General features: G+C 38.3%; 1 protein-coding gene across 1 annotated transcript; it reads right to left on the bottom strand.

The window, feature by feature from the left end:
• Positions 1-21,446: 21,446 nt before the first annotated feature.
• On the bottom strand, positions 21,447-89,904 carry fign (fidgetin). The gene is made up of 2 exons (XM_084421695.1): positions 89,879-89,904; positions 21,447-24,653 (listed from the first exon to the last, which is right to left on the bottom strand). The coding sequence occupies exon 2, from the start codon at positions 24,643-24,645 to the stop codon at positions 22,432-22,434; it is 2,214 nt and encodes a 737-aa protein (XP_084277821.1). The 5' UTR covers positions 24,646-24,653; positions 89,879-89,904; the 3' UTR covers positions 21,447-22,431.
• Between the last annotated feature and the right edge of the window lie 54,275 nt (positions 89,905-144,179).

Consider the following 144,179-nt stretch of genomic DNA (forward strand, 5'->3'; position numbering starts at 1 on the left):
TAAATTGTCATTTCAAGTGTATGTGTGCTTCTATATTAACCCAGGTTTGGTATGAGTCAATCACTCATCTGATGCAGCGATATCTGATTTTCATGTGTGATAAACAGAGCAGCGTGAGAAAACGAGAGACGCTTCCCCATATCAAACACACGCCTGTTTGCGCTGCAGTCGATGTGAGAAACACTCACCGCGGGAGATAGAGACTGACATTTACCTGTGATTCTTCCAGTCGGGCCTGAAATGACAGAGCGCGTAATATGCTCAGGCCCTCAAAAAATGCCACTTCAGATCTGGAATCAATTTGCATTTCCCCCGAGCCCGGATAACACAGCCCTGTCAGAGGAGGATTTAGATCCGCCATCAATAATGATGTTACGGGAGAGGTTTGCGGAGGGGAGAGGGATCAAATTGAAAGACTGATGCTATATGTTTCAAATGATTGGCCTGTGAGCCGTGTGTTTGTGTGTGTGTGTGTGGTTATTGGAGGCGCTAGCGTAGCGCACCCTATTAGCTCCTCTTGTTCTTTGCTCCAGGTTAAGACTAGCAGGAAAAGATGCGTTAGAACTAAGAGATGAACATGTCGGCCGTTGCGTTTGAAAGCTGTGATATAAAGCGTGAGAGTAGCCGGACACTTTTTTACGGAGGCTTTCCCGGATAACAAAAATATGTTTTAAGAACATTTTGCGAACATTCCATTAAGTAAAAATAAATAAAAATAAAATACTTTATTTCTGAATGTTCTCTGATTGTTCAAAAAAAAAAAAAATGGTAATGTGAACATTAATTACATTCATTATGGGAATGTTGTTTCTCGGAACATTCTGAAAAAAGTAGTAACGTTTAAAAAAAAATTGGTACCATTTTATAATAAGTATAGTGTAATAAAGTACTTACAAATCATTTGCAAGCTAGTTTATAGTTAGTTAATAGTTTATCAACTGTAGTTATACATTAACCCTTAGGGTTAAGCTAAAATAGGTGTTTTTCACATAATTAGATTTTTTTACTGTAAAATTCTAAAACAATGTGCTATCTTCATGTGCAAGGTGTCATCTTTTTCAGAAAAAGATAAGCTTTCAACAAATTACAGTTATTGACCATTATTGTGTGTGGTGAGTTTGTAAATAGAATTTAAATAGACAAAAATAAAAAAAACGAGAATAAATTTACTGATTTTTATTTAGAAAAAAACGGACAAAATCATGAACGAAAGAAACTAACACTTTAAAGTTGAAAAATGAACTATAATACATATATACAAGTCTTTTTTGTGACATTGGGTTGCACAGTTTTCATTTAGGACACTTTTTTTCATACACGCACACATACAAATCATACACATGCACACACGACATGCTTAGATACGTGAAAGAGTAACGGCCATCCGCCTCCCAAATTTCAGTAAAAATCATCCCAATCCTCTCTTCTGCTGTCTAACTCTTCTTTCGCCATGTATTTGTTCGTTTCTTTTATTATTTTATGCAATCCAAAACACTCTAACCTGCCGCGCGTCGTATCTCTCTGTTCAAATCCTTTCATCCCGCGCTGCTGTCATTTGCAGACGGAAAGCATGACATTACCGTAATGAGCCGTGTATTGGCGAAAAGCGCTTGATATCTACTTTCAGGAACTATTTGAATTATTTTGATAGTGCAAACGGTTGAAGAGTTACAGTGACATGAATACAGCTTGGTTGGCTGTGTCATCGACGACACATCCGGTTTTAAAGGGTTAATAGACTACATACAAATAGTAAGGTCTTCATTCATTGTAATTAACACTTTTTTTTTTTTTTTGCTCATATGTAAAGAGTTAGATAATGCTTTGTTAACAACTTATTAACAGTAAATAGGCTAGTTCTCAGTTTAAATTAGGTCACGGAAAATGGGACAATGACATTAAGTGCTTTAAACCAACCTTTATTAGACATTAATTGCATTCGTATATTCAGTGTTCCTTTAAATGTTTAAAAATGCATTAAGCAAACACACACACACACACACACACACACACACACACACACACACACACACACACACACACACACACACTTATTAAAATATGAATAGGCTATATTATTGTTATTATTATTCAAATTATTCAAACATAGAGAGAGTAATTTGAGAGTGTAGGGAGACTTGATTGCTAAATTCACATTTTCAGGATTTCTCTTCAATTTTGCAATTAAACAACTTTTTAAATTTTTTTTTTAATTTTTTTATGTTAACGTGTCTTCTGCAGAAGATATAAAAAAGATAAAAAGATAAAAATATCAGCATTGAACATTCCTGCGCTACAACACCAAGGTTGTGTGTAATGCACTGTATACCTTGAATGCAGTGTTTAGTCCCTTTGGATAAAATGTGTAAATGTAACCTAAAATCATGGTCAGAGGAAAGTAGGTCTGCTTTGAAAGGTTTATACGTTATCTCTAAAAATCAGGTCCACTATGCGGAAAATGAAAGGGATTTTGACATCTGGAACATTACTGTTGTGATTTATAGAAAAAGAGGTGAATAAATGAATAATTAAACAGCGGGAAAACAATAACCAGAGATTCTTGTGCTCTTGTTACATCCAATTTCTATATTTGAAATGACCTACAATCAACAGAAGTGCTATAAGTATTACAGTCAATTAGGGATTTCCAAATAGTAATTAAGATATTAATAAGAATCTACACTTCATCAGAGTTTTGAGCCGGAATGCTGTAACAACTTCATTTATTGTTGTAATTAAAATGTTACTAGGATAGTCGAATCTTAAAAAAAAAAAAAAAGAAGTAAAAAAAAAAAGATAGATAATTGCCACTGAATTAGAACAGAAAATTGTGTCACTCTACAGATCAAGAAAAAGAGGCTTTATTAAGTCATAACTTTTAAATAATGGGCCACTCTTTTGGTTTCTTGACATTAATGAGGATATTTATTGCGCAGTGGCAGAGGAACAGGTATCAGCTGTTATCAGCACATCATTAAGTTCTTCCTGAGCACGCTAAAGGGGAACTACATGACACTTTGGCCACTTTGTGAAAATGTGCAGCCAATGAGGGATGATGGTATGATTATCTGGCATGTTCCACCCTATATGCGATGGGGGTCGTCCTTGTGTATATGAAATGACAGGGAGAGTTAGCTGACCTCAAGCCATTGGTATTTGGATGGATATCATTGCTGGCGTCTTATCAGTGTGAGATTGGGATGATCCATTTTTCGGGGGAAAATGAGGGAGAAACAGTTGTTGTTGTTGTTCGGTCAGTTAGTCCCTGCTGGTAACTACAAAAGCAGATTACGGTAGAGTACTGTGATGTGAATACTGTGATTATGTGATTAGTACCATAACCATGGCAGAATATGACGAGTACACAAGCATGGACATTATGAATGTTGGAAACACTTGTTAAGGAGACATTTTAGCCATGTTTATCCAACAAACAGGCCTGTTATATTTGAATTTAACATTCACCCCCGGTTTCACAGACAAGGCTTAAAGGGGTGGTTGATTAGGATTTCACTTTTCTAACTTTAGTTAGAGTGTAATGTTGCTGTTTGAGCATAAACAACATCTGCAACGTTACAACGCTCAAAGTTCAAAGCAAAGGGAGATATTTGCTTTTAAAGAAATCGTTTTTTAAGGACTACAACAAACGTCTGGTAGAGACTACACGACATTCCTCCCGGGTTAGTGACATCACAAACCGTAGAATTTACATAAACCCCGCCCCCTGAACACGATCAAGACAGAATATGCTAATCAATGACTAGAAGATAACTACACATAAGCTACATAAATTCATCAACTAACCATTCAGAAATGTCCTGTTGCTTCTACATGTTGTCACTTCTTCTTGAGTCTCTCCATCATTGTCTGAATCCGGTTTGAACATAAAAGCCTAAAAGTTGTAGAAATTTTCAGTGCATGTGTGTGTGAGGTAAAAGGACATGAGCTCTTGAAGCTCCGCCCCCTGTGCCGGGAGCAGCAGCTCATTTGCATTTAAAGAGACAGACACAATAACTGTGTGTTTTTGCTCACCCTCAAAAAGTGACAACTTTAACATGCTATATAAAAATATCTGTGGGGAATTTTGAGCTAAAACTTCACATACACACTCTGGGGACATCAGAGACTTATTTTACATCTTGTGAAAAGGGCATTATACCACCCCTTTGAGTCTATCCCAGACTAAAATGCCTGTTTTAACTGAAAGCAACTTGCACTGACTGGCATATCTTAAAATATGTCAGTGCCATTGTTTTGTCTCAAGATGCACACCAGTAATGGCATATTTATAAAAGCTACTTAAATGTCCTAATTGAACTAAGGCCTAATCCTGGCTTAATCTAAACCCTGTCTGTGAAACCAGGTCATTGTGTTGTAGATTGAGGTACTACTGAAATATAACAGAATAACAGTAAAATAACCAAACTGACCTAAAAATTAGGCAATTACAGCCAACTCAACTAACAACTGAAAATGTAAAAACTTTTGTTCATCAAATGACCTTAAATTTGAAATTTGTTTAGAAGTGACAAAATTCACTTTTAGCAGTTTTACACATTATTGTGCAATTTTTCTATTTCTGGAAGAAAGATTGTTGAAAAAAGATTCAGATTGTTCTCCAATCAAATGGTGTGGTGAACGGAGTAAATATAGTTAACAATAACTTTAACTAAAATGTAACTGTAACATAAAAAAAAAAAAAAATTGTTACTTGAAATAAGAAATAAAATAAAATATACATAAAAAAATTACTTTTTATTTTAGCTAGTTGCAAAGGAAACATTTCTATGGAAGCTTGTTTCCACCACAGAATAAAAAAAAAAAGGTAATTGCAACTTTTTAATCTCACAATTCTGATTTTTTTTCTCACAACTTCAAATTATAAAGTCAGAATTGTGAAATATAAAAAGTCCGTATTTTTTTTTCTCAGAATTGGATGCAATTGCGAGTTTATATCTCGCATTTCTTACTTATTTTCTCAGAATTGTGGGATCGAAACTCTCAATTGCAAGAAAAATGAAAAGAGAAATAAATTGCAATTACCTTTTTTATTTTTTATTCTGTGGCGGAAACAATACATGCTTTCATACATTTATAATTTTCATTTAATTAATATCTTAAAGTTATATAGACATAAAACACTTACTAAAACTTTAAAATGCAAAATCTATAATAGTATCTCACCGATGCTAAAATATCAGTGGTGTTGAATGAGAAAGGCCTATAATACAATAGACACTTGACTAGAAAATAGCGTGTTTGAATACGAGTTTGAGTCCTGCACTCATATATTTACACCAAGTCTACTCGTGAACACCACACTGTTCTCGTCCATGTATCAGGTGTTGTTCCTGCAGACACAGGTAGCAGAAAGCATCCGACTTGACTCTGTTTCAAACTCCTCCCCTGAACGCACCCAGCAGGTGTTTTTGCCGATCGGCAAGGCTAAGCGAGGTTGACGTCAAACATATCTATACACAACGCAACCGCTGCGAACTCGGCTCTCTCAAAATTCAGCAGGTTGACCTTTCGACCCGTACCCAGACACCTCTTCTCCTCCGTGATGGAGGAGTGAAGGTTGTGCGTTTTTAACTCTATGCAGCGAAGTCAAGTGCTAATTGGAGGTGGGCAGTTTGTCGGTTTGACTGGAGGCCACAGCTCTCTCTCTCTCTCTCTCTCTGCAAACACACACACATGCAGCTCTCGCGTTCTGCATGCACTTACGCCTCTTTGCTCACACACTCAGTCCTGCCCGCAGCTAGACAGCCTCAGTGGTCTCCGCATCCCGGTTTGGGCCGAGCTATTCCATATCGATTTTTTGGAGGCTCTTTAAATGCATTTATAAATGCATGAGTGTGAGAGCGTAGTCGGCTGCTCTTTGCAGTCTGCAGACACTTTTTTTTGTTTCTCTAATATATACTGAATATACATGTATAACAGCAAATAGACTGTTAAATCTCTCCGCTCTTGAAACAAAATGTATTTGGGTGAATATTACAAAATCTGTTAAGAACATTTCTGGGTTAAATTCTCCTCTGCCTCGAAAAAAGAAGAAAACAATAGAAAGAAAGAATAAATAAAAAAATATTTTGTTAAAAAGGCATTTTGGGGATTTTTCTTGAAAATAATGCACTGAGATTTTTTCTTTAAAATCATTATTTTTATAATTCTCATTCTGAGTAGAGATTTTCTTTGCTGTAATGCAGTATTTATTAATGTAATTACAGTAAGAAACACTAAAACAAAGATTTTTTTACTTAAATCAGTAAAGTAAAGTACTATCATATATATATATATATATATTAATATATAACTATTTAACCATTTATTGTTTTTTTTTCTCTTACCAGTTTCACTGTACTCATTCAGAACAATGTCATGAAGTTTAGATTTCATATTTTAGCACATTGTAATGATACAAAAATATTTTAAAATTGTATAGAATTTGAACTTGAATATATAATGTGTGTGTGTGTTCTTTTTATAACTGGACATGCTCTTGAGAGGTTGATATTCAGCAATATTCACCCAAATGTATTATATATTCAAGTAACACAATTCTATACAAATTTAATTAAAATTGTTATCATCACAATGTGCTAAAATATGAAAAATAAACTAAGACATTGTTCTGAATGAGTACATTAAAACTGTTCCAAAAAAAAAAAAAAAAAACATGCGCATGTTTGCAAACGTGTTGGAGTGCTAGAGAACTATTACAGGCACATTGTCTGATTTTATCAAGTAATTGCATTAGTGCTCAGATGTGGTAAGGCAAAGTACACATAAAAAAAAAAGCATGCTCCTCTTTTTTATATCATGCACTTACACACACACACACACAAACCATTAACAAATCCTTCACTTTTTTCCCCCGGAACACACACAGGCGTCAGGGATTGTGTGTATGGCTTGTTAGAAATGAGGAGATAAAACTTAGCATAGTGCTCCCAATTAGTGCAGCAGTGACCATGCGCTGTCTCAGACTAACACACTCTCCTGACGGCACGCGAGAGAGAGAGAGAGAGAGAGAGAGAGAGATAGTGGAAGAAAAGAGAGAGAGATGAAAACGGCTTAAGCATTCATTCTGAGTAGAGAGACAGGTCCTATTAACATTTAACAGCGTTTGTGCAACTTGGTGCCGAGGTTATGATGCAAATGAAGGAGAATTAAAAGTGGCCAGGGGTTTGGCATTGATGGATTGCAGTCTGGCAGCTCTCACACTTTCCAGTGTCCATCAGAGGCGATTACTATGTAATTAAAGCTTATTTCTGGACTCTCCGGCGCATAATTACTTTGTGAATGTAACCATCATCTAAAAGCTAGAGAAAACGCTTTAGCGTTTAGTTGGCCAGTCATTTCCGCTGGCTTGTGTCAGATATAGCCATCAGACGGTGCAAAAGAACTGTCACTTTTAATAAGAGGCAAAATATTAAATGAAACAGTATGCTTATTACCGAAAAATTAGGCTTTCAAGAGTCCTTTCTGTGATTTGCATAATTTATTCTTTCCCCCCCCTCCTCCTCCTCGCCCGGAGCTTTAGGCAATTTCCCTCACATTTAAATCGATTGCACATTTAAGGCTACTTAAAGAAAATTATCACTTTGCATATTTTAATTGTTATGAAGGAAGTGATTTGAGAGAGGTCCGCGCCTCATCCTCTTGAGCGGTGTGTGTGTGTGTGTGCGAGAGAGAGAGAGAGAGAGAGAGAGAGACGCGCGCTGTGGCGTCAGATAACCTCCGAGTTCACAGACTTTCCACTCCACTTTCATCAGAATGCTAATGAGGAAGCTAACGCTAGGACAAGTGGATCTTTGATATTTACAAAATAGGCCCTAATAACTGGAGTGTAATTTGTTTCACACAACTTTAGTTTTTCCTCTTGTCTTATCACCACTTATATTTCATTTCATTTCATTTTTTTTTTTTTTTTTGTTGGCCAGAAATAAAACAGATTTCACAGACTTTCCACTCCACTTTCATCAGAATGCTAATGAGGACACTAACGCTAGTGACTATTTTTTTCCCTTTCTCACTCCATTTATTAGTATGTTTCTGTTTGTGTGTGCATGTGTGTTTGGTCAGTCGTTTTTGTGCAGAAATAAAGACTATTTATAGGGTGTGTTCACACGTGGCATGTTTGGTTGGATTAAAACGAACCCTGGTGCGATCGCTGTTAGTGCGGTTCATTTGAATAATTGTGAATGTTGCCATCTGAACCAAACAAGTGGACCGAGACGCTGAAAAGATGAGTCTCGATCCGCTTCCAAACAAACTCTGGTGCGGTTCGACTGAAATATGAACGCAACACGGACCAAAGACATGATGTAAACGAGCCAAAGACAGGAAGATGAGACTCTAAACAGGACAGAATGCTCAAGCATAAAGTTTTTTTTTCTCGTCATAGTCGTGATGTTGTCACAGTTCAGTACAGGCATCAGAACCGCGTCTCCTCACAAGCAGATCTTGGTGTGTGTGTGTGTGTGTGTGTGACGGAGGGATTCCTGAAGCTGTTTTGACTCCTTTACACATTTTATAAGTTCTTAACCAGTTCTCAGCTGGTCAAAATACCATCATATGTACACTGTTAACCCGAATAAGTTGGCAAAACTCAAAAAATTTGAGGTAATCAGTTACAAATGTAACATTTAAGTAAGCAGTTTTTAAGATAAGATTTAAGTTTTTTTTTTTTTGGTACTCGTACATTTTAATTGCTCCTAACTTGAAATATTTGAGTAAACTAATTCATACACATTGCTTAAAATTATGTAATCTCAACTTAAATATTTTTAGTAGTGGAATTTGGCTAGCTAATTCAATAAATGCTACCTTGCTAATTGGTAACACAATGCTTTGATAGCATTAGCATAGCATAGCACTTGCTGAATGAGTACAGCAATATCAAACATTAAACAACATACTATCTGTTCTCAAGCTCATGCTCCACTCGTCACGATGGTAACCCCCCCCCCAAAACATTATTATGTATAGTATATTATAATTATAATATAAATATAACAAACTCTTCTAAACTAGCATAGCAAAACATTAAACACTACTAAATATCCCCCTTAACATTAATCTTGCACATTTTTTTTTTTATTAATCAATTCATTTTAGCATTTACTCTATCTTTTGAGTGTCATGGCAAAGTATGCTGGAACATAGAAATCTCAGCCCACATTCTGTTAAAAGTTCATAAAAATCCAGATTACTTAAAATGTGTCAGTTTTGTGAACTCAAAAGGAAATAAAGTTCTAAATGATTTGATTGAACAAATTGTTCAATTTGAGTTAGCTCTACTCAAACCAGTTAATTATTTTGAGCATTAGGGTTTACGCATACAACAAGCGCATTTAGCCCAGCAAACAGCGTTGTTTGGATGTTCGGTAATTTCCGTTGCAAAATATACGTCATAAAAGCCGACCAATCAGGCTGTGAACACATCCCTGTGCCTTTAGGTTTGGTATATTTAGGTTTAGGTGATAAAATGCTAATGTGAACACTAAGTGGGGACCAAGATTAAAACGTTTTTTTGTCCGGATCAAATGAACGAAGTGAACCGAACTGCAAGTGTGAACACACCCTTCACTGTAAAATGTAATTAGTTGACCTTACTTAAAGTACGTAAACTCGTTGTCTCAAAAAAATTAAGCAAAGTAATCTTAAGATTAGTGAGTTAGAAAAGCTTGTTTATTTTAAGTGTGCAGTACTAAATCAAGTAGTACCACTAGCACGTTTTTTTTTTATGTTCATGTAACTTAATAGCCATGCTTAGTGTTAACTTAGTTTTTTCATTTTGTGTGGATTGCTTGATATAAATTTAACCCCACTTAGAATTTATTACTTATTATTTATTACTAAATACCTACAACTTAACACTTTTAGTTCTGCTCACTCATTTTTCAAGTTCACTTAAATTAAAGAAACCAATTTCTGAGTTAGGTTTACTTTATTAATCATAGCAGCACTGTCTTTGTACAGCATAATATTTAGAATTTCTTAAAAGTTTCCATTATACAATTTTTTATTTATTTTTAGACACACAGACATCAAGAATCAGCCTGTGAATCTCAACAGTGGTGACAATTATAAAGCATGTTGCAGTGCATTCTGGGTGCAACCAATCAAAACTCATTCATGGCTCCCATCATGCATTGCTGCATGAATAAATAATGAGCTTATGATCAGGGGTGATCTGTTTGTCACCATTGCTGAGATTCATACGCTAATTCTTGATGTCTGTGTGTCTAAAAAAAAAAAAAAATTGTTATAAAAAAAAGTTTTTTATTTATTATTTATTTGATTATTTGGATTTCATTGAAATGGCTAAAAATATTATGCTGTACCAGGACAGTGCTGCTATAATTAATAAAGTTAACCTAACTCAGAAATTGGGCTCTATATGAGTTCAGTGAATCAGGTCAAATGATTGTGAAATAACGATTATGTTAAAACACAACCAACACCATCAGATCACCTTTTCTATTTGTTCATCTGGCTGTGTACAGCAAGCAAACAAAATCTAAAATTAATGATATAAGGGTCAAGAGCCCAACTAAAACAAACACTGATCACCACAATGGTGGCTTAAAATTACGGTTTTCTCCTTCAGCCAATAGTAGCTATTCAAGGGCGTGTCTTGGCGTGACCCTATATCGCCGTCTAGCGTAGAGAGGACTGATCTGCGCATGCCCACAGGTAGGGTGACCACCCGTCATATCACCCGACTTATTAGCAGGTGGTCACCCTACCCACAGGTCATAAACTTACTTTTTCTAAATGAATCCAGCTCAAGTAGACTGAGCTGGTAAGATTTTTCAACCTCAGAGTACAAGTAACTTACTAAAAGCGAGTGTTAATAGCAGGTTGAAAAAAAATGATTAAGGTCAATTTACTATTTTTAATTAAATACCATGTTTGCATTTACAGTGTTATGGTTCACTCTCATCCAAATGCTAATGAAGAAGTTAATGTTAGTATAAGTGGATCTTTGATATTTACGTGGAGTGCATCTTTATTTTTATTTTTTTTGTTTCCTTTTCTCCTGATTTTTGTTTGTTTTGTTTTTCTGTTTCAACTTTACCAACCATACATTCATCATGATAATCAGGAAGCTGGTACTGATAATTGTGTAATTTTATGCAACTTTTACTTGGCTAAAGCTTTGATGGCCCTATATTTACAAACCCCAATAACTACAGTTTAGTTTTTATACTCAACTCTTTCTGTTTTCTAATAAACTATTTAAAAAATAATAATAATAATAATAATAATATTATATATATATATATATATATATATATATATATATATATATATATATATATATATATATATATATGAAGTGCACTCACAGATACATACAAAGATCTCACACACACATGCATTGTTCTACATGCTCACTGACACAAAAACACACCAGGCGATCAATATTAGGAAGGAGAGTTTTATATCAGTCTCTGTTTGTTTGAAACTGAGAAACAAAGGAAAGTGAATTTCTCATTCATCATACTAAACCTGATGACAGCAAAGCGAGGCCTGCAGTTTTTTTTTACAGTCTGTGTGAAAGGAAACATTCTCAAAATATTCTCTATTGAACGCTAAACCACAAAGAAGAGATCAGTTTCATTGGCACCTTATGAAAGGGAATAAAACACTAGTGCTTCATGGACTCAAAGCACGCCGTATTATATTGTATTGTACAAAAATCAATGTGTTCTAGTGATGTTACATTGACATTCATTTATCATTTATAAAATAAACGGTAGTATTGCATTCTTAATCCGATTTTGTTAATAATATCTTAAATGTTACTGTTTAATGAGTCAAGCAAGAGAAAAGAAATCACAGTTGATGTTTCCATTAATTCATCACATGGACATGAAAGGTCAAGCATTGCGTTATGCTCTGTTGTAGACATTTGAGCAGATAGAGTATGTATTTATAGGAATTTGTGGTAACACTTTACTTTATTTGTTAACATTAGTTAATGCTTTAGCAAACAAAAAATTTGCAATACATTTTTACAACTTTTATTAACCTGTTATTTTGAATAGAAATGTTCATGCTAGTTCACAGTGCATTAACTAATGGTAACAGATACAACTTTTGATCTTAAAAAATAGTAAATGTTGATATTAGATTAATAAATGCGGTAATTTTACAGTAAGGTTTCATAGTTAACATTATTTAAAAACATTAGTTAACATGAACTAATAATGAACTGCACTTCTACAGCATTTATTAATTTTAGTTCATGTCAATTTCCACATTTACTAATACATTATTAAAAATCAAGAGTTGTATTTGTTAACATTAGTTAATGCATGTGAATTAACATGAACAAACAATCAACAGCTGGATTTTTATTAACTGTTGACCCTTGTGTTATGTTGCGGGTCAATTTGACCCGTTTAGATTTTATAGTTGCTGGAAATACTGGTTAACCTATGTTTTTTTCTTGATATTTTGTGACTTTTTCTCATTTATCATCATGAACATGCATGCAAAGTTTCAACATGCTGGTGTTTTTTGACATATACAAACAAAACTACTGTTACGTTCGTGATGTTCGCGGGTCAATTTGACCCGCATATTTTAACGCTTAAGGCAACTGTACGGACCCAAAATAATAACATTTCTTGGCTATACTTTGTTATTTTATTTTTTTACTACCTTATGAAGCTAAAAAATGAGGTTTTCCACACTTATTTCAATACAGAAAAATATTTTGTCAGCCACAGATGGTAAAAATTACCTATCATTTATTTTTTCAAGCTTTTTGTGACTTTTTCGCATTTATCATCATGAACATGCATGCAAAGTTTCAACATGCTGGTGTTTTTTTTTTTTTTGACATATACAAACAAAATTACTATTACGTTTGTGATGTTCGCAGGTCAATTTGACCATCATAGGCAGCTATTCAAAAGCAACTGTACAGACACAAAATAAAAACATTTATTTTATGTATGTCAGGGCATCAATTCCAGTTCTAAAGTGTAAGTGTATCTAAAAGTGCTCTAACCCAAACCAAACACACTTGAAAAAGCTAAATCATGGTGTTCAGAATTAATTGCAAATTACAAATGAAAATCTTTGACAGACACAGATAGTAAAATAAGCTCTCATTTATATATTCAAGATATTTGAAATATCTTGAGACTTCGACATAGACAGCAGGAAAAATGAGCTCAGATTAATTGATTAATTGTTCAGTTATGATGTTCTAAGCAAAAAAAAAAAAAAAATGTATATTAATTTTCATTAAATCATATCTTCAGATATATATTTTTTGGAATATTTGACAAATGTTGATATTAAAAGTTTACAGTTTGAAACCTGAATCTTTGTTGTTTTTCATAGTGTGATTTTTGAGGAATTGTATTGAATCCAATTAGGGTCAATTTGACCCGAACCATAAGGGGAGTACACAGAATTCCAACATAACACAAGGGTTAACAAAGATTAACAAATACAGTAACACATTTATTGTTCATGTTAGTTAATACATTAACTAATGTTAACAAATTAAAACCTTATTGTAGTTACCAAAAATACTTCTAAAACATTTATTAATCGTAGTTATTTCCAACATTTACTAATACATTAGTAAGGCCTATCTGTTAATATTATGTAATGTACCTGAGCTGACATGATCTAACAACGAATAGTTTTTTTTTTTTAAGAATTAGCATTGACTAATAAATATTGTAACAAATCTAGTGTTCATTCTTAGTTAATACATTAACTCTTTCCCCGCCATTGACCGGAATTTTCCGGCTTTCTGTGTTTTCACTGTTAAATGGTAGGGGGCGCTGTTACACATCTCCTGAAAGAATACTGAACCTCCAGATCAGAATACACGGTGCGTCCCAATTCGCATACTATCCGTCCTAAATAGTATTCGAAAATAGAATTAGTACATCCCAAATTGTTGTATGTTGAAATGAGTGTTCCAAAGATTTCTACTATTGAGATCCTACTATTTCCGGTCAGAATCCGAAGTGCAGATCGATGCGCACTCTAACGGCTAATATTACCCACAACCCATCGCGCGTTGGACAAGGTTTCGGTTAGAACTACAAACACGAGTGAAAAGTGTTAAAAAAACTACATACATGGCGGTTATGTAGAGAGGTTTAGATAAAGGGGTTCGAGTGATTAATTATCAGTATCTAACCTGACGAAAATGTATTTATTCAATGTTGTTTACATTATATTGCATCTGCAGCAGCATTGTGAACTTTTGTAAAGATACGCTTAGCCATTAACTTTTAAATGCATCATTATATTCAAATTGCAAACACACGAGGAGAGTCTCCGCATGAAAGACCCACGACTGGCAGATAAACGTGCAAATACTTTTCTCTCCGAAATTAAATTAGATTGAATGGAGGATTTTAACTGTGGCAAGATGATTGACAGGGCAGTTTGCGGTGACAGGATGCACGCGGTAGATCTGTCCGTTAAGTAGTATGTCCCAAAGCTTGCCTACTCTTTTACTACACACTCAAAAGCATGTACTTTTTCTTCACACAAAGAGTACATACTTTTAGGGCGTAGTATAAGTAGGTGAATTGGGCACCTGTTAAAGAAGCAGAAACAAGACCATAGAAGCATTGCTTACGCACATGTAAATTACATGTAAACGTCGACTCAAGACGCGATATAGGACTGTGAAGCTTTAGGGGTGGTGATGGACTCGATCTACTTGATACTCCATCTGTGTTTTGATCATCGTTCTGAATCTGATCTGGATGTAGACTTTGACAAAAACACAATTTTCTCAGCGTTTTGTTCAAAATGTTGCTTTTTTATTTATTTTATTAAACAGCCACATTCAAGTGTTGATATAAAAACGTTTTTTTTGTTGCTCTTCTTTTGACATATTGCATGTTCAGATATTCAACACAAAATATACTAGGGGGCATTACAATTTTTGTGAAAATTATCAAAATTATTATTATTATATATATATATATTTTTAACCGCTGGCGAGGAAATAGTTAAGCGAATTTAATTAATGGAACCTTATTGTAAAGTGTTTATAGTAATAGTTTGATGTATTTAGTATGCTACTTTTAAAATATCCAGACCTTGGACTATGAAAGCATTCATTTTAAAAGACAAAAAAAAAAAAAAATTATATAAATATATATACACACACACATACCAATACATTTAGATGTAGAGCCACATGGACTTTTTCTTTTTCCTCATCTAAATGGATTCTGCCATACATTCTGAGTTTGATTTTAAGTCATTACCTTGAAGTTTATTTAAATAATTCATGAACTTATATTTTACACATTCATTAGCCTAAATCATTCAACACAAAATATACTAGGGGGCATTACAATTTTTGTGAAAATTATCAAAATTATTATTATTATATATATATATATTTTTAACCGCTGGCGAGGAAATAGTTAAGCGAATTTAATTAATGGAACCTTATTGTAAAGTGTTTATAGTAATAGTTTGATGTATTTAGTATGCTACTTTTAAAATATCCAGACCTTGGACTATGAAAGCATTAATTTTAAAAGACAAAAAAAAAAAAAAAAAATTATATAAATATATATACACACACACATACCAATACATTTAGATGTAGAGCCACATGGACTTTTTCTTTTTCCTCATCTAAATGGATTCTGCCATACATTCTGAGTTTGATTTTAAGTCATTACCTTGAAGTTTATTTAAATAATTCATGAACTTATATTTTACACATTCATTAGCCTAAATCATTTGAATAAATAAAACGTAAAGCACTAAATGTAACGAACACAGCGCTGAGCAATACAAATGTGCGGCAGCTCAGCTGTGACAACGATGAGATACGGTCAAATAAAAACTGACCAGAGAGTTTTGATGGAGCTAAAGCCTCGTGATTATCAGCTTTCATCAGTCGATGCATGACTCAGCAACACTAGCCCGTATCGGCTGCCACACGGTGACCTATATCGAAGTAAAGGAGACTCGCACACATCAACAGCAGAGTTGCAGAATTAATTGCATTTTAATGAACACTGAGGCAACCTTCCAGGTATTTGAAACAAAAAGGAAATGTACAATCAAATGAGAAAGAAATTACAACGTGTCTCCCATTAACGTCAAGATTCTGAAGGCGTTCACGTGAATTTATCTTCCCACGTCATAAACACACACCGCGTGTGACTCCAGCACTGTGTGTTTGAGGTCCGCTCGCCTTCTTTCTCCATTTAAGACATAAATTACAAATATGAACACGAGACGCCCCAATAAAAAGTACATCTCATCGTCCCCTCGTTGTGATTTGGCCCGAGCGCGTTCCCTGTGTTTCTGTGGAGGACCCTGTTGAATTGCATCCATTAAGAGAGAGTATTTAAACATGTACAGCCATGGAAATGACACACAGCTCTTTACAGATGAAACGGCAATGGGCACCAAATGCACCAACTTCCCAATGTTAATTGTACTGCAGCTTCCCACGCATAGACCATCCAACTACATAATTACGCCATCAAAAAAAAAAAAAAAAAAAAATCCAGGGCATTAATGGAATGTCTTATTCGAAATGAAGAATAATGAAATATCACAAACAATGGAAACTATTTAAGAAATGCAGCAAATGGTTTTGGAAACACATGCTAATGGTCATCTTTCAGAAGCGTAATTACTGGGTAGACTCTGGAAACGTGCCGCTTAAACTCCAGGTATTGTGCTTTAAAAGCTTTAGTTTTGTTTAATGCAAAAGTACTCGGCCTTTTTTAAACGGGTTGCAGTGTAAAAAAAAACTTCACCAAATAACATCTGCAGTGCTAGGGCTGAATGAGGAGTCGATCAATTCACAATGACATTGTAGGCTTACAGGTAAATGTAGTGGAAACGAGATTTTCCCAAAACTTTTTTATTTATTTTTATAAATCAATTAAAAACCTAATGACTTATTTGTTTACATCACTCAAAGGCCCTGTCCCAAAAAGTGCACTATTTTTTATTTTATTTTATTTTTTATAGTATATCATGTATACTTTTAAGCCAAAAAATCAAAAATGTACATACTGAATATTGCAAACATGCTGAAAAATAAAGATTTAAAGCTAGGGTAGGCAATTTCAGAGAGGCTAGCAATAGCAAGCTAGCTTTGATGATGGTTCACGCAATGTCATATTACCGTAAATAATGTTTGAGATGACAAATCGTGACACTAATTCGAGCCGTTCCTCGGATTCAGACTTATAGCTACGTTTCTCTCGAGTCTGAGGACGTGAACCGCTCAGAGTAGCATGTGATGTGAACGCAGCATAAGATCGATGTTTTGGTTCAGGAGGAGCTGTAAAAGGCAGCTGCTGTTTGTTTGGGGCGTTGTGTGTGTGTGTGTGTGTGTGTACACCTCTGCAGAGCCTGTAGCCAGACTTAATGCAACGATTGGATGAACTTTTTTGGGGGGGGGGGGGGGGGGGGGGGGGACTGAGACTTCAACAGAAGTATTTTTTTAAATATTTACTTAGACAATTTCTGCAATTAATTACTCAGTTTCAACCAGTAGCCTTAGTGGTTTTTGTGAAAACCATTGCCTACCATAGCTTTACTTTGTTATAGAAAGCACATATTATTTGCACAGCACTTTTCACAGTGCATGTGTTTCAAAGTAGTAGCTTTACAGAAAAACATCCTAAAATCTGAAAATGATCCAATAATTCCAGCTGTATTTACAGCTCATTAAGAGTGAAATATTAGAATTTCCTACCACTTAAGGGGGTTAACAGTTTTGAAAAGATATTAGATTAGACAGTCTGGCACCTGAAAAACCCATTAGCATTTATAAATGTGCACATTCACACAATGAAGAGAGAAAGAAAACCATAAATAAATGCAAAAATTAATGTGATCTGATTGGACGTCTAAACTGCCGCCCTGTTAAAAATGTCATTTCATCGTAGAAGCTCTCGTGGAACAAAAGAAAACACTTTAATGTTTGATATATTGTGCAGTGTATAGGTCTCTCTCAAATACATCTTTCAATTAACCATTTCATTTCAAAGCAGATTTACAGTTCACAGAGAGGTCTAAAATCGTGATGCATGAAGGAAATGCAACAGAAAAAGAAAAAGAAAACACGACGTTTCAAAAGCATTTGAATGATCTTTTATTGTCCTTTGCCCCTATGCATACATGAAAATACATTTACGTTGAATGTAATTATGGCAATATTGTACATACACACACATATTAACATGTATGTGGCGCGTTTCAAAATGTTATACTAATAACAAATGTACATTAAGTACACAAATGTGCAAGTGTATCTAATGTACAAATATGGTATATGAAATGTACCTACATTTCATATAGAATTTTCATATATAAAAATGCACACTTACACACTTCATAATAAGTGCACACACATCCACATGCACACTACAATTCACAAGGGGGGGAAAAAAGCGATTTACTTCGATTGAAAAATGAAAAGAAAAACTTGCATGTAGAGACCTTGGAGAAGACCTATACAGTCCACAATATCCCCGATCACGGCGGCGTAACGAATGGTCCGAGTTCATGTGGTCAGTGTGCATCGTCTCTGCCTAATGCGTGTCTTTTCAGTATGTGCAGCTACTCCACTGCTCAGTGTACGGACAAGACAGTCTTTCTGAGGTAGACTGCTCAGGTTAAAGAACAAGCCTTTTTGTATGCATTTATTTTTTTGTTCTTTTAAATTGTTTATACGTTTTTCTTTCTTTTTTTTTATTTTCTTTTATACAAATGTGTGACATTCAAAAAAGACAGAACATAGGTACTACATGTCAATATGTAGCAATGAGGTAGAAATGGTCATAAAGAATAATGGTTGAAAAACAAACACTGATGACAGGTACATACTGGTGAAAGAAACATCTATAACAGCACTGAAGCAAATTAACACAAACACACACAAAAAAAAACAAACTAAAAATCAAGTGATATTTTGATTTATATCTACATAGGAGATGTGCTTTAAAAACGTATTGTACTTTTTGGATGTTCCCACATTTCTATTCTCCCCCCTTTCTATTTTGCATTCAATTAAAGGAATGTTCCGGTTCAATACAAGCTAAGCTCCGTCGACAGCATTTGTGGCATAATATTGATTACCACAGGATATAATTTGGACTCAATTTTCAAAATTACAGTAAAAGTTACAGTAACACTTACAATGGAAGTAAACAGGTCAAGCTTTTTTTGTTACAGCACTTTACAGCTGTAAATTTGTTTTAAATTGACCGTTCTGAAGTGGATGAATGCTTGATTATCATAACTTGAGTTACTAACTTTACTGTACATTTTCATTGAAGTTGAAAAATTGGATACAAATTATTTTAATCTCGCTAGACTTATGGTGAGATGTAAAGTCTTCTGGCTATAATTAAAAAAAAAAGTGCACTTTTAAATGTGATTTGGTGTTTAAAACCAATAATGAAATAGAAAACAAGTGACGAGCCATACCAATGCTGTCGGGAACATTCCTTTAACCAATTATAAAGAGCTTTCACAAATAAATCGGTATTGTTCAAGGGCATATAGGCTTCAAACATTAGCGTAGAGCCCCAACCCTGACAACACCACCAGCAGAAGCACTATAAGATCATTCTTCTTCAGGGTTAATGTGGGTTTTGTTTATCAGTGCTATTTGGCTTTGAAATCCAGAGTGCGATCATTTTCAACACAACTGAGAGCAGTACTTTGTGGATATCACAGGTTTAACCTATGCGAAGTTCCATACAAATTATCTCTAAACGTGTAAATGTGTGGATGAATTCAGATCTTATGGATCTGAATATTTGATCTTGGAGTTATGGATCAGTTTTGGATCTTAAATAGTTTTGTTCGCTTTGGTTTTGAGGGAGGACAATTAAGTATGATCGGCTTTAACACAAAACGTTAAAAGTGCATTTGACAAATTGCACAATAGTAACTTTTCTTCAAAACAACACAAAACAAAAACAAGAAAGCAGAATGAAAATACCACAAAAAAAAAAAAGGCTTCCACTTTAGACGACAAAACAAGGCTAGAAATCGTAGTCCTTTGGGCGCACATATCACTTTACGAACATTGTGAAGTAAGTGGTGTCTCACAGCTACTGAAAAGACTATCTGGATGTCTGTCAAAAAAGCAAACAGATATTTCTTCAAGGATATGTCATATATATACACACGTGTATTGGAGGTTTGATGCCTCCAACCGCTAAATAAGCACCTTTAAATGGTGTCAAATTACACTGCAGTGGACCAAAAAAAAAAAAAAAAAAATTCAAAACAGAGTGTGCATTCTCCCCAACATTTGAGACACATGATATAAAAGGCAGAGAAAATTGACAGAGGGAACACATCGCTTCACCAACTCTCTAGTGCTAGACGAAAGAAAAAAGCTGACTCAAATGATCAGAGAAAGTAAACATCAAAAAACAAACAAAAAATACATTCAAACACAAGGTTTCGTCTTATGGTTACCAACATCCTGTGCTACCTTGAGCCAGAAACATACTGTAAGCAAGTGCACAAATGGCAAAGCTTAGCCAAAGCATTGCAAGAGCATGGTCTTCACCTCCATACTCAAGTTTCTTTCAAATGTCTGTGCCGGTAAACCGGGTGGACAAACATAAAAATGAAGACAGTTTGACTAACTTGCTCAGCAAGATTCTCTAAATAAACTGTTGCTTTGCTATAATAGTAGTTGACCTTAAAAAGAAAACTCAATGTATAAAACAAAATTTATAGCAATGCCTGCTTTAGCCTCCTTGCATTGCGTTATAAATTGCGATCTGACGCCTTTCGGAATGCAACAATGCTTGAAGTCTTCTAACTTGCATCGCTAGAAGTGCTTGCGTACCTGCGTAGAGTACGTTTCTGGCTTTAGGCAATGTGGCCCCAATAAGTGGCCCCACAGAGACCCCATCAATAATGTGCGTGTACACGGAGGTGTTTTTACAGACATCTGGGCACTCAAAGCAGAAAATTGCACAGGTAGTGTGAGACAAACGGTTGTTGTATCTTTTTTGGGAGGGGGGGAAGGCAGCTTGTTCTTTATGGAGGCTTCAGAGTGGAGCAAACCTAAAGAGGTTAAAGACACCAAGCTCTCATCTTTCTGTTCTAGTTGCAGAGAAAATAGTGCTAAACTGAGGTAGAACAGAATGCAGGGTACACATGATCCTTCAGATATCTTTACACCAACACCACACAGCAGCAGGACAGAGTCCAAAACAAAAACGAAACGCGTTACGAAGAACGTGAAAATGTTTCCACTTCAAGAATCTAGTAGCCTCTTTGTAAAGTTTTGGTTCACCCCAACGTTTCTGTCTATTCTGCAGAGAGGAGACAAACACGCAAATGTTGACGTCTACTGCATACTCTGTTGTGGACGTGGTTTCAGACAAACCTTATCTACACAAGACGACACCGCCCATCTCTTGACTCAAGCATTCGTTGTAGAGTCTGAACTGTGCTATGCAGGGAGGAACCAGTGCTGTAGACAATACTGGCACGCAATTCTGCTTTCGAAACTTGAAGAAATATCCACAATGGAATTTAAACGTAATTTAGAAAGAACAATAAGAATATAACGGAAGAAAAAGAAACTCCTCAAATTTTTCTTCCAAACAACCCAGAAATGTTCTGGTTACATTCATAGTCATATCCTTTTCATTTTTTAATTGGTTGAGGTAAACCTAGAGTTAGAAATTAGAAACCAAACCCAATGTTGTCAGCAGTATGTAGGTGCTATCTCATAATCTTTTTTTGAGGTACTGTACAAATCACAAATCACTTTCCTGAGTTTTTGAAGAAAATCGAACACAAATGAATTTCATAAATTAGGATCCAGATTCAAAGTACAACATGGACCTTTCTCCTGCCCTTCCTGGGGTCTACAGGTCAGACTTGATTGAGGAATACTGTTGTTCTTTTGAAGGAAGTGTTGAAAACAAGGAAAAGAACAAAAAGCAGAACATATCTGTTTTAGTTTCATGTTAAAGCTCTCTATATTAGCACATGCCACCAATGAGATGGTGAGGCAAACAAATCCAAATCCAAATCAATTAAGTACCACTTCAGGCACTTCATAGCAACAGAATCTCAAAAACAGCAGAATGATATTTACACACAAAGAAGTTTGTCCTCACTTACAGAGCCCCTCGGTAAGTGGAGCTCTGCGTCTGCAGTACTGAGCCCAGAAAACAGTATTTCTCTGTCTGGATTATGTGCAAAGGGCCAGACCTTGACTTAAGTACAGTCATGCATCATTCAAATCTATCTGACCGTCCTTCAGGTTCTTCTTTAGGGGTCATCTACATTTGTAATAACCACACTGTTTAACTGCATGTGTCACCCAAAGAATTCTGAATTGTATCCCCTTTTAGAGTAGGGGAGGTCACCCCACCAATTTAGTTATGCCCTCGCTCTTTACTGACTACAGCCAAACATCTTATTCCATTCAGTGTATGTATCAAGTTCTTTCTGTGATATGCTGGGCTGGATTTTGCAAAACACATTCTCAAAGTCTTGGTATGATACCGGCCTCATCTGACCCGGCATCATTCCGGAAATGTCTGTACCGGACAAGCCATGGAGAGGACCGACCATGGCCTCTTGGCAAAGTCGGACCACATCCAGCCCGGAAAAGCCGTCTGTCCGCTGAACAAGCAGCGCAACCTCTTTGTCGCTGAGGCAGTAGTTGTGCTGTGAGATCAGCTGGCTGATTATCTGATGTCGTGCAGTGGCATCCGGTAAGGGGACGAGCAACCGCTTTACAAAGTACCTTCGCAGAGACTCATCAATCTCTTCAGGTTTGCTGGTGGAACATACCACTAGAACATGTTCCTCTGGTGAGCTTAGAACTCCATCAAGCTGGAGGAGGAGTTCACTCTTGATTCGGTTCACCGGGCTTTCTTCGCTCAACTGGGCAGACAACAGCAGATCCACATCGCTGATGAAAACCACCGAAGGCTGCCGGCAGCGAGCGACAAGGAATGAGGCCTGGACGATCTTCTCGCCCTCTCCCAGCCACTTTGTGACCAGTGCAGAGCCACTAAGCAGGAGGAAAGCAGCACCAAGCTGACTGGCCATACACCGACCAAGAAGAGTCCGACCCGTGCCCTGAGGTCCAAAGAGAAGGATGCTGCGAGGTAATGTGGCCAGTCCGCTGAACATGTCTGGCCTCAGAATAGGCCACAGGACCTCATCTTTGATGGTGGCTTTCGCCATCTCCAGTCCAGCAATGTCACTCCAGTCCACAGGGGGCGTCTGCTGCAGAATCTCAGTGGTGACCATCTCTACCAGACTGGCATCGCTGTTTTTTAACTGCTCCTCAGCAGGGTGGCTGGATGAAGTTGTCGTGCCCATGGAATGGGGGAGATGCTGTCTGTTGTCGTCACCATGGTCACTCAAAACGGGGGAACCAAACTTTCCAAATGACTCGCCGGACCGCAGGGATCCCAAGGAACCTTTGGAGGATCCGTATGAAGGAGGGGTTAGTGCCCTGCCGGACTGACTGCCAAACTTTCGCTGCTGATCCGGTGGCATTGACTGCTTTGTGGGCTTAAACGCCAAAGATGATGTGTCAGCATTCCTGTCAAATCCATTCCCTCTGGTTGAGTCAACAAGACTGTTGTCTGGCATTCTGTACATGGGGCTTTGAGCAGAACGCTGCTGGCTGTAGTTGAAATTTCCATAACTGGAGTCCATATCTCCCTGGCCCGTCATGTAAAATGCTTTTCTTTTCAGTGTGTTAGCCGAGCTGCCATTCAAAGGGGTTGGTGCAATTGGCCCATGGTTGTGGGACTGGTAGGAGTAACCGGGAAGGGTGGAAGGGGGTAGGGGAGTGGGGGCAGCGATGCCTGAGGGCAAGTAAGCTGAAGGAGGGGGTGCTCCTCCTGGGCTGTAGCCTGGGGGAACAGCAGTCTGTGGGGGATACCCTGCTGGAGGGTAATTGTAACTGGAGAGATTGGGGGAACTTGCGTTGTAGCTGGGCACCAGGGTTGGAGGTGGCGGGGGTGGAGGCTGAAGGAGCCCAGCGCTGTGCAAAGGTGAGGGATGTGGGGACGGGAGAGCTGGTGTGCTTTGCCCACCGCTGTAAGTGGAATGCAAGTACGAGCCATTGTAACTGCTAGCGAATTCCTGAGAGGGGATACCCGAGTGGAGTGCAGTAGACGCATGATTCCCACAGTTACTGCTGGAGTAGCTGGGCTCGCTCAAGCTACTAGCCACTCCCGTGGAGCTGCCAACACTTGCCGTCACATCTGGAGGAGGCAGGGCGGGCGTCATGCCAGTCTTGCTGGCAGAAATCACATCTGCAGCACAGCTCATTGGGTAGATCCCCTCCTGCCATGCTTCGCTCTCCGACTTGCGTCCATTCATGAGTCCATGGGCACTCTCGGAGTACGAGCAGAGGAGCGCCCGCTCGCTGGGACCCTCCAGGATACCAGAATACTTCTCTGCGTACTTTTTCAGTAGGTTGGAGGCCGTCAAAGCTGATATGTCGTCATTGGCCCAGGCATACTGGTAGGTCCGCTGCAGGTGTCCACGGTACGCCTCTGCTTTATGTGCGGGGGAACGTGTGGTGGATGAGATGTCGAAATGTTGCTCGGCCCACTGCGCATGCTCTGGGGTCCACTGCATCTTTAAGCCTAAACAATCAGCAAACAACAAACAAAAACAAACAGGTGTTAGAAACTTGATAAACAGCCCTCATGAATAGAGACCGATAGATATGCCATGCTGGTTAATCTGCCAATATTTGGGTTTTTGAGATTTTTGCTTTGGAAGTGGTCACGTGGCGTGATATCAATGGGTAGTACATGTATACACTTTTTATTTTCTATTTTTCAATAGTTAAATGTAATAGACATTTTTTCATGCATATAATCGTTTTTTTCAAATATTGAATATGGGAATTAAATATTGCATAAACTACAAATGTTGTGTACATTATATTACACAGAAAAAAGTACTGGCCATTAAAAAACACATCCGGACAACCACTATTCATGAATTTCAGGGTTTCAGACTCAATGATCCATTAAGCAACTGCCATTGAAAAGAAATTAAAATGCACACAAACCGCAACGACAACCGTAAAATATTATTTCCATTTTCCCCCATCCAGCTCTCCAAGAGTCCTGGCTTCATATCGCAGGCACTGCTGACAGTTATCTCAGGAACAGTGCAGATTTGGGCCTCCAACACCTGGTTAGCACAGTATAATGCACCCTGCACACAGCCGAGTGACACAGACATCGCAGGTCACTCTATAATCCAACTCTCATCTAAAGCAGTCCCAGACAGTTTCAAATCTGCTTGGAGGAGTGCAGCAAAGCAATCTCCCAGGCAGCGCTCTACTGCTTTCATCACACAAACTCGCAGCACAGCATGAATTACAACAGCTTTCTGTCTGCCGCCCGCCTCCCGGAGCACAGAGAACTGGAAAGGGGAAAAAAACATGCCTGCCTCCCTCTCATTCGCTCTAATGCTCCCTTTTCTCTCTCTTCCTTTTACTCTGACGCTCTTGGTTTTGCCTCTCTCTTTCTCACTGTCTTTTCTCTCCACAGCCTCCGTCTTTTATTGGCTCCGGGGCTCAAAAGCCACCATCAAGTTTAATCCCAAACTCCATCTGCAAACACAAGCAGTTACATACGCTGTCATCTTAGACACAGCATGGGATTATCAAAGAGACATTTACTCAAGAGCCGACGGGATGACGGGGGTGGTCGCGCGCACACTCTCGCGTCTGTAGATAGACTTCTGATGACAACAGCGCTCGGCCGCAGTGTCCAGCGGGCGTGTTATTGTGCACACACCTCCCGCTTATCTGAGCTTACTGGGCCTAAGCACTCACGAACACTATTCACGGCACAAAAAGGAAAGAAGATGTCACAGAAAACGATGCCGTTTACGAGCTTTTAGCCACGAGTCCATGTACCTTGAGCTTTAAAGTCTGTGAAATTACACATAGACTGAACCTTTTTTATTACTCAATTGCAAATAACAGAAAATGAGCATTTAAAAACTTCACACACCTCATAAAGCCAAGACATGATAAACAAAGATACTTACTCCCTAATAATAGCATGTGCATCACAAATAAAAGATAAATCCTTTATCAGTAAGACCACAATATAGTTTGCATTTGGGGACTGCATTCATTTTCCACCTTCTGAAAATATCCTATCTTGATATTTGGTCCAAACTGTTTTTTTGTTTTTGTTTTCTCTCAAAGGAACCACGATTTTGACAATTAAATAAAAAAATGTTTAAATGCATGAAGCAAAATATTATAATACAAGCAATCATATTTATCCACTTAGTAAAAACAAAAGTGCAATATTTTAATAAACCGTTATGAAAGATGGGTAACTCTTTAGGGTCCAATTCTCACTATAAACTAGTTGCTTATTAGCATGCATATGACTAGGATATTATTGGCTGTTTATTAGTACTAGTTTAATAAGCACATATTAATGACTTATTCTGCATGACCATATTCTACATATTTTATTCCTACCCAATACCTAAACTTAACAACTACCTTACTATTAATAAGCAGTAATTAGGAGTTTATTGAGGCAAAAGTCACAGTTAATAGTGAAAACTGGACCCTAAAGTGCGACCGAAAGATGATGCATCCATGAACATTTTGGAGCAATGACACAAATTAATCATTTTGATTCACTGAAATGGACAGTTTTATAAATGCTGTTTTCACTACTGAAGTTAAATTCTTCTGAACGAGTTAATAAAGGATTGTGACACAAAATAAAAGTGCACTAAAATCACTGCAATATTCTCAATATCGATTAATTTTGTGAAATCATCACAAAAAACCCCCCATAATATTCAGTACATCACCCTGCCCTAGTTGTATTTGAGGCATCTACTGTATGATGTCTACTCACTATGTCTCTATAAATAAATCCCCTCTGATACCCCCATCAGTGTATTGTGTGTATATCAGAGTACTTTTTCCACAATAGAAGATGGGCATGTGGTTTTCCCTCGCCTGAATCCCCCAGCAGCCTGGCCAGACAGCACACACACACACACACACACACACACAGAGAGAGAGAGAGAGAGAGAGCTAATTAGCAGGATGATGCTGAGCTAATTGTGTTAATTTACAAGGTTTTAGTCAAAGGGATCGCTGCTTTGGCTGGCGAGGCTGTCAGGCCCGCGAGTTAATGACTAAGAAAGGCTGAAGACAAAGAAAGCTGGCAAGAACATGGCAGACATGCCAGCAAGCCCATTAATAAAGCCCAGGGATAAAACCAGTGCTGCAAACCTAGACAGATGTCAGTTCTAGCACGATTATCAACTGATCAGCAATGTAACACCTATGTTTAAGACTTGCTCGCAATAAATACATTTAATTATCATCACGGTCCACTGTATGACACTGACTTTTTATCTAGACTCCCTTAATAATTTTTTTTTTTTTTAAAGCAGGTCTCTACAGTGTGTAAGCGTAAGTGCAAAATTGCTGCATGCGAATGTAAAAAATAAAACTATTTGGAGCAATTATGCCGTTGCAAGTGACATCTGACACCCAAATCAAAACTAATTTTTTCAACAGATCCTCAACTTTTGCATGCAAATTACGTTTCACACACTGCGATTTGCTGCTTTTCTGTTGCTTTGCATCCAAAGTCAATAAAAAAAAAACCTGTGTTTGCAATTGCTAATGTATAGGACAAATGTCAGGAAAACGGAAAATATTAAGCGTTCATAAGCGAAGGCGTCTACATATTAAATGTATGTCTCTATATATAAAATATACATGTGATAAGAATTTTAATATCAGCCGTACGTTTTATTTTTCAATACAAACATCTTCTGGTACATATTGATTTAAACACTGAATGCATATTTGCAATCATCTGAGGATAAGCTTTTCATTTTTCAGATTTTTTTTTTTTACTGTAGCGCCAGGGAATATAACCTTGGGAATACAGAGGTTCAGCTTTCTCCTTGCCTCTGTACATCCACTTGTTAATACATTTATTACTCTTCTTTCATGTTCCACTTTCGAATATATATATATATATATATATATTTATATATTGCTCCTCTCACAGGCAGGTCTTTGTAAGGAATGTGGGTGTTAACTTGCTCTACAACAAAGTAAGACATTTCAAGAGGTTGAAATCCTCGGCTGCGCACACAGAGATTTCAAACAATGCTCTCGTCTCGCTGTTTGATGGGTTTTATGAAATGCACTACTCTCGAACAAAAGAACAAATTCACTTCCCGTCACTATTACCGAGCCATTACAAAAATAAAACCTTCCTCAACAAGATTAAAGCAGTTGGAAATGAGACATCAGGGATTTATTGTACCGATGAATAGTGAGAGTTGCTCTGGACACTTTGAATCGCAGTCCTCGCCTCATGTATGTGCCAGTGCCAGTATTTGTAAATTGCTTCTTTTCTATTTTTATTCAATAAGCTTACTTTGACCCTTCAAGTCAGTCGCAGCCCTGTCGTCCCTATAGCTTGTTTCAACATAAATTGTGAGCTTTGTGCGATGGCACCACTTGAGAAAGAGTTGAGGAAAATAATTGAGCGTACAAGTGTGAACTACGGAGGAGGAAAACGGCAGAGAGAAGAAAATGAATCCTGTGTAGTCTGAGTTTATACTCCACTAAATCAACGCTCAAATTTCAGTTAGCACTGTGACAGCAACATAAATAACACACAAATCACATCCTTATCGCTACTGGAGTTATAAAAGTGTCATTCAGGCCTCTCTAATCTGTCATCGTAAGCTTGCTAACATGTCGACTAGCACTATGATCAACAATGAGGTTCCTGTGGCCATACCAGAGTTTACTATCTTATGTCATAGTTCCTAAGGTCCTAAATAATATATATATATACACACACACACACACACGTTATAAGTACACACACATTTCCGTTCAAAAGTCTGGGATCAGTATGTTTTTATTAAAAAAAAAAAAAAAAAAAAAAAAAGTAATATTGTTTAATATTATGACAATTTAAAATAACTGTTTCCTATTTGAATATATAGTAAATTATAATTTACTCCTGTGATCAAAGCTGAATTTTCTGCATCATTACTCCAGTCTTCAGTGTCACATGATCCTTCAGAAATCATTCTAATATGATTTGATGCAAACAAAAAAAAATCATTATTATTGTCAATGTTAAATACAGTTGTGTATATGTACAGTTTCAGGATTCATTTATTTGAAATAGAAATATTTTGTCACATTATAAATGTCTTTACTGTAACTTTTGATCAATTGAATGCATTCTTGCTGAATAAAAATATTGATTTATTTTATTTATTGTGTATCACATTTACATATACATTTTATCTAAAATGTGGGTAACACTTTATAATAACTGCACGCTATTAATCATTAGTTAAGCATTAGTAAACAGTTAATTCGTAATTTATAAAGCATTAAAAGACATCAATAAGCAGTTTATAAATACAGTTATAAATGCTTCGTTCTTGATTTTAAAGCATATCTATAATGTGTTTAATAATTGTATTACTTTATTAATGATCCATTTCTAATTTCTAAATGAAGTATTGCATTATTTACAAACCGGTTATTTAGGAGTTGTCAGTGGTTCATAAGATCACTTAGAAAGTGTAAGTAAATGATTAATAAACTGTTTAAATACATATTATTATTCAGACATATAGTAATAGTTACTTAGTGTGTTAATAAATGCTTTATTAACATGTATTTCTACTGTAATTAATGGTTAATTCAGGTAGTTTTAAAGCATTTAGTAGTGGTCAGTTAACTATCTAAAGTGAGGACTAGTTATGCCTTGTAAAGCATTTTAACTGTTTAGTGATGCTTAACTAATGATTAATAGCATGCAGTTATTATAAAGTGTTACCAAAATGGGCAATATATAAGTTAGGGGTAATCAGTCTTCGGTATTACATTATGTAACTGACTTAAAAACCTTTAAAAAAAAAAAAAAAAAAAAAATAGATGACTCCCTTGTAAGACTAGTCTAAGTTTAAGCAGTTTATGCAAGCGGCTCCAGTTAGGATGCTGTCTATGTAGGCTTGGACACCAAGGCTGCTCACTAGGGTTCAGGAACAGAGCAAACGTCAGTTCTAAGAAGCACTAATTCTTCTGTGTAATCTGAATCCTCATATAATTACTTGTATTTTGTATTACAGGGATGTTTGGAGACAGCCTAAGGCCCCAAAGCTCAGTTTCCACTGATTGACTTCTCACAAAACCCCCTTTTGTTTAATTTACCACTGTCTGCTGGTCTACTTTACGCCTGGAAAATCTTGGATTACGCTGACCATTGTCACTCATTTGGGTGAGATGCCAAACAAAAGCAGGAGAGACGGATTGATCGCGAGCTGGACTTCATTAGACGGGATATTCTGAAGGTGCATCGACTCTCTGATAATAATGTGCTACTTTCCAAAAGAACTTTGCACATGACGCGGTGTCGGTGGGTCTTTGGGTCGCAGGTCTTTTCTGAGGGTCACAGACAGCAGGGAAAAGCGCTTTTAAATGCATACGATAAAAACGCTAAATGCACGGTCAGGGAAGTGTAATAAGTCAAACGTTTAAAAGTATGACGCCAAAAGACAACGTCAAACTCGACTTTTGAGGAAATTCATCTGGCATTTGATAGAAACTCATCAAAAATAGATGCCAACATAGACAGGTTGCGAGACATGCTTTGAAATCATGAACAAAACCCCACAAAGTGAAAGAAAATACGACTCAAAATACATTAAATATGGTTTCAAATATGATGACAATATGCTGGGAGTAATGAACTATTGGCCATTTGGAGGCTTAAACGTTTAGAAGACACAGTCAACTTTTAGTCCATTCAGACTGTGTGATTTTGACTTTATGGTAATATCAAAACATATCAGCATTTGATTTGTTTGTTTTGTTTTATACGATACAAACTTCAACATGCTGGGTCCTGAACACATGCTTTGTACAACCTCCACTATCACACAAACACAACGTCAAAAAACAAGCTATACATGTCAAAAAGATAAACGGTCAACTCTGTCTTCCGCACATCCAAGCACAGACTCATCTGAATGATTAAAGACACGGCATACGTCCTCACCTATCACAAGCCGAAACCTGACAGTAATTACTGATCATCTGTGCTCGTCTAATGGCTCTGTTAGTTCTCAGAGTGATCAACACAGCGAGTTGGGATGGAGGGAGGGGAAGCGAACGAGAGCGAGCGAGAGAGCGAGTGTGCGGCGATACACTGCAGTGTGTAATTTCAGACACTGTGATCATGGCCAATGAGACAGAGAAGCTGACCTTTTTCGGATCTATTAATCTGGCTAGCCTCGGCCGATTTTAAGCAAACAGCGGCGAGCTTGCGCTCTGTCTGTCCAATTTCCCAGTGCGTAAATTGGACAGCCGCTCGCACCATTCTCAATTCATTACTGTGCTGCTGAAAGGAAGCTATGAGGTGGCGGAGAGGTGTGTGTCCTGATGTGTGTGTGTGTGTGTGTATCGACTAGGGATGTGCAGTTTGGTCATTTTGACTGCTCAAATACTCAATAGATAAATCAGATGAGTAACCGGATGGAGTTCTGTCTATATTTCAGTTGTTCATTTGTGCACATTTCCACCAGAAAAGAGAACTGTGTGCCTTTTGTCATTTTAATTCAGTTTTCATCTTGCATCTTGCCGGTAAAATGATCTAAACATCCCTTAAACAAGTTGAATTTACTGAATCGCACAGGCTACTATTTTAATAGGCAAGGCAAGTTTATTTATAAAGCACATTTCATACACAATGGTAGTTCAAAAGTGCTTTACATAGAAGAAATTAAAATAATCAAAAGAAATAAGAATAATTAAAACAGTTTAGAATAAAAAAGAAAAGAAAATACAGCAAACATGCTTTTGAATACTTTAATTTTTTCTTACAAAATTAGCAAATAGATTCATTTCTATATTTGAAACAATACAGATTGTTACGGAACAACGACAGAAAAACGAAAAACAAGAAAAAAAAACAATTGCACAACAGACAAAGTTTTAGAAGTAAATATATATATTGTTTTAAGGATTTTAAAGTATATTTTAGTATATTTCGTGTATTTTAGTATACCTTATATTAAAGTTTAAGGTATTTCTAGTAGAAAACAAAAATGCACTGAGAATTAAAAAGACAAAATGATTGAGATGCAATGCATCAGCCAGAGACCACAAAAATACGGATTATACGTTTTATTTTTGCAGTGTGCTTTTTTCTTATAGATATGCATCAGATTTCATGATGTCTTCTCGCTTTTTTCAGCATCTCAAACCATTTGCATTGAGTTAAGATGCTGTCAAGTCAAAAATAAATTAAAAAATGGTTATAATGGGTCTCAAATCTGCGTGATGCTCGATTCCAATAGTATATATATAATATAATATAGTACAAAGAAGTGCTAGTTTAGTATCACTGATATACTAATATAGTTATTCGATTTTATTTTTAGACTTACTTTAAAGTTTAACTTTAATAGGGTATATCATGCAATCATTTGTAGCAGAATTCGGTCGCACTAAAGGCCTGTTTTAGCTGGTTGTCGTCTGGTGTTTTGCGCGGGTGGACGGATAGATGGATGATGCGGTTGCCCTAGGAGGAAGCTGTCATAATTGAAACGTGGCCTAATCAGACTCATTACCATTTTGGGCAATTTGCACCACCAAAGATGCTTATTAGGTAACTGTGTTTAATAAAGCGCTCTTTAGAAAGCTAACAGTAATGAGCTCTTTAAAGTCAGCTCGGAGTGTGATTATGCCAGTGGAAGTGTTTAGCCTGCCGCGCACAGACTGCTACATTTAGTCTTGCGCAATGTCATAATTAAGCCATGCAACCTGCTTTCACAATGGATGCGGCCTGTAAAACCCGGGAAAATATTTATAATTACTGATCATTACAGCCTAGGGATTTTTATCTGCGGATGTAAACACAATTATGAGAGCCTCTTGCTTTCATGTGCCTCAAACAGAGGACTCCATATGACAAGCGTGCAAATAGTGTGGACACACATTAATTACACTTCTAAATAAAAACAAGCTCGTGTTTTCGTTTCAGCGCTCCACAGATCTCTCTCGCACGCTCGCCTTTTCTCTTTCCCCTCTTTTAGTGCGAGCATGGGATGTGCTTCTAATTCAATCGCTACTAGAAATGATTATAGCAATTCATCTTACATCTCAACTTAAAAGGTAATTTGAAAATCCATGTCGTCCTCGTTCAAATGCCGGCAGAGACTAGAGGTCATCGTTTAGCCCCTAATTTACTCAAGAAATGCAGTCGAGGCCCTGTAACTGCGGTGGAGCGTCCCGTCTTCCTGACCGCACGTGTGCCATGACGGAGGACGACGTTTTTTTCTCTCATCTCCGTTTTTATTTTTATTTTCCGTTTCCAATTTGGCTGGACGATATGATGAGTTTTCATTAGTTCATGCAGCCTAAACAAAGTTAGGCAGTGTTGAGAGTAGTAAAAGTTGTGTTAGAGTTACATTTTTATTAATCAAACTACCTAGAGATAGAACGATAAGTTAGAAAGATAGATAGACAGAGCTATAGATGGGACAATGGATAGATAGATAGATAGATAGATGGGTGGATGTATAGACAGGCAGAACGACAGAAAGAGACAGACGGATAGACAGAATGATAGATATAGTCTGAACGATAGATAACTATATATAGATGGGACGATAGATAGATAGATAGATAGATAGATAGATAGATAGATAGATAGATAGATAGATAGATAGATAGATAGATAGATAGAGCAAGAGATAGATGGGACAATCGATGGATAGAACGATAGATAGATAGATAGAACGATAGACAGAACGATAGATAGACAGAGCGATAGACAGAGCGATAGACAGATAGATAGATAGAGCAAGAGATAGATGGGACAATCGATGGATAGAACGATAGACAGACAGATAGAATGATAGATAGAACGATAGATAGATAGATAGATAGATAGATAGAACGATAGATAGAACAATCGATGGATAGAACGATAGATAGATAGAACGATAGACAGACAGATAGAATGATAGATAGATAGATAGATAGATAGATAGATAGATAGATAGATAGAACGATAGATAGAACAATCGATGGATAGAACGATAGATAGAACGATAGATAGATAGAACGATAGATAGACAGATAGAATGATAGATAGATAGAACGATAGATAGAACGATAGATAGACAGAGTAAGAGATAGATAGATAGATAGATAGAGCAAGAGATAGATGGGACAATCGATGGATAGAACGATAGATAGAACGATAGAAAGAACGATAGATAGATAGAACGATAGATAGACAGATAGAACAATAGACAGATAGAACGATAGATATAGATAGATAGAACGATAGACAGATAGAACGATAGATATAGATAGATAGATAGAGCAAGAGATAGACAGATAGATAGATAGATAGATAGAGCAAGAGAGAGATAGATAGATAGATAGATAGATAGATAGATAGATAGAGCAAGAGATAGATAGATAGATAGATAGATAGATAGATAGATAGATAGAGCAAGAGATAGATAGATAGATAGAGCAAGAGAGAGATAGATAGATAGAGCAAGAGAGAGATAGATAGATAGATAGATAGATAGATAGATAGATAGATAGATAGATAGATAGATAGATAGATAGATAGATAGATAGATAGAACTACAGTGTATAGATAGAAAGACACACAGATAGATCAGCCAGTCCTACTTTACACACACACACACACACACACACACACACACACACACACTCTCTCTCTCTTTTCTAATTAGTTAATGACCAACATCATCAAATGAAGTAACACACCTGCAGAGTCACACTGTCTTCTGGGCGCTATAATTTAATCAAGCCGTCTAAACACGATTAATCAATTAATTACTCTTAAATACATGTCAGAGACTGAAGTCCATCATTCAGTGATTCGGTTAATTGTGGGAGTAAGAGCAGAAACATGACAGGGAAATAACGGTCGATGACAAACCCATGCGATGAAGATGAAGACGAGGAAGCTACGAGCACATCTGACAAGTCTTTGTATTCGCGTCGATTCCAAGCATATTTAAAAAGCATTTATACAATTATCACTGAAAATATCTGACTTGATAACTCAAATGTCAGGTGGCATATCAATCAAGTAAAAAGTATTACAAATATTTTCCTTAGACATTCAATACACATCACAATTATTAACAAAAATATGTTTCAAGGTGAAACTTTTTTTTTTTTTTTTTTTACAAATCTTAAGTTTTCATGAGTAATTGAAAAAATGAAAACATGAACTTTGCATAAACTAAATAACTGTTTTCTGGTTGTCTTATCACATGACATACATTTTTGGTTATACCATATATATATATATATATAAAAAAACATCTTTATTACAATATCCACACAGTTGCACCTCCTAAACATTTGAAGATTAAATCCAAAGTAAATTGAATTTATTAAATAACAGAAAACATGTATCCGTGTCTTTGATGCATAAACATTTCTGATGTACACACTGATAGATTCACATCACATGTCCTGTCCTGTCCATGCACGCCTGGCTCTCACAACTAGTGTGAGTTATCGCTGAAAGCGTTTCACCTCAATCAAGCGGTTTTGGAGAGGACACTGTCACGCTGAGCCTATGCTGGGACTGAATAGCTAAAGCACAAAACTCTTCTTTCTTTCGGCAATGCAGCCGAATTTTCATTCCCACTGACACTCAGACCTTCAGGCTTTTTCCAGCATGTCTGTTTAAATTTTCAGACTGACCTCTCTTCTGCAGATCTCCGCAGATCTGTGTATCTGACGCCAAACTCCTATAGCTGAACACGGCAACAGAACGACAGGTTTATGAGAACGACGTCTGTGTGAACGCCTGAGAACCAACAGCTTCTCAGATCATGAAATCAGACCTACTCCATGATCATTCAAGAGACGAGAACATTTTAAGATCGAACATTGACATCCGATACATATTAAAACCTCTGACAGGGGTCATTACTATGCCATAAGTATCGCTAAACAAAACAGGTCGTCCAAACACTCTATCATTGGCTGACCAAAAAGTATGTCCCGCCCCCCAAATCACGCTATTGGTCTGAATGAGTGTTGTGCCAAAACTGAAACACTAAATTTAATTAACGTAATTGTTTATGCAAGAAAAAAAGAACTTAAAAACAAATTGTTTAGGTAAAACAAAAGCGGACATGGCTAATAATATATTAATGTGCGCATGTGATATACAATTTCTTTACTTGTAAATAAATAAAAAGTATAAAATCCTCTGAGAAGGATCATGAATGATGAATGATGAAAATTCAGCTTTGATCACTGGAATAAATTATATTTTAAAGTATATTAAGAAAGAAAACAATTATTTTAAATTGTAATAATATTTAATAATATTACTGTTTTTTTCCCCCGTATTTTTTTAATCAAATAAATGCAGGCTTGATGAGCATTAGAGACCTTTTTCAAAAACATTAAAAATAGTAATGTTATATATATATATATATAAAATCAGACAAGTCACTTGCCTTTGTTTCATTACAATTATTATTATTTATTAAAATATAATATAATATATATATATATATATATATATATATATATATATATACATATATATATATACATACAGTGCAATGCATAAGTTAATACACCCATGCTAAAGTTGACTAAAAAGAGGAATAAAAAATCATATTTTGGAAATTGAACTTAATGCCTTAATTTAAAAAATTAGGAAAAATCCAACCTTTAAGGACACCAATTTTCTTTGTGAATGAATAATGTATCGTAAATAAATAAATGTTCTTCCTTAAAATACATGGTGCATAAGTGAGTACACCCCTATGTTAAATTCCCATAGAGGCAGGCAGATTTTTATTTTTAAAGGCCAGTTACTTCATGGATCCAGGATACTATGCATCCTGATAAAGTTCCCTTGGCCTTTGGAATTAAAATAGCCCCACATCATCACATAGCCTTCACCATACCTAGAGATTGGCTCTCAATGCAAATCAAACTAGCTTTTAGGCTAACTGAAATAAAACCATGCCAATCTCTAGGTATGGTGAAGGCTATGTGATGATGTGGGGCTATTTTAATTGTTTAACACTTAAAGTGGACATGACTATTGGGGAATATATTGATGTGTGTGGTATAAAATTATGAATAATAAAACAATCTATACATAAATAATATATTACATTTACACGTACTCACACACACAAAATACATTTTAAATGACGGCAAATAAGATTTAAAATCATAAATTATGGTAACGCTACAAAAAGTTTCATTAGTTAGCATTAGTTAACTACTTTAGTGAACCAATGATAAACAATACTTTGATAATTTTGTTAATAATCAACATGTTAACTTCAACATTTACTAATACATTATTAAAACAAAAGTTGTATTTGTCAATATTAGTTAATGCACTGAGAACTAACATGAACAATCAATCAACAGCTGTAGTTTATTGTAAGATTAAGATTACAATAAACTGTAAGATTAACAAATACAGTAAAAAATGTATTTCTCATTGTTAGTTTATCTTAATACATTAACTAATGCTAATAAATGAAACCTTATTGTAAAGCGTTTCTGAAACCGTTTAGGCAACACTTGTGTTAATCTGCCAAATGAACAACTACTGACCGATGCGATAACCTAAAAATGGCCACATATCACATTTAACCTCGTCAAAAAGAGTCTTTCGCAAAAGAACAGTTGGTGCGGTTGACCACACTAACACACCAACAACCTGAAGTGGTCAATCCGTCAATATGTTTGCGAGTCTTGCATATGTGCGGCGGCGAAGCGAAGCTGTACTGAAGAAACTGGAGGCGGATAATGTGATAATTTCTGTCTAATGTACCATCTGCTATTGTATCAATGTCACCGTTAGCATGAAGCAGCTTTACTTTCCGTCTGTAGCCCGATGCTCTCGAAGGCTTTCAGTGTGGACTGCCAACAGCCCTTCACACACACACACACACACACCAAACAACACGGCCTGACGCTCGTTTCCCGTACGCACAAGCAAGATGACTGCTGGGAAACAAAAGGCCCAAAATGTGAGCATACCTGCCGAGAAGTGTACACTGTGTACTTATCTTTAATGTGGTCGGGCCTGTCAGTCAAGCAGTCAATTTCTACGCGACAAGGCCACTCTTTGTAAATCAGCGTAATATTCACGATTCAATTCTGAGGGAAGACGAAGTGCAGACGGCGTGGACTGTGACAGAGCTGTAATCATTTCAATCTGGTAAACACCGATTATGCCTCTCAAAGCGTCTGGCTGTTCAACTGATACAGTAGTCTCGCCTCTTCTCTTGCACGCTCTGTGAAACCAGACACGCGGCCTGAGTTTCAGCGCAGGTGTTGCACGCAATTTCAATCAAATCCTGCAAGCTCCACGTTCATGATGCGGGAAATTTCTACTGCAATATATATATATATATATATATATATATATATATATATATATATATATATAGGTGAGAATTAGTATATGAATCCACAAAGACAAAGTCAAATCAATCATTTTATCTTTCAAGGGCTCCAGACTGCGACTAAAAACTATGGTTGAATGCTTAATTTCTATGCAAATCTTCAAACGCTGCAATGTATTCTCAAAAATCATCAAAAAAAAATAGTCTAATTGTACAGGGAAACAGTGCTTCTAAAATAAAACAAAATAATAAAATAAATAAAATTTAATATATTTAAAAAAAATTAAATCAGATAAAATTATACAAAATGTGTATAATTTTTTTTATAAAATATAGCATATATATAAATATAGCACATAATAGAGACTTGCAGAGACAGCAAACTAATGTCTGGCCTTGATAGCTGTTATCTTAAACACTAGATAATCAGATCAATTGAAAAAAAAAAAAGTAAAATAATAATAAAAAAAATTAAATAGATAAATAAAAGATGGTTAAACAGAAAAGGACTAAATCCACAACAACAACAAAAGATTTGCTGAATGGTATACAGGTCAGATCAACAGTCTTGAGAAGAGCGTCATGCCCTTGCTCAACACAAAGATGTCTTTTGTAAGTTAAGAAAAACTATTTAAATGGCTTTAGAAATGTTTTTCTTTTTCAGTGCTAAACATTTGAAAGTGCTGGATGAGTTTAGCACTTCACAACACAAACACAACGGCGTTAAAAAGAAGGGAGAAATGAGAAACGTTAATACTTGGACATTTTGGAGTGGTGGAATAATTGTGATGGAATCAAATTCAATTGAAAATATTTCAATAAAAAAATGGCATAAAAACCTTGTATGACAACATAACTGATTAATCAGGAATTCTTTTATTTAGTTCAGAAATGCAAATGTATATAAAATATAAAATAAATAATAAAATCAAAAATATAGAAAATCAAAAATATCAAAATAAAGTAAAAGCTCCTAAAAGTTCCTCTGTAGCTTTTGTTTTTATTCTAAACTTGCATTAATTCCCAGAGTCTACAGTCTCAAATGACTAGAAGACCAAAACACAAGAGTTGCATTTGAATTATATATATATATATATATATATATATATATATATATATATATATATATATATATAAAAAAATATATAAAAAAAAATAAAAAAAATTGAGAAAAGCAAAACCATATGGAGACACAAACTTTCAAATATGGACATTCTGTGCACTTCTGTAACGTGACGTACTGAAACATGATATTCAATGAGACTAAGGAAAAAACTAAGGTTGGACTTGATTTTATCCATAAGAAATTGATTGAAAACTGGTAACATTTACACTACAAATTCACAAACATGCATGTGATCAGCTAAAGACCAAAAACAGAAGGAAAACCTGACACCCCCCCACAGATTTATAAACAAGTCTAATTATGAATCTGGGAAGATGATTGGCGCATGTTGCGTTCTCAAATGCAAATTATAAGCGGCTCAAAGTGACACACAGCATTTGCAGAGAAGCTGAAAATGAACACAGTGCTGTGCTTTACTCTGAAACATGCAGCGCGGCAGACGAAACATTTATGCAATTACATCAAAACCATAGCGATCTGATGATCCACACTAAGCCATATTACATTGTCACAACCATGCATTGTCAAAATTCATAAAAAAAAAAAAAGAAAAAAAAAAGTTACCAGGTAACAGGCGAGTAACGCCATTTCAATGCCGATTTTTACTCGCATTTGGTGCTTTGAACCTGGGCTAACACGCAGATGCCGTCGCAATCCGTGCATCATGAAATACATTCATTTGAAACCTAGGGCTGCACAATATATTGAAATTATCGAAATATCGCGAATGTATATATCGCGATATGCATATCGCAACAGCTTGCAATAACTGGGGTCATGAACAAAAGACAAAGAGAAAATCACTCACAATTCATACAGTGAAAACTAAGCAGTGTATTATTTTTACATTTGATTATTCAGTTTCTGTTGTTAAATAATCCTAATGTAGGATAACCTGAAACCCTAAATTCCCAGAGTCTGCAGTCTCAAATGACTAGAAAACACCAAAACACAAGAGTTGCATTTGAATAAATAATTTTAAAAAAGTAAAAATTGAGAAAAGCAAAGCCATACGGAGATACAAACTTTCAAATATGGACATTCTGTGCACTTCTGTAACGTGACGTACTGAAACATGATATTCAATGAGACTAAGGAAAAAACTAAGGTTGGACTTGATTTTATCCATAAGGAATTGATTAAAAACGGGAAGCATTTACACTGATGCTAAAATAACACTTCTTATCCTACAGTAAAACACTGCTGCAAAAAGAATGTGAAACATGCATGTAGGTTATATCATTTTAAATATATTTTAAAGATAATTTAAGTTTATTTTACACATTTTAAGCATTATCATATCGCATTATTTAATGAGTTATCGCATACCGCACTTTTCTTCAATATCGTGCAGCCCTGTTGAAAACGTTAGTGACGCACCGAAATGAAAATTCTGGGCCGAAACCGAAAATTTCGGATGCACTTGGCCGAAAACCGAAACTGAAGCCGAAAATGGCTTCTTTTAAAACCTTATACTACATATACACACATATATATAAAAATAGCTTGAATTTAATGGATCAAAAAAAAAAAAAAAAAAAAAACAAAAAAAAATCACAAACCAATAGAATAATCAAACTTTTATTAACAGTTACATAACAAAACCTAAAATATTTTTAAAAATAAATATAAATAATAATAGCAAATAATATTATTCTTCAAGTTTTATGTTCTAATCAAATAAAATAGTTTTTTAACAGTTGTGCAAAAAAAGATGCACAATTATCTGAATAACTGCACACAAAATCACAGAATGGCAGTGGGCCTCTATTCTGCTGCTGCATGTTAACAAGGAGGATGTCGTGATTTCAACATGGTTTACGTGATTTCAGGTGGTGTATCAAACCTGTTGTTGAACAGTTCTTTGGCACCGCACCCCCTCTTGAGATTTTTGCAGAACAAATGTTTTACATATTGCAACTTTGGTGTCCTCATCTGAAACTTTAAAATACTTCCATACCGCTGACACGCTTAATCTTTGATAGGCAGACGTGTGATAACAGCTCAACCGTGAGTGAAACCATTTTCCAGTTTATTTTGTAATTGTACCCAATGCTATTCAGGTCGGAAAATATGTAAATCCCTATAAATACAGAAAAATAAATATATGACATCCCTGACAAAGCTAAAAAGCGTCCACTTCTGGCCAGTCGTCTGCAGCTGTAGAGCATGATATACTCATTTTCAGCTCGGTTGCCTGTTCTTACGGCGACATTAAGGGCAACAGAATCGTCTCATTTGCTTCGGTCTCATCCATCAGTCTAACTACAGTGAGCTAATTATTTAGCCCATAACCCAGACATGATGCACATTACATCGGCTGAAAGATAAATCATTACACATGCTACGCTTTCTGATATTAAGTGGTTTGTAAGTACAGTGGATGCATCATATTTCAAGAGCAGACAATATACACAGACGTGACGGCAGCGAGAGTAATGACCACCCATTATCTTATATTGCTTGCAATAATAATTTTCAAGAGACTCGTTTCGTGAAGGGTGGTCCGTCAGATGTTTAGGACAAAGACTTTCCTACGTAATCCTAAAATCGCTTTTTAAAGGTCGTTAAATGAAGACACGGATAAAACCCTTGGGGGAGGTTATTTTTACATCTAAAACGCCAGTGATCACAGAACGTCATATGCGTTTTATAAATATATCATCTTTTATACACTACCACGATAATGTTATTAAAACACTGCCCTATCTGTAGACAAGAGAAATAAAAATACAAATAAAAAAAGGACGATTCAAAATATGTCACATATTCACAATTATTTTTCTGGCAATAGTGGAAAACACGCATTGATTATTTTAAAACAAACTAAGATATTTACAAAAAAAAAAAAAAAAAAAAAGATGAGTATGCATCTTTTTTTTTTCATTAATCAAATGATCAATTACATAATCAAAAGGCTGAAAATTAATAGCTTTTTTTTTTTTTTTTTTATAGCTTTAATAAATATACATGTGCAGTTCCAAGAGCATGATATCCAATAGCACTGATTTGGCCATGGCTATATTAACTAAACTATGAGCGACATACTTGTAGAGACAGCAAACTAATGTCTGGCCTTGATAGCTGTCATCTTAAACACTAGATAATCAGATCAATTGATTAAAATAATAATAAAAAAAGATGGTTAAACAGAAAAGGCAAATCTAGTTACAATTCATACCGGAGTGGAAACTTGTAATACATAAATAAATAAATCCACAAAAAAAAGATTTGCTGAATGGTACAGGTCAGATCAACAGTCTTGAGAAGAGCGTCATGCCCTTGCTCAACACAAAGATGTCTTTTGTAACTTAAGAAAAACTATTTAAATGGCTTTAGAAATGTTTTTCTTTTTCAGTGCTAAACATTTGAAAGTGCTGGATGAGTTTAGCACTTCACAACACAAACACAACACCGTTAAAAAGAAGGGAGAAATGAGAAATGTTAATACTTGGACATTTTGGAGTGGTGGAATAATTGTGATAGAATCAAATTCAATTGAAAATATTTCAATAAAAATGGCATAAAAACCTTGTATGACAACATAACTGATTAATCAGGAATTCTTTTATTTAGTTCAGAAATGCAAATGTAATCCAGATGTTTTAGATGTTGATTTATCCTTCATAAAATCTCTAAAGCATTAAAACAATCCACTTTAGCTTTGCCTGATTGACAGGTAAATTAAATGTCAAAAATAAAATCAATAACTAAGTCATTTACTGGTCAGGATTGTCTTAAAGGAACAGTTCAACGAATACAATTGTGTTTTATTATTTGTGTCATTATTATTGACCCCAATGTCATTCCAAAGCTGCATTCGTGGAACACAAAAGAAGAAATTAAAGGCAGTGATGGTTAATAATGAACACATCTGAAAAGCTCCAAAAATAAAAAAGGCATCATAAAGGTAGACATAAAGGAGATTTATGTTCCCCAAAGAACCTTTGAGTGAACAGTTCTTAAAATAAAAAGATTTTTGTAGGAATGCACCGATAAGAAAATTGTGGTCGATACCGATAACTCTTTATATTTGAAAGCCGATAACCGATATATTGGCCGATAAATCAAAATCTGAATTTATATTTTATAATTACAAAAACAAGTCTCACCATTTAAAGTAGGGCTGCACGATTTGGGGAAAATGTCATATTGCGATAATAGAGGTCAATATTGCGATTGCGATATGCGATATAATAAACAAATGGTTTCATGAGTCAACTTGCTTGGTTCTCAAGGAAAATAAAATGCACACACAGATTAGTGATAATCTGCCTAAAGAAAAAAGTTCTTTAGTCAAGAGCAGTGAGTGTGTTTCTCTGTTCCCTTTGTTCTTTGATTAACTTTAGCGACAGATATAATTAGTGGCTACTGTGTACTGTCCCTTTAAGAGCAGCCGCTGCTGTCAGAGACACGGATCTCACACGCGCCTCATTCTCTCACGAGTCACAACTCTTCACGTTCATCATAAGACTACTCTTACATTATGAAGATACTCGACAAAGACATTTTGACATAATTGTGTGTGTTATTGTTCGTTCAAGCTCGAAAGAGAACTGTATTCTGGCATGCTGGTTTGTGCGCACGCACGATATTAGCGCGAGTCTTTCTGTGTGTCACAGTCAGGACATTCACAGGCAGCGCGTTCATTTTGGCATACATGTGTGTTGTTCGTTCTACCACGAAAGAGAACTTGGTACTGGCGCGCTGTCTGTACGATACTGGCGCGCGTCTATCTGTGGGTCGTGTGTGTGTGTGTGTGTGTGTCAGGAGGACCTTCACTGACAGCGCGTTCTTTTTTGTCTTATCGCGCATGAATGGTTTAAAAGCATTTGCATGAGTAAGAGTGGGATCATGTAACACTAGCCAAAGGATGGCAAAAATGAACAGATGCTGCGTTAATTGCGTTAACAGCGCTAATTTGTTTATTTAATATAAAATCGCAGCATTTTGCGTCATATAATCGCGTAGGCTTGACATCGCGAGTGCGATACGATTAATTTTGCAGCACTAATTTAAAGCCATGTCCCAAGCACACAATTATAGTGTTATCATAATTGTATAGTATGTAGCCTTTATGACACTTACGGTGCAGCGGTGGACATGTTACACTTAACTGTATTGTCCTTTTTGAAGTGATTTAAATCAAATTTCAAGCAATTTAAACCCATTATGGCGACCAGAGATCATCTGAAGTGTCTCAACTGAAGGAAATAATCCATTATTTATCAGCATTAATATATCGGCCAAACTTTCTTATCGGGCCGATAACGACAACATTAAACATTGCCGATACCGATATGGTGGCTGATATATCGTGCATCCCTAATTTTGTGTGTGTGTGTTAGTGTGAAAAACATTTGAATAATTTAAAGAATCTTTTTGCTCTATAAAAGAACCTTCTGTGGAATGGAAAGATTCAATGGATTTTAAAGGTTCTTCACGGACACGACATTTCAATTTTGGTGCACTATTCCTTTAAATAATGTTTCATTCACTTTTTGATTAACTGAACTAAACGGTGCTCCGATCAGGATTTTTTTGGGCCAATCACAGATCACTAGAAGCGGATCCTGATTCACATGTGACTTATTTCCCAACTGTTTATGTTCACTTAAGTCTATAGGCATAAGACAGTATCAAATTTTCATGTTGCAATAATAGCTAAAGCTTTATACAGCATTATCACGATACTGAAATAAGTCGCAACAAAAAGCGTTGTCATACTATAACAGGTTGAATAACTTTATTCCTTATAACAAAAAGAACTCTGATATAAATACAATAAAGCAATACACAAAAAATGTATAAAGTATTCTTAAAATGCATTCTGAATAAGTCGTAATAAACCATTATTCATGGTATTTTGAAGTGCCCACGATAACAATATCGTTTATGTTCATTATCGTAAAATAGCGATTACCGTATATACCGCCACTTAAGACGTAACCAACAGTATTTAAGCGAATACTCAAGCCAGGCATTTTGACAGATTTGTGTGTGTATTTGACCATTCAGGCGTGAACCTGAAGTTCAAAGTTCACAGTATCTCTTTTGCGACCTAATTCAGTTTAATAACTCTTTTTATTAAATCGAGCACGTCCTGCAGTTTAGCAACAGATCTAGCTGATTTGGACGTGAAGTTTGGGCTTTTTTTTTTATGGAGGAACGAAAGCGTACTGATGTGAAGGAAAGAAAAGCAGTAAAATAGTTTCTTGCTCTCGTTGCTGTAGAGTTGCAATGTTAAGACGCTGCAAATTTATTGTCCTTTTCAGACACCTGGTGGAACCGCTAAAAGCGATTTTAACTGCGCATAGAAAAATTGTCTCTCTCGAGTTTTACGTCACCTGATTGGCTCTTCTGATCTGCTGTCATAGAAACCACCGATCAAACTATATAAAGCTATTATCGGCCGGTAACGATCTGCGCCCGATCAATCAGAGCACTCTTACTATAAAAGATATTTAAAAAGCTTCGTATACACTCTCAGAAAAAAAGGTACAAAAGCTGTCACTGGGACAGTACCCTTCAAAAGGGTTCTAATATGTACCATTTAGGTACTAATATGTACACTTTTGGTACCAATATGTACCTTTGAGGGACTAATATGCACTCTTTATGTACAAAGGTGTTCCTTTTGAAAAGGTACCGCCACAGTGACAGCTTTTGTACCTTTTTTTTCTGAGAGTGTAAGAGCAACCGCTCTTGGTTTTTCAGGCCAAACCCTAAAAAGAGATTTTTAACTACACTACTGTGAAGTGAAATTCTATTCAGCATTTCCAGCAAGTTTGTATAGGTCCAGAGAGTAGGTGTGTGCATTAGTTCTGAGCGCTACGTTAGAGTTTGACAGCCATGAATAACCTCTGTAGAAAACACCTCTGCTGAGCCACTGACGCATTACAGAAATCAGCCACATTATGCAGATTACCATCGCATTACGCCACTCATCCTTCAACACCGCACTACTGAAGAGCTGGACTCATCTAGTCCAAAACTTCCTTCCATCAGACTGTTTAACTTGCTTAACAAAATGTAACTCAAATACTTGGATTCAAATACAAATAATTAGTAAAATAGTTATGCATTTAGCAGAAAAGTAGAAATAGTAGTAAACTATTAAATTGTGCACACTACTCAAGATTGCATCATCACACAAATATTTTTATGAGAAGAAGTCTAGTCTATAAGTAAAAAAAAAGGGTTCGATTTAAAGGTGACACGCAAACAATAGAATATGAACAACCAAAAATTGACACTTAATGGTCATACTTTGAAACTGTTGTAGATGATGAAAGGTTAATAAATGCATGTGTGCATTTCAAGTTCAGCGTTTCTTGTACTTTGTAATCTAATGCAATATAATGGTTTTATTTAACATCTGAAAAGCACCAAGCATTGCTTCTGTAAATCAAATTTTATTTATTTTTTGCTTGTAATTTCATTTTAATAACTGGCAGAATTACTTGGACAAACACAAAGCAATGTTTAAGGGAGAAAGCTACATGACTAATTTTTAAACAGTTTAGCTGGATTTAGCTGGATTAATGAAATTAACGAAATTAAAAGAAATGAAACGAGGCAGTTTGTACTGGATCATGCCTAAAATTCACCATCCATATTTGCTGTAGTTCATTTTCCACTGGAAACTTCTAGGAAAGACTTATTTTCAAAGCTTCTTTAGCCGAACAAATCAACACCAACGTAGACAACTATATATACACTCATTACAAAAATGCCATTCACCCTTACTAAGATCCATTAGTATTGACCGATCGACCGAGGACAGTAATCAGACGGTTTTCTGCATGCTCGGACTGGACTGGCGCATCCTCGCTCTCTTCTCTGCACGGCGAAAGTGACACACACCCCTCACTCATCTCATTCGCTACGGTTAAATAGTGCTTATATTACGCTTAATTTCACTGCCGGTAATTCCCACAGGTTTCACGCGCCAAAAGCGCGCACCACTGATCTATGTAAGTGGCGAGCGCATAAAGCCGCCTCTCAAACAGCGTGTGTAACAGTATATTGGATCCGTGCTTTAACTCTTAAAGTGACAGCAGTCTAATATTCCTGATGCTGTCGTCATGTTAAATCATAGAAAATCACTCTTTGCTCTTGACTGAATAACTTTGTAACTTTAATTGTGAGCATTAATCTGTATTTCATTTTTTTACAATGAAGACTATATCCAGTGTTATTTTGCATTTGATTACTTTAATTTCTATAGTATTTCTTACCTGAAAACTAACCTACCATTAGACCCACCTGAAAAACTTAAAGCCGTGTTTATTTCATATCCCTTTTTATTCAATTGCATTTATTTGTGCTGTTGTTTGCGATTTGTTTATTCGTTTTTATTTTATTACTGACTTTTTACTTCTTTTGAATGAAAATAACATTTTGCATTGAAGAAAAGTAAGGCAAGGCAAGTTTATTTATTATATAGCACATTTCATACACTATGGCAATTCAAAGTGCTTTACAGAAAGGAATTAAGAGTTAATTTTAATAACAAGTAATCTTTTTATTGGTAATTGGTAAGATTCATGGTAATTCTAATAACATTAATCTTTTAATAACAAGAAATTAAAAGAGATATATGATACAGCTATAAACTGAATTAAAAGAGTAAAAAAATGATACATATATAAACTTCTAATCTGGCAAAACACCCGTGTCTCATATTTTTTACAACTCCCAGTTTTACTCTGAGACTTTCCCATGGTGATTACACGGTGGTGTTCTTTTGCCGTGCCTAAGAAATCTATTGGACGTCTCCGATGGATCCGATTTCCCCCTAAAATCGGACAGGAGGAGCTCTAGGACTCACAGGTTCACTGCCCCATCAGTCCAAACCCCAAAAACCCATTTGTTGGGATTAGCTTTAGGAATGTAGTCGATCCAGTCCGCATCCCACAGAACCTCAAGTTTAATTATTACACATCAAACTCACCACTCCATCACAGAACCAGGTCATCAGCATGTGTCATCTCTCAAGTTCCCCAGTTAAAGGAACACGCCACAGTTTTTGGAAATGGGGGTTATTCACCGTCTCCCCTAGTTTTAGATCTCAGTGCACGCATTGTCTTAATCTGGCAGCGCCGCCGTTAGCTTAGCTTAGCATAATGAATGGAATCCTTTGTTGCCAAATAGCATGTCGCGAGAAAAAGTGATAAAAAAAAACCCTGATTACTTCTTGTCTGCGTATTCACAACGAGTACAAATAGCATTGCAGATTAAGACTAGGCGATTTCCTAGGCAGATATTGACTTGGGACTTTATTGGGGTGAAGCACAGGCGAAGCACTGCTACTCGGGCACAGAGATATCACGCAACACCTGAAATCCGCAATCTCTGCGCCAAAGATATCTGATATCTCTGCGCCCGAGTAGCAGTGCTTCACCTGTGCTTCACCCCTATATAGTCCCATGTCAATATCTGATTCAATATCTGACAACCCCTACAAGTCATTTATGTTTGTCTCTTACCCAATTCTCAGTGCCACTTGAGTTCAAAAGGAGGAATACAGTGCAATCAGTCGGACATACAGTGGATACAGTTATAAAAATAATGAAAAGGCTAATATGATTATACATACATAAACTTCTCATCTGGCAGAACACCGGTGTATCGTATTTTGCACAGCTGCTTGTTTTACTGTGAGATTTTCCCAAGTGGATCAGACCGTGTCTTTTTCGACGCGCCCTAAAAAAATCTATTAGATGTCTTCAATAGACCCGATTTTTCCCTAAAATCGGACGGGAGGAGCTCTAGGACTGACTCACGGGGTAACCTCGGGTTCACTGCCCCATAAATCCAAACCACAAAAACACTTAAGTAGATTTTTGTTTGTATATGCTCTCAATCATAGTTCTTAGAAAGAAAGTCGTAATTGCAAAAACAATTGCAATTGCACATCTCTAGTATTGCCTATTTAAATGTTGTAACCTTGGTGTTCACTAGTGAGTACACTGTAAATAAGTGTTTAAGTAATCGTAAAAGATTAGTGGAGTATGTTTTACAAGAAAACACTGTTTCAGTTTTTCAACTTAACTTTCCGTTTCTTTGTAATTTACAAGCAATGTGCCAGAGAAAACAGTTTGACAGAAAAAGCCTACACCATTCTTTTTGTCCAGTGCATTAGCACTGCGTGTTTGTAAGTCTTGCTAGCCGAACCGGTCGTGGTTAGCCAGGCGTTTCGGTAAGCCACCTCAAATTTTGTCCTCCGATCAGAGCAGTCAGATTGTGTTCGGCCGGTGAACCTGGAAGTAAGCTGGCCCTGACTCAAACTCTCCCAGCAGTCCATGCGTTGAATAATGCATCCCCGCGCGTCACAAGAGACCCTCTGCAGCAATTTCTAAGCCAGATTTAAATGTTCACACTCAATTGAGTCCAGCTATGATACATAGACTCGCTTCGACACACACACTCATCATCATCTACGTCCCACCTGAACACGGTTTTATGATACTCTCACTAGGGATGAATATAGATCAGAAACAAACACAGATGTAAGACAAGTTAAACAAAAACCAAAGGCTTGAAACACCCGAGGGCTGTTTTTCACGGGATGTTTGCATTTGGGCTATGATTACTGATGTCTGCAGCCAACAAAAAGGCCATGTGCTGGACTAAAATTACATTTACAATTATGGTCTTCGCAAATGCTTTCTTGCCAAAGATTACAAAGCTTACAAGACTTGAGACAATAAAACTAAACGCACACGCCACACGCAATTTAACACCTCTTTGACTAGTGAAAACCAAACGCTGGCACCTTAACAATGCTTTAGAAGAAACAATGCTTTCTTCTGCCTGACAGAAGAAAAATGACTCGTGTGCAGAATAATAAAATGGTTTGCCTATTTTTTAACTGCACGTATCATTGCATTTCTCTACACTACAGCAAACACTATAGGCTGCACGATTAATCCAAATAAAAATGAAATCGCGATATGGCTTTTTTTCCAAGCTCCAAGATTATGTTGCTTTGACATAATTTGTTGTTCAAATCATCTTTCCGTACTTGTAATGAGATAAAAGATGGATAAAATAACTTATCAATAAAAGTGGGTTTCAGTCAAAATAAAAGTTTGATTGTTTAACGTGTGAAAATGGTATAAAACAGCCATAAATATTAGTATTGTAACTTTAAGCATTTAGGAATAATAAATATAACAATAGTTAGTTACAATTATGTTTATTTTTTAATATAACATTTGTATTATTATATAGCCATATCGATATATAACAATCACAAAATTGTGACCAAATTGTGCAGCCCTACAAACAAGCACAGCAACACTTTATTTCATTTTAAAATTGCAAATCACAATTTTTATCAGAAAAAAATAAAATAAAAAAATAAATCACAATTCTCAAGTGCTAATCAAAATTCATTATATGCATGCTTTCTCTCTTCTCTGGCTTGCTTTCTAATCTAGGTGTCTAATAAACCTGGCGTTGTACATAACGAATATTGTTGGCTCTTTGACGAATTGCCTTGGCTCCTCTTTTGTGAGTCACTTTGGATCAAATCGCCTGCTTAATGCATAAATGTAAATGTAAAATGTATAACATTTCAGGCAGCGTTTAAGACTTGCAAGTCATACAGAAGGCGCTATTTATCTTGCATAAAAACCAACACACATGTACCATTAATCAAAAAATCTGAGCTGAACAATTAGCTCACACTAGGTAAAACATTCAAATGGTTCAGTAAACATGAACAGCAAACAGATCCAAGAGAGAAAAAAACCCTCAGGCGAGGTGTTAAGTGAGCAAGTGAAACAATCCACAACACATCTCTGGCAAAATTCATCACGGCATGCTTAAAACGTACTCGCGCGTCATCATTCAGATGCAAATTTAAATGCTCCAACCTTTCCACATAATCACAGATGATTTTATAGCTGATGAGTTGTGCGCTGTTGACGGCGCATATGCGAGGACTAATAGCCCATGATGGCGTTCTGCCTGACTAGCGCTTCGCTGTGAAAAGAGACAACTGTTTCACATTTGGCATTTTCTTATGCAAAGCAATAATTCACGGGGTCCTGCGCATACGTGGGGCGTCACTATTCTGTCCAAGCGATGCTCATTAAGACACGCCACCCGAGGTCAAAAGGCCTGAGCCCATCACTTTACTCTAAAGAACACTAACCACCGCACGACACGAGCCGCGGGCCGGAGATGTTTCACCGCAATGGAGAGATTTCAGCTGCAAAACAGTGAAAACTTCCAGAACTCACAGAGAGAAATTATCTATAAGCTATGGCTGGGTGGGATGACAATGTATTCTGTAGCGAGGTCAAAATACAGGACAAGATTTTGCTATGCCATTTATAACACAGTAGATATGTGACCTTGGACCACAAAACCAGTCACCAGATTTATATATCATATGAAAGCTGAATAAATAAGCTTTCCATTGATGTGTGGTTTGTGATGTATGGTTTGTTTCCATTGATGTATATAGGACAATATTTGATCGAGATACAACTATTTGAAAATCTGGAATCTGAGGGTACAAAAAAAAAATCGAAACATTGAGAAAATCTCCTTTAAAGTTGTGCATTTATGTTCACGATTGTGCTGCATTCACTCACAAAAATAAATGTTTTATATATTTACGGTAGGAAATTTACAAAATATCTTCATGGAACATGATCTTTATTTAATATCCTAATGATTTTTGGTATAAAAGAAAAATCGATAATTTTGACCCATACAATGTATTGTTGGCTATTGCCACAAATATACCCGTGCGACTCGTGACTGGTTTTGTGATCCAGGGTCATAGTAGCATGGCTATTGCGGCAGGACTGCTTTGCGTTATTTACGCGTGAAAGTGATGGGAAACAACTAGGGATGGGAACGACACGGGATTTGGGAAATCGACTGTCGAGGCCCATGTGTCGACTTTTTGTCGGATTGTCGGCCTTTTTTTTCTTTTTTTTTTTTAAAGAGCAGCAGCAATGCGGAGGGTGGAAAATATTCTACATCGGGGTCCGAAATTAACACCCGCCAAGCGCCAAATGCGGGTAGATTTTCTGTTTGGCGAGTAAATCTCAAAAGGCTATCCGCCACACTGGCGGGTGAATGTTCATAACAAAATATGAAATTTTAAGCGCGCACGCACGAGCAGAGAGAGAGAGAGCGAGTCCCGGCCGCGCGCAGCGCGCACTCACCATTCAGAGCGGTCAAGCTTCCCCGTACTTTTTGACAAGCGTCCTTGACAGGGCGGCCAGAGCTTCTTTGCAGCTCAAGTCGGCGGCGGTGTGTGTACGTACCTACAGTTAACGCTCTTTCTGTTGACGGCGCTGAGGAAAAAGCTCCCGCCACTGTAAGAAGCTGTCGCCGCCCATTTGTGTCCTCCTGCGCACCCATCAAAGCCGTGCAGAACGTCTTCAGCACTCGCGGATCGTGCATATTTCCGCTGCTGCTTCTGTTTACACACCATGGTCGTTCTTTTCTCGAGAAAAGGAGTTTTCTCATAGCGTTTGCAACGCAATACTCGTTCCCTTATCTCTCAGGGAACCGAGGTTAAAGTAACCGAGGAAATGTAATAAATTAAAAGCCAAAAAAAAAAAAAATGCAATTTGGAAATCCCACAAGCCCCGCCCCCTCGACATGTCGACACTCTATTTTTTTTGTCGAGTGGAGCATGTGTCGAATGTCGGTCGTTTTGTCGAGAAAAAGTCCCATCCCTAGAAACAACAGAGCTGCGAGTACCACCACAACAACTCAAGATGAGACAGAACTTATGCTAAAAAAAACAAACAAAAAAAAACATTATTTTTTATATTTTGTAATATTTGTATAGATTTTTTTCGTTCAAATGGCATTTTAACTAAATTAAAAATAAAATCTGATAATTGTATGATTTCCCAAAATATCATTGTCATACAACTTATTCAAATTAATTATTTTAAACTTCTTTTTTTTAAATAATAAACGTTTTAGTTTTATAATTACAACAATTTTTGGCAGCATTCAGCACAAAATAACTGTTTGCAAGGCCAAACAATCTGAAGGCAATGCAAAACGGCAGCAGAGGTTAATACAGTAACACCAACGCTTGTCATTTTCTTCTTAAGAGAAAAAAAAAAAAAAAAAATGATGTTCTTAAATAGGAATGCATTGAAATTTTGGCCACAAATTATTGGCTGAAAATGGCATTTTTGTCTGAAAGAGAAACACAGCCCGTCCTCAGTGTTTAGTGCTAAGGTTTCACTCTCGCTCAAGCCGTTCTCACTGCGCGGTGTGAGAAATGTCTTAAAGGAATAGTTCACCAAAAAAATGAAAATTATCCTATAATTTACTCGCCCTCAAGCCATCCTAGGTGTATGACTTCCTTCTTTCAGCCAAACACAATCAGAGTTATATTAAATAATATCCTGGTTCTTCCCAGATTTGTAATGGCGTTGAAGAGTGTGCGAGTTTCTGAAGATCTAAAAAGCACGTCCATCCATCATAAAAGTAATCCATACGACATATTTATAACTTTATAAACTATAAATCACTGGCTTCTGGCAACAGCCGTACACACGTTCACGAAAGTCGAGTGGCGGAAGAGTGACCTCTGACCTGACGTATGACGTAGCTCCTCTTCTCTTATATTGAAATCCTCTGATATAAAAAAAAAAAAAACATCTTGTTTTAGACTTCTAATTCATGCCCAGTGTTTTGTTTTGCTCTATCCTCTGTGTTTCCTCGATCGTCAGTTCTCACTTAAAGGTGCAATGTGTGATATTTCTGAGGATCTATTGACAGAAATGCAATATAAGATCCATAACTATGTTTTCAGTGGTGTATAAAGACCTTACTTAATGAACCGTTATGTTTTTATTACCTTAGAATGAGTCATTTATATGTACATAACCGCGGCCACCCCTTCTATGAAGGTCGCCATATCGTGACGTCATGTTTCTACCGTAGCCGACAGCGAACAGACAGCGCTACAGAGCGCGTTTCATCACTAACTTGAATGAGAAGCAGCAGAAAAAGACGCGGCTTCCTACGTCGGCCACCGTAGCCTCTCATTCGAGTTTGAAATTTCAAGGAAAGGCCGCGAATTATTGACCGGTTGCAATTCGCATTTCTCACCACTAGATGCCGCTAAAAATCACACACTGCACCTTTAAGCTTACGCTACGCCAACATCATGCGTCAGGTTAGAGGTCACTCGACTCTATCGTCTCGTGAACACGCGTACAGCCGTTGCCAGAAGCCAGTGATTATAGTTTATTAAGTTTTGAATATGGATATTGATTCGCTTCAGAAGCCATTTATTCAAAGCAACACCAAAGATTCTTTGTACCTTAAAATAATGTTTCCAAAAAATCGTTTCAGTGGTTCATCAACTCGGTGAACGGCACTTTTGCATTCGCTTTGCGGCCCTGTATCGGCTATAACCGCACTATGCAAGTTTGCCAGATCGGGTAGCTATTGCTATTGCTATTGCTAGGCCGTTTCAAAATGACCGTTTCACACAATCTAAAAAGAAATAGCAAGCAATGCCATTATTTTGTTTTTCTTCGTTTCTGATGTCGCAATACATCATACTTTCATAAAATCATGCAACATACTCTACCTTGACTGCGGACATCGTTATTTCCAAAGCCGGTGCTGGATAAACAAATAGCGTGCGTGCGACGGTAGGCTAAATTATTTACGACAGCGGTAATGGACAATTCCGCTTCAAACCTGTAGGGGGACCGAAGAGGAGAGGTGCTTTGGTGTTGCTTTAACCCACTGGAGTCATATGGTTTACTTTCATGATGAATGGACGCGCTTTCTGAAGTTTCAAAAACTCAGACACTATTCAAAAAGTCAAAAGCACAGGATGACTTGAGAGTTAAGTGAATTATGGGATAATGAACTATTCCTTTAACTTCTTCATTGCGTTTTGTTTGCAATCTATGGAGAAAACGCAATAGCAACGCAACAGGCCTGTGTTTCCTCCTGAAAGCGGCACGAGAAAACGCTGGCGTGTTCATTTAGTTCTGCAGCATAGTGATGCAGTAGTGAAGATCGAAATCAGATAGACTGACTTAGAGGTTTGGATCAGTTGTCCCACTCCAGAGATTACTTACACACTTCAAAGACGAGGTTGCCAAGACTGCGACCTTGCTACATGAAGCCTCATTGACCAAAATCCACTTCCTCCTCGACACACACTTCCTCAGAACTCGTCGTAATACTCCATGAGGATGTTCGCACTCAAACTTCTAGCGGAAAAAGCAGGAAGTAGGGCAGGAAGGAAGAGCAGATCTCGTGGAGCGTGCGCTAGCTGTTGTGGCAGTCGCTGTTTAGCTGCTTAGCGCTTCTCTTCAGCAAATTTAATAGCAGCAGTGGGCCATTATTTGAATTAGGAGCCAACAGGCCCGGCCCGCCGCAAATGAACAGATTACCTTGTTCAGTGGTCCGACGCAGGATTGTGATTACCTCACACTCTCCCCTCATTACACACACAGGAATAAAAAGCCACTGTGAAAAAAATAAAAAAAATAAAAAAACCTGATCGGAATAATCTGATTGCTGTTAACACGCCGTTGATGGAATTAATAAACAGCTGTGCTGATGATGTTCTGTTTACAGTAGCGATACGCTGCGAGTCAGGCGTTCAGAAACATTTTAGTCGCTGTGTAAAAGACCATCAGAGCCGATCTGAGGATAATATCTGGAGTAATAAAAACTACAGTTTCCCCAAAAACACTATAAAAGTACTTTAAAATGCTTTCAAGATCTGTCTATGTAAGTGTTACTGTAATTATAACTGTAGCGATTTTGATTTTGATGTATATTATTAACTTATGCAAGGGTAAATTAATTAGGATAAAAATATACAAATAATTTACCCTTGCAAGTTAATTTACATAAAAAAAAAAAAAAAATCTATATTGTCATCATTACAGTAAAACTTGTGCATTTTAATAAAAAAAAAAATATATATATATAAAAAAAAATTATATATATATTTGGTCTTGTGTACTTTCTCTCTCATAAATATTTTAAAACATAATATTGTGATAATATCATCATTATATTCAGTATTATTATAACAATATTACTCAATATTGATAATAAATTGTACTTTCTCACTCTTATAAATACAAATAATATATTGTGTTATTATTATTATTAAAAACAATAACATTTAAATAAAATTAAAATATAAAATTTTCAACATTTAACAACACATTTTTATTATTATAAATTAACAACAGCAAAATAATTATTCTAAAATATAATTTTAATATATAAAAAGTAAGTAGACCAAACATAGGGAGAAGATGATGGTTCTCGGACAAAACATCATCCATTAAAGCGGATTGAACATTTTCACACACAGAGAGAGAGAGAGAGAGAGAGAGAGAGAGAGAGAGAGAGAGAGAGAGAGAGAGAGAGAGAGAGAGAGAGAGAGAGAGAGAGAGAGAGAGAGAGAGAGAGAGAGAGAGATAGAGAGAGAGAGAGAGAGAGAGAGAGAGAGAGAGAGAGAGATACACCATCACCAATGCAGTAGTAGTGTGTCTTTCAGAGTTGAGTTCCAGGTGCCACGATCATCTCAAATAAAGGAGTGAAACTCAATCTGTGGTCAGCGGCCTCTCTCTCTCTCTCTCATCCTCATCAGATCCTCAACACCTTCTTCTGAAATGCTACACTTCTCTCTATCACTCTCCTGTGTCCTGGGACGGTGAAGTATATCTTAAGGCCAGTCTAATAAGACAGGTAAACAGACCAGATGACCGGCTCCTTCAACAGTCTCCATCATGTCCAGACATTGATCAGCAGCACAAATGTTATCATTATCAACAAAAACTAGTATGAAGACAAAAAGCAGTGGCGAAGATGATATATGTTAAACATTATATAAAATGTGAAAAATAGTATTTTCTTGCAAAACATACTCCAATAAACTGTTTTATCTACAACTAAATATGAATGAAAATGATAGCAGATTATATTTTTTATATTTGAAATCAATATTTAATTTAAATTTACATTTATTCATTTAGCAGACATAGCAATATTTCAATATTTGACAGTCTGATTTAATTAAAATGTTGTGGTGCTGTGATAAAAACCTAATAACTAGGCTATTATTACACAAAAACAACTACTAAACTAAATCTAGCTCAAATCAAAGATGCAAAAAAAAAACAAAAAAAATTGATATTTTCAAAACTATATTAACCCTGATGATCGGCTCCATAAAGAACCTCCCGTCCTGTCTGTGACGTGCCTCGTCATTTCAGTCTGTCATTCATAAATATGCATTTCTATAAAGCCTCTCCACAGCCCTTCTGTTTGATTGCTTAACATTTGGTTTCTTGCTCTTAGAGACTAATAAAAACTGAAGTATGTGGTGGCTAAAGCGTCTCAGGCTTATGAAATATGTACAGCCAAGTGGCTATTGGATATCTGAATGGAATTCAAATCGCCTCAGCGCCACAGCGGAGCTCCAGAACATCACGCGGCCCTTTAGCTCGCTGAGATCGATAGCCCTTAAAACAGCCTGCGAGAAGGACGAGACTCAGACTATCAGTTTGGATGAAATTCATTTTTAAAACCCTTCCTGCGTTTCAAACTACTACACCTCACATTTTTTTTATGAAACTTGCACTGTATGGCATCAATATGCATCCATATTTTGCTTTATAATTTGACCAGTATCTTTTGTCTGATCTAGAGAGCATGACTGACTGATATAACACTAATGTTAAGGTGGTACATCATGTAGTTGAGGTTTGTACAGGTCTGCTTTTTACTATTACTTTATATATTTAGCTTCTTTTTCTTTTAGTCATTGTACGCAAGATGACTTTGGGTCTTGGTGTTGTGTGTAAAATAAATGATATGCAAAAAGGATCGGCGCAATAAGCATAAGCTTCAGCCGACACCTTTTCGGTCGATCAACTTTTATTTCCTTTTTAATAATTGTTTACATTGTAATTTAACGTTTGTTTCTATGTTTGCTTGTAAATTGTTTTTCTTTCTTTTTTTTCTTTTGAAGTTGACCGAAATAAACTTTAACTAACTAACTAACTAACTAATATATAGGATAATAGCACAGGCATGAAATAAAAAGAATAATTTACTAATTTATTAATAATAATAAATAAATAAAAAGTTTAGTAAAAAAAAAAAAAAAAAAAAAAAATACAATTAGTCTAGAAAACCAGTATCAAGGTTTTAGATTATTTATTTTTTTTAATAATTTTTCTTAGATCATAAGAAACAAATTCAGTCACGCATGTCCAAACTTTTAATAGTAATGTCAAAATATATAATTTAAAAACACCACATGAGATGTACACGAAATTACAGAAACTAAAGGGTCATGATGGTGCCAAATTGATACTTTAAAAACGGTACCGATGTCTAAACGGTGCCTGAATCGATACTTTTTTTAAAAAGAGCCACAAAATGACGGTGGATGGCATTAAAGAACGGATTTATTATTTAATTTTTTTAAATTGAACAATATATTAAAAGGTTAAAGTATACTTAAATATATAAATCTAAGTACATGCAAAACACAACAAATTTCTATAAATTCACAATAAAACCTAAGCCACCGACCCAATAATGTAACACTTAATAACAGTTACAGTACTAATAACAGGCATTAGAAGAGGAATGCAAGCAATCACGCTATTTTCTTTTTTTTCTTCATAAGGGTATATGCCCTTCTCGTTTTACCTGCGTCTGTCCTTCAGGTCAAGTCATAGTTTGCCATGTCCAAGGAGAGCGAAATCTTTTGTCGTATCATCATTTAAGGGTATTTCCCATGAATGGTGTCAGCGCTGTTCAATGCATTAAATCAATGCCATTGATCTCTATGAAGTGAAGCATCAGTTTCAGCGTTGTTCATGCGGCCGAGTCTTGTAAAGTGGTGCTCGAAGTTAAAATCTTTTCAACACCTGTGTTTCATTACATCTATCCTTGAATGAATCTGCATTTTTGAACGTGTTAGTTGAATGAACGAATTAATGACTCACTCAAAGACAGACCCTTGCCGCCACATCGCAGCTCAGGCATTTAAGGCCTCGTTTACACTGCAGGTCTTGATGCCCAATTCTGATTTGTCGCCGTTTACACGTTCTTTCAATTTGTGACCCATATCCGATTCATGCGTTTACACTTGCCATTAGGGCTGCAACAAACGATTATTAGAACGATTAATCGACTAATCGTAGATTATTTCGCCGACTAATCAGTAAGTTTGGAACGCTTATTCAGCTTTTTCAATTAGTTAAAACACTGAGTTATACATATTCTAACTATAATATAAAAAAAAGAAAATCACTTCAGCTTTTGAAATGGTTGTTTTAATGAACTTTGAGCCAACTAAACAGGTCATTCTCTTTAAGTTTTCAGATTTCTGTCCAACTCAAATCACACACAAATGCTCTCTAAGCATTGTGTAAATATTCTGTTCTCTTTCAATAGAAAAAAAATGAACAAAAATGAATCTGCAAACAATTATTATACGAATAAAATAAAATTAAAATTGACATGACAATTGAGCTGACAGAGACATTCTCATTCACCTTTTAATTTACAGTATGAAAAAGTAACTGACATGATATTCTTCATAACATCATCTTTTGTAAGTCTTCATGAATATGGAACAAAATACAGGCAGGTGATAAGACCGTAATACCTAATAGTGTTACAATAATAAAAACAGCCCTAACTCCTAAGCTCGATCAAGCTTTATTATATGCAAAAATAAATCATCACATTACTGTAATTATATTATTATTGTTAATAATATTATTGCTATTATTAGTAGTATTGCATTCTCTAATAAAGAGATTTACTGCTAGTTATTTAGCTCCAGCTGGAGAACATTCACCTCTCACCGGCTCCTCTTTAAGTGCTTTAACATGCATGTTGTGCTCCCGTGAAAAGCCAGTTCCGCCTTGCATGTATTGCACACGACAGCATTCTTGGTTTGAAGTTTTGTGAAACTTTCACACACCTTGCTAGTTCGGATTCGTTTGCACTCCGTCATAATTCGCGCTGTGTTTTCTTCTACCGCAATAGTGTTTATAACGGCTGCATTACACTAGCGCTACAGCGCCGTAGCGGTCAAATTGCGATATTGCAGGCCCTTACATTAGGTCACGTGAGATCAAACGACTACTCGACAACAAGATATTTTCGTTGTCGACTAATCGTTTCAGCCCTACTTGCCATACTATCTGAAACATCGCGCATGCTTAAAGGGTTAAAGTCTCTTGCACAGATGGACGAATGTGAAATATGCTTGATGCTAGCTCTGCGATGCGAAGTTAGCCAAACATCACCATGATTTTGAGGCGGAGGAGGACGAAAAGGGTCATCATTGCAGCCTGTGCTCATGCTTCAGTTATTGAGTGCGAGAGAGATCTCAGGAGCATATTGTGTTTAAAATATTGGCTTTAACGAGGAGCGGTCGGTCTGAAATTTTAGGATGAGCAAGCCAACCTTTAATATGTTGTGTCAACGTTTGTCCAAATTCCTCTCCTACGACGACACGACATTTCGTCCCTTCGCAGATGCGCGCCGTCGGGGTTTCTCTCGTCATTAAACCGCGGAGATGTAGATAATGCCTCAGAAAATCCGATCTGCATGTTTACATGACAGTCGCATTGGCACATATCTGATTTATTTCCACATATGAACGAGGCCTGAAACCGATCTAGAAATATCCGAAAGCATGCGTTTTTTTCCTGTTTACACGGTCAAAGGACACATCCGATCTGTGTCACATATGACACAGAATTCGGTCACATTTCACTGACAGTGTAAACGAGGCCTAAGTGGCACCGAAATCTGCGTTCAGATTCGGTCCGGTACATACCGGTCTTATGGCGCTTTTCCACTGCATGGTACGGTACGGCTCGGTTCAGTACGGCACGCTTTGGTGCTTTTCCACTGCATGGTACGGTACGGCTCGGTTCAGTGCGGCACGCTTTGATGCTTTTCCACTGCATGGTACGGTACGGCTCGGTTCAGTATGGCACGCTTTGGTGCTTTTCCACTACATGGTACGGTACGGTACGGCTCGCTTTAAATGGTACCTGGTCTGATGAGGTTCCAAGCGTACCGTACCGATACTAAAATGTGACGTGAAAACACTGCAGATCACTGATTGGTCAGACAGAATCGTCACTACCAGCGTCATTGTATTTGCGACACAAGACACTAAACCCGCTAGATTTAAATAGCCAGTAGACGACAGCCAACGCTGTAGCACCTGTTTTTAAAGTACTTGCTTGAAAAAAGAAGATAGGCTCCATTGTTCCTGTGTGTTTTTGATGTCATGGCAGTAGAGGCGGCGCAACTATAACGATCAGTCCCACCCACTTTGAAGCGGTACTAACTGCAGTGGAAAAGCAACCGAGCTAAAGCGAACCGAGCCGTACCGAGTCGCGTCGTACCACGCAGTGGAAAAGCGCCATTATATAGGTCCCGTTTCAGTACCCAACCCTACTGTGCATCACAGCAATGTCAAGTGAGCAATCCGCGATTGAGACGATAGTCCAAAATCTCTACTGGTTGACAAATTTCTACTAGTTAATCGTGTCTAATGTTATATCGCCCATCCCTACCCACATAATATCCCAAAATTATAGTTATTTTTGGCAGAAGTATTACTGGCAAATGGCTGAGCAAGATTTATAAAAATAAATTAAAAAAACTCTACTGTAGTTCTGCTTACAGTAGAAAAGCAATCAGAGCATGTTTGGTACAAACGTCCAGAGAGTGACCCACGGGGTCTCCGGCTCTGAGGCGAACGTGATGTTGAAGTAGCAGACATCTTTAGAAAAAAAAGAATTCATCTAGGTCAGACTGAGTGGAGCGAGACTCGAGAAAGAAAAAGAGAGTGGGTTAAAAGAAAAGAAAGACAGAGAGAAGCACAAAATCAAAGGCGTCTCTATCATTTGCAGACCGAATGAACAGCAATTAAGAACCTCAATAATGATTTAATTAAGAGAAAGAGCCGTGAACAGAGAGAAACAAAGCCTGGACAGTTGCGGTCCCCTGCTGTAAATTGCACCGTTGTGTCCAGGGCCCGCAGCACTCGCAGACACTATTGACTGCAGCCACTAAGAAAGGTCAGCCGCAGAATACAGACCGCACAAAAGGTTGAATGAGGCAACCGAAGCAATCTTTGGTCAGTATGAAATAGAAATCTCAGGGCTGTACTCTGTTACAAAGTTACTGAAGTGAGGTAGCCTTGCTGTACAGCAAACTTTTACAAATGAAAAGAGCCTGTTGGGGAAATTGGCTCGCCCACTGGCACTCCGACGTGCCTCAGTCATCCAGACATAAAACAGAGCGCCGTCGGCACTGATTAGCGTTTACACATTAGCCATACGGCCCAGATTCATCCGAGCATTTGTACTGCTATAATAAAAGCATTAATTTTCCATAATTGGAAATCATTGTAAAGATTCATGTTCATATACCACCGTCAGTAACTGATTACATGTAATTTATGGTTTTACAGGTATAAAATGCAACTCTCAATTTTACACAATAAGGCCTTAATATGTTTAAAAGTCCTTGGGCCCTATCTTGCACCCAGCGCAACTGACTTTGTACACCGACGCATGTATCATTCCTATTTTGCACCCGACGCACAGCGGACTTTTCCCTCCACAGACGCACGTCGGTAAACTAGGAAATACACTTGCGCTCCCGGGGGCGGTTCAGCGCAAAGAGGAGGCGTGTTCCGGCGCAAACGTTCCCTGGTGCTATTTTGCAGGTTTAGAAAACAATTCCGCCACTGACCAGGAAAAACCTAGTCTAAAGTAAGTGGCGCGTTGCGCATGTTATTCAGATGCTATTTTAAGCGCGCATGCTTGGCCATAATCAATGTAGCGTGTGCACAACGAGCAGGAGCAGCAGTTTTCATTTTTGCAAATCATACATTATTACGATAGATAGATAGATAGATAGATAGATAGATAGATAGATAGATAGATAGATAGATAGATAGATAGATAGATAGATAGATAGATAGATAGATAGATAGATAGATAGATAGATAGATAGATAGATAGATAGATAGATAGATAGATAGATAGATAGATAGATAGATAGATAGTTTATTATAAAAGCATACATCTAGCTTACACATTTACCCAAATTATCATACGCCTGTTTAACCGAAGTTAATTTGGGTGGGTTTCTCCATTCCCAATGTCACTTCTCTCTCTTTAACGGCCGTGACGAGAACGTCGGTCTCCTCGGCTGTGAACCGCTCCTGGCACGCACCTGGCAAATCCGCCATTACAACAGCAATCCGCCATGGAAAAAGCGCGTCTGCTCTTAAAGGGAATGTGAGATGTCGCTCTGATTGGTTTATTTCACGTTACGCCCAAACCACACCTATGAATAATGAAGCTACTTCAGACCAACCCATTTTAGATTTGCGTCGGGCGCAAGAGTCATTTATCCCGCCGGTATAATAGCAACAGCGCCCAAGACCCGCCCACAAAGTTACTTGCGTTTCGCGCTTGATACTTGCATTTCAGATCATTAAAATAGGGCCCCTTGTGTGTGTGTATATATATATTAGTAGATGTATAGTATTCATTTATATAGTAGAATATATAGTATTCAAAATATGTTACTATTAATCTAAAGTACAACACCACTAGTCTGTTTTACACATTTAAGAAATAATATTAAATTATGTAAACTAATGGAAGTCTGGGAATGATGCAGTGACCAAAACATGTGATTTGTCTTCTTTGTCTAGATGATTCCGGTTCCGTTCACTCTCTGAACATTCATCAACTTAACTTTACGAGGTGCATCTTGGGAGCATGCGTGATGATCATGTTCATCAAAATGGATTTCAAACATTTAAGCAAAAGCCAATAGATCAAACGGTTTTCAGCAGCATGAAAAACAATTCAGTCCAGAGCGTCCCGAGTGGGAGCACATGCTTTTATAGGAACATCAGAGTAACACATTTTGACAAGGAAGTCTACTACGCTTGTGAGCCGTTTGGATTTTTCTGCCCACATATCATGTTGATTCCGAGCGTTGATTCATCCTGCGAGGTCTAGGACTAGACAGCAGTTCTGACAGAGCAAAGTGAGAGGAGATGCACTCGGTACACTTTTTGGCAGGTTAAACAAAACCAAATCTCCTCGTCTCCATCAGTGTAGAGTTTCCCACCGCGCAGTGTGTTCCCAGCAGCCTCGGCGCTCTGCCGGGGCCCTGACACAGATAGATCCGTCTCACTCTGCGAGAGCGATACCTCACGGCCGGGGTTCTCCTGTCATCCACGTATTGATTTGACAAGAGAGACAAAAGGTATAACTCAGAGCTAATGCAATTGTGAAGACAAATGCTCAGCTGAGCAAAAAAAAAAAAAAAAAGGAAAGAGGAAAGAGGATGAAGAGATGGGATGGGCAGGGTTGCCGACCGACAAACACGATAAACATTTATATTTTATATATAAAATGTCATTCCACTGAAAAAGCACAACAAAAGAGGAATATATACAGTATATATATATACACTCTCAGAAAAAAAAAAGGTACAAAAGCTGTCACTAGGCGTGTTTCCATTACAGATTTGCATAAAACTGTTGCGATTTTTTCTAAATGTCGACAAAAAACGATTGCGAAATGACGGCGTTTCCATTAACCGATGTTATGCGACTACAACAACGTCATTTTTTTCCTCTTGCGATAAATCATTCCAAAAATCATAGTAACGGACGTCGGTAGGTTTATGTATCTCAGCCACCGCAGAAGGAGGTGTGTGTGTTATCCAATCATTAATGGCAAGGAAAGACCCTTATCCTTGAGAGCGGCACATATGAGGTGTTTCTGGGTGTTTCTCACTCATTTCTGCTTCGAGGTCTTGATTGTGGCATTTATTTGAGGTTTAGAATTCAGTATTCCTGTAATTCTTTTGTCTTTTATGAATTTAATAAAGAACTCTGTCTCGTATTCTGTCCAAACACACCGCGTCATCTACGTCAGGTGACCTGTAAATGTTTCCATTGCAGTTCTGCGATATATTTCTTTTTCGAATTGACTGAAAAACCACCTCATGCGAGCGTAAAAACTTTTTTGCGATATATGGGAGTTTTTCCGAAATTGACGTGTTTCCATTGGGCGTATTTTCAATGCGCAATTTCAATTTGCGCGATTTGAAGAGTAATGGAAACGCGGCCACTGTGGCGGTACCTTTTCAAAAGGTACACCTTTGTACCTAAAGAGTGCCTATTAGTCCCTCAAAAGGTACATATTGGTACCAAAAGTGTACATATTAGTACCTAAATGGTACATATTAGAACCCTTTTGAAGGGTACTGTCCCAGTGACAGCTTTTGTACCTTTTTTTCCATAGAGTATATGCATGAAAAAGTGCATTTGTACAATCTTTTTCTCTCAATGGAAACTATGCAACACACTCAAAAAAAAAATAAAGCAATAAGCTGATCAATCAGGTCTTCTTCTTCTACCACTTCTATTGGTAGTCATCACAAAAATTAAACCAGTTCTGACTAAAATACTTCCCTATACCAGTTAGATGTGCATTAAACATGTGGAAACAGAATTCTGTGCAAGTTTTCCACGGGCCAACGGGACAGGGACAAGAATCGATGCCTGTAACCTTCAATGTCGCGGATGTGAGGACCATCAACATTGTGATTAATCAAACGGCCAAACGCAACACGACGAGACACTGCTTTTAACCTTACGCATCAGAGTGTTAATAAATATTAATAGCTTTCATTTGCACGCCACTTTTAAGTCTATTTAAGAGCTATAAAGGCAGCGTCAGTGCGCATTTGGCGCCGCACTCAGATCATGGCTGCCAGCTGTAAAAGCCGTTTGACAGGAATACTGAGGATCTAAGTGGCAGAGTATTGAATTGACATTTCCAGCATGCCTCTGATCAACCACAGTTTTCCTTTACAAGTCTGAGAAGGATTGCAAATAAAAGAGCCTCGTTACAGTTGTTCTTTCCATCCAAACAACACATAACCGCGCTCACGCAGATTAACAGGCGAATGACTGGTCGTTTTAAATGGCAGTAAATAAAAAGAAAGAAAATCAGACAGGAGGAGATAACCGACTAAAGTATGTTGGATAAGAAGCACTCAGGGTCCAGTTGTTACACTTTAAATCACTTGATAAACTAACAGTATATCCCAAATGTTGTTCCAACTAGCCTTTTCTGTTGTGCCAACAGTTTTCTGAACAAACATACTGAACCATGTTGCTCATTTGTGACCCTGGATCACAAAACCAGTCACATGTCGCACGGGTTTATTTGTGGCAATAGCCAACAAATACATTGTATGGGTCAAAATTATCGACTTTTCTTTTATGCCAAATATCATTAGGATTTTAAGTAAAGCTCATGTTCCATGAAGATATTTAGTAAATTTCCTACCGTAAATATATAAAACATTTATTTTTGTGACTGAAAACAGCACGATCACGAACATAAATGGACAATTAAAGGCGATTTTCTCAATGTTTCAATTTTTTTGCACCCTCAGATTCCAGATTTTCAATAGTTGTATCTCGGCCAAATATTGTCCTATCCTAACAAAACCACACATCAATGGGAAGCTTATTTATTCGGCTTTTAGATGATGCATAAATCTCAATTCTCAAAAAAATTTACCCATGTGACTGGTTTTGTGGTCCAGGGTCACATTTGGCATGAAACTACATTTGCGATAGTCTTTTCTCCCCTATTGTGATGAATCAAGTGAACGGGGAAAAAAAACAAACAAGAAAAACTGTGGGGCGGGACTTGATTTTGTCCATGGGGAATTGATTGGATGGTTGTGGTTTGCTATTGGTCCATCTCATGTGATTGACAGGTTGGTTGTCCTGCCCTTTTGCCAGTAAACTCATATTATGGGCATATTATGTGGTTCTTGTGTTGATAATGTCAAAACGGCCAACTACTGAGTACTGTCCTGATTGGACTATCACAAGAAATAATGAATGATAAATGCATAATTAAAGGGATTTGGATTGGGGAAAGAAAAGAGAGAGTAGAGAACTGAACTATAGAGACATGCTGCTTGGCATCTTGTCTTTCACACAAAAAGCTTCCCGAGATATCGGTCAGTCATAATTTACAACATACTAGCGATAAAGTGATATACTAGTTAAGTTTTGGTTGCAAGCCATGGCATTACTTTTGCAAACCCTTGCATTTTCCCACTACTCTCTTGTGGTGTGCCATTCTCATTGAAATCAATAGCTAAACGTCTAAACTCTAGTATATAAGTTCCATTAACTCCTAAATAATAACACCCTCAAAAAGCAGTGGACGTGTTTTTGACATAGTAAAGCTGATTACCAGTCACCAGTTAAATGACAACAATCCTCTAAGAGTCGCCACCTTCCATTAAACGCAAATGAACGTACAATTATATATGCAGTTAAGTAACGACTGCATCTGAATGTGCTGTATTTGCATGTTCTGTATTCTTGCAATTAAAAGCTAATTAATTAGATACAATTCTATTAAAGAACAAATCCCACTCTTCAATATACACAACCTGAGGTCAGCCACCGCTCAAATGTGAATAGATTTATTTTTTTTTTTTTCATGAAACTAAATATAGAAAGTGCTTTACATGCTGGAACATATAACAAGTTCCCAGTGCGGGAACATGAAGACATCATGAATGTGATTCACTCTTGAGCAGCGACAGAGTTATTTGTTCACATAAATAATTCTAAGAGTAGAACGTGAGAAATGTCCCAGAGATATTGGTGCAAAATATACATTTAAATTAAATATTTGTATTTACGGTACATTTTTGGGGAGTTTTTCTTAAATACTTTGGCAGGTTTGTTTTTAAAGAACAGTATAATCTGTTAAAAAAAAGAAGTAGGCATCATGTAATAAATTATTACAAACAAAAAAAGTACTGTAAAATTAAATCAATTGTAAAAATGAACAGTAAAAATGTTAATAGTTTATAATGCCAATATAAAGCTAAAAAAAGGAAATAATTTAAACAAATCATTTTTTACTAAAGGAAAAAAAAGGCTTTGTCTAATGTTTGCAATTGTCTAATCTGCGCTTTATAAATAATTCTATATTTTTTTGGTAACACTTTACAATAAAGGTCCCACACAAGTAAATGCATTAACTAATATTATCTAACGATTTGAAATACATTTGTTACAGTATTTATACATTTCTGTTAATGCTAGTTAATAAAAAAAAAAACCTGTTCATTGTTAGATTGACCTTTAAATAATCCATTCAATAATATTAACAGATACAACTTTAGATTTTTATAATGTATTAGAAAATGTTGAAATCAACATTAAGAAGTAGAAGTATTTTTCATTGCTAGTTCATGTGAGCTAATGTAGTTAACTAATGTTAACAAATGAAACATTGTTAGTGTAAAATGTAAATTTTTACAATTTTACAATTTTACTTTGTCAACTTGTAAAAGTTAAAAGACAAATTATACAGAATTATTATTTTTTTTATATATATTTCAAAACCCCTGTGTTCTGTTCAGTTAGAAACCTACTGTATGTATATTATCTTTTTATCAAAAGATTTAGGACTTTTCTTCCCTCATTGTGTTTACTTCAGAGCTTGTCCTTGAGCAGCGTTCAGCATTTCCTTTTCCACAGCACCTCTCCGCAGTAAAGCAGCTCTTCTGCTATTAATCTGTTGTTGCTGTGCCAGCTTCAGACACCCCTGCCTGAGAAAGAGCCGTTTGTTGAGGAAATGTGAAAATGCTTTATAAACAACTCTGCGAAAGACGAACAATTTATCTCAAAACTACTTCCAGCATGTGGGCGCCGATCTAAAATATGGCTACAGTGTTTTTGGCTGCGAGTTGTTAGGAGTAACAAAATGCTTCGGGTCAGTGTGCTACTGCAAAACACTGTTAAACGAGAAGGAAAATTCCCGGTTTATTCGGAGCGTTCGCTTGCGGTGGACATGCTGGAGACGGTTGAGCACAGTCGCATCTCTCCGTTTCGTACCCGTCATGAGCAGATGTGACCGCGAGCTTGCATTATGAATGTTAAAGAGGAAATTGAAGCATACAAAAACGATATAGTGTGATATGACAACACAGCTGGCTCTTTCCAGACACCTCTTTGCACAAGTACAATACTATCGCCTCGAGAGTCTCTTTCACCATCTGTGAAATTACGACAGCTGATTGCATTGCCGGCTTTCCTAAAACACTCAGGTTAAAGACTCGAGCCGAAGATTACACACACGCTGGAATCCACCTCTCTAACGCCGGCGTGACGTTGCAGGTTTTATTTCCATAGAGAGACGGGTTCGCAGTGAGGCTGCAGTGTGTAACACTGACCTGAGTGACCTCTGACCTAGTAAAGCTGCCCAAGGCTCCTGCTCGGCAAATCCTCATTCGTTTGCAATTACCGCCCGTGCCCTTTCCTGACGAGTGCACTATACCTAAACCTACAACGGCGCAAACAGGGATGGGAAGCATTAGGAAGTTAACGATCCCGGTTCTTTTTAATGATTCCATTAACAATAGCTCCGCCCCCAAAAATGCTTTCCGTAGGCACAACCACAATCACCTCCTAAATATATATATTCTTACTTTTCTTCTGCTCTAGCAATGTACCGGTAGTACTACAATGTAAAATATGAAATATGATTTTTTTTTTTTTTTTTTTTTTTTTAAAGTTGATAAAACAAAGATTATTGGAGTGTGTTTTACAAGGTTTTCTACTTCAAAATGTCGCATTTAGTTCAATGCAGGGCTGGGCGAAACGGCCAAAACAATTAGGCCTATCATGATAAAATGTCTCTTTAAAATGCTTGAGTTGGGTCATTTTTATAGGGCAAAATTTGGATTTTGGATCATGTTAACCACAGGTAAAATCCCACATTGCACCTCACTACCATGGTGAAAAGTAACTATATTGTTTCTATGGTATATCTGTTACGAAAAATAGTAGCCTAAAGACATTTAGTATAATATTTTCATTACTCCTTTCATACATTTAACGTCTACATTAATAATATAATCAAATTCGATATGAATATCCCACATTTCTGCCACAATACCATGGTTACAGTTTGCGCTACTAGAGTAAATCCATGGTAAACGCAGGTGATTTGTGGATTGAAAAGCCTTCTAACAGTATCGTTGCGGCTCAACGTTTCTCCTGTTTTCCGCATTAGTGCTGTTGAGAATGTCAGCGCGGTTTCATCTGGCGTTAGATTTAATCACGAGGCATTTGATTTGTGGTTTGTATGGGAGAACTCGAACGCTTCTCACTGGATCTCACAGCGTTGTTCAATGGTCGCGTGATTGAGGCGGTCAGCGAGTAAATGCATTCAATCCAAGTTGTTTTGCGCCAAACTAACACATGGTCTGTGTGGCTGCGCTGTTCAAACATGCAGCTCTTTTGCCCTTTCAACAAGTTTGCAGTTTAATGTTTTTCATACGCAACAGAGATGAAATCAGTGCAACGGTCTGCAACAAGCATGCACAACATTATTTGCATAGTGCATAAACATTATATCAAACTTTTGTTATAATTTTACTGAGGAAATTTATATTGCGATAATTATCGGTTTCGTTTTATCGGCCAGTCCTTCACAACTGCGAGACTGTTCATTTACCATAAACATTTATTTTTATATAAAAATTACGGTCCCACTTTATAATAAGTGTTTTTAACTACTATGTACGAACATTTCAATTCATTTGATGCAATGCACTTATTGTGTACACATGCATGTTTTTACAATGTACTTATATTTGTAAAAATACCTGCATGTAATTACAGCTGTAATTACTCTGTTGACCCTTCCCTTACCCCACCCATGCCACCACACCTGTCCCTAACCGTACCTGTATCACACCTCAATCGCAGCAAAAGTGTTTTGCAATGCAAACATCAACACAATAACTACATTTTACTTATTTTTTTTAATTAGTAATTAGGGAAAGCTAATATAAAGTGAGACTAAAATTATATCCCTGTAAATAATAAATATTCAAAGAAATAATACAAAATACATAATACAATAAATAGCAACTGTTACCACCATACACAGCATACGCACGGCTTACAAATCATTAGACCGATTAGTCATTCTGACCATGTCCTTCATTAGCAAATCGACAACATTGGTTGCACTGTATATTTTTTGCTTGCAAACAGCGAGAATAACGCAATAGAAAGATTTTCTGTATTATTTTGTTCGGTCATTTTCTCGTTCACCACTCACCTAAAACACTGCCCTTTGCTGTGGCTCTGTTGGTGGAAGAACGTCAATGTTCAAGAACTGATAACTAAATCTAACCGTCCTTCGTTTCCAGTATTTAAACAATAGACAGGTTCTCAATTCCCAACTCTAGTGTTAGCAACATTTAGCTCTGAGGGAACCCACAACATAAACAAAAGATCTTTTATTAGGGTGTCACACTATAGACAAACATGAGGGTGTCTCACCAATGCAAAGGCTCTGTTGTTTTGTTTTATTCATCTGAGCTGTGGAGGGGAGATGAAAAGAGAAGCAGTGTTTTTTCCTCAGTGACTGGTCTCTCCAGTCTGCATGTCTCCAGTCATCTGTCACTGGTTTACATACATACAGTGACACCTCCAGTCTCCATGGGAAGGCAGTGTCACCGCGCGCCCCAGCTAAAGGCTGACTGGGTGGGTACGAATCTCCTCCAGGTACCCCTCGGGAGAGACATTAGGCCTTGGTGACAGCATGACAGGCCCACACACACACACAGATTTGTTCTCTGTTTCTCTCCCTTCACAACACACACACACACACAACACACACACACACAATCCCGCGATGCATGCAAGAGCACACTGAGGCCTCCTACACAACCCCACGGTTGCATAAAGCATAGATTTTGCATAAAGCGCTGACTTTGCTCCACATAAATTTAGTCAGACACAAAATTATTTTTCAACCCCCATCCCCCCCCTCCCGGCCTCCAAATGCAGAACTTTTTTTTTGGAATGAATAATGGAAACAAAGAGGCGAAAGGCTTTGGGAGGCATTAAAATGTGGAAGAAATTTCGTCAGGGTATGGAATAAAAAAATAAAAAAATAAAAAAATAAAAAAAAGCCTGTAAAAGCCAGACAGACTGGAATAAAACAGAAAAAAAAAATAAGTCAAACAAATGCTAAACAGAACTTGAGGCAGTCCTCTAGATATTGCCATGAAATATCACATATAAACAGTGATATAAATATTGCATCATTAACAAATGCAAAAGATGTAATGCATCTTCTCAAAAGCTAAAAGCTAGTTGTACTAGGGACAATTCGAGGACTCGATAGAAAAATCAACAGAGTACATTACAGATGAGGGTCAGACGGACATCTTTGGCATCGTGTATCAAGTTATATATAGCTGTAAAATAATAAATGTTAATAACAACACTCTAACGCACGTCTAAGACCCTGTGTTTGAGAACGTCGTACGATGCATGCACCGGTATCCAACAACAATCTGGTTTTTAACTACAAACGGTTCAAAACAGAATAATTTGGCTAACATTTATTTTTCTATTTTTAAATTAAAAAGAATGAATACAACAAAGAAACAGGGCGGCATGAAAGAGAAGTTGCGATAGTCTTTTCATCCCTATTGCGACGTATATCCGAGTGAAATGGCTTTTCGAACAAGTTAGAAAACAGGGCGGGACTTGATTTTGTTCATGGGGAATTGATTGTGAAATGTGTTTGCTATTGGTAGATCTCATGTGATTGACAGGTTGGTTGTCCCGCCCCCTGCACCAGTAAACACGTCATCAGAGAAGAGAAGAGATGTCGCTGCAAGAGTGATAAGATATTATGATTATTAAGATTATGAGTGCACTTTAATAAATAATGGTGTGCATGGATACATCATTTATAATAAATACGGCAATAATCCATAAAAAACTAAGAATTGTCAATTATGATTATATATCGTATGGTGACTTTAAAAGAAAAGGTAACAGTCTTTTTTTTGCAATCAGACTACACATGTGTTATGTTTGTTGTTGCATGCATCCAATGGAGACAAAAAATAATAATTAAAATTATGCATGTTTCCATATAATTTTTGGTTACACTTTATTTTAAGGTGTCATTGTTACAGTGTAATTATACATTTAAGTACTGAGTAATATTAAGCAACTACATATACTTACTATAGGGTTAGGGTAGGATTAGGTTGAGGTTTAGTTGCAAGTAATTATGCATAATTTACTGTTATTACTATGGTAAGTACATGTAACAAGGACAGTAAAATAAAGTGATACCTAATTTTTATTGGACCTCAATTGGTGCAAAATGTCATTAATACATTAATTAATAATAATAAAATACACGCACACACACAAAAAGCAATACAATTAATGATTTCATGATCGATCATCTCTGTCACTTCCAGGTACTCGAGTACTTGTAAACGCCTAGTGACCGGTGCTGGAAACACTGCTATTTCCCCAGTAAAGAGCGGCGCCGCTGTCTCCGGTCGCACATGAGAGTGTTACACAGCACATTAGCAGCTATTCTGGACGAGGAAAAGTCAACATTCCTCCCTGAGGTGATTTCACGATAATGAACACAAAAGAGGTGCCAGCCCTCATAAAGCTCAAGGATGATGCTGAACTCTATATGAGCTCTTTCTCTTTTAAATTAACGCAATTCCATGTGGACATTTAAAGGGATCGTCAAATAGGCCAGATCCTAAACATGCTTTACATAGCAATCCATCTCTTAAAGAGGACAGCGCACCTAGATGTGCCATCTTTGTGCATATTAAAATAGCATCTCAGAATAATTAAATCATAATTTTTCTAATACAGTGATAATTGCTTAAATGGCTTTGTAGAGTCACACGCGCTAATTTCTCTGCAGGGTCATACGTTTGTTTTCAAAATACATTTCAGTGCAAAAGATTCAGGCACATATTGATGCATGATATACATGACTTTATCAGCCAATACTAGCATTTTCAGATTAGCAATATCAATAGATTTGGGAGATATTGTAAGCAAACAAATATAATCTTACAAAAATACTTCACTGTTATCAATCTTACCAATTGTAAATGTTTTGATATACAATTGTGCATGCAAAATGTACAAATTAAAATTCAAGATTTGTTTTAAAATAACAAAACTACAGATTTTCACCATGTCACCAAATTTACGAAAGGCAAAAGCAACATTCCTGTCCTTGTTACATGTTACATGTACTTACCATAGTAATAACAGTAAATAATGCATAATTACATGCAACTAATCCTACCCTAACTCTACAGTAAGTACATGTAGTTGCTTATTATTACTCAGTACTTAAATATATAATTGCACTGCAACAATTACACCTTAAAATACAGTGTAACCCAACATTATTCTCAAGTAGGGATGTTTAACAATATTTTCTGTACTTGTCCAATTTGACTTAAAGCAACTAAACTTTAGATGGGAGACGTCATGTGAATAATAATTTTAAAGTGACAATAGATTCACGGTAATGGGCATCATATTAGACAATGGTCAAAATAAAAATAATTAGTAATCAGTCAAAATGTGTAGATCAATGTATCAATCAAACACAATTCTGATAAGATAGAGAGCATATAACAAGACAAATCGGTGAAATAAGAGAGATATCGAAAACCAAGCTTGAGACGAACACCTCCAATAAAACTCTTCAGAAAGCGGAAGCTGTGAAGAACATCAGCTATTCACAAACAAAACGTCACAGAGAAAGATCTGCAAAACTCTCTGTGGAAATGTGGCGGTTCATATGGGAATCTCATTAAGAGAAACCTTCAGGCTCATTCCAAACCAAATTGGTTCTACTTAGGAGTGAGGAAACAGGGTCATCCTTAACGCCTGCTGAACGGGGTGAAAAGGAAGGGGTGGGGGTGCAGAAGATGGGGGGGGGGGGGGGGGGGTGTTCAGACATCCTAAAAAATAAAACCGAGCCTAAGCCCAAGGGAATGATCATTATAATCCACTCCTGCTAGGCCTCTAAACACTAAACGTTCCACATATTAATCAACTAAATCACAAAAGGGAAGTCTTTGTTTAGCAGCAATTACACCACTGAATATACAATTAAAAACAACTACATTTTGATCTTGTTCTGCTTCTAATACGCTTGAATTAATCTTCACGCTCATGTTGAGAGTGCTAACTTTAAAAGTTGGATGTCTGAGGGGTGGGCAGCTTATCACTTGTGTCTTAACTCAATATTAACATACACATTAGCATACAATACAATTTCTACAATTAAATTCATGAAATTTACATCTATTCCATAATTATCCATGTTGAAGGGCATGAATGAAGGGCACTTCACACAATTTATGCGACCAGCAGATTCGGTGATGTCCTTTTATGCTAATTTGCAGGTTAATAATTTATGGGAGTTTAAGCAGATGCACCTATATGTTTTGTGTTTAATGTCCATGTAATACCACACATTTATTGAAATAATCAATAAGCATCAATACTTTGGGCAAGTGGAGAATAATAGCGTGATCAATTTGATATCTAATTTCCTAAAGCATTGATGCTTTGATTAAGAAATGTGCAGGTTATCCAGTATAAGAGAATATAAAATGATTTAAATAAGAATCAATACTTTGGGGAAGTGGAGAATAAAAGCATAATCAATTCTATTTATGCTCCAATTTCTCAAAGTACTGATGCTTTGATGATATACAAGTTACACAAAGAATATAAATGCATAGATAACGTAGGATACATAGTGCCTTTTCCTTAGAAGTCAACATTAAACACTGTGCTCAATCCAATTTGCTTGTGTAATCTCATGTATTTCCATATTCAAATTTCAGAAGCATCAATTTACAACATTCATATGAAATATAACAAAAGGAAAAATGTGAGCCATTGAATCATGCACAACACGACCAGGGATGTGCATTAAGAAAGTAAATAGGGTCAATTCTGATTTTCCCATTGACTCTAACAAGAAATTGCACATAGGTTTTGGAGCCAAAAATCAACAAATGGCGAGGCTGTCAGCCCTTCAGGGCACTAAATGCAGGGTAATGCCTATGAGAGAGAGGTAGGCCGTGAAAGGCTGGGGTGAGTCAGGGTCAGCGTGAGCTGGTGAGCGCGACAGCTGAAAAGCGCAGCTCTACAGACTGCTGGGATGAGCTAATTACATTAGCACCCATCATTAGCACAGCCAGCCTGCCACCTCAGCAGCCAGCGCTCGTACAGCCTGCCGAGAGATGACCGGCCTCGCATTCTGGTGGCTTTACTACCTGAAACCAACTCCTAATGGACATCACGGTCACGATGGAAGTCTCCGGGCAGCTGTCTGGTTTGTTTAAATGATCCAAGATTATGCCACAGAAATAAACACCTCATTTAAGACAGTTTATAGGGAATTGTTTTGCGAATGGCTGCAAACCTACAAACACACTTTTTTTTTTTTAAATGCAAGATTCCAAGATTCTATCAATTATGATCTGTGGTGTCGTATTATGAATAGGCTTTTTTTGACAGCATATAATGTGCGATGGGAGAAATGTCAACTGTTAAAGATTTTGCTATACCTTACATAAAAGATATTTAAACGTTAAGTTTAGTCATTTAGGGTTCAAGACACACACAACTATAATCAATTTATATATAATTCAATTCATGTGCAATAACATTTGTGCATCAACGCAGTACACTAAACTAGAATTTAAAGAGACCATTTCATGCTGTTATCATAAAAACATTTTTTTAATTTTTAACTTTTAAGTATCAAGTGAGAAGTCGCATCATTTGTTATAAATAATCTGATCTTTTGGTTTGCATCTGTTAATGTTAATGGATTCAATCCCAAAGATCATATATGAAGAGTTCAGAAGCAAAAGCCTCTAAGTGCCATCTGAATTTTTCTTCTGGAATGATAAATTTTTATCAAGCTTGTATATTTAAGTTCAGTAATTTCACTTAAATTACAATTAATAGGTCATTTGCATTGCCATTTAAGTGAAATTATTGAACTTAAATATACAAGCTTGATAAAAATTATCATTCTAGAAGAAAATTTCAGATGGCACTTAGAGGCTTTTGCATCTGAACTCTTCATAGATACAGTGAGGAAAATAAGTATTTGAACACCCGGCTATTTTGCAAGTTCTCCCACTTAGAAATCATGGAGGGATCTGAAATTGTCATCGTAGGTGCATGTCCACTGTGAGACATAATCTAAAAAAAAAAAAAAATCCAGAAATCACAATGTATGATTTTTTAACTATTTATTTGTATGATACAGCTGCAAATAAGTATTTGAACACCTGAGAAAATCAATGTTAATATTTGGTACAGTAGACTTTGTTTGCAATTACAGAGGTCAAACGTTTCCTGTAGTTTTTCACCAGGTTTGCACACACTGCAGGAGGGATTTTGGCCCACTCCTCCACACAGATCTTCTCTAGATCAGTCAGGTTTCTGGGCTGTCGCTGAGAAACACGGAGTTTGAGCTCCCTCCAAAGATTCTCTATTGGGTTTAGGTCTGGAGACTGGCTAGGCCACGCCAGAACCTTGACCAGCTCCTCCCGTGTAGTTCTGGGCTGATTTCTCACCTTTCTTAGGATCATTGAGACCCCACGAGGTGAGATCTTGCATGGAGCCCCAGTCCGAGGGAGATTGACAGTCATGTTTAGCTTCTTCCATTTTCTAATGATTGCTCCAACAGTGGACCTTTTTTCACCAAGCTGCTTGGCAATTTCCCTGTAGCCCTTTCCAGCCTTGTGGAGGTGTACAATTTTGTCTCTAGTGTCTCTGGACAGCTCTTTGGTCTTGGCCATGTTAGTAGTTGGATTCTTACTGATTGTATGGGGTGGACAGGTGTCTTTATGCAGCTAACGACCTCAAACAGGTGCATCTAATTTAGGATAATAAATGGAGTGGAGGTGGACATTTTAAAGGCAGACTAACAGGTCTTTGAGGGTCAGAATTCTAGCTGATAGACAGGTGTTCAAATACTTATTTGCAGCTGTATCATACAAGTAAATAGTTAAAAAATCATATATTGTGATTTCTGGATTATTATTTTTTTGATTATGTCTCTCACAGTGGACATGCACCTACGATGACAATTTCAGACCCCTCCATGATTTCCAAGTGGGAGAACTTGCAAAATAGCAGGGTGTTCAAATACTTATTTTCCTCACTGTATATAGATATATAGATATAGATATATGATCTTTGGGATTGAATCCATCAACATTAACAGAAGCAAATTATTATTATTATATATATATTTTTTTTTTACAAATTCACCATACTGTCCCCAATTGATTAATCAGTTAATTAAGAGAATCGTTTTGTATTACAAGTTTTCTAAAAATGTAATGTTTAGATATGCAAATGAGGCATTATCGTAATAAATATGCACTAATTTGCATTCATTTCCAGAACAGAAACCTGAACATTGGTTAAATATTGGTTGACATATTAGAGATTAAAGTTTTTACGAAGGGGATTTTGGATATCTCTTTATTAGTGGTGTGACGAGATCGCGTGCGTAATCCATGAACGTTTTCTAAGGCTGCACGATATAAAAACAATACAGCTTAGCATAGTGCTATCATTTATAAACCTTCACTAACACATGAGAATACATCAGTGCGTTTCTAAATATGCGAACTGTCGTTCATCGTGATCTCAAAATAAAAGTTTAAGTTTGGATGTTTTGATGCCCACATATTCTTGCTCAAGAAATTACAGTGGTTGTAGCATTTCTAATGTAAAGAAGTGACCAAATATTAAAGATTAAGTGGACACTTAAATTAAATGTTGTTTGGCCAATATTAAACGAGGATTTGATCATGCTGTAAAGTGTAATAACAATCACCAGGCCCTTGGCGCTCTCTGCTGGCATTTGCCATACATAATGCACATAAATTGATTGTTTATAATGTTATGTATTTTACATTATGTATTTTAACAGTGTTATTCAATAAAACCATACGATTTCTTGCTTTTAATACTTTATTTGAAACTATCATTATTTCCTCATTGTTATTATATATGTATGTATTTTAAGCCATTTTAAAGGCTATTGTTCACTTAGGTCTATTTTCATTACTACAAATAACTTGATTAATCGTCAAAAAAATAATCGACCGATTACTTGATTACCAAAATAATCGTTAGTGACATCATATCAGCTAAATGATAAGTAAAATGCACCTGCATTGTTTTGCATTTTGTGACTTTCAGTCGAATAAAAGACTATTTTTCCAGTCATATTTTGTCATTGAAGATTTCTTAAATATAGTGTTTCTTAAAAATATTGTCTCGTTTCATTTTCGTGAACCCAATATTGTGTATCGTCACACCCCTGCTTTTTATCACACCATAAATATAAACCAATAAGACCAGAGTAAGCCTGAAAAAAAAAAAAATGTATATATAATTTTTTATATATCACAATGATTTTAAGCATAAAATGTTATACATCAGGTGAATGCTATTTGAATAAAACACTCTGTAAAAAAATATATATATATCGCTGTAAAATATATCAGAATATAGACAAGAATAAAACAATGTGCTGCTAATGTAAAGTTTTGCCTGTAGTGACTTAAGTGTTCACTTCAAAGTTAAAAAATATAGAAAAATAACACTATGAAATGGGTAAATAAAAAATAAAAAAGCATTTGATTCTCTGAATTATTCTCTGGCATTACTACATGGTTTCATATAGAAATCATTTTTGTTGCATTTCCAGTAAAAACTATAACTATGACATTAAATTACTGATAGATTCTGTTCATACCGCCCACCCTAAACCTGCGAGCTTCGGTACAGCTGCAATGCTCAAACCAGTGTCCTTCCTAAGGCCTGACGCCTCAAGCCTCCACAGCACCCGTCCCATCTGCGTTCGCTCCTGCCGGCAGGCCTCACACACGGCTCCTCGCCGCCACACTCAAGGTTTCTCCTATCAATCCTTGGCACACCGCCAACCTGTCAGCCAGCCGCGCTCCGCCGAGGACGAATAGAGCGCCGGGAAGTTAGCGCGCGGCATCGGCACGATAGCTCACGTCTCCCCATGATCATCAGCCTAATTAAGATCTGACTGCTTTTATGTGATCTTTAGTAGTACATCAAAATATCAATTTGAGACAATTAGCTGCTGAACGTGATAACTCAATTCATCATTCCTGAAGGATTTTTTTCATTCTTTCTTTCACAGGCACAGAATACAGGGGTAGAAAAAAAAAGAAAGAAACAGCCAAAATATTGGCTCTCACATTGAACGTTTTCTGCCATGCATATCAATGGACACGTTTTTTTTTTTTGAAGGGGGGGGGGGGGGGGGTTCTCAGAGGCTAATTTCAAGACATTAATTACAATTTTATGTTCTCATTAGATGATATAATTCCCTCTCCAAGTCGAGCTTCAAATGACTGTGATCTCCACTCGCCATGTTTTCCCCGGCTTAGGGTAATTCACATGAATTTAAATGTCATGAAACATCAAATAATGAATTAAAGAAAGGGATTTCAGCAGCCTACAATAAAAGAAAGTGATGCCTATGAAAATGAACCGGGCGGTTTTCCCGTCAAGGCTGTAATAATAGGGACAAACCTCTTTCAATTAAATCCCTCCAAAATCCTAGTCCAAACTAATTCAAGGATATTATATTTTAACAAAAGACATAGGGATGCACTTAAAAAAAAAGAAAAAAAAGTCATGCATCTCAGATGCATTGTGGGTCAGCTAAAGCCTTGAGCTCCCAGTCAATAGCAAACTTGTTGCATATGCAGCATCTGAGGCTAAAGAGAAAGAAAAGAAAAAAAAACACACACAGCTTCTTTTTGCTTCAATTCACCAGCAGTTTATTTCTTTACTAGATTAATTTCTCTAATGTTTCTTATCTTTATGCACTTCCAGACACTTCAGCAGGCATAGAAACCCCTCTCTCAATACACAACAGAACGTTTTGAAGTGGGACTGAAATTGCTCGTCTCATTTCTCAAGGTTGTTCAATGATAAAGGACGCATTTCTCGGCTGGAAGGAAGGTATTGACAAATCTTGTGACCCTGCTATTCTAAGCCCCGTGAAACTGGGTGACATCAGTTTTTTATGCATTTGTGATTAACAATTATTCAAGTTCACAATTGAGACCAATCGCAGCAACACAAATGCATCCAAGTACACTAAGAGTCTGTGTTAAAAAGGGCCTTTGCAACGGCCAACCTTTAAATTGCTAAAACGATAAAATCCTGTTACCAGTCGTCGATTCATACCAAAATAGGACGTTGCAGGTTACGAACAATGCCTCTGCGATGCATCAAAAGTAGGCTGCACTTCAAAACCAGATAGTTTGGCATCAAAGGTCAGAGCAGAAATAATTATTGTCACGCGTTAAATATTCAGAAAAGTGCAGATTGTCTTTCATGGCGAGGTGCAAGGTTCGCTCTCAGCACGTCTCCTTCATTTCCCTTCAACTAAAGAAGAGAACGTGTCTCGTTCTGCAAAGCCCATTAAAAATCAAAAAGTTTAGTATGTCTAATTAAAATGTAAACAGAGTAATGAAGACATCAGTGATTTAAGGCGATGTCTCTCTCCTTGCCACTGGGGGTATGATAATTACTCAAGCAAATGTGGGAACGCAGGAGAATCTGCGCGCTGCCTAGATTAACAGTTCTGCTGCTAAAACTGGTTTTTCCCACCAGGGGATTGAGTGTTCGCAACCAATCCCCAGCAGGCAGTGCGCTGCCACTTCGCTTTATGTAGCCAGACAGCTTTTAGTGACCAGGGACGGCGAAAACAAAAGCTCAGACTCATTGTTTGAAATGGCAGAAAAAAAGAAAAAGGACCAAAGCGCCGCTTATGTTCCGTTCTAATAATTCAGATTGTTTGTTTGAAACACTGGCGCTGCATTAACTTGATCATCTTTGGTTTTTTTTCCTAAGGGCTGTAGTGGATTAGTGAGTCTATCGGAAATAAACAAAACATGGAGAAGCAGGTTTACATTTCTCTGAGGTATAAATATCACAATATATCTGCAGTGATTTTAATATGGTTTTACTGGTTTGTCTCTGATTTTAACCACAACAGAGCTGGCGAGTTTGATTCATTTCAGTGAATCAGTTCAAACTGTCCATAACTGATTCAAACTTTGATTCAACAATTCATTCACAATAAAGTCGCTGTTCATGGAAGTGTTTCACACATTAAAATGTTTTAGTAAAAATATATGCGAGTATATTGCCGTGGTTATTTTAACTAGATCATCCTCATTTAACATTTTAAATCATTTCAGTGAATCAGTTCAAACTGTCCGTCAATAAATCAATTCAAAACTCTGATTCAACAGTTCATTTGTGACATTACTAAAAATATTCACCATGCATTAAAATGTTTTAGTACAAATACATGCAAGTAAATATCTGTTTACGATCATGCAAAGTTATATTGGTGCATATAAACGAAAAAAAATAACTACCATCCTTCCTATTCAGTGTTATTATTTATAAAAAAAAAAACAGTGTGGATTATTGATATTGACTTCGATTAACGAATCATTATTTACAGTATTTAGGGAACTTCTAACATTAAACATTTTAAATATATGACTACAAAGACTAGCTGAAATTAGGTTTAAAAAAAGATAAACAAATAAATAAATATCACACTTATAAGCAATTTGAGAGCAAATGCATAAATATTAAAATATCAAAATATCATCAAAAGCGCAATAAAATATTTTCAGATTTTTAGCTTTATAACAATCTAACCTGAACAGAGAAATCACTCATACATCCCTCAAACCAAATGCTGTTATCAACAAAATCAACGATGTACTATAATGTTCTGTGTTCACATCCATCCTCAAGAGTTAAAGCTTTTAAAACAGAGCCAGCTGTCAACAGAACATGATTTTGCTTTGTTTTGACTGGTATTATTCTGCCGTGCGTGTGTGTGTGTGTGTGTGTGTGTGTGTGCGACGTATCATAATGAACGGGAGTCCAGTGGCGTCCTCGCCGCTGACTGTCAATCACGGTTACGCTCCTCTGATCAGATCACATCGCCGGCTAACTACAGTTCAAACCGTCCTGACAAACGTTAAAAACAGCACATTTACATGGAGCCAGCCATAGCGTGACCCTAACGAAAGAGAAAAGACACCGAGACAAACACCTTTCAGTGTCTTTTCTTGCACACGATTATCGACTAAAAATAACCCCGCAGCGAGCCAAATGAATCAAATCAAGTATTCTGCAAATCAATACGTGTGGCGCGTTTAAGTCCTCATTTGTTGATTCGCCCCCACGGAGAGGCCGATAAACTGGTGAGAGATGAGGGCACTTCACCTCTGTTCGGGTTTACGATGAACCGCTACATCTTTTACATCATCAGACAGCCTTTTTTGTCCAATATCTCAATGGCAGGAACATTTACTGGAGCAGAACGCCTGGAAAATTTTGTGCTTCACGCCACGGCGCACAATAGCATCCTAACGCCACGGTCGATACCATCATTACGGGTACGACAACCGCTTAATAATGAAATTCCAGTAACATTGACTTAAGCAAACAAAAAGGAAAACGTAATGCGTTTAAGATACATGGAAGGGGAAAGACGACAGCCTCGAGCGCGAACACTTTTTCTTCATCCGCGACTCTAGAGGATGATTTCAGAGCCGAGAAAGCAAAACAGGCCTACAGCACGGATAACAGACATATGTGCATTTTAAAAGACATGCAACCCTGTATGCTGTCAGTCACAGCGAGCGAGCGAGGTAGAGAGAGGCCGACAGACAGAAAGTGTCTAAATGAGCTGGTGGAGAGGAGCGGGGAGGGGGATGTCAAGGATTCGTGGTCCTTCATCTTTGCAGTAGAGCAAACACATCTCTCAGTATAGCAACAGACAGCTGCAACCACTTCCAAATGCACTCTAACTTAGATCAGTGAAAGAATTGTCAGCGCACACCGAATCATACGAAGATAACACAGCCAGCTGCCACGAGAGAGAGAGAGACAGAGAGAGAGAGAGAGAGCGAGAGATCCCTGCGTGGAAATGAAATTTGTTGCGTTTGCACGCGTCCGTCTCCCTTGGGGTTCTTCCTCGGCATTCGGATGAAAAGCACGCGAGACTACGCTTAACATATTTGCTTAAAGATGACAAGCCGCTACTGATTTCATTTGAGCCGGGCTTTTGTCTGAAACGGAGACAGGGGGTACCGAATAAGATTTGTTACACAGACTGACAAATGTATCCGTCTGTACGGATGAGTGTTTCATCAATTTGAAACGGCCCCCGAGATCCCCCAAGGTGCTCATCCGCCAGCGAGCCGAGTTAGTCTGAAGGTTCCCTTTAATTGTCACCATTAGATTGAGATAAAACCTGTCATTCTCATTTATACAAACAATCCCAGGAGGCCCGGGCCACTTACACGTCTAACGCACCAACGGCGTCGTCTTCTGCCAACGCCGGGCTTCTAAACCGTAAATCCCGGTATACCTACAGCATGACGCTTGCTGTACTGTGGCACATCCATGGACCACCGTACGTTATTTACTTGATTCGAGCATTGCAATGGGAAAATACACAACATGCACCATTGAAAAACAGATCTAGAACAGATTTCAATGTGGCTCGTCCAATTAGAATCAATTAGTCCTTAACTCAAGCCGTTTTCTGAACTAATGCCAGATCTATTTCTTTCTCAGTTGACGTCCATAAACTTTCATTTGTAAAATTGTAAGATTTTCAGAAATCATTTCAGATCAGTCAGAAAACATGCATCACCGTATGGTTATTTATATAATCCATTTGTTTTAGAATTCCTCGCTAAAATAACTATATTGTGATACAGTTACTGGGATTTCAAATACTCGTACCATACGCTTTTGGCCATTCGCCCACCACTAACCTGTAACTGACTTGCTGAAATATATTTCTTGTACTATTCTGTTATTCCTAGGATCCTTATAGAAACATTCTGTGGTGAGCTTTGTTTCTAAACAATTAATAAGGTTGCAATCTACTGCAAAAAAAAAAAAGTACAAAACACCCCCCCACAAAACTACATAACCCACATTGTGCCATGATGAGTAACAGCTCACAGCCTGATGCATTTGCTTCAAAAAGCTCCACATGCCAAACACAGATCAATAGAACGACTCTGTCATACACCGTGTGCAATGCAACTTACTCGTATGTTGTTTTTTAAGTGTAACCAAGCTGAGCTTGATTTAGACTCATTCAATAATTTAAGGTAATTGACCTGAATAAATCCAGATTAAATGTTCTAGGTTTTCTGTCTAAACATTTTTACAGTGTGATGAGAGTCTATTTAAAAACTACAGTGCATTTCACACAAACCCTCCAAACGTTAATGGGCCACTATGAATATGTAAAAGAGCGGTTTGTAAACCACCAAGAACAGAGGGAAATTGAAATCTGCATATTGAAAAATATTATATTTACACCAGATATGACCGATCATGTCAGATGTGATCATGTGAGAATTCAATCGTTTCCTTGATGAACAATGCTGCTGCCTCACTGTTGCCAATATTAATACATCAGACCAACAAGCAAGTCAACAAAAAACTTGTTTCAAATGAATGTGAATTAATATATGTTATAAACACATTTATATAGGCCTTTATGTTTTTAAATGCAATGTATACAATGCTGCAAAATATTTGCTTTCACTAGTACAAAAACTCACAAATAATGAGATTATTACAAAAATCCATGTAAAATAATTACAGAGAAATTGGGAAACAATAGAAAAGCTGTCGATTTCTAAATATGTTTATACTGCATGTAACAGATTTGTAAAATAAATTTCCCAAAATAATGTGTTTGAGCCAATTAACTTGCATGATACAGGCAGCTAAACACAAATGTCAGTACATATGCAAACGTCATAAGAATACAAACTAATGAACATTACAGTCACTAGGTTACATGTTGAAGAAAAAAAAAAAAAACCCTCTCAAATAAAGAGGTTTAAAAATGCATGCAGAATAACTGTGACCAAAACATTCAACATGCTTTTAGGTTCTGCATGACACTGTTGAAACTGCACAGTACACTTATTTTTTAATCATAGAAAAGCGGTCTAGTTTTAAATATGTTTAAACTGCCTGACCCTGTAACAGATTTGTGCAAGAATTTGCCGAAAATAATGCGTTAAAGACAATTAACTGCTAAATACAAATGACAGCGCATTCAGACGTCATACACTGCAGCCGACACCATCACTATATGTATGAAACTTGTCAAAATATTGGCCAAACGCAAGCCCCGATCTAACTGTTTGCACGCATCTGCTAATTGCCGCATCATCCGCGCGGGCTGAACGTCTTCTATAGGTCTGTGTGTAGCGGTCTGTGTGTAGCGAGCTGCCTGTAGCCCTGTGCTAGAATGTCAACACAAGATACATCAAGCAAAGAGGGTGCTGAAAAGGGGAGGGGTCAGCATCTGTCATCACGCACACCACAAAACTCAACATGAGGTTTCATGTCAACCCTGCGGACCCACACGCACACACACACAGGCTCACGCAAACTGACGTGCCGCGCAATCAGGAGTGTGTGAAGCTGTCGTGTCGTTTAACATGCTCATAAAGCCCAGCCTGGGGTTAAACCGGGACCCAGTTAACGATAACAGCGCTTTCACACGTCAGCCGCTCGCTGCGCCCCACAAGGAATCCCTCCGAGCACCAACCTAGCACATCGCTTTGTCAAAATAGTATCATATTAAAAGCTTAAAGTATACTTATTAATAACATTTACACCTCAAACTCATATCTGCAAAGCTAAATTAGGTCACTGATGCCTGTTGTGTTAATATACCTCTGCTAACTGTAGTGCATTACACATCTAATGGCTTATTAGACCTCCCTACAGGAAAGAAAAAAAACACATGCTCAATGTCCACTTTGATTAAAACACATCACAAAAAACACTCTACTGTAATGAAATCACTCATCATGTAGTGCATTTTTCTATTGATAGAGCTGAAGAGGCTTGGAAAACACACTTCAGTCTTAGTCAGGCGATTTTTGATTGTGTTTTTAAATAACAAAATGCAAATGCAAGAGGTATTCAGAAAATAACTAACATTATAAATGAAAAATTTCGTGAATTTTTTTTTTTTGTTGGTTGGTTAGTTTGTTGAGAGTGAAAACCAAAGGTTTGAATATGAAAATGTAAAACAAATCGACATTCAATTGCCTTAAAAAAAAAACACACTACAAGTTTGCATTGACAGTGGCATAACCTTCAACAAATCAATTTCTGACCTCAAGTTTCTAATCTGACAACATCCACAGAACTAAGAGCCAGAGCTAAAGAATTGGGAAAGAAATATCCACAAGTACAAAGAAGAAAGGACATGCATAGAAAAATAGCTAAATGTGCATAATGCATCAAAAATTCATGCAAATATGTGTTCAAGAACTACATAAAATGTAGTAATATACAACCTCACTGATGGATGAAGTCCCATATTAAGGCTGAAAAATGTATGCGGCCACATACAGTAATTCCTTCTGGTAACTTCTCTGTGCCCGCTTAGTACTTGATACTAAAAAAGTGAATATTTACAGGGACAAATTTCTACCTAATCACTAAACATTGTGTTTTGAGATTGATTTAGTATTTCAAATAATATAATTGGTTTGAATAAACCAAGACTTTGTATATATATATAGTACATTTTTAAGCTGTTTTGAAAAAGACTGCAAAAAGAGACAATGAATAATGTGAATGCATATCACACCAGACTGAAGTTTTATGCAAATGTACAATTAAACAAATACCAACTACAACTTCATAAACAGCTAATTAACACAATCTTAAAATGCCTAACTTATTTTAATCTAAATATAGTTGGGTTCAGAACAAATTCAAGCCTAGATATAACAAAATAATCGGCAAATGTAAAACAAAAATAGTAATTTTGCTTGTAAAAAAAGGGCTCGGTTACGACATTAGAGGGTTATTTTCAAAGATTATAGTAAATATCAATGTTACATGTCTTCTTTAAAGATATGAAAGATAATACATATTTAAAGACCTCGTGTTTAATTAAAAAATAAGTCGCTAGTCATCATTTTGACAGTAAGTTGACATTGTGTCAACTTAGTTCTGACAGACTGAGGTAAACACATCGCACGCGACTCTTATAATTATATATGCAATATAAGCAAATTTGCACAACTTTTATACAAACACGCTTAAGTTAGATCGAGATATATACATTAGGAATGCTTTATACGTGTGAAATAGAATCATGCATGCATTATTAACATACAATCTAACAGGTTACGTGAATATAGCTGCTGTTTATGGTCTAGCACGCATTTCATGACTAAAACAAACCACACCATGCAAGCACAAATGTAATAGTGTATGCCAAAATATAAACAATAAATCAACGTACCATGTACACTGGAGCTAGTGATCATCTTCTCAAAGGCGCAAACAGGAGAAAGGAAAATGTGAATTCCAAAGGTTGCTTACAGCCACTTTTTCCTCTCAGCTATCGAATTACACTGTGAAAACCAGGGGCCTTTTCGTCAGGTATTCATTTAACCTACATGCATATAATTAAGAAGGCAAAACCAACAAAAGCTCTTGGACAACATGTGAGAGGAGGAGAGAGAGGAGGAGAGAGAGAGAGAGGGAAGGAAAAAAAAACATGAGCACGACAGCGAGCTCATGTCAGTTTCCCTCCCCAGGTTTAAAGAAACGATATTATCCCAATGGAAACACGCATTGTATGTCTTTTTACTTTAAAAACACATTTGCGGTCCCAAAAAAAGTCCAGAATTAAAAAATGCACATTTTCTATGATACGCAAAAAAGGAAGGATGCAAAAACTTTTTCAGATTATTATTGTGTAGGCTATAATGCGGCTCTAGTGCACCAGAAAGTTACTTTTACGAATTTCAACCCCACCCACTCTCACTTTCCAATGCAAAATGTAATTAATCATATTCAACTATCACTGATCAACTTCATCCGCCTGCGCGTTAACATCCCGTTGCACGCGCGATCACATCTCGTATCAAAACACAATCCATGTATTTAGATATGGACAGCGCGAGCGCTTCATTTCAGCCCGGTGATGCATGGACTGGACATGCGTTGCGATAAAGGCAGGCGCTCGCGCTCCTCTCCTCTAGTCCAGTTTAATTCCTAATTTCGGTGGAAATAGCCGGGTTAACTCTTACCTGTTAGTATGACAGGATAACCTCTCGGGTTAGAGCGGCATCGATCCGACGGGCACGCTGATGAATGCTTCTGCGGGTTAAGCGACTTGAAACCATTCCAAGTTAGTGTGGGGAAGACTGACCACTGCCTCTGCCATGTTGGAATTTCAAACCCCAAACAGCTGCTCTAGAGAAGCACAGCGTGCCGCAGATTGCGCATGCGCGCTGCGCGAGAGCCAAATTCAAAGCAACGGTCAGATTTGCCTAAACACTCTCAGTGGAGTAGCGCTCGCTGTCCTGTCACAGTACACTGACAGGAATTATTCATCAACGGGCTGTAAATGGACTTTTTGTCTCTATACGCGATGTATATATATAACACAAGAAGTAAAATAAGTGAGTATAATATTTAATAGTATTGATATATTGTAAAATCCACGTCGTAAGAGCGAAAAACGTTCACCAAATCACTGCGCAGCGATCGTTATTTTTTTTAATCTATTTTCAATGAACTGGCCATAGACTGTAAAAAATAGGAACTGACAGAACAAAGTCAAATAACATTCAGAACTAACGTTACATTAATATAAAAACACACAGTCAGGGGGTAGACTGATAATTATAGAAATAAATGTAAATATTCGCATGTAGCCATCGTCATTTCTATTATGTCAATTCATGAACATTACATATTGTAAATGGATATAGCACAGCTTCTTGTACCTCAATGTCTAAATATTAGTGCTGTCAAATCGATTTATCACTTCTAACATGTATGTAGCCTACTGTATTGTATATACACACGTAACTTATAGAATATATACACACACACACACACATATATATATATATATACACACACACACATATTATATAAACAAAAACATTTATGTTGGATGCAATTAATCACGATTAGCCTAATCAGTTTGACAGCACTAGCCTACCATTATATACTAAAATGAAGAAATTAGTGATTTAATAGGCCTAGGCGTTTTACTATTCCTCATCCTTTTAAGGCTATACATTTTTCAATATCACAACTAACTTTACACCCACAACAACCTAGCATTTTACACGAGCAAGCACCAGTCACATTTTCTTTAAAAAAAAATAAAATGTATTGAATGATACTTATAATGATTTCAATGAATATTCTACATTAGTGTATAGTAAAAGCAATTCTGCATGTTATCATGCTTGAGTGCTATTATTTATTGCGGGATTTAATTACAAATAAACCATTAAAACAATTACATTATTTATTATTTTATCTTTATTTGTGGACAAAACTGTAGATATCATACCTTTATGGTGTATATCTATCTGGGTTTTTTGATAAAAAAAAAGAAAAGAAATGAAGGCCAAATCTTGATGTGTCTTCTTGTATCTGAGTTTGACATCCTGTCGTATATCACACCATGACAAAACCACTCCACACCTCTTCTCTGTCGTCTCCCAGTGCTCTTTTGACAACCCAGAGGGACCTGGCTGAGGACCTGGAGTTTAGACACATGATGTGTACTGTGGAACCCACAGTCCCAGCATGGCCTCTCGCATTCGTGCGCTGGGGCCTTGGGTTGATGCATCGATCTGGCCCTGAGCGTTCCCCGATGAGTTTGCAGGCCATTTCCAGTACGGCCCCAAAGCCTTTGGAGAATGTCTGCCCGTCGGCAGTCAGCATCACTCCATTCAGCCCTTCCTAACAAACGACTGCTTGCCGCAATCTAAGGTAATAATTACTGTACTTCTTCAGACTCTGATCGGTGGATACCGATTGAGTCCCTCTTTTCTATTGTTGCATCTCAAATTTTGATTTGATTGAGTCCCACCACACCTTGCAGCCCTCATTATGTCTGAACAATATGTATGTGATGAGGGTAGAGGAAGCGTGCAGTTGGGGGGGGGGGGGGCATCCGATTAAATGCTGCAGACACAAATGGTAAACTGGACCAGACAAGAAAGAACAAAGAAAGCGAGAGAGATAAAATGGCTCTGTTTCAAAACCCAGTGAGCTGCCTATTGCCTACATATCCCTGACGACCTTACTGCGTTTTGAATTATGAGTGGCACTTCCGGTTTGGGGAACTTCCATTCAAAAAGGCTGAAACAAATCATTTCAAATCATAAGGTTGCCCAACAAATAAAGCTGATCTGTCAGTTTGACTGGATGAGCTGTCAATTTTCCTTCATGATTTATTTTCAGACACTTGTAACACTTGGTATTTTAACGTGACATGTTATAACAAGAATATCTATGGCAAGAGCTCTTTTCAGTCTTTTCCTCGTGATTATTTTCTTTTTTCCCTTTGCAATCCGCTGTAAAAGTATGAAAAAGGACAACATGTACTGCACATTTGTGGTCTGTTCTCCCGAATTTAATTTACGATATATTCCATTAATAATTCACTGGAATGCATCTCTCGTTATTCTCCTCAAATCCTCACGTCTCTTTCCAGGTTTGTTTTCACAGGTAAATGCAATTTATTATCAGTCAAAATGACGGAAATCACTTTGAAATAGTATCACGTAATGCTGAAGTTAATGAACATTTTTGATTAAGGCAACATAAGTCACATAATACAGATATATATTACTACAGTGATATTTAACCAAAGACCTTTGGGGTTGTTTGGTCTGTTGAAAGTACCTTGTTGATGCTTTTACACCTTTAAATGTCCTTTTAATGTTCGATGGTTGAAGGGTTGTCATCTCATTGTGACACTTTTTTTAACGTATTGCGTTCATAGAGCGAGCGTTTCACTGACTGTTTACAGCTTAACGGAAGTTACACCCATAATTTGCGCAAAGCGTCATGGGGCGTAGGAATAATGAGGATACGCAGCTGCTTTCTAACTAAGTTAGAACCTCATAAGTGACTGATTTGCAAGCATGTAAACTCATATTTATAATGTTGGTTGACCATCGATTACGATAATGCTGTTTTTTGTGTCTTCCTCTGGTGCGTGACTGATAAGGCCCAATCTGTATGCGCTCACTTTGGGACAGTACAAGCACGAAAAGGTTGCTGTTGAGTTGTATCACATAGCAAAATCAAGTCCCGTCCTACATTTTTTTTCACTCAGATATACGTCACAATAGGGAAGAAAAAATATGATCACAATTTCCGTTTCATGCCAACTTTAAATCACACACAAATATTGGGTACATATTTAATTAGATAATGTTTTTTTTTTTATCTATACTTTTCGGTGTTGAATAAAATATTTGAATATAATAAAATTTCGTCCACAACTTAAGATTTATTTGGTGCATGGATTGCATTCGCTGAAAAAGACTACATGCAATGCTGCCTTGGAATTTGGCATCTTTACTTACTATAATGCTACTACTACGGCTACACAATATATCGAAATGATCGAAATATCGCAAATGTATATATCGCGATATGCATATCGCAACGGCTTGCAATAACTGGGGTCATGAACAAAAGACAAAGAGAAAATCACTCACTGCTCTTGGCTGAATAACTTTTGTAGCTTTAATAAGAATCAGTATATATTTCATTCATGCAGTGAAAACTAAGTGTTTTATTTTTACATTTGATTATTTCAGTTTCTGTTGTTTAATAAACCTAATGTAGGATAACCTGAAATCCCTAAACCCCGTGGTTTACCCTGATATTATATTTGTAAGATATTTTAAGTTATTTTACACACTTTAGGCATTATCGTATCGAATATCGAATATCGCATTATTTAATGAGTTATCGCATATCGAATTTTTCTTCAATATCGTGCAGCCCTAGCTACTACCGTTTGGAAAAGTCTTGGAAGTGCTGCTCGAAATTGTATCAGAACAGAGCGTTCGAGAGAGAGAGAGAGAGAGAGACAGTAAGCTCTATCAGAACTGTAGATGCAATCAGGACGGTTATTAATCTCCAGGTTGTCAGTGTAAGAAACAGCTGAAGAAAAGCTGTCCATTAGTATTGGTGTTCCTCTACCTGCGCGCTGCACGGGCACGATGCAGGAGTAATGCAGGAGAGCCTTGCTGTCTGCTGCCTTCGACCATCACTCTAAGGACGAGAGGTCAGAGAGAAAACAACCGCTGTGTAGACTCCAGCCAGAGCGGCCGCCATTGTCTCCCAGCCGCATATGAGAAAGTTCTCTCTGCGCCTTTTGTCCTTGTGTCAGCAGGCAGGACATTCTAAATTATTTTGCTCAGCTGCCTCCCTGAACTCTTGCTACGGCACGTCAACACACACATCATCCAGACACACACACACATACGCACATCGGAGACGTGAGTGTGTGTGCCTGCACTGCCCTAACATCCACCACAAATCCTCAAAAACACTAATACACACACACACATAACACACTAGCATAACATTAGCTACGGATGGAGCACGGCTCCGGTTTCTTGTTAGTGTATTGATTAGTCGTTTAATTGGTAATTACTGTTCAAGTGCACACCGTTCCCTCGTTGCGAGGAAATTTTGATAACATATTTAGTCATTTGAGCTTGTTGAATCAAAATATTCTGATGAGATACAACAATGCATATTGACATAATTGGCTGTACATTGTTAAACCAATAAGCCACTTACAGTGATTTTACAATGGGATGTTTATCAAACCCCCATAAAGGCCTGTTTATACTGACAGCGCTTAAATACCCGGAGGTTGGCGAGTCTCTGGTTGCTCGTAGGCGTTCCTACTCGAATGCAGTATCCAGTTTTAATCCCATGGTGGATCGCTCTCTGCGCTCTCATTGGTAGATGTCACGTCGCATCATTGCTGATTTGAAAATAGTTGAGCTTTCCAACTTCAAAAATTGAAAATGAATGACATTTGGTATGTTTCTGCAAATTGTATGTCGTCGTGAACAACCCTTTAACTGTGGTAATCAATCGCTGTATTGCTTTTACAAAATAGTAGCAATACGCAAAAAAATTCAATAAAATAAAAAACACCAAGAGTATAGCGGCACAATTTATTTGTTAAAAGATTGCGTTCTCGAATCAAAGACTCACACGACCTTATTACTAAATAACAATTCAGCCATGTCTATGAAAATGATTAAAAATGCAAATTTTATGTAAATTTACATTCATATTTCATATATTCAGGTTTGGTAAATCCCTAAAAAATAAACATTTTACTTCAGAATAGTCAGAGTTAACATGATCTCTATTCTAAGCACAAGTGAATACATGAAAATACGTGTTTCTTAATTTATCCATAAAGTTTCATTGTGCAATTTCTGAGCCACTAGCGCTGCGCCACCTAATGGAATTGCAAAAAATATTGTTTATTGATCTATCTATCTATCTATCTATCTATCTATCTATCTATCTATCTATCTATCTATCTATCTATCCATCCATCTATGCAAATCTGTCGTTCCCATTCTCATTGTCCATGAAAAATGATTATGCTCTATTATCATATGCGTAAACCATCACTGTAGTGGTTAATACCTCACCCGGTGAAGTTTAGCACCAATGTGAGCTATATAAGTACTCATTAAAGAGGGTGATGAAATAGTCCTTAAATGCATGACATTGCACCTTAAATGTGTTTTTCCTCACTTCAGCCGCTCATCTCTGCTGTGGTTAACAACAGCCATTTATCTAAATGGATTTCAACTGATTAACCATTTAAGTAATAATGATCGGGGCAGTGTAGACTCTGCATTAGTTGCTAATTTGATAGGAATGTGTTTCTAAGGTTGTTTACTTAGACAGACGCACACACACACACACACACACACACGCACGCACACACACAGTGAAATTGTCTGGTTCCTCAGGACTGGGGTTAGGGGTTTGTCCAGTCACGTGATGTGCTGTTTTTTAACCTTCTGCCTGCAGACTTTGCTGTCAGCTTCCATCATTTCAACTGAGCTTGGCAGAGATTTCATGAGATTTTTTTCTTTCTTTCTCGATGGAGACAAATCCTTTGGAGAAAAAGCCAAACAATGCCAGCTCTGAAAGCACAGCTCATGAAGTGAGGTGTTTAATTTAATACTTGTTAACGTGGTCTGTAATGCTTTAAATCATGGCAGCATCATTAAAAATGTCTTCATTTGGTATTACGACTGTCTCCTTGAACCGAGTAACAAGTTTGGTTCTGCTTGCGCTCAGATGAACCATGTGTTTTGCACATTTACCAAATAGCCAGGATCAAGGAATAGTTCACACAAAATTGAAGATGTTGTCATTATTTTCCCACCCTAGTGTCACCACCAATCCTGATTGCTATTTTCGATAACTTTGCGTGAGGAACAGATTCAAATTCAAGACGCCTTCCCATTCCACCTTTCAAATCTCCTTCCCCAGCTCTTTTGAAACTAGTATAGATTAACAAATATAGACTTAAATTTCAGTGTGTTTCACATACAATGTTATTGCATGACTGCAATTAATTTTCAGTGTTCTTGACAGACATTTCTGGTGCTTCTTGACAGTTGTGGTCAATACAAACAATGTACATTTCTAAAATAAATTATTTTTTATTTTATTTTTTATTGGCATAGAACCTTTAACATACATGATGGTACCTTTCTAGTGCACAAAAGGTTATAAGGTTCTTTATAATGTTCTTCACACTAAGAAAAAAAAATGATTTTAAGAACTGTTCACTGAAACGTTCTTTGGGGAACCATCAAATAGTATATATGGTAAATCTTTACAATAAGGTTCCATTTGCTAACTGCAGTAGTTAACATGAACTAACAATGAAAAATACTTACAAAGCATTTATTAATCATATTAATCATTAATCATTTACAAATACATTATTAAAATCAAAAGTTGTATCGATTACTATTATTTAATGGACCCAAGCTAACATGACCTAATAATGAACAGTTGTATTTTTTATTAACTAATTTTAACAAAAATGAATAAATGTGTTGCTCATTGTTAGTTAATATTAGTTCATGCATCAACTCATGTAAACTAGTTGGACCTTATCGCAAAGTGTTAGCAATGGTTCTGCTATGACCTTAAAAGAAAAAGATGTTGGAGCCATTTTTTAAAGAATATATGGAAAAGAAAAAAAAATCAGAGGAACAAAATTAAGGTGAGCAAATGATGACGTCATGAATTTTTATTTCCGAAAGCACTTTTCCATTAATAGACATGACAACGAGAATCCAGCCAGTCTGAGGTCGCGATTGTCGGCGAATGGGCTTAAAGAGGGAATAACGGGCAGGCGACAAAGACGAGAGTGAGAGCGGGTGAACGAAAGGGAGAGAAATGAAAGGTTTGGTTTCACATTATATGATGATGTGTAGCCAAGTCCCTTTATGGTCTCGGGCTAACGTCCTAATGGGGACAAGCTCGCAGTGGATGAAGCCCACAGAGGATAAGATACTAAATCTCGCAATAAAAGCAATGTGATTTACAGTAAATTCCAGCAGGCTGACAGCGCCACAGCTGAGGGCATAAACACGCTCCTTTCAGCACAGCTCCTACTCTCGCTGAGAAGTACAATTGCGTGGCCAGGCATGCTGGCTCACCAGCAATGACTTTGATAAATAACCAGGAAGTCCCACTGTTGGCTTAAAACTAGAAGTTGTTCAGTTGCAATTCTGCATTTGTCCTCCTTTAATGGGTATGGAAGTGGCTTTAGCCGTAATCTGGCATTGATTGATTAGGTCTCACTACGGCTCCCACCGCCCCCCTCCTCGCCGTGGAATAGACGCCCGGCCGCAGCTGGGCTCTTGCCGAGCGATGGCTGTATTAGGGCCCTACACGCCTTATTTACCTGCAACACAAACACAGTTAATTCCACTTGGGTGGACGGACAGAGGGGTGGACTCCAGGAAAACAACAAACGAGAAGTGACATGTTTTCGTTGGTGCTCGAGATATCTAGTGAAGAGGAAAACAACCATGTATTCATAGAGCTGTAGCTGGCAGCCGTTAAAGAGACAGAATGGCCACAGTTTACTGCGAATCCAATGAAGTTTCTGAAGTCTGTTAAAGCAATAGCCACGGGTAGGGGTTAGGTGAACAAAGCATAAAAGACACCACTGTTCAATAAATCACTAAATTAATTCATTATAATTATATATAAAAAAAAAAATATTAAAAAACCATCCACCAAACAATAGGTTGACATGCAACATAGCTACTGGACACATTAATATAAAATGCATGTAACATATATGTGACCACAAAACCAGTCACATGGGTCAATTTTTTTTTAAAATTGAGATTTATACATAATCTGTAAGATGAATAAATAAGCTTTCCATTGATGTATGGTTTGTTATGATAGGACAATATTTGGCCGAGATACAACTATTGGAAATCTGGAATCTGAGGGTGCAAAAAAATCGAAACATTGAGAAAATCTCCTTTAAAATTGTCCATTTATGTTCGCGATTGTGCTGCATTCACTCACAAAAATAAATGTTTTATATATTTACAGTAGGAAATGTACAAAATATCTTCATGGACCATGATCTTTAATATCCTAATGATTTTTGGCATAAAAGAAAAATCGATATTGCCTTAAATATACCCGTGCGACTTGTGACTGGTTTTGTGATCCAGGGTCATATATGTGTTTAGTTGCTCTATATCCAGCTTATTCTCAGTACACTCACGTAAAGCGACACATAGCAAATCTCAACTGCCTGATTGTTTATTTTGTCACAAAATATAACTAAATTATTACTCAGCTCATTATATAAAGTTGGATATATAGGTATATCCAACTTTACCTGCATACTGTATACTCGCGTAGTATACAGATAACAATCCATTTGAATCCACTTCTGCAGAATATGAATATGCTAATCAATGACTAGAAGATAACTACACATAAGCTACATAAATTCACCAACTAACCATTCAGAAATGTTGTCTACATGTTGTCACTTCTTCTTGAGTCTCTCCATCGTTCTGACTTCGGTTTTAAAATAAAAGGCTAAAAGTGTTTGAAATGTTCAGTGCATGTGTGTGTGAGGTAAAACGACACGACTCTTGAAGCTCCGCCCCCTGTGCCGGGAGCAGCGGCTCATTTGCATTTAAAGGAACAGACACAAAAACGGTGCGTTTTTGCTCACCCTCAAAAAGTGACAACTTTAACATGCTATATAAAAATATCTGTGGGGTATTTTGAGCTAAAACTTCACACACACACTCTGGGGACATCAGAGACTTATTTTACATCTTGTGAAAAGGGCATTATACCACCCCTTTAATATTTAAATATGTCACGTGTGTTTCAGCGGCTTTGAATGTGGCAGAATTTAGTTTAGTATTCCATTCAGAATGTAGAATTATAGAAACAATCCTTCAGTTGTAAATTGTATAGTCCGCTACAGTTTATGAAAGCAGCAACAAGACCAACAAAAAATGAATCTGTCTACTTATACTGTACATTAATGGTCTCAAGGCTGTCCTTTGTCGCATTTATCGAGTATTCATTCAAATCCGATATAAAAATCAACTCGTGCATATATTGAACCGAAACAGCACCAAGAATTGACCACAAACAAACAGGGTTTGAGGACGATGTTCGACGTAATGAAAAACAATGTTTGTTTTGAATGAGGCGCGGGAGGTTGAAAATGTAATTTCGACAGAGAGCCGGATATTGATTGTGTTTTACCAGCAGCAGATCCATTTTAATTAAATATTAAATACGAATGCAGGACACAAGAGCTACAAGTTGTTTTCAGCTGATCATCGAGCATCTTCTAATAAATCACAATCTGCGCCGACAACCCTATTCTTTAATCAAGTATTTAAATCAGGGTTGGGCTGAAATGCAATTCATTTCACATTCAAAGAATACTTTAGTTATTTTTAACAGGAGGCCTTCGTGTATGAATTTTAATGGAGACACTTAAATGGTAATTATTCTACTCAGACTCAAACGCAGGTAACAAATGGAATTCAATCAGTGGCTATGCATAATGACCATCATTAGGAGACAGAAAATAATAATGACATCCTCTCCGCATTAGAGACACGCGCTCGGCGAACTAAACCCGTAGCCATTATTGATCGCCATGGAGATAAGCAATTGTCACTTTCCCGCAGCATTGTGTGTGAATGTTAAATACAGCGGAACAATCCTCACCCCCCACACACCTTTTGTCTGCTGCTTTTTTTTTTACTTCCATTTTACAGAGTGACAGAATGCGTTCAGTGTAAAATCTTAACGTGAGTCCGGTGTAAATGGATGGATGTCACCGCACATGTTTTTTCTGTCAATTGTGGTTATTGTGCAAAGGTCACGTGACCCTCTTCATGCTGGCTTCGTGCTAATGTGAAAGGTGCACTGACATCACTTTAAACGGTACATATAATATGCAAATGACACCATGGAAGTAGTGCCGCACCTACAGTAACACAGGTGTCCAATAGTTTACGGCACTCATTCAGTACCTGTGGCTGGCTGGTAAAGTCAACGTCGCACAAGCGTGTACAAGTTTGCAGACATGAAGTTAAACATTAAACATGACTGTTTTCAGAAATATGCCTTATATAAGATAGATAATGTGGTAACCTAGAGACAGCAACTTTACATAAAAATCTATTTTATCAGATTAAACTGTTATCGTATGAAATTACTGATCACACATATGTTCTAAAGGATTAATATAATGAAAAGCCAATCAGGAAGTATACAGTATAGTCCCCTGCCAGTGTGTGTGTGTGTGTGTGTGTGTGTGTGTGTGTGTGTATAATCAGTATGTAAACTATCTTTAAATACAAACAAGTGATAGATCAATAGATAGACAGATAGTGTCTCTCTCTGTTTCTCTCTCTCTCTGTGTATGTGTGTGTGTGTGTGTGTGTGTGCGTGCGCGTGTGTGTAAACAGTAAATACTCTGAAGTTTAGGCCAAATATCCACTGGTTAACAACAGCTCTATCAGCCTATATCAGTCTATTACCTAGAATATGAAATACCCCAAATGTTAGAATTAAATGTTGATGCTGAATGCAAGCATAACGCGAAGAGTGTAAAGTTAGTTATGGGTAAATATATGAGAGCTAAAGACACTGGTTATGAGTGAAGATTGAAGAGTGTAAAGTTATTGTAATTGCGTGTCAGGCGGATGCTGTGGAAGGTGAAGGACAATGGTGTTTCGTCTGGCTCTGAGCCAGTGGGCAGCACGCGCTCACTCGCTCCCTCCGTCCTACGGCTTTTTTTTTCCTCTCGGCATCTCTCTTTCTTTTACACATGCACATATTCACAGGTCATTTTCCCTTACACACCTAAACGCTGTCTCTCTCTCCCGATCCGCTAGCTGCAGACCGTTGGCGGCACGCGGTGCGCTGCGTTGCGGTGCCAGGGTCTGAGCCCACCCCAGGTGAGACAAGCTCCGCTGCTTTGATGGATCTGCCATTTCAGCCCTGCTCTGTCCGACAGCAGGAGCCCAGGCCTTCACCCTCTCCCTCTTTCCCCCGCCCGCTCATCTCTTAATCTCAGAGAGAAAATATATATCCTATATCTCACAGATACATCCCTCTGAGCCGGCTGGAACAGCACTCATCTGGAATACAGACCAACAGGCTATTATTTATTTAATGCACTGACAGAGAGAAGGAGGAAGAAACAAATGGCAGAGATGAGATGTAGGCAGTGAGCGGCACACATAAGAGTTTGAGCCAATTAGTCAAAATAGTCAAGAACCTGCGGACGTTTAACGTGGAATGGATTTAAACATGTAAAATGTATTAAAGTCGACATGAAATGTGGATGTTCGCAAACCATGTTTCGTATTTCAATGAGAAAAACTAAGACGGGACTTGATTTTATCCATTTTGGATCTTGAAAAATGGACGTTGCATAACGGAATGGATTGTGATGGTTGATTGCAAAGGGTTACAAAAAAAGGAGTGGGCGTTCACAAACACGTTTTAATTGCTTTAGGTCGCCAAGTTGTTTTTGGCTTTCATACTGCTGGATGTTATGCTAATGCTAATGTTTTGCACAATTAGACATTGCTGATGTGCAAATCTGATCACAAACGGGATGTGCTGTTGTAAATTAAGGTTTTTCTGGTATTTCTGCAGCTAAATGTGGCCCAAATCCAATATTTTTGCTCATATGTGACTCAGATCTGTTTTTGTCTGTTTTGTGAAGAGCACAAACACATGGAGGGCCCTATCTCACACCCGGTGCAATGCAGCGCCAATTCAGGTCTGATGTTTTTGCAATGTGACCTCAGTCTGAATGGTCATATCGGAATTCATGCGGCTTTTACGTCACTCTAGATCGACATTCGTCACAATTCTGCGCTCATGGGAGTCACTTCAAAGATTTTACATACCCAAAGTTATCAAGGCAGTTGTGAAAGGTAGTCAGTGGAGGACAGTGATGTGTCAGAACGCATAAGTATTACAGTGACAGCTCTATAAACAAGCAAAACATCATAAATGTTTAAAAACTCTGCTCTCTTTTTTCACATCCACGTCTTTGTTTTTAATATTGCCTGCCATAAATTCGCTGAGTTCCGCAGCAGATCACACAATAAACAAATGCGTAATCTCTTACTTAAATGTCATCTGTGTTTACTTCCGTATGACAGTGTTCTGTGTGACGTCTTTTTATGTGTAACAGAGGCCAGCTAGTAGTCGCTGTGCGAGTAAACCTCACTCCCCTGATCTCAATTGGTGCTCTAGTCTAGCGACAGATGCTAGAGGCTGCAGTCTTTAGCCTCCTTGTTAGAGCACCTGACTCTTACTCCGGAGACCCGGGTTCGAGGCCCGCACAGAGTGGAGTGAGTAGGTCCCGGGTGGAGGGGTTACATTGGTGCCGTGACCCGGATGGGAGTGAGGTTTAGGGGGGTGAGTGTAACGGAGGCCAGCTAGTAGTCGCTGTGCGATTAAACCTCACTCCTCTGATCTCAATTGGTGCTCTAGCGACAGATGCTAGAGGCTGCAGTCTTTAGTCTCCTTGTTAGAGCGCCTGACTATCACGTCGGAGACCCGGATTCGAGGCCCACACAGAGCGGGGTGAGTAGGACCCAGGTGGAGGGGTTACATTGGTGCCGTGACCCGGATGGGAGTGAGGTTTAGGGGGGTGAGTGTAACGGAGGCCAGCTAGTAGTCGCTGTGCGAGTAAACCTCACTCCTCTGATCTCAATTGGCGCTCTAGCGACAGATGCTAGAGGCTGCAGTCTTTAGTCTCCTTGTTAGAGCGCCTGACTATCATGTCGGAGACCCGGGTTCGAGGCCCGCACAGAGCGGGGTGAGTAGGACCCGGCTGGAGGGGTTACACATGCGGGTCAGTTCAGGACCACGATCTGTTCACACTGGAATCTGATATTGGTCACATTTAAAACAACAATGTGAACAGCTATTCTAATAAATCGGATTTGAGCAATAAATCGCAATTGAGCATTAAGGCTCGTGGTGTGAATGTAGCCTAACTTTGTAAGTCTAGTCTTAGCAGTTTATGAAACCAGCCCCAGGTCAGAGAAAAGTAGTTTCACAATAAGACCAAAAACATGCATTGGCAGCAAACAAGGTCAATATTCATGTTGACATTAGACAAGCTCTTTGTGTTTTACACTCCTATAGTATTTAAAGAAATCAACCAGAAGTATTAGATATAACACTGAAGAGGTCGATGGTTTGCGATATGCTCTTCAGATCTTGCTAATTTATGGACACATTATATACAGACTAAACAAATGCCTCTTTGAGACTTGTGAAAAGGAAAATGTCTTAGCCTCGTGAATGGATATCAACCGTTTTGTTTAAATGTTTTTTTGAGGGTTTTTTAACGTATTGTGCAGTCATGTTTCTTTGGTACATTCACATATGATTATCACTGGGGCCTATTATATTTAAAAGCTTCCTGAAGAAGGTCACAACTGTTAACCATAAAATGTCATTTTCAGCAACAATGGTCAGTGTTCAGGGAGACATGGTCAAAGCACATGGTTTTAAAATACCCACTAAAACACAATTTTGTCTTCCTCTCTCTGCATTCGATGTTGAAGTGGAACTCCTGAAAAACCCACCCATGCCAAGGTCGTTCAATTAACGCCTCTCCCTTTCATGACCGCCAGGAGTGTGTGTGTGTGTGTGTGAGAGAGAGAGTTAGATTCTCTGTCTATCGCGCTAAAGTGCTGTGTCCATAGCCGTGGCGGTCCAACATCCTTTTCACAGCTGGAATATTTTGGGAAATGTCTGATATGCTGTGAAAGGGTCTGACAATCCATATGAGTGAATAGCACAGGGCCAGAGATGAAATAATAACACTGAATGCAAGTAGAGATTCTAATTCAAATTCCAAGAGATTTATTACTTTATCTGTAGCAAGGTTATTCACATTCTTAAAATTCACTCCAAAAAGCCTGTGAAGACAAGATAACTAAAGGGAGTAATGTTTTTGCTTTGCTGCTCAGGTTGATTATATCCCAATATGATATGAGTAAATTGGACTTGCTTGATTATAAGCAACACAAAATCTAAATACCATAATTAAATACAAATATTTGTAATCTTTCATCAAAATATGATAACTAGCTCCATTCCGGTACGTAACTAGCCATATTTATCTGGCACAACAACGAGGAGGATCTTAAATAGGCTAATATAATTAAATTTGAACTGATAATTGCACACCATATACAGCTAATAAAACAAACAAAAAAAAACAGTAAATTTGATAAAACGAAGTAAAGAACAGCAGCATTCAGTAAAATATTTCCCAAAAGCAAAGAAGATGTGCTGCATCTCGTTATCTGAACCTTTTCATTTCCATTAACCTTAATTAATTAACTAAGGTTAATTAATTACTAACTAATTAAACTAATAAAACTAATTAATTAACCTTAACCTTCCATTAATTCCTTAAAAAAGGAATCATATTTCCGCAATGTTAAATATAAGAGAGTAAACTGGTTGTTTACTACATGAATGGCAACTAATAAAGCTAAAAACACAGTCATTTATACAAAATGAAGTAATGAACAGCAGCTTTAAATACAATTTTTTTCCAAAAACAAAGAGCAACATGTTGTGACTCATTTTTTTGAACCAGTTAATTTACATGAACCATCTAAATGAACTGACTGAATCAGTCTTGTTACATATTTGACATGAGAGAGTAAACTAATTGTTTACTGCATTTGCAACTATTGTAATCAATCTTACTTTTATTTGATTAGTCTATTAACAGACCACTGGTTTGGAAATACAAATGTGCAGCACTCAAAAAAAAAAAAAAAAAAAGATATGTTGGCTTTAATTAACTTTTTTATGTCAACAGTTTCCACATAACTGAGTTACGTTAAACAAACATAATTTGTTCATGTAACTTCAACATCATGGAATGAAGTCATTTTAAGCGACCCATTTAAGTAGTCTCAAAGCGAATTTTTAAAGGATCCCTGACATGATTCAGGTATTCATAATTATATATTCATCCATCAATAAGATTTCATTAATTTTAGTGACACACAATTTAATTGATAGACTATAGCTAGCTATTTGCTAGCAGTAGCACATATTAGCATCTTAAATGCTAAGATTTACATGCTCCGTCAGCCAAAGCAGTTAAAAGTACTTGAATCAGTCCACAGCCTAACAAAATGCTCCACTCTTCTCCACAATGGTAACCCACTGTAATGTAAATGGTTCTAACAATTCCAATGTAATTGAACATTAAACACAATTACACACTAATTCAATTCTTCACAATTCAAGTCTTCCCCCTTTTCTCATTTTCTCAAAAAAATATAAAATAACACTTAATTTTAACATTTATTCTCTCTTAATTCAACCATATGCAAAGCATGCTGGGAACTAACAAGCACCGCCCAGTTTCAGTTAATGCAACACAAATCATTCATGTAATCCAACACAAACGGATTAAGTAAACTTAAATTTTACGTATATTTAAGCAGATTGAACACAATCAATTTAAGTTAGGACAAAATGCACAGCAATTGTGTTGCTTAAGCTCATTTTAATTAAGCAATTTGAACTAGCAGCGAAAATAAAAACTTTTCAGTGAGCTTTTGTTGTCTCCATAAAGCACTAAACTGAAAAAAATTGTGATTATCGCCTTGGCAATGAAGTTGTACACGCAATAAACGTTACCGAAAACAGCTACTTAATGCTAACTGGTAAAGGTAGATTGTTAGACAAGCTGCATTGTATAGAAACCAGCTAAGCTACTGTTAGACAAACATAGATTAGTTAATAGCATCACTAATTTCAGTTAGTTACTCCCTAACACTGAATGTCTGTTAGTGTCACTATGTAAATCTGTGCTAATCTGTCATTTGGTTTCTGTGTCTAATTAAATAACTTTATTCCCAGCATGAAGATCAGTCACTGGTCCTTCAATTAGAGTCATTAGCATATGCCAATAGAGACGTTTCATACTGGCAGAATGATGTCAGAGCTTCACTTCACCTCTGATTTTATCTGAAAGAATTCCAACCTTATAAAGAGAGAAAGAGACAGAGAGATCGGGGTGAGGAGGGTCACTTTACCATTAAAGAGTAGAAAAATTAGCTATGAATATGTAAACAAACAAGAAACACTGTTATCACAAAAAGAGATGCAATCTTAATAGGAAATATTTTAAATTATAAATATTATCTTAATATTAAACGGATACCATACAGTAGTTCAAGCTTTAAATTCTGATGTGATGTTTTATATGACGCATTGATAAAAAGGGTCAGTGAAGACATTATAATGTTACAAAAGATTTCAAATAAATGCCACAAAAACATGAAAAATATGAAGCAGCACAACTGTTTTCAACATTGATAACAATCATTTCTCTTGAGCAGCAAATCATCATATTAGAATGATTTCTGAAGGATCATGTGACACTGAAGACTGGAAGTAATGATGCTGAAAATTCAGCTTTGATCACAGGAATACATTACATTTAAAATGATATTACAATAGAAAACAGTTGTTTTTATATCTCACAATATTACTGTATTTTTGATCAAATAAATGCAGCATTACTGAGCATAAGAGACTACACATAAATAAATATAAATACACACAATTTAATGATACATGGTCAAAATGGTCAAATATTGTTGGCCTGCATGGCTGATATATCATTGCATCACCAATTATTTATTGAACATTGATATCTTTCATGATGTTGACAGTGACTTACAGTTTTAGAAAGTATTAGCCATTGCATTTTGCATATAAACCCCTTTCCACAGTAAAATTACATCAGTGCCTCTCATGGCTTATTGCTTTAAATGTACACTATGTAATTTTTTTCGCCGCTAGGGGTCGCTAACCTCTTACAATAACAAAGGCGTAGTTTGATGACGCAACATTTGCTAAGAATTATGGATCTTGTCGTCAACGCCAAGCCGACCGATCTAATAATGTTTATGGATGAGTGAATACATCGATGTTTTTATCATGACTGTGATATGAAGCAGGTCGGGATTGCTAAGAGACAGCTATCAGCTCCACACGCGACGCGAGTCCCGCGGATATAAAAGGAATATGGACATTTCATTCTACCGAACTACACGCGAGTGCAGAATTACTACTCACAGGTCAGTTTATTAGACAAATTAAACTTGTGAGGTAACGCAGCGCTGTTTCACTTGGTCTAACATTACACTATCACACTAAACTGTGTTGAAATGTATGTGTTAGTTTGTCTGTATGAGACTAGCAGTGAGCTAGATCAACATTAGAATAACATACAGATCATATTCTAACATTTTATCATTGTTGAACTATATAACATTGATTAGTTTTATGTAAATGTGCTCACCTGTTTAATAAAGTACATGTAGGAGCGGTCGAAGTCTCGGACGTGGAGCTCTCGGCATCTCGAAAACACCGCGCTGATATTGATTCTCGTTTTAGTTCTCCTTTTTTATCCAAAGTCTGCTTGCCATGGTCAATAATGTTTGAACGAAACCCACAACAGCGACATAGACATTGCGAACTACACAGTTGTCCACGTCTGTCGCCTTGGTTACTATCAGAGGGCTCTGGTTGCTATGGCAGTACGAGCGGAAACCAGGGACAACGTGGATATGACGCCATTGACGGCGACAAAACGGAAATAAAGAAACGGGTCGTGTCTTCGAATTAAATTACAAATTTCTCCTGGTTTGAAATTTGTTGGAAACAGTCGGGATAATGTAAGTACACAACTAAAAAAAATAAATAACATAGATATAGTGATTTTTGCTATTTTTAAAGCAAAAAAGTTACATATTGTGCCTTTAACTAAACAGTATAACAGCAATATGATTTCAAACACCAATGCCAATTTTATTTGCAATCATGCACTAAATCACCAGTAAATGTGTCGCATTAACCAGTAGCTCATCATTTTTCCAAATGCAGTTACTGAACGATCTACATCAGCTGAGGATCTGGAAGTGTTCGGCTCAGCGTATAGCTCGACTTCTCTTTAGCTAGCACTTACCGTGCCATTGATCAGTGTAAATATTAATTAAAATAAGCAGCTATAAATAGAGGCTACATCTCACCTACAGCAGCCTCCTCTAATACCTCCATTACACATATATACACTTGCTCAATATATTGACTGCAGCAGTGAGGGCGAGCTGATAGAAAACGCATGTTTTCAATGTCAAAACAACAAAGCGGGCCGGACTCCTGCTGCAGATATTTTGCATTATAGATCTGAACAGCCAAGAGAAAGATTTGGAAGTGTGTGCGAGGCTTACAAATCACCTGCTTATTATGAAACATAAAATAAAGGAAAGTAGCAAGGCAACACAAGAAGAGTGTTAAAGTTTCATGCAACTTCAAGTCTTGGTTCCTTAAATGTAAGACTAAATTGCTAAGAAACAACAAGATAACAGCCAGATAACCGGGATGATCTCATTCGTATTCGTAGGTAAGCGTACACATACATTTATGTATGTTGAAGCAGACCCTGAATCATACACATTGAATATGAAAACAAATAGCAATACATTGACAGCATAGAATTTGAATGCAATTGAGGTTAATATTCATACAGAACCCCATAGCCTATAACATTTATCAGTGAATGATGGAGAAACCGTCAGAGAAATACTGTTTAGAGGCTAATTTATTTACAGATGAAATTTGGACTGGTGTTATCATCATTAACTAAAACTAAAACCATAAAAAAAAGGTTTTAAAAAAAAACTGAAATTAAATGACCATGAACTGAAATAAAAGAAGTAAAAAAAAAATCAATATTTTATTTCATTTTTCTTTTTCGTTTACTTTAAGCTTGAAGTACTAAAATAACTCAAATGCAATACAACTTAATACGTATAGACATTTATAAAAGAAATATAATATAAAATATTAGAAAATATAAAAATAAAAGCGGATTGTAAGCGAATAATTGCAGTAGTTTACTTTAATACTTAACCAGAATGTATGAGGAGTATCATTATTGCTCATATATATATATATATATATATATTTATATGTTGTAAATAAAACTGATTATTGGAGTATATTTTAAATTCATGTCAAAACTTAAAAACGTCACCTTTAATTCAGTCTGTTACCTGCTGTTTCTTTGTAATTAATGATGAAATTTACTAGCAATTTCTAAATGTGAAAATTGTTTCTATATACATTGTTATCAGTGCACTGAGAAATATTCTTTCAGTCGAGCATTTTAGACAGACGGGCAGATAGTTAGAGGGTAAAAGATCTATATGTGCCACAAAAAAAACCCCACCTCTGTTTTATGCCACGTTGAGTTTACACACAGCCGAATTACGTCCTGATGTTTTATAGTCTTTGCCTTTCTCTCTCTCTCTCTCACACACACACACACACACACACACACATAAGTCATGGTGAGCGATGGACTCCTCAGTGTTTACTCACTCCAAACCAAATGATCTCTCTGCAGCTCTGCCACTTCAGATGTGAAATGGAATTTGCCGGCCTGTTCTATTCCGAGTCCATTTCTCTCACCGTGCGCTTTACCAATTCCCAAATAGAGTTCACTCGCTCACAGATAATGTTTGTGAGGATTGAGGCCGACTCCTCGGCCGTTCAGCAGGCCCTGGGGAGGGACCTCCGGAGAGCCTTGCGAGTGGATTGGAAAGCGCACGACGCTCAATTTCATTTTGTACTATTTGCCAAATTGTGTTTGTTCATTTGAAGATGGTTGGATATCTACATTTAGTTGTGTGATTGAGCACCGGAGCAGGAATTGCACCGACGGCCCCCGTTAGCTTGTTTTTGTGGGCATCACAGTCCACCAGACCATGTTTGAAATGTCACCTGAAATTAACTCCTCTCTGTGTCTGCTATAGCGAAACTAGAGTGACGATCAATCTCCAATCTGACTTTTCTGACGCACTCCTGCAGTGGCGGCCATTGACATTTGTGGTGTACAATAGAAATATTTGAGTTTGTAGGCCATTTACTTCTGCTTGATTGCATTATATGCATGACGACGTGCTAGATAACCAGGATAATTCATTCGTATTCGTTGGTAAGCGTGCCACATACATTTGTGTATGTCGGGGTAGACGTCGATTCATACACTTTGAATATGAATAGCAACACACTGACAGCATGAATGTAAAACTCAGAAACACATAGCATAACATTCATCAGTAAATGATGGAGAAACCGTCAGAGAAAGCCTTATTTGTTTAAAGTTATTTGGACCAGTTATTATTGTAAAACACACTGAAAAAAATTTGGAGTAGGATTTACTTGAAAAAAGCTAGGCAACTTTTTTCACTCAGAAAATGCTAGTAAATTTACAAAGATTTGCCAAGTAAAAACCTAAACATATTCATCAGTAGCTTTAATTAGAAATCTTTAAGTTAAATTTACTTGGAATATGGAATTAAGTAAACTTTACTTAACCTAGTTAAGTGAAAGTAACACAGAAAATAAGTAATTTTAACTTGGCTAGTAAAAGGTTGATTAATATCGATTTAGTTGAAATTTCCTTTGCATTACATTTCACTCAAACAATAATATTGAATTATACCAGTCATTTATAGTATGTGCTTTACTTAGTTTATCTAAGTAATTTATACTACAGCATGTCAGATGTTAAGCATCATGTGAATGCAAAGACCTCAATACTTGGTAGACAATACACAATGACGGTAACATTTGATGGATCGGTTTTGTGTTTGAATGTGTCATTTTGAGCAGAAAATGTACTCGAAATGTCACAAAATGGCAAGTTACTAATCCTGACAACAAAAGCAATGATAAAACAGTGTAAATACAGCTGGAAACCAGTGAAAAATTAACCTCATTAATTATTCAAGGTCCAGTGCATGATGGGAACCCCAGTATCAGAAAAGCTGAGTAATTTTTACTTCATTTTATTGAGTTGATATTTACGCTTTCATTTCTACTCGCTTGAATTAAGTACTGATATGGAATTTACTTCGTTTTTTTAAATTCTTGCCTGAACTAACTTTTTCATGTAAATTACATTTTTTTTTTTTCAGTAGTATTTACTTCACCAAAAAATATTTTTTTACAGTGCATTTTTAAAAAATCATTACTTGAGATATAAAATAAAATACACTGAATTACACGCCAAATAACACTGATTTGGACCGTTTATGACTGAACTGCATTATTATAAAAGCTCAAGTAAAATATTAGTGTCTATTTTACAGTAAAGTGTGTTTCACTTATTTACCCGTTTGTCTATTTGTGTTCAAACCATCTTTGAAAGTCAGACACAACAGAAAGACACCATGAGAATGTCAAATCAGCTCAATGCAGTCAGTAAAAAATTAAGTAATCTCATTTATTAGACATATAAAAAAAACATCCGTTTATGGATTCCAATAAATTCAACGTTATATATTGAACCTCACAAGATTCACTGACATTTGTGCGTCTTTAAAATTGTACGTACATTGTACAAACAAAGGTTTATGTTACAGTGTGTTTTAATGTCAATATCGACACACATATATAAATAGCAATGAATATTAATGAGATCATGTTTGAAGATTTGTCACAGGGGAACCCACAAGTAATCGTCTTGAATCAAATCTCAATATATCATTATTATTATCATCTTGTTTATGTTATAGTTATTGAACATTTCTGTACCCTAGAATGATTTTTGAGGAGGAAAATTTCTAAAATCATTCTAGTTTTAAGGGATTGATTAGTATAGCTTTAATTGTGTTTATTTGTTTTATGTTAAACATGGAGGAATGTCTCTTTTTGGTCTATTTTAAGTATAAATGAGCAGAATTTATTGAGGTTTATGCTTAAAAAGTAAGTAATTAGCCAAATTAGGGGAAAGAAATCTAAACATAATTCACAATTTTGCTTCTCAAGTTAATGATTCTTATTTTAAGAGTTGTATCCCCCCAATACAACAATATTGATTAAGAGCATGATTTTGTGCAGTGCATATTTCAGCTTTACTAACTGAAATGCCTCAGTCTAATCAAACACAAACAGTCCAAACATGGATCTCCCTGATCCGCCCTGGCAGAACCATGATCATCTATTAGTTTTCCATTGTGTTGCTGCTCCAGCGGTCCTTCCGTGAGGACTAAACCTGGGTTTTGTCTGTTAATTGGAGAGCAGAGGGGACGAAACACCATTGATAGGTTCTTCTCTCAATCAGTGCATCACGCTGTGGAGAGAGAGAGGTCAGAGGCTGGATCGGCCCGTGTCCCTGCGGACACCCTTGCTGCGGCCCGACCAACACAGCAAACAATTAAACACACGGCTCTTCTGGCCCAAGTGGCTGGAGCGGTCGAGCCAGGAGAAGCTGCAACCCAGCGGGTTGTTGTTAGTCACTCCTTAGAACAATAAACTAGTGGCCTGAGCAATCAATACGGCCACAGCCGCGACTGCTTCCATTATCAGCTACTCTGAGGCTCGCGGATCCGCATGCATCCCTGAGCACCTGAGTCTCTGTCTATCACTTTCAGCATTTCTCCATCTCGGGGTAATCTCAGAGACTCCAGTCGTCTCACACAGGGACTAAACGCTCGGTGTCTTACAGACAACACTCACTGCATCGCAACAGGTCACTCAGGCACATGCATGATGGTTTTGTCAGCCTCAAATAGCATGCTGTTAGTCTGTTAACAAACCTTATATGCTTACTGGGAAAAAAATATAATAATACTAGAAGTACTTGTGGAAATCGCAAGCTCCTATTAGATAGAATTAATAATTAAAGTCAAATAAAGTCAAATGAAAGCTATGTTTACAAGATACTAAGTTGATTCAATAAGCATGCCTGAGGAAAGTTATCAGTGGGGTTGCCAGTAAGTGTCATAATATATAAATGGCATAAATATAATATAATGATATATAATATGGTATATGATATGATAATGCTATAAATCCACCCCTAAACAATATGTATAATAATAATAATATCCCAAAAAATAAATATAAAAATAACAAATCAGATTGGTTGCTTCATGTCTATTCATGGTTAGGTTTCCCCAGAAGAAAATCTAAACATCCTATTAAAACTGTATATTAAATGTATGTTTATTTTTCTTACTCCAATCTTTTTTTCTTCTTCATGTTTTAAGGTTGAAGTTTTTTTAAAGTTATTTTTGTTCTTGTTGGTGGTTGAGGAAATTTCCCCCTCCAAATAAAGTGCTCAATGTAATTCATTCATTTATTCATTCATTCAGCTAAAAACTGAAATTTAAGGTGATAAATGTAATACTTTCTTTTAGACAGAGAGAGTGTTTGAGCAACCTGTTTGAAAACAGACATTATTTGTGCAAATCTGTTTGGTTTCACAGAGATACAGAAGGTGCACACTTCCGCTTTAAATGTAAATAAAAACACATTTGCAAAATGCAAAACTATAAAAGGCCCGTTCACACCAAGGACAATAACTATAAAGATAGCGATAAAGATAACGGACCGTATCTTACACCCAGCGCAATGCAGCGCCAGGCGCGACGCAAGTGTTTTTTGCTAGTTTCAGCCCGACGCAGTTATCATTTTCAATGCATTTGCGCCCATTTGTGCGCCCATGAGCTGCTGGTCTGAAAACGAGGTGTGTTCTGGCGCATTGTTGGCGCGTTGCTATTTTGAGGCAACATAAATAAACTGAGCCATTGACCAACTGAACCCTGGTCTAAAGTCAATGGCGCAATATACTTTTTTTTGTTATTTAAAAAGCGCGTTAGTAATGTGCGCCTGTAGGCGGGTCCACAACGCGTGTACACTCTGCTTATTACACACACAGGGACACCTGTCTGCAAACAGCAGCACACAAACATGCCAAATATTTAAAATGAAAGGATTACAATGTTTATTATTATAAATTATAAGGATTACAATTATTATAATCCGGCTTGTCCCGTAGATGGTCTGCTTGCGCACGAGCAGTTCCGTTTGCGTTCTGGAGATGGCTTCGGCCTTTCCACTATCAAATGCCAGGCGTGAGCACAACTGGCATTTAAAGGGAATGGGAGATGAGACTCTTGATTTGTTTAACGCACGTAAATCCCAAAACACACCCATTACTCATTAAGAGAATAGGGACAACCCTTTTAGACCATGCGCCGGGAGCACCGACCATTTTTCCCCATTGTTAAACTAGCAAAAGTGGATTCGGACACACTCTAAGTGAACTTGCATTAGACCATGCGCTTAGATCGTTAAAATAGGGCCCATAGTTCTAAAAATCATTATCAATATTAAAGAATAGCAGACTCCACATCACAATTATACCAATAATGGCACAGAGAAATTATATCGTTGGAATCACTTTCAGAACGATTTCATCCAGCTGATGAATGATAAAAACATTGACAGCCAATCAGAATCCATCCTCGAGCTCGAGCATTTAAAGTGCCAGACAAGTGCGCGCAAGAATGATCTCATCCGCTAGTGTGGATACTGAAATGGTATCTTTATAGTTATCGTTCTTGGTGTGAACAGGCCTTTAGTCTTGGAATTGTGGAGGGATGCCAAAGAAATAGACAAGACCTGAACTTTCATTTAGAAGAGAATTTCTTAAAACATTGAATCCAGCACACACACTCCACCTTTTCAGTGTCTTGCTGTGGAAACAAACGGAAAGATAACACAAAAAGACACACAACACACACAAATATTCAGGGGATTCAGATCCAGCTGTATTCACAGACAGAGAGCAAGTGTTACTTTTCTTCTCTGGAAATAGGTATCTGCCAACACTGTAAAAGCAGCACTGTCAGAGCCATTGTGAAGCTCAATGATCATATTGTGTGCCGGGTAGAGCCGGGGGCATTTAGCACAGAAAGAACATGACAATGAGTGTGTGTGTGTGTGTGTGTATGTGTGTATACCTGCTCAGAAACACAGGCGTCTTGCCTGAGGGGGAAGCTAACAGATCCGCTATCAAAGCCCACACACACACACACACACACACACACACACACACACATAGGTGTGCATACTCAACTCTGATAAAGAACACAAATAAAGAGAGGAAAAAAGGAACATATTTGTATTCACAGGTACAAAGCAGAGAGAAGGAACGAACAAGAGAGCGCGAGGGATGAATGAAGTCAAACGACATTCCACTCTCGTTGACTTTGTTGTTCCACTCTGCGCTGCCATTGTTTGACTGCTGGATAAAAGAGAGTGTTTGTAAAGTGAGACCAGACTAATGCGATCATTACACGGCCCTCATCAACCTCTGTGCCGGAGAATACACAGAAAAAAACACATCATACTATATGACAAAGTCAGTGTTTTGTGGACATACTGGGCCTGACAAGTGAATAAAGTCTCTCCTATTACCTCACTGAAGCATTCATACTGAAGACAACATGATACAACAGCCATTCTGTAATCTGACATGCGTATCAAAACGGGATATTTAACCCTGTAAAGCCTGACATATTAAATCCTCTTTTTGTTTAATGAACTTTTAGAAACATTATTATTATTATTTATTTTGTTACATCGGGCTTTAATGGCTCATACGGTGTGATATTGTGAGAATATGGAGCTTATACTTGACAAGGAAAAAACACCTCAATTTTATTCTGAGCAAAACTACTATTTGCAGCAGATGCTGATATTTATGTGGCCTAGATTTTCATAACAGTATCACAGACTTACACAAATTGCACATAAATATAAGTTGTTGTGACTATATCTCTCCAATAATATGTCTTAGTAAGATTATTTTTAAATGCTTAGATTTATGATCAAATCTCTGTAGTTTGTACTGTGGGGCAAAACATCTAATGCAATGCAATAAAATAAACGTTCCTCAAAATCCTGATGGATCATATTTGATATTCACATATTAACATGATTTATAAAAATAAATAAAAATTGCATACTTATGTGTTATTGCACATAAGTTGCTTCAGGCCAGTAAATGTTCATCCTGAAATATTATTAACAGTATAAAATGTACTCTTACATTTAAAGAAGTCTATAAACTATCAATTAGATGACAGAAGCATTGTAGTAGATTGTGTGCAACAGGTTTTAATCAAACTTTTGATCATGCTGATAATTTAGAGGCTTTAGAAATGTGTGTTTGCAAATTTGATTCAAGTGTTATTTATGGAGAAAAAAAACAAAGTAGGGTGGGACTTGATTTCATCCATCAGGAATTGATTGGATAGTGAAAAGTGTGTTACATGCAAGAATAAAGTAATAAATAATAGACATGTCAAAGGCAGAGCAAAAAAAAAAAAAGTGATTTTGAAATTTAAAATAAAATGCACATAAACACCAAAAAGTATTATGGTAATATTGTTTTTTTTTTTACATTTATCATAGTGCCATTTTTGGAGGAACCTTGGAGTACCAAGTAATGCCATCGCTGTACCATGGTACCACCACAGTACTTTTTCTGTAAGGTTTTTTTTTAAGCATCACATAATGTCAAGCTGTTTTGAATTATAAAACAAAATTGCAGCACTTTTATTTGGTAGTCTTTACCAAATGATGCATTTTGTAAAATGTCTATATTGTGAAACACACCATTAATGTGATAAAATGAGTTCATATCATCCACCCCTACTTTATGCCTATAGCCAAAGTACTACATTCACACACTGATTCTGTCAATAGCATTGTGCTTTTTCATAGAAACTGTCTTCAGTACACACACACACACCCACACCCACACATCTCATACTTGCTATCTAAACACACTTGGTGCATTAAAAATGCACTTGGCTCTTCTCCAACAAGTCGCCCTCGGGGGAGACACAATGCTACAGTGGTTCCATAATTAAGCCATTGGCAAACAAAGAAATAGTCAGCTAAATGCTTCCTGGATATGAATCATAACAGATCTGCTGGGATTTACTAGACGTGAGTTTTTTTCTCAGCTCAACAGACTAATTGGTTCCCCTGCTCATTGTTTGTCATGCACAGTAATATGAAAGCACCTTAACTCAGATCCTTTCAACCAAAACCAAACTCAATTCACACGCATCGGACTGCAGGCACTCCTTTATCTCTCTCTCTCTCTCGCTCTCTCTCTCTCTCTCTCTCTCGCCAATTAAACAAGACTGATACGTTTGATTTGAACCAAGCACCTGTCTGCTGGCATTGATGGAAAACGGGACAGATACTGGAATTATAATTACTCAGTGACTACTCAGTGTTTACATGCACACCATCTTCCGATTACGGTAATCAACATATTCCGAATACATAAAAACATGCATGTCCTATTTTACCACTATTGAGATAATTACTGGAAAAATGCTCTTTGATGAAATGTTAGTCTGAGAAATCATTACTTATAATCAGCACAATTTATAAACTGAGTACATACACACGCACCAAAGTGGAAAACCTAAGTGTAATATATTTAATATACAATATATGCATCCTGACAGATGTTTTCTGATGTAAATTATATCAGCAACTATCAGACTATCATTCTTACAATGAAACTTGATCTGATGCGGTTCAGGTTTCTAGCCAACTAAATAACTCACAATAGTTCACAATTCTCTGCAATAATCGATTCTGATTGGTTCATCAGGTCACTCTGGTCAAATATTTTTTTGTTAAACAAAATAATTAACCCAGGCAACTCCACTCTGTCTTTCTTCTCACGTAATAAGCAATTCTCTTAGCAATATTTGAAGTCCACTTATTTATTTGTTACGTCGCCGTGTAATAAGTAGGATAATGTACAGTCAGACGTTCATTATCACAAAATAAGCCTCTTCAGGATGATACAGATCACCCAGTCAGGGTTTATTTTGTGATAATGACCGGCTGACTGTACATTATCTCTGACTCGATTACTGGATGAGGTGAGCGATTCCTCAGCGCAGAGGAGCCGGTGGGAACGCGCTTTCTGTGGGCTTCAGTGGAGTGTCTACAGAGAGCTACACTTCAACATTACGTAAGCGATTGTTTCTGTAGTACGCTTCTTCTCCAACAGGCCCTTAGCAAATTGAGCTACTTTGGCGCATGAAGGGAGGTTAAAAGAACAACACTTCACAGCTAGAGACTCTGTGACTGGAAGAGAAGAGTTGGAAAATGGGCTCTATTTTTGCAAATTGATGTCCATTTTCTCTCAAGTAAATACATCCTCAAAATATACTTCTGTAGAGATGTGCTAAACAGCACCTGAATATTCATTTTTGGCAAATCCCAAACTGCCGTTCTGAATGCAAATGTGGCAGAATCTATCATCGGCGGAGAGATCGGGTTTGTCCTCTCTGTGGTTAAGAGATACGGTATGTAAACAAAAAAAAACGAAAAAAATGTCCATCTAATGGAAAATGTGTAATTTACCAACGTGATCTCATAAGTACTCATACTTAAAGTGTGTATCAACAGTTTTTCAACCTATAGCCATCAATCCTTTTAACTTTTGACATGCAAATGTTTGAGGTGCATGATATTGAATTCATAAGATAATTTTTTTTTTCATATTTATAAAATGAGATTAATTAAAACCAATCACATTATGCAATGCATTGAACTAATTTGACATTATAACGGTATTATAATATTATTTAATTCTATAATTAAATTTTAATATTTAATACTGAATTCATTAAATTCATCTACAAAGAGGGCACTTTTTTTTTTTTTTACCTTTATTACCTTTATTAGTCCATTATCATTTAAAGATGTATTTGGCATTAAAAGGTCTTTAATGCACAGTGTTTCTCCATCAGAAGATTTGCACATTCCTAAAACTGTGCATATAAAAAAAGTCTTTCGATTTTAAACTGACAATGCTGTCAATTAATAAGCTAATAATAATATGAATATGTAGATATGACCTATGAATATGAATAAGCTCACCCTGAATCTACTTTTTCTCAGTTAAAGTCCACAAAGCTGTTTCCTCAGCACAGATCTGTGAATGGCTGATTTTCCAGAAACTTCTAGGTCACACTTTATTTCGATGGTCCACTATAGTCAGTATTAGGGCTGGGCGATATGGCAAAAAAAAAAATCACGATAATTTTTTTTTTATACGAGTCGATATCGATAATTATCACGATAAAAGTCAAATCTTTATTTCTTTCAAGTTTAAAGGCAGATTTTTGCTCCTAAGTAAAAGTTGTAGAAACAAGAGCGTTAATTGTGGTTTTAAACTACTCTTTATTGTCAGAACAGACAAACACTTGCCAAACAGGTGAACATTTCACAAATCTGAGGTAGAACATTCAAACATTTGTCATTTTTCCTTAACAAAATAAATATCTTTATTGGACAATTAATTTCTTAGTTTCTGCATGTGCTAATTTTTATTTGGTAAAATGTAATATTCTGACTGTTTGATTATTAAACTTAACCATTGGTCATCCAGTATCATGCATTTAGATCATGATAACCACAGATAAAACCAGGCATAGCCTGTAGCACCTCACTATCATGGCAAAATTTAACTTTATGGTTTCTATGGTATTTGTATGAAAAATAGTAGCCTAAATACATTATTAAATACTGTATTATTATATTCCATTAGTCCTTTAATACATTGTCTACATTAATAATATAATACAATTCAATATGTATATCCCACATTTCATGGTGCAGTTAATATTACTAGGCTAACGTTACAGTAAATCCATGGTAAATGATGGGAATTTGTAGACGGAAAAGCCTTCTGACAGTATCGTTGCGCAGTGTTTCTCCTGTCTGTCAGCGCTGTTTCATCTGCCTTTAAACTGGTTTAAATCACTGAGACATTTGTGTTCTTCGCTGAATTCGAGCGCTTCTCACTGGATCTCGTGACTGAGACCGATCAGAGTAAACGCATCTGCTCTAGTGAGCTCGCGCCCATAGACAGTATATAAACTGGACACAGCGACCCCATTGGATTCAACGGAGACAAGTGAAGTCAATTAGAAGCACTAACTTCCTGATGGTCGAGCGTACTGCGCAGACTCACACTGAGCTTGACGACGTAGATGTGACGTGAGCAACCCGTCTGTCTTCTAGTAGCTGTGCCAAGAGAAATCTGAATCATTCCCTTCCGAAACTTGCAGAGACGGAGAGTGTGAGTAGGAGCTGTCCATGAGCTGGAGCAGGAGACACTTTTGCTAAGTATTCTGATTAATTACTTTGTCATTTTGCCTCCACGTCCCCCCGATTGCCCGCGAGGTTCTCCTCCTGTCCATACGGTAATCTCTCTACTGTGCGACAGAGAGTCACGTGGTTATGACGCAATCGTTAGCCTATTTTTACAAAAACTGCTTCTACGGGGCCATAACGTAAGATACAAGGTAATGGAGCCTTTTATACATTTTCGTGTTTCTTTAGAAATAAATAATGGACAAATGGAGTCTTTAAACGCCTCAGATGTAAAGTTATTCGCTGTCAAAGTGACGCCAAAATGAATGGGAGTCAATGGGATGCTAACAGCAGGTGATGGTCTGATAGCCAATGGCGGCGCCCGGGGAAGCTTCAACATAATATGAAACGCTGCCCCCCTGCTCGCGCCGCGCTGCCGTTTGGACTTTGAGCCGAGCGGATTAATGGTCCGTGTGGCGCGCGGTTCAAATGAGTTTCGTTCCGCTTTTGGCGCATAAACATTATCGAACTCTTGATATCGTTTTAGCGAGAAAAATTATAACGCGATAATTATCGTTATCGTTTTATCGCCCAGAACACAGTGTTAGCAGATATTAAGCAGACAGTCTAGTAATAATCTAATTATAGTTGCTAAATAGTTAGTAGAATGTGTAAAGTGGACCATCAAAATACAGTGTTAGCAACTTGTTTTCTGAGAGAACTCATAAAACGCTGAATGCATGGAAGGGTAAATCTGCAGAAACAGACGAGCAGAATCCTAACCGAGTGAACTGCTCACAGATCAACACACAAACACATATACAAACCCAGTACTGTGCAGATCGAAGCTGTGGTTTTGTTTTATTTTAAAGAGCACATGCAGACCGTCGTGATTTTGATCTTTGGCACTGAGGTTGTCAAATGTCAGTAGTCAACACTAATGAAACTCAAAGTAACGTTGATACCATAGCAAATTGTATATAGTTACATACATATTCTAAATTGTAAATATCGGAACACGTTTTCGTTTGTCCACTTTAGACATTCTACTAACTATATGTAACTTTGCAACTACGTGTCAGCTAACTCTGGGTTGGGGTTAGTAGAATAAGTTGACATGTAGTTGCAAAGTTACTTATTAGTTAGTAGTTAGTATTAAATGTAGTTGCATTCTTAGTTCAAATAAAGTGTTACTGTGAATATGAAATATTATAATTTAGTATTATATTAACAAATTTAATTAAAATGGTGGCATGCAACTGTCAGATGTAACTTTTGTCACTAAAACTTTTTGCCACACATCAACAGATTTCTCTCATTCATACCTCATTTCACCTTGTATATGGGATTTTATTTATAGAAAGGTTTTTAAAGCTACAACCAATTTTGGTTAATTATCGGGTGACCCGGCCTCAGACCTGCACCAATTAGCCGATGGTTGGTGGAGGCTTTGGGTCAGAACTGTAATGCCGTTACCTGTGTGCTTATACTGTACTTATGATACAAGACAGAAAAAAGTGAAGGAAAAAAGCTTTTCCTCAGAGCATCTCACTAAATAATTGAAACCGAACAGCATCTATCATCATAAACAGACCTTATAGGAATATTCAGCATTAAATACAAACTCAACTCAAGGGAGAATCTCACAAATACAAGTTCAAGTCTCATTTCAACCCAAAATCCCCCCCCCCCCCCCCCCCCCCAAAAAAGAGATTTTATTTTGTATGAATTGAACAATAATGTATAAATATTGTAAACTTAAATACTGTAATATTGTAAAAATATGTAAAAACTTAAATAGTTAAATTATCTAAACCATTGACTTACAGTAATGAGAATAAGATATATTTAATATGCTATAGCATATTAAATAATGAGAGTTATTTTTGACTCTCATTTGACACTTGATGAGCAAGAGCATTTCAAAATCTGCATTTTTCATCTCAGGAATATTGCCAGGATTAGGCCTTTTCTTTCATTAGCTGATGCAGAAAGGCTTGTCCATGCACTCGTTACCTCTAGGGTTGATTATTGTAATGCCCTTTATCTTGGCCTACCTGTAAAGTCTATTAAGCGCCTGCAACGCATCCAGAACTCAGCTGCACGTGTTCTTACACATACTCCTTCTTGTCAGCATATCTCTGGGGTGCTTAGGAACCTGCATTGGCTTCCGGTCCATGCCCGTATTGATTTTAAAACTCTTATTTTAGCATACAATGCTGTACAAGGAACTGCACCATCATATATATGTGATTTAATTACCTTTAAAGGCAGGGTAGGTAGGATTTTTCTAAAAAAAAACATTCCAAATTTGTTTAAACTGTCTTTATATACCAATACATAATTAAAATGTAAGTACTCTGAAAAAGAGAATATAAAAATCGAGTGACTGTAGACCTTTTAATCTGCAATAAACACAGCTCATTATTTCCATTCACTCCCACCCCCTCCCTTCTGAGCTCCTTCCAAAGCCACGCCCCCAAAACACATGAACGCGCGACGCCAAACGCTCAGGCTCAGCTGGAAGACGCATTTATTACCTGAGACGAGTGGAGAGGAAGAAGCGCAGTACATACAGTGACATCATGTCATGGTTTAGAAGGAGAGAACCCAATCGCAGACCATTTGCAGACATTACAAGGGTTTATTACTACACAAAAACAGAAAACAAAACCCACGAGGGGGTAAAACAAGACAGGATGAACTATTAAGACAGAAAACACTAGACTGACACTCAGACGATAAACTTAGACAAAAAAGACAGGATCAAATACTTCTAACAAGACAAGGCTTTCTTCAGGTAACTCACGGAGGGTATCAGACAAGGATAGACAATGTACCGACACAGGACAGCAAACACAAGGGGATTAAATAGGGAGCAAACTAATCAGGAACAGGTGACACAGGTAAAGCAATAATCTAATGATGACGAGATGAGATAACAAGAGGGCGGGGTTACATGACGAGACAACGCAAGCACACAGCCAAACAAATGGCCATGTGCTTACACACAAAACATGGTTCTGTCATGATCCTGCCTCAAAACAAGAAAGATCTAGGACATGAAGGCAGAATCATGACAGAACCCTCCCCCCAAGGAGCGGCTTCCAGACGCTCCCTAGAGGGAACAAGAAACACGGGACAAGACCGACTGAGACATAGACACAAACCAACAATACATGACAAAAACTAATAAAGGCAGACATGAATACACAATGACAGGATTGGGGTGACATAATAAAAATAAAAAACAAGGAAAAGGAGGCGGAGACAACACAGAGTTCATGGGGGAATGTCCAGGGTGGGTGGGTGGGACTGTGGTCTTGGGTGGACAGGACGATGGCTGAGGGCGAGGGGACCGGGCAGACTTGGCTGGGGACACACGAGGAACAGTCTTGGGGGAAACAGTCTGGGGTGAAGTGGGTGGGACTGTGGTCTTGGGTGGACAGGACGATGGCTGAGGACGAGGGGTCCGGGCAGACTTTGATGGGGACACACGAGGAACAGTCTTGGGGGAAACAGTCCTGGGTGAAGTGGTGACAGAGGGAACAGCTACAGTCGGCAGCGGAGCGAAGACAATGGGTGAGGCAGGTGGTAAGGGAGTGGAGAAAGATGTAGACTGTGATGCTGGGACAGGGCTGGACACAAAATTAGGGACAGGGCTGAACACATTAGCTGGGACAGGACTGGACACAGACATCCTCCTGTCAGCTGGGACAGGGCTGGACACATTAGCTGGGACAGGACTGGACACATCAGCTGGGACAGGCATCTCCAGAATCTTGGCTAGACTGGACAGATACTCGGACAAGGCTCTTGCAGCGATGACAATTGGCATCTCGTGGCTCGCCGAAACCGACCGCAAAACGGCCGCTGCGGGCTCTGGAACAGCGCTTGCAGGAGCGGGCTCTGGAACAGCGCTTGCAGGAGCGGGCTCTGGAACAGCGCTTGCAGGAGCGGGCTCTGGAACAGCGCTTGCAGGAGCGGGCTCTGGAACAGCGCTTGCAGGAGCGGGCTCTGGAACAGCGCTTGCAGGAGCGGGCTCTGGAACAGCGCTTGCAGGAGCGGGCTCTGGAACAGCGCTTGCAGGAGCGGGCTCTGGAACAGCGCTTGCAGGAGCGGGCTCTGGAACAGCGCTTGCAGGAGCGGGCTCTGGAACAGCGCTTGCAGGAGCGGGCTCTGGAACAGCGCTTGCAGGAGCGGGCTCTGGAACAGCGCTTGCAGGAGCGGGCTCTGGAACAGCGCTTGCAGGAGCGGGCTCTGGAACAGCGCTTGCAGGAGCGGGCTCTGGAACAGCGCTTGCAGGAGCGGGCTCTGGAACAGCGCTTGCAGGAGCGGGCTCTGGAACAGCGCTTGCAGGAGCGGGCTCTGGAACAGCGCTTGCAGGAGCGGGCTCTGGAACAGCGCTTGCAGGAGCGGGCTCTGGAACAGCGCTTGCAGGAGCGGGCTCTGGAACAGCGCTTGCAGGAGCGGGCTCTGGAACAGCGCTTGCAGGAGCGGGCTCTGGAACAGCGCTTGCAGGAGCGGGCTCTGGAACAGCGCTTGCAGGAGCGGGCTCTGGAACAGCGCTTGCAGGAGCGGGCTCTGGAACAGCGCTTGCAGGAGCGGGCTCTGGAACAGCGCTTGCAGGAGCGGGCTCTGGAACAGCGCTTGCAGGAGCGGGCTCTGGAACAGCGCTTGCAGGAGCGGGCTCTGGAACAGCGCTTGCAGGAGCGGGCTCTGGAACAGCGCTTGCAGGAGCGGGCTCTGGAACAGCGCTTGCAGGAGCGGGCTCTGGAACAGCGCTTGCAGGAGCGGGCTCTGGAACAGCGCTTGCAGGAGCGGGCTCTGGAACAGCGCTTGCAGGAGCGGGCTCTGGAACAGCGCTTGCAGGAGCGGGCTCTGGAACAGCGCTTGCAGGAGCGGGCTCTGGAACAGCGCTTGCAGGAGCGGGCTCTGGAACAGCGCTTGCAGGAGCGGGCTCTGGAACAGCGCTTGCAGGAGCGGGCTCTGGAACAGCGCTTGCAGGAGCGGGCTCTGGAACAGCGCTTGCAGGAGCGGGCTCTGGAACAGCGCTTGCAGGAGCGGGCTCTGGAACAGCGCTTGCAGGAGCGGGCTCTGGAACAGCGCTTGCAGGAGCGGGCTCTGGAACAGCGCTTGCAGGAGCGGGCTCTGGAACAGCGCTTGCAGGAGCGGGCTCTGGAACAGCGCTTGCAGGAGCGGGCTCTGGAACAGCGCTTGCAGGAGCGGGCTCTGGAACAGCGCTTGCAGGAGCGGGCTCTGGAACAGCGCTTGCAGGAGCGGGCTCTGGAACAGCGCTTGCAGGAGCGGGCTCTGGAACAGCGCTTGCAGGAGCGGGCTCTGGAACAGCGCTTGCAGGAGCGGGCTCTGGAACAGCGCTTGCAGGAGCGGGCTCTGGAACAGCGCTTGCAGGAGCGGGCTCTGGAACAGCGCTTGCAGGAGCGGGCTCTGGAACAGCGCTTGCAGGAGCGGGCTCTGGAACAGCGCTTGCAGGAGCGGGCTCTGGAACAGCGCTTGCAGGAGCGGGCTCTGGAACAGCGCTTGCAGGAGCGGGCTCTGGAACAGCGCTTGCAGGAGCGGGCTCTGGAACAGCGCTTGCAGGAGCGGGCTCTGGAACAGCGCTTGCAGGAGCGGGCTCTGGAACAGCGCTTGCAGGAGCGGGCTCTGGAACAGCGCTTGCAGGAGCGGGCTCTGGAACAGCGCTTGCAGGAGCGGGCTCTGGAACAGCGCTTGCAGGAGCGGGCTCTGGAACAGCGCTTGCAGGAGCGGGCTCTGGAACAGCGCTTGCAGGAGCGGGCTCTGGAACAGCGCTTGCAGGAGCGGGCTCTGGAACAGCGCTTGCAGGAGCGGGCTCTGGAACAGCGCTTGCAGGAGCGGGCTCTGGAACAGCGCTTGCAGGAGCGGGCTCTGGAACAGCGCTTGCAGGAGCGGGCTCTGGAACAGCGCTTGCAGGAGCGGGCTCTGGAACAGCGCTTGCAGGAGCGGGCTCTGGAACAGCGCTTGCAGGAGCGGGCTCTGGAACAGCGCTTGCAGGAGCGGGCTCTGGAACAGCGCTTGCAGGAGCGGGCTCTGGAACAGCGCTTGCAGGAGCGGGCTCTGGAACAGCGCTTGCAGGAGCGGGCTCTGGAACAGCGCTTGCAGGAGCGGGCTCTGGAACAGCGCTTGCAGGAGCGGGCTCTGGAACAGCGCTTGCAGGAGCGGGCTCTGGAACAGCGCTTGCAGGAGCGGGCTCTGGAACAGCGCTTGCAGGAGCGGGCTCTGGAACAGCGCTTGCAGGAGCGGGCTCTGGAACAGCGCTTGCAGGAGCGGGCTCTGGAACAGCGCTTGCAGGAGCGGGCTCTGGAACAGCGCTTGCAGGAGCGGGCTCTGGAACAGCGCTTGCAGGAGCGGGCTCTGGAACAGCGCTTGCAGGAGCGGGCTCTGGAACAGCGCTTGCAGGAGCGGGCTCTGGAACAGCGCTTGCAGGAGCGGGCTCTGGAACAGCGCTTGCAGGAGCGGGCTCTGGAACAGCGCTTGCAGGAGCGGGCTCTGGAACAGCGCTTGCAGGAGCGGGCTCTGGAACAGCGCTTGCAGGAGCGGGCTCTGGAACAGCGCTTGCAGGAGCGGGCTCTGGAACAGCGCTTGCAGGAGCGGGCTCTGGAACAGCGCTTGCAGGAGCGGGCTCTGGAACAGCGCTTGCAGGAGCGGGCTCTGGAACAGCGCTTGCAGGAGCGGGCTCTGGAACAGCGCTTGCAGGAGCGGGCTCTGGAACAGCGCTTGCAGGAGCGGGCTCTGGAACAGCGCTTGCAGGAGCGGGCTCTGGAACAGCGCTTGCAGGAGCGGGCTCTGGAACAGCGCTTGCAGGAGCGGGCTCTGGAACAGCGCTTGCAGGAGCGGGCTCTGGAACAGCGCTTGCAGGAGCGGGCTCTGGAACAGCGCTTGCAGGAGCGGGCTCTGGAACAGCGCTTGCAGGAGCGGGCTCTGGAACAGCGCTTGCAGGAGCGGGCTCTGGAACAGCGCTTGCAGGAGCGGGCTCTGGAACAGCGCTTGCAGGAGCGGGCTCTGGAACAGCGCTTGCAGGAGCGGGCTCTGGAACAGCGCTTGCAGGAGCGGGCTCTGGAACAGCGCTTGCAGGAGCGGGCTCTGGAACAGCGCTTGCAGGAGCGGGCTCTGGAACAGCGCTTGCAGGAGCGGGCTCTGGAACAGCGCTTGCAGGAGCGGGCTCTGGAACAGCGCTTGCAGGAGCGGGCTCTGGAACAGCGCTTGCAGGAGCGGGCTCTGGAACAGCGCTTGCAGGAGCGGGCTCTGGAACAGCGCTTGCAGGAGCGGGCTCTGGAACAGCGCTTGCAGGAGCGGGCTCTGGAACAGCGCTTGCAGGAGCGGGCTCTGGAACAGCGCTTGCAGGAGCGGGCTCTGGAACAGCGCTTGCAGGAGCGGGCTCTGGAACAGCGCTTGCAGGAGCGGGCTCTGGAACAGCGCTTGCAGGAGCGGGCTCTGGAACAGCGCTTGCAGGAGCGGGCTCTGGAACAGCGCTTGCAGGAGCGGGCTCTGGAACAGCGCTTGCAGGAGCGGGCTCTGGAACAGCGCTTGCAGGAGCGGGCTCTGGAACAGCGCTTGCAGGAGCGGGCTCTGGAACAGCGCTTGCAGGAGCGGGCTCTGGAACAGCGCTTGCAGGAGCGGGCTCTGGAACAGCGCTTGCAGGAGCGGGCTCTGGAACAGCGCTTGCAGGAGCGGGCTCTGGAACAGCGCTTGCAGGAGCGGGCTCTGGAACAGCGCTTGCAGGAGCGGGCTCTGGAACAGCGCTTGCAGGAGCGGGCTCTGGAACAGCGCTTGCAGGAGCGGGCTCTGGAACAGCGCTTGCAGGAGCGGGCTCTGGAACAGCGCTTGCAGGAGCGGGCTCTGGAACAGCGCTTGCAGGAGCGGGCTCTGGAACAGCGCTTGCAGGAGCGGGCTCTGGAACAGCGCTTGCAGGAGCGGGCTCTGGAACAGCGCTTGCAGGAGCGGGCTCTGGAACAGCGCTTGCAGGAGCGGGCTCTGGAACAGCGCTTGCAGGAGCGGGCTCTGGAACAGCGCTTGCAGGAGCGGGCTCTGGAACAGCGCTTGCAGGAGCGGGCTCTGGAACAGCGCTTGCAGGAGCGGGCTCTGGAACAGCGCTTGCAGGAGCGGGCTCTGGAACAGCGCTTGCAGGAGCGGGCTCTGGAACAGCGCTTGCAGGAGCGGGCTCTGGAACAGCGCTTGCAGGAGCGGGCTCTGGAACAGCGCTTGCAGGAGCGGGCTCTGGAACAGCGCTTGCAGGAGCGGGCTCTGGAACAGCGCTTGCAGGAGCGGGCTCTGGAACAGCGCTTGCAGGAGCGGGCTCTGGAACAGCGCTTGCAGGAGCGGGCTCTGGAACAGCGCTTGCAGGAGCGGGCTCTGGAACAGCGCTTGCAGGAGCGGGCTCTGGAACAGCGCTTGCAGGAGCGGGCTCTGGAACAGCGCTTGCAGGAGCGGGCTCTGGAACAGCGCTTGCAGGAGCGGGCTCTGGAACAGCGCTTGCAGGAGCGGGCTCTGGAACAGCGCTTGCAGGAGCGGGCTCTGGAACAGCGCTTGCAGGAGCGGGCTCTGGAACAGCGCCTGGGACAGCTAGAGATGAAGAGCGAGAGGCTCCCTTTCTCCTCTTCTTTCTCCTTGAACGCGAAGCCGAATCTGTAGCTGGGCTAGCGACCAGTTGGAGATGTTCAGCTGGAACCGTAACAGGAGCAGGGATGGCGTTCTCGGGCAGCGCTGACTCGGTCGAGGAAGACTCAGACGGGGAATCCCAGGAAACTCGTCTCCCTCGTTTACCATGGAGAACAATGGGAACAGAAGAGGCCTCAGGAGAAGAAGTGGAACCAGCCTTATCACCAAGGGCAACAACGGCCAGGACGCGACCCTCTGGGATCACAGGAAGCTTGGCAGATGTAGACAAGATGGAGCCCCGCATCTCCCTTCGAGATAAACAGTCCACCAGGTCAGTAAACGGCCGGTCTACCAACTGCTCTCGTTCAGCAAGAGGCGGAGGAGTGTTGAGACTCGCTATGAAGTAGCGGTTGAGAAGGGTGTCAGGGAGGAAGAGTCGCTTCTCATGAGCAACCCGAGCGTACTGCCTTATGGACCTCTCTCCCTGAGGCGGAATCGGCAGCTTACCGATCCTGACATCTGAACACGTCTTGTGCCACCACTCCTTTAAAAGTTCCGCTTGGGACTCAACGGGCGAGGACCTTCTGTCTGCTGGGTTCGATGATGGTCGGTACATTCTGTCATGGTTTAGAAGGAGAGAACCCAATCGCAGACCATTTGCAGACATTACAAGGGTTTATTACTACACAAAAACAGAAAACAAAACCCACGAGGGGGTAAAACAAGACAGGATGAACTATTAAGACAGAAAACACTAGACTGACACTCAGACGATAAACTTAGACAAAAAAGACAGGATCAAATACTTCTAACAAGACAAGGCTTTCTTCAGGTAACTCACGGAGGGTATCAGACAAGGATAGACAATGTACCGACACAGGACAGCAAACACAAGGGGATTAAATAGGGAGCAAACTAATCAGGAACAGGTGACACAGGTAAAGCAATAATCTAATGATGACGAGATGAGATAACAAGGGGGCGGGGTTACATGACGAGACAACGCAAGCACACAGCCAAACAAATGGCCATGTGCTTACACACAAAACATGGTTCTGTCATGATCCTGCCTCAAAACAAGAAAGATCTAGGACATGAAGGCAGAATCATGACACATCATGTCAGAATCACATGTAATAAAATACCTAACTTTATCACTATGAATATAAACAAATAAGATTTCTTTTAGTACTCACTATCAAGCAAGCATATCGATACTGGTAAAGTTTGATTCGGTAACGAGCTATATTTATAGGTAACGAGCTATATTTATAAGGCAAAACTAAAAACAGGTTGCATTGATACACGTTTTTCCATTACCATCAGTTACACTGTGATGAAGGTGAATTTCGTGTAAGATTCATAACATATACAGTGTTTTGCATGTAAGAGTTTCCATGATGAAAACATTGTTGACTCTAATGAAGACTAACGTACACTCCGAGTCCGGAGACAAGTACCGCATCGTCGGTTCGAGGACAGGTCCGGGGTTGAGGGCGAAGCAGAGGAGGTCGTTCAAGAGTGCGGGCAGGGTCCGAGGAAGTAGTTTTTGCCTTGTTTGCCTTCGCTGACTGCATATGCAGGTGCTTTGAGCTGAATATTTCCGGGAACGGTGACATGTGATGAGTGCACGCAGGGCAGCGCACGCAGTGGGGCGCGGGCACGAGACATGAAGACATCTGATTGGTTCTTTACACTCGGACCGAGTGGCAGTGATTGGTCAGAGTTTTTACTGTCCTGCAGCTGCTACAGAGGTCTGATTGTTTTCATTCCTTTTTCTGAACACATAATGAATTGACTACTCTCAGGATGGAAGGACCATTTCACCCAGTATAAAAAAAAGTGTTTCTGAACAGGATTACCTACCCTAGCTTTAACTGTTAGGAATGCCCCAACATTAGGTAGTTTTAAGAAACATTTAAAACCCCATCTTTTTAAGATAGTGTTTGTGTCTTAATTGGAGACACTGGATGCATATTGTATTCTACCCCTTGTTGGAATTATTATTATTATTATATATATATATATATTTTTTTTTTTTATGGATGTACTTTTGTTCTGTACTTTTTGTAGCGCTTCGGGTATAAGAAAAGCGCAATTTAAATAAAATGTATATATATATAAAATATATATATTTATTTTCCTAATATATATATATTTTATATATATAAATAAAATCATATACAAAACTTTAAATATTGTGCATGAGTCATATTGACAATTTATGGTATACTTTTTGTTTGACAATATGACTATGGTATGTACTATTGTTGAATGGAAAAAAGCTGCATGAAAGAAAATCTCCTTTTGTGTTTTAAACAAAAATTCCAGACTACGGGTGTGAAACGATATGAGAGAGAAAATAATGACACAATAATGATTTGGGTGATTTATTCCATAAAATAACCATGATTAAACAATATTTTTTTCCTGGCCAGTTCTGTAAGAAAAAGGAAAACAGCGGTCCGTGAATGGCGTGCAAACACGAACATTTCTTGATCCATCTCTGTCTCTCTGTCTGTTTGCCTGCAGGGACTTTGCTTCACTCATTCTGCTCACAGAGGTCTTGCCTGCAGGCAGCCAGAGAGCCAAAGCAGCAACAAAACAGCTTGCTACAGGCTTCTTCACTCCGCGCCATTCTAACACACAGACGGTAATCGAATCCTCTGATTTCACTAATGCACACAACACACACTTGAAGAAACACAAAGACACTTTAGACACTGTTTGAGGCCTCTTATTCCTCTTATTTATTATTTTGATGCTTAATTCCCAGTGCAGATCAGCTGCTTGTGATATGAGATGAGAGACACTCACTGCTAAAGTGCTAGTACTGGTTTTGCCAAAAATGGTCAGGTTAGAGGCATACAATCTTTCAAAGATAATCAGACCAGACTTCTGTTTTGAGGCACTTAGAAGCAAGTAAAATAGATAGTTATCCATATATATTATACACACAAACATAAATTAATTATTATTATTAAGAATGCAACAAATCTATGCTGTATGCAAAAACATACTGTCCTGATTCAGAATGGAAAAATGTTTATTAATGATTTCAGTGTTAAATCAGATGCAGACTTCTTCCATGCACATGGCTACAGGTGAGTCATCATCTCCTGTAAACAGGTATCAGCAGCATCACACAAGAACATGAGACATCTCGTCAGGAGGTTGCTATGCTGTTGCTAAGGTTTTCTGAGTGTTTTAACTCTTTGCTGTGCGGTTACTAGGTTATTCCAGGTGGTTTCCAGGGTGTTGCTATGCAGTTGCTGAAGCATTCTAAGTGTTTTAACACTGCTATAAGTTTACCTGGGTGTTGCTAAGGTGTTCTGAGTGTTTTAACACTGGTGTGTGCTGATCTGGTTGTTGCCAAGGTGTTGCTATGCAGTTGCAAAGGTTTTCTGAGTTTTTAGCATTTTGCTGTGCAGATACTACTGTAGGTTATTATGGGTGGTCGCCAGGGTGTTGCTATGAAGTTGCTAAAGCACTCTGAGTGTTTTAACACTTTATGTGCCTACCTGGTTGTTGCCAGGGTGTTGCTATGCAGTGCCTGTGGTGTTCTGAGTGTTTTTACACTTGGCTATGCAGTTACTTAGTTGTTGCCAGGGCGCTGCTATGCTGTTACTAAGGTGTTCTGAATGTTTTAACACTTGGCTATGTAGTTACTAGGTTGATAGCAGGGTGCTGTTATGCTGTTGCTAAGGTGTTCTAAGTGTTTTAACACTTGGCTATGCATTTACTTGGTTGTTGCCAGGGCGCTGCCATGCTGTTGCTAAGGTGTTATGAGTCGTTTAGCACATTGCTATGTGCTTACCTGGCTATTGCCAGGGTGTTGCTAAGGTGTTCTGAGTGTTTTAACACTTTGGTATGTGCTTAACTGGTTGTTGCAAATGTGTTGCAAAGGTGTTCTTAGTTTTTTAACAATTGACTGTGTGGTTACTACTGTAGGTTATTCTGGGTGGTTGCCAGGGTGTTGCTATGCAATTGCTAACGCATTTTGAGTGTTTTAACACTTTGCTATATGCTTACCTGGTTGTTGCCAGGGTGTTACTATGCTGTTCCTGAGGTGTTCTGAGTGTCTGAATCACTAATAGCGGCAGTACTAGTGATGCTTGACTTAAACACAACTGAATACACTAAAATAAGATCTGAGTAAAGACTGACATTATAGATGAACAACTTCTGCATGTCCATGAGGCGGACGGCAGCTCTCCTCACCAGTTCAAGCTGGCTCTCTGCCATTCCTGAAGGTGACAGCAATAGTGCCGACGTTTCATTGCAGGATGCACGCACACACTCGCGCCGAGGGTGTCTGTGAATCTCAATGTCAACTGTGTTACAGCGTTTACAACTCGACAGAGTCAAGTTGACTCAGCACATTCCTTTCCCGGTGGTCAGAGAAAGACGGAGATGAAGAAATTAAGTGTGAAGTGGAGCAGCCTAACTGAACCCTGCCAGAGTGCCGCTGTTCCGACACTAATTATTGATTGGATGATTAGGGCAGATGAAGAGATCTCTTTTTGAAAGCGCGGCCTGTGATTGTGCATCCCGCACGCGGCTACAGAGCAAGCGCAAGTGAGCGATGGAGCAATCGATACTTTCAATCACGTTGAAGAGCGTTGCTGTCAGTCACGCTATAGTGAGGTGATTAGGATTGAGTCTTAAGACAGTGAATAAGTTCCCGCGGCTCTCTCCGGAGCCTCCTTCAGTTTCCCGGGCACCTAATGAACTCACACGGAGCGGCACGACATTCTGTCTGCGCTGATCCTGCAGTCAGACCAAACTAGCACAGCGGTGCACGAGGGATAACACACGTTACTCAACATCACCAAAAACGGGTTCGTTCTGACTCTGAATTCTGATTGGATCAGCTGCGTTTAAAGTCGTTGCACACGTATAAACCTCTGACTGCACATTCTATTAATGCAAACATAAACAGCCTACATTTAAAGGGATAGTTCACCCAAAAATTAAAAATCAATTACACACCCTCAAGTTGTTCCAAACCTGTATGAATTTCTTTCTTGGAGAATATGGAAGTCAGTGAGGTCCATCAACTGTCTGGTTACCAACATTCTTCAAAAGATCTTTTGTGTTCAGCAGAACAAAGAAACTCATACAGGTTTGGAACAACTTGAGGATGAATAAATGATAACAGAACTATCCCAGGTGAAAAAGACATACTATTAAATGCATTAAAAATGTACTTGAGGTTGTTTTTAGTACAATACAAATATACTATAATGCATTTTTAATACATTTAACAGTACGTCTTTTTCGCCTGGGATATCCCTTTAAGACTATATTACTTGGTAAAAAAAATTCTAATTATTTATATTATAATTAGGCCTGGTTTCACAGACAGGGCTTAGATTAAGCCAGGATTAGGCCTTAGGTCAATTGGGGCATTTAAGTAGCTTTTTATAAATGTGCCTTAGAAAAAAAAGCATTACTGGTGTGCATCTTGAGACAAAACAATGGCACTGACATATTTGAAGATATGCTAGTTCAAGTTGCTTTCAGTAAAACCAGCTCAAACATGCATTTTAGTCTGGGGCTAGATTTAAGCCTTGTCTGTGAAACCAGGGGTTCAAGTGGTAAATTAAAGTAATTAATTAAAGTATTATTTGTGCTTTTTTTTTTTTTTTTTTAAAGCAATAATCCACAAGATTCTGTATGTTACATTGATTTTACCATGGTAACTGTACTGAAACTGTAAATCACTGTAACACACGGTCTCTTGTGGCTTATTTCTTTAATAAGCAGCAGCTGGGAGAAGCAGATGAGAGGTTCATATGAAGGACTGGAGCTTGTCATGGAGAATCTGTCAAAGGAGGAGCGACGAGCACAGGTAGTGGCATTATTTATCAAACAGAAGTCATTCATCATCATCTAAAGTCAACATGAAATCAGATTTCTATTTCCACATTTAACACAAATTCCTGTATTAATGCATGATTCCAAAATAATAAAAATCATGAAAATATTATAATAAGTAAAATGGTTGATTGGCATTTCACCTTGACTTTAACAAATCCTGGTTAAACGGTGTGTGTTTATATGTGTTTGCATGTGCAGGAAAGGACAGATAAAATCAACAATTCTGCAGTGAAAACAAGCAGATGCAGTACATACAGGTATGAACGGTTTGTTTTAATTTTTCCTCAAGCAAAAGTCTGAATTCTAATGAGCAAAGCTGAAGAGGCATATTGAAATCGTTAAGCAGAAAATCCTTGACCTTCTTCTTCTGTGTAAAAAAAGAAGAAAAAGAGAAAAAAAAAAAACCAGAAAGCAAAACAAACTCTGTCTGGCTCTCTCTTACGCCGACTGTCAACACGTCTCTTGATGTGGCAGCATCAGACTGTGTTTATTGTGTTGCTTCGGTGTGATAATAACTGTAATCGCTGTGTGGGAATTAGTGGAGAGTATCTAGTGGAGAGAGACAGCGAGAGAGAGCGAGAGAGAGAGACAGATTGACAGAGATTAGAGGTGGGCTCTGCTGCTGTCTCTTTGTGTGGTGCCTGTCTGTCAGCCAAGAAAAGAAGAAGAAAACGCTGCTCTGCCTGTCTCTCCGAGTGCTGATCTTGTCCTTGTCAGCCTTAAAAAAAAGGGCTCTGAGCCAGAATGCCTCATTGTGCGCCAGTGATTCCAAAGGCGGATACCACAAAACACATTAAGGGGAGGATGCACATACATATACTGTAAACAAAAACAAAAACAAAATTTCCTGCCAATGTATGCATTGAATATATACATTGAATTGTACAGCAATGATGCATTCATTGATAAAAAGTCACAAAGATCCTAAGCAGCACAACTGTTTTCAGCATTGATAATATTAACAAATGCATCTTGAGCAGCAAATTAGCATATTAGAATGATTTATGAAGGATCATGTGACACTGAAGACTTGGAGAAAATTCAGCTTTGCATCACAGGAATAAATTACATTTTACCATATATTCATATAGGAAACAATTATTTGATCATGTAATATTATTTCACAATTTTACTGTATTTTTGGTCTTCCTTCAAATACATTTGAAAAAAATCGCACCAACCCCAAACTTTTGAACGGCGCGTTATATCAGCCCCCGTACATATGAGCATAATAAAGCTTTGGCAATCCAAAGCTTCTATTCGTTATCATGCCAATAAAGCCACTAGAATCTGACAGAGGAATCAGACAGAGCTGAACACATCGAGCGAGATTAAAAAAAGCGTTGAGAAACCGGGTCCGATTTCTTGCACGCCTCCACCCTCCCCCATCCGCTCCCCTTCCCCTCAGCCTGACATCGGCTGGCTTTTGAGGGAGCCGCTGACTTGTTAGTACTCTAAGCAACACGAGGAACAGATGTGTCCCTGGCAGTGGATGGATGGTCACACTCCATCTGGCCAGTGCAGCTCTGGACAGGGATGATGAATACAGCTTCATCACTGAATGACTGTCATCAATCCGTTCTCTCTGACAGCATCAGGCCCCAGGTGGAGCCGCCCAGAGAGAGGCCATTCCAGAATACAGGTCAATCAGCACCAGCCCAAGCCAATATTAGCTCTCGATATATAGAACGCTGGACGCATTATGCCGTGAGATCAACTCTAACACCGTGTCCTAACTACACGCGACGCGCGATAAATGTATCTTTTCCATGTTAATCAGAGTGTTTGTCCTAACCAGCCGCGACGGCGACACGCGACGATTCTATTTTAGAAAAGGTTTCTATTTTTCTGCGACGTTGCGCTGGAACAACAAACACAAAGTGTGGCAATGTTAACCTCAGGTACTGTTTATGTGCTTTATTTAATGTTAAAAGCGTGCAATGTGACTTTGAATATCATTTAGTGCTCCAGCTTTGTAGCTGTAAAAGCAACAATGGATAATTCACCTCAGATCTTGAAATTAAACAAATGGAAACAAGAACGTTCAAACTGTGAACAAACAAGTGTATTCTTTGACAAAGACTGTTTTAGTAACTCGGTAGCCTATGTGTTTATGTGTTGAGACTCCGCCCACACGCTGTTCTGATTGGCTGTGGGTTTTGATTGATTTTGACGCATCTCGCAGTCGCGTCGCATCTGGTTAGGACACTGTGTAAGCTTCACAGGAGAGCTCGGGTGAGGAAAGATGGGCTAAATCACAAGGCTTTGATGTAGACGCCGTGGATTTATGTGCACGCAGGAGGCTAACACCATGTTTTCCGACGGAATAAGAATGAAAGACAAAGCAATGCTAGAAAAGAGACCTGTGAACAGACAGAGCTAGTTAACCATCTAACGAATATAGTGCCATAGTGAGCGGCCTTGGTTTTTTCCAAAAAATGTTTCAAGCAAGATTTTTAAGCCTTGAAGTAAACCAGCTCCGTTAATCACGTTACAAACATTAATTTATAGCAAATAGGGTGTTTTGCGCATCAGAAACAAAGACAAAGGCGTTGTGAACACACTGAACAAAACTGGCTTTGAAACTATTTCCACTCAGAAGTTTCACAAATCATTACAAAGAAACAGCAAGTGTGACACATTTAATTAAACATGAATTGGTAACACTTTACAATAAGGTTTCATTCATTAGCATTAGTTACCTACATTAGTTAACATGAACTAACAATGAAAGTACTTCTAAAGTGTTTATTAATCTGTTCATTTCAACATTTCATAAGTTCTATCTGTTAATGTTATTTAATCGATCTGATCTAACATGAACAGTTGTACTTTTGTTAACAACGTTAACAAAGATTAATAAATACTGTAACAAATGTATTGCTCATTGTTAGGTTATATAGTCAATGCATTAACTATTGTTAACTAATGGGACTATATTGTAAAGTACCCGTAAAATTCTAAAGTGGAAAGACTGAACTAGTATTTTCTTATAAAACGTATTATTAATGTTTGTTTTATTTACAACTTCACAAAAAATAATTTTTTACGGTGTATAATATACAATCTTTTGTAAAGGAATGAACCAATCATCCCATGAAGCTGCATTCGATTCTCAGGGAATGCATGAACTGATTAAACGTTCACATTAAATGCAAATTCGCTATGGATAAACATCTCCCAAATGCGTAAATATAAACGTAAGCATTGCAAATAACAATCAAATCGGCAATGTACAATATAACTGCCAATATGAGATTTTAATGAATATGGGTTTAAAATATAGTTTATTTGAATACTATTGCACAATGTTTAAATATATATGTTTTTGAGAGTATACATTGATTTCTCGGCGACGTGTGCGACGTGTGCTTGCGCACGCAACCAGGAGGCAAGAAAGACCCGCGGTCTTCGTACCGGAGTAAAGGCTTTAGGCTAGTAGCATAGTGGTGGTGTTGTCGTTAAGTCAAAATGCCAAGGAGTTGTTGCGTGGTCAATTTTTAGCCGTAAGGATGTAACCAAGTCCCTTATGGACATACACCCAGGCATCATAAGGCTTTAATGCCTTGCCTTTGACTAGGGAGCACATCTGACCTCAACACGCAAAAATCCGGTGCAGCATCAAAGTATTTGACGAGCTGCACATGACCACATAGCACGTAGTTGTATGCATCAAGGGATTTGTACGCTCTAATCATTTCTCTTGTATACACACTTGGTGTCTGAATAAGATAATTATATATATCAGGCCATACAATTGCTGGCCACTTCTTGTCATCCACAATCCAAAGATCGTCATGTATTGCGTAGGGATCCGGCAAGATCTCACCATTGCTGAGAGTAAGTTTTTTAATATAATCGCCACGGTCGGAGCGAGGTACTAAGGCTTCCCACATAATCCATCGTCAAATCTTTGATTTACAGTAAAGTAATGTTATATGTGTGCAGTCATGAAATGTTGCAGGTCGTAAAGTAACGTAAACAAGGTTAACTTATATAAAAGCAAATTCGGGCTCTATAGATGCTGCACTTGCTAACATTGGCTATTACATTACTAACTTAGTCTAACATGATAATTCATAAATGCATCACAGTATGTCCGGATTTTGATTTGTAAACAGTTGTACGTTTTACATGTTATATTAATATGAAACACAAACAAACAGATCCAACTCTGAAATTGCAGTTTATTATTGAGTCAATAAGAAATTACAAACAATGCGAAATCTACGTTAATTACAATGTTCTTTTACAGAACTCGGCATAACAGATAGCGGTTTTTTTGCCTCCTGGATGCACGCGCATCCGGTATTGTTTGTATACAAGAAACCCGTGTATATGGAGACCAACTTGATTATGTCATTTGCAATGCATCATGGGAGTGGCCAGTTGCTACTGAGCTCTTTTCGCGTTATTTACGCTTCCGGTATTTTCCTCTGTGACTATGGTTATGGAGATAGCTTTATAGAGTGGATAAACATGAAAAAAATAAACAAAAATTTTAGGCCAACCAATATGGGTTTTTCAGTAAACGATTCTTATGTTATTTTTTTAGTACTTTATTTTATTTTTATTTTTATTTAATAATTATTTATATTAAGTAGGAATGTTGTATTTGTTATGTATTTCGTGTTGTTCCTTTGGATAGTATAACAAAAGTGTATATAAAAAAAAAAACTAAATGAACTTAAATTTAAATGAAATTCCCCTAAAATATTTTAAAACAGAAATTTCTCATTATCCATGCACAACAGATACACAAAGAGCTAATGCTCCTATAGAGAGCAACAATCTCAGGTTCCAGAAGTAAAAAAAACTCATTCATTCTCTCCATAGGGAAATTGATTTTGAACAATAACTTTAAACCTTTAAAGACAGACCTACTGTGAGCTACGAGGGTGTTAATACACGGTATCTGCTTCTGTTGAAGCCGTCGGCCCGCAATATTTCAGCTTATTTTTTGAATAATCGTGTTTGACAGTGGAATTCCTGGTGAAAAACTGCATTACCCATGATGCTCTACAGACAATTACACCAATCAGAGAGTGGAAAAAAGATACCTACTCCCATGAAGCTCTGCGAATGATCGAGTCGATCTCCATACGCTCTCAAAATACTGAAATGTGTTTATGCATATCTTGCAATAATTTTAAAATATATTGTTTTTATACAAATAATCAACATTTGTAAATGAGTTTTTAATTATGCTGTTCACAATGCTTTACGGGATTGTAGTTTTTTCCCTCTTTAAAACCGTTAAGTACCTTGTATCTTTAAGTAGTTAAGTATAGTCTTGTATCTTTGCCTTTTTGTCCGATTTTCTACATTTTTTTTGCTGCAAATCAAAGTGTGTAAGGTCATAAGATTCAATTCGTAGCTGATTGGCTTGGTTCATGGCTTATAACTCTTAATCCCTATGGGAAAAATTAATGAAAATATACTTCCGGAACCAGCGCCGCTGAAAAAGGAGGCGGGCACTGTTGCACTTTATACTTGACCATTACTGATAAGTCTTCTGGTCTGGCAGAAGTATTATTGTAGTTAATACTTACATAATTCCTTAAATCCACCCACAGTTTTGTTGTTAATAATTAGTTTCTGTTTGGCACCACTTGCGCTGCTACTGCCATCCTTGTTGTGTATGTATTTTGTAACCGTCTGTAAGGTTGATGCATTGGCAACACGTCTGTAAAGCTTCACTGAATCTATCTTGGAAAAAACTAGATAAAAAGAAAGCCACAGTGTCATCATAGAATCAAATAAAAAGTGCAGTAGTCCTGTAAGGCTATATTAAACTGACAACATATCGTAGGCCTGACCTTGTCATGGTCCATTTTGAATATGTTAACACTCCAGCGTTCCCTTGAACTGTCACAACTTCAGATCCAACACTTTTAATGCTTTCCCAGGGCTGCCTATAATAAATATCACACTGGACAGCCGCTGGACGTTTCACCTTGTTTCCAGAGCCCTAAACAGCTCCGGAAGAAGATCGAGTCCATTCACCTCCTCCTAGTTTCCACGTCTTTATAACTGTCTGCTATCCTCTTCATCATTGACATGAAGAAAGAGAAGAAAGAAATAGAGAGAGAGAGAGAGAAAGCTTGTGATAATGAGTTGCAGTATTGGCGATGGGAGGAGGTGATTCAGGGCCTTGATGTCAGCGCGACGAGGACACCTTAGCTAGCACGGGGTGGTTCAATAACACGCGTGTTTATAAATGACACTGGTTCCAGCGGCGTGCTGGGAAATTACACGTCTGAAACCCTGAACCCTGAAGCCACCGCACAGCACAGCACGGCACGCACATGAAAATATCCCCAACATACATGCGTGTACGTATGCTCATATTACTCAGTTTAGCTAATGCCACCGCCATAGTGCTTAAAGGGATAGTTCACCCAAAAATGAAAATTAGCCCATGATTTACTCACCCTGCAGTCATCCTAGGTGTATATGACATTCTTCTTTCAGACGAATACAATCGGAGTTATATTAAAAAATGTCCTGGCTCTTCCAAGCTTGATAATGGGAGTGAATGGCTGTTTGACTGTGGAAGTCCATTAAAGCGCATCTATTCATGATTAAAGTGCTCGACACGGCTCATGGGGGGGTAATAAAGGCCTTCTGAAGTGAAGCGATGCGTTCGTGTAAGAAAAAAATCCATATTTAAAACTTTATCGACTAAAATAACCAGCTTCCAGCAGAAGCTAAACTACGTCTGTACGCATCGATTCACGCCAAAAGGGTAACACATGAACTTTTGTGCGTTATTACGTTGTGCGTCAAGTTCAAGTGTTACTCTTTTGGCGTAAATTGATGCGTACGGCCGTAGTTTAGCTAATTTAGCTAAATTATGGGCTAATTTTCATTTTTGGGTGAACTATCCCGTTAATGCAACACCCTAGGAACCACATAGCAACACCCTGGCAACCACCCGAGTACTGTATAGTAACCCTCTAGAAACCATCCAGCATATCAATCTGTTTTTCTGATAGCCTATGCTAAACTTTAAAACTACTTTAAACTTTAAACTATACACTGAAAACCTTCAAACTACTTCAAACGTTCAGGTCAGGCTTTCTCGAGTCAACATCAAAGTTTTGTTAGACTTTTTTTTGTATATTTTCCGTTTTGATTTAGTAACGGTTTTAGTAAATCTATTGGGTTTTTGTCATTTTTATTATTTTTTTATTTATGTATTTTTTTAATATGCCTATACAGTCATTTTTATTTTTAGTTATTTTAGTACATCAAGTTGAGCTAAATGAAAATTTTAAATGTTGTCTTGGAAACTAGCTGAAATATTTTTTTTAAATATTTTATTTTATTTCAGTTATTGCTTATTTTATTTAAAATAACAAAAACTTTTTTTTATGGTTTTAGTTTTAGTTAACCATAATAACCCTGGTTGGAGCTTAAAATGGGCATTTATCTGAAACTTAAACCTCAGATCCGGCTTAAACTAAATCCAGCAAACCAGAAAAGCTGAGAGATGAGAAAACCATATTATGCTGATTTAAGATTTTTTTAGGTGGATCGTCTTTCAAATGCAGCATAAATTGATTTATTTTAATGAAACAGTTGCTTCAGATCTATAACGATTCACTGATTCAACAATCAAAGACACAATTCACTGATTCACCCTGTGCTTTGCATCCAATTAGCTAAATGCTAGTCATTTTTTTAATATATATTTGTGACCAGTTTATTTATATCTCGCAAATTGAGATCATCACAATAAAGTAATGCACTGACTGTAAAAACCAATGATATTATCTGATAGTTATGCACTTAAACAGATACAGTATGTTTGTCCCCTTGTATAACGGAAAAAGTAGTTAGCTAACTATGTTTTCTAAATGTTTTCCTTGACTGTAGATTAATTATGAGCAGCTTCCAACGCTGCACCAAGATTACTCTTAAAACTACGACTGCTCTTATCGAAATATTTGTGATAAATTAGCAATTAATCCTCTTCCTTTACTTGCTGTTTGTGAGTTGGTGGCAGAGAGGAGGCCTATAAATAGCGTTAGCATATGTACTTAGCTGTCAAAGAGAGCAAAGAGGAACAAGGGCCCGAATGACCTCAGTGAGCGCCAGATTCCAAACTCACATACATATTTATTGGCGAGGCTCACCTCTAGTCTCGCTGACAGCAAACCTGAGCTTCCGACTGCAATCCCAGCCAAAGGGAATGTTAAGCTGTTCTTGTGGCAGACTGCAGAGGCTAATATCTCAGATAAGACCCATTTAATCATGCTTTTGTCTTTAAATAGCTAATTATTTTCACCATCACACATGCAGAGGTTTGTTTCACGGCCATTCAGTGACGATTCTGTGTGCGATTCTGCCAAAAGCTAGCCGTTTCTGTGTGGCACCAGTAAAAAAAATAAACACGCATACAAATCTTTTGTCTATTGCTCTGAGTGTGGTTCTTCTCACGCAGGCTCTAATTAGCCGGGAATTAAACATGCTACACAAAAGCGAGATATCTTCTGCTAAAAAATACAGAACAATACCATTTTATTTGGACTGAGAACAGGGCCTGGCCAGCTTCCAGAACCTTCTACACTGCCAGTTAGCAAAAAGATACATGATAATTTACAGACCAAATCATGTTTGTGATAATGCAAAACCTGCCACGCAAGTCAGATTCCATCCAAGTGTCTTAAAACAATCAAATTTGATTGTTTCAGGTCAAGTTTCTTTTAAATCAGCATTTGCAACTTGTGCCAGGTTAATTAAAGGGGTGGTAAAATGGCCTTTTCACAAGATGTAAAATAAGTCTCTGATGTCCCCAGAGTGTGTATGTGAAGTTTTAGCTCAAAATACCCCACAGATATTTTTATATAGCATGTTATGCACTGAAAATTTCTAAAACGTTTAGCCTTTTATGTTTAAACCGGAGTCAGACAATGATGGAGAGACTCAAGAAGAAGTGACAACATGTAGAAGCAACAGGACATTTCTGAATGGTTAGTTGATGAATTTATGTAGCGTATGTGTAGTTATCTTCTAGTCATTGATTAGCATATTCTGTCTTGATAATCTATAAATCGTGTTCCGGGGGCGGGGTTTATGTAAATTCTAGGGTTTGTGATGTCACTAACCCGGGAGGAATGTGGTGTAGTCCCTACCAGCCGTTTGTTGTAGTCCTTAAAAAGCGATTTCTTTAAAAGCAAATATCTCCCTTTGCTTTGAACTTTGAGCGTTGTAACTTTGCAGATGTTGTTTATGCTCAAACAGCAACATTACACACTAACTAAAGTTAGAAAAGTGAGATCATAATCAACCACCCCTTTAAGCAATAATATATATTTATTTGACTTTAAATTTTGTAATAATTTTTTTTAATTATTTAAATGAATGTATTTGTTTTTG

The sequence above is a fragment of the Rutilus rutilus genome (assembly GCF_951802725.1).
Source record: "Rutilus rutilus genome assembly, chromosome: 10".
NCBI lineage: Eukaryota > Metazoa > Chordata > Actinopteri > Cypriniformes > Leuciscidae > Rutilus > Rutilus rutilus.

Coding starts and splice junctions, on each gene's coding strand:
- fign (XM_084421695.1), bottom strand. CDS start 24,645: ATGCAGTGGACCCCAGAGCATGCGCAGTGGGCCGAGCAACATTTCGAC.